Source organism: Plecotus auritus (assembly GCF_963455305.1).
Source record: "Plecotus auritus genome assembly, chromosome: 6".
Taxonomy (NCBI): domain Eukaryota; kingdom Metazoa; phylum Chordata; class Mammalia; order Chiroptera; family Vespertilionidae; genus Plecotus; species Plecotus auritus.
This window is the reverse complement of record NC_137773.1, coordinates 178,449,652-178,561,967: the sequence shown is the minus strand read 5'-3', so window position 1 is coordinate 178,561,967 and position 112,316 is coordinate 178,449,652. Positions and strand designations below refer to the sequence as shown.

The 112,316-nt window shown below is 52.7% G+C and overlaps 2 protein-coding genes across 2 annotated transcripts; both read right to left on the bottom strand.

Moving 5' to 3' along the window:
- Positions 1-5,054: 5,054 nt before the first annotated feature.
- CSPG5 (chondroitin sulfate proteoglycan 5) lies at positions 5,055-15,529 on the bottom strand. Its single transcript, XM_080672223.1, has 5 exons — positions 15,258-15,529; positions 13,266-14,379; positions 9,919-10,107; positions 7,764-7,839; positions 5,055-5,559 (listed from the first exon to the last, which is right to left on the bottom strand). Exons 1-5 carry the CDS (start codon positions 15,352-15,354, stop codon positions 5,395-5,397), a joined length of 1,641 nt encoding a protein of 546 aa, XP_080528349.1. The 5' UTR covers positions 15,355-15,529; the 3' UTR covers positions 5,055-5,394.
- Positions 15,530-21,012: 5,483 nt separating this feature from the next.
- SMARCC1 (SWI/SNF related BAF chromatin remodeling complex subunit C1) lies at positions 21,013-108,013 on the bottom strand (the record flags this gene model as incomplete). Its single annotated transcript, XM_080672709.1, has 28 exons — positions 21,013-23,032; positions 25,208-25,384; positions 29,610-29,868; positions 35,133-35,267; positions 42,717-42,871; positions 43,471-43,585; positions 45,207-45,262; positions 56,358-56,519; positions 57,186-57,444; positions 60,018-60,077; positions 63,513-63,626; positions 65,197-65,350; positions 65,955-66,068; positions 68,923-68,994; positions 70,090-70,211; positions 71,114-71,151; positions 72,027-72,086; positions 73,845-73,969; positions 75,932-76,053; positions 78,002-78,127; positions 81,309-81,384; positions 83,799-83,868; positions 87,921-87,990; positions 90,821-90,913; positions 92,473-92,554; positions 93,219-93,304; positions 101,063-101,182; positions 107,810-108,013. 28 exons carry the CDS (start codon positions 108,011-108,013, stop codon positions 22,950-22,952), a joined length of 3,309 nt encoding a protein of 1,102 aa, XP_080528835.1. The 3' UTR covers positions 21,013-22,949.
- Between the last annotated feature and the right edge of the window lie 4,303 nt (positions 108,014-112,316).

The window sequence follows — 112,316 nt, the reverse complement described above, 5'->3', positions numbered from 1 at the left end:
CTCGTCCACTCACCCACCCACCTGTCCACTCACCCACCCACCCGTCCATCCACCCACCCACCCACGCACCCACCCACCCATCCACCCATCCACCCACCCACCCATCCACTCACCCACCCACTCACCCATCCACCCATCCACCCAGCCACCCACCCATCCACTCACCCATCCACCCACCCATCCAGCCACCCATCCAGCCACCCATCCATCCACCCACCCACCCATCCATCCACCCACCCACCCACCCATCCACCCACCCATCCATCCACCCACCCATTCATCCACTCACCCACCCACCCACCCACCCACCCATCCATCCACTCACCCATCCACCCATCCACCCATCTACCCATCCATCCAACAAAGACTGCACCTACTGGCTGAGCCCGGGGCCACAATTATGAATATGAATCTGCTCTCAAAAAAACGATATTCTAGCCGAAACCGGTTTGGCTCAGTGGATAGAGCGTCGGCCTGCGGACTGAAGGGTCCCGGGTTCGATTCCGGTCAAGGGCATGTACCTGGGTTGCGGGCACATCCCCAGTGGGAGGTGTGCAGGAGGCAGCTGATCGATGTTTCTAGCTCTTTATCCCTCTCCCTTTCTCTCTGTAAAAAATCAATAAAATATATTTAAAAAAAAACACACACACAAAAAAAAACGATATTCTAAGGAGGTCAGACAGAACACAAGTGACTGAATGATGAAAAGTCCGAGCAGCAGCCGATGGTGTGAGTGCTGGATCCCCGCTCTGACCCCTGACCAGGCGGAGCCTGTGTAACCCGGTCCTCGGTCCCTTCTCTGGAGAGCGGGGATAATGGAAGTGTCTGTTGCAGACACAGACATTCCCATGTTCCCGGAGAAGAACTAAAGCAACGAAAATTACAGACCAACATCTCTTCGGAGCATAGAGGCAAAATCCTCAACAAAATATCAGCAAAGGCCCTTGCCGGCTTGGCTCAGTGGATAGAGCGTCGGCCTGTGGACTGAAGGGTCCCGGGTTCGATTCCAGTCAAGAGCACATGCCCGGGTTGGGGGCTCGATCCCCAGTGTGGGGCGTGCAGGAGGCAGCCGATCCATGATTCTCTCTCATCATGGATGTTTCTCTCTCCCTCTACCTTCCTCTCTGAAATCAATAAAAATGTATTTTTTAAAAACATAAAAAGAGCCGAAACCGGTTTGGCTCAGTGGATAGAGCGTCGGCCTGCGGACTGAAGGGTCCCGGGTTCGATTCCGGTCAAGGGCATGTACCTTGGTTGCGGGCACATCCCCAGTAGGAGGTGTGCAGGAGGCAGCTGATCGATGTTTCTCTCTCTCATCCATGTTTCTAGCTCTCTATCCCTCTCCCTTCCTCTGTAAAATATCAATAAAATATAAAAATAAAATAAAATAAAACAAAATAAAAAAGTGCTGCTATTCCCAATTAAAAAAAACATAAAAAGAAAATAAGAAAGAAGAATACACCTTATATACACAGACGGTTCAACAGTGCCCGGACCCTTCTCCTCAGTGAGAGGACCCATCAGACAATGGCTTTCCTTCCATGATGCCGAGGCCACACATCCTGTCCGTCTGTCCTTTCCTTAGAGACAGGACACAGGGAGGCTGTGCGGGGGTGGGAAAGGCAGAGAGAAGGGGTCCGGGACCATCATCCGAAGGCGCCTCGTACTGAAGGGGGGTGTCTCGGGCGCTAGGCGGCCGCTGGGGGCGGGGAGGGAGCTCACAGCTGGGCCCCCCGGCACAGCCTCAGGAAGCCCCGCTCTCCGGCAGGAGACAGGGTGGCACCGATAGACATGGACGTATCCTATTGCAGCACGTCAGCGCCTTCTCTGGGTCAGACCCCTGGCGACACGGCCGCCGTTCGTGAGCCCGGCACGTCCCGTCCGCTTCACAGGCGACCCTCTGGATGGGGTCCTGGGGGAAGGCCGGAGGGGCCTGTCGGTGAAAGCCGGTCTGTCCCCGATGCAGAGGGAACAGGACGTCCTGAGCAGAGCCCTGTCTCCCTCCCCACCGCCATCACGGACACAGCCATCACGCTACAGGCCGGACCCAACCCCGACACGCAGCCCTGGGTCCAGAGCAGAGAGCACACGGAGGCCTGTGTCCGCTGACGGGAGCCCAGGCGAATCGGGACCAGCCCTCCCGCCACCGACAACCCGAAGCTCACAGATGCCTGGAAGCACCAAAGAGCTAACAAGAGCCCTGGCTGGGTGGCTCGGTGGGTAGAGCGTCGGCCCGCAGACTGAAGGGTCCCGGGTTTGATTCCCGGTCAAGGACACAGGCCCGGGCTGTGGGCTCGATCCCCAGTGTGGGGCGTGCCGGAGGCAGCCGACCCATGATTCTCTCTCATCATGGATGTTTCTCTCTCTCTCTCTCCCCCTCCCCCTTCCTCTCGGAAATCAATCAATAAGTAAAAAGCCAATCAGACGCTGAGGAGACAGGACAGACAGGACAGGCACCCAGCGAGGTGAGCTGTTGGAGGCGTTCAGGCCACGTCCTCCCTGGGGGTGCTCGCCCACTTGGGGGAGGCGGCGCAAGGGCGACGTCGTGTGTATCTGAGAGTCTTGCAGGGCCGGGGCTGCAGAACGCACCATGGGGGGGGGGGACACTGAGGACCCACTGCCTGTGTGGGGCTTCGACCCGAGGGGATTGGGCCGTAGGGGTAAGGGTGAACCAGAAGCAAGCGGACACTACACAGTCCAATGGCCTGTGGCCCGGAAATCTCCGGCCTTGAACCTGGAATAACGTGAACCCAGAATTTTAGGGCTCCTGGGAGCTGGCAGCAGCAAACAAACCCCCAGGAATATCCTCAGCCTCAAAACCCTTCAGAAACCGGTGTGGCTCAGTGGATAGAGCGTCGGCCTGCAGACTGAAGGGTCCCAGGTTCGATTCCGGTCAAGGGCACGTACCTTGGTTGCGGGCACATCCCCAGTGTGGAGTGTGCAGGAGGCAGCTGATGGATGTTTCTCTCTCTCATCCATGTTTCTAGCTCTCTATCCCTCTCCCTTCCTCTCTGTAAAACATCAATAAAATATATTTTAAAAAAAAACAAAACAAAAAACCTTCAAAAACCATGTTTCGAAGACAATGTCCAGCACAAAATGTGACATCATCAGGCCCCGCGGAGACAAATCGGGCAGGACCCGCAGGATTTAACAACGGAAACAGGCCACCGGGATCCCAGCGGTGGGAATGACGGCAGGTTGAACACAGGCCAAGCCCAGCCCCCGAGGATCCGGGCTTGGCTGGTGGAACTCTTAATTCTCTCTCTAACCCATCCTCATCCTTCGCCTCCGTTGCTGCCATCCCCCTCTGCCTGCCTCACCAGCGCCCAGAGGCGTCTTCTGAGAAAACAAACCCGATGCTGCTCAGCCGTGTGTTCACAGCCTCCGAGGCCCTTCACACACCGTCCTAAAGGGCCCTGCCAGCCTGGGTCCCGGGGCCATCCCTCCCACAGCCCGACCGTCCCGTAGCGCACCTGTCCTAAGTCTTATTCAGCTGGAGGTCCTGGAGGTCCTGGCCCCAGCATGGCCCCCGGCTGAGTGCGCGCTGAATGAAAATCTAAGAAAGCAGGAAAGAGGAGTCCGCCTCCTCCTTCCTTCATTCTATTCTATTTTTAAAACATTTTTATTGATTTCAGAGAGGAAATGAGAGGGAGACGCAGAGACATCAATGATGAGAGAGAGTTGTTGATCGGCTGCCTCCTGGATCAAGCCAACGACCAGGGCATGTGTCCTGACCGGGAATCGAACCGTGACCTCCTGGTTCATAGGTCAACGTTCAACCACTGAGCCACACCAGTTGGGCTGCTTCCTTGATTTTAGAGAGAGAAGGAGAGGGCGGGGGAGAGAAACATCGATTTGCGGTTCTGCTTACGTGGCATTCGCTGGCTGACTCTTGCATGTGCCCTGGCTGGGGATCGAACCCGCAGGCCTGGTGTATAGGACGATGCGCTGACCAGGGCCAAGAGTGGGCTTGGTAGTCGGTGCTACAGACTCAGCTGGCTGTGTGCGTCCCCCCGGAGCCGTGTGCTGAAGCCCTAATCCCCAATGTGAGTGTGTGGGAGACCGGCCCCGAAAGGTTAAATGAGGTCATCAGGGTAGGAACTAACCCAATAGGACTGGTGTCCTTATCAGAAGAGAAATACAGACCTCTCTCTGTGTGTGTGTGTGTCTTTATGTCTCTCTCTCTGTGTCTTTTTTTTTTTTTTTAATATATTTTATTGATATTTTACAGAGAGGAAGGGGAGGGATAGAGAGTTAGAAACATCGATGAGAGAGAAACATCGATCAGCTGCCTCCTGCACACCTCCCACTGGGGATGTGCCCGCAACCAAGGTACATGCCCTTGACCGGAATCGAACCTGGGACCCTTCAGTCCGCAGGCCGACGCTCTATCCACTGAGCCAAACCGGTTTCGGCAGTGTGTGTCTTTTTTTTTTAAAATATATTTTATTGATTTTTTACAGAGAGGAAGGGAGAGAGATAGAGAGTTAGAAACATCAATGAGAGAGAAACATCGATCAGCTGCCTCCTGCACACCCCCCACTGGGGATGTGCCCGCAACCAAGGTACATGCCCTTGACTGGAATCGAACCCGGGACCCTTCAGTCCGCAGGCCGACGCTCTATCCACTGAGCCAAACTGGTCAGGGCTCTCTGTGTGTCTTTATGTGTCTCTCTCTCTCTCTCTCTCTCTCTCTCTCTCTCTCTCTCTCTCTCTCTCTCTCTCTCTCTCTCTCTCTCTCTGTCTCTCTCTCATGCACAGAGAAAATGCCACATGAGGACACAGAGAGAAGATGGCTATTTGCAAGCAGGAAAGAGAGGGCTGGCCAGAAAGCAGCTCTGCCGGCACCTGGACCTGGGACCTCCGGCCTCCAGAACCTAGAGGAACGTGTCCCTCCCATCGTCCCAGGCTCCGGGTCTGCGGTGCTGGTGAGGGAGCGCCAGCCGACGCCTCAGACCCCGGTTCTGGGATTTCGCGCGTCTGCGGACACACACCGTGGAAGATGGGAATCCAACTCAACGGACAAGACGGGGAGGGACGTTAGAAAGACGGCTTTTTAAAAAGTTTTATTTCAAGAACTTGTGTTGGTTTTACTGGTATTTCAAAAAAAGGTGGATCCAAGTACAAAAAGAAAAAGTCAGTTGAATGACAGCAGAGGCTTAGAAACCACAGCAGCAGAAGCGATGGACGGACAGACGCACAGACAACCACCTGCTGGGGCTCCCGGCTGGCTGTGTCTCCCTCCCGTACAACACACACGAAGCATGCCATGAGACAGAAAAGGAAAAGCTGGAGGAACAGCTACAAAGGAGCGACCGTGACCTCCTCCCCCGAGCGACCTTGACCTCCTCCCTCGCCCCGCCCCCTCTCCTCGCCCCTCGCTCCGCTCCCTCAGGTCAAGTTGTTCTGAAGACAGTTGGCCTCCAGCTCCGCCGGGTCGCCGCCTCGGCTGCCCTCGAGCTTTGGCGACAGGGAGTTCGGGACGATGAAGGGCTCCTCCTCTTTCAGGCAGGACTTGAGGACCTCCTGGATTTTGTGGGGGGCGCTGGGGTCATCCTGCAAGAGGGACAGCGGTGAGGGAGGGGCAGGACGGAGACAGAAGGCGGGAGAAGGGCTGAGTGACCGGCTTGAACGTGACGGGAGACTGGATCGCAAATACCTTTCTTCCTTCCTTTTTAAAAAGATATATTTAGCCGAAACCGGTGTGGCTCAGTGGATAGAGCGTCGGCCTGCGGACTGAGGGGTCCCAGGTTCGATTCCGGTCAAGGGCATGTACCTTGGTTGCGGGCACATCCCCAGTGGGAGGTGTGTAGGAGGCAGCTGATCGATGTTTCTCTCTCATAGATGTTTCTAACTCTCTTTCCCTCTCCCTTCCTCTCTGTAAAAAAAATCAATAAACTATTAAAAAAAAAAAGATATATTTGTATTGATTTCAGAGAGGAAGGGAGAGGGAGAGAGAGAGAAACATCAACGATGAGAGAGAATCATGGACCGGCTGCCTCCTGCAGGCCCCCCACGGGGGGCCCGGCGGGAAGGAATGCTGGGCCAGGACAGGGGCCGGGGGAGGTGGGGGTGGAGCCCACCAAGAGGAGTAGCCCCTTCTGCCCTCTGGGACCTGCCTCCTTGGGCTGGTCCATGTGGTCAGCGATCCCAGGACCGGCTGCCTCCTTGGTTCTGATGCCCTCCTTGAACTGGGGAGCCTCTGGGTGCAGACCCAGGCCTCGAGTCCCTGTTCTTCCTCCGCCCTGCAGAGCAAAGACTGCTCACTGTCACCCTTGGTTAACGCCTTTCCTTTCTTGTTTGAATGACCCCTGCGCTCCCCCCGCCCGCCCCCGCCCCAGCGCTTTCCTTTCTGGGTTGGTGGACAAGGACTCATTACTCATTCTCTCCCCACCTGGGCTACCCTCCCCCGTCAGATCAGTGCCCCACACGGGAGCGCGGCCCCATTCCGAGCGCCCCGCGGCCCGGGCGCCTGGAGGTGGCTGTGGTGGCCGGTGCAGCGATGGAAGCTCCGTGGACGTGGGCAGCTCTGGCCTCCACGGTGAGGCCCCCGTGAGCCCGGGGGCTCTGTGGTCCATTATTTCAAAGAACTTCCTCCGGTCTCCTCCGTGCGCACGGCTGCACGGGAAAGCTTGCGAGCTCCCTCTGTGCGCGCTGGGGCATTCTCCTGGCGGCACGGAGCTCGCGGCACGTGCAGAATTCTGGGATTGGGTGGCTTCCGTTTTACTTTTTTTCTTTTAATTTTTTAAAATATATTTTTTAAAATATATTTTATTGATTTTTTACAGAGAGGAAGGGAGAGGGATAGAGAGTTAGAAACATCGATGAGAGAGAAACATCGATCAGCTGCCTCCTGCACACTCCTTACTGGGGATGTGCCCGCGACCAAGGTACATGCCCTTGACCGGAATCGAACCCGGGACCCTTCAGTCCGCAGGCCGACGCTCTATCCACTGAGCTAAACAGGTCAGGGCTAAAATATGTTTTTAATGGCTTTCAGAGAGGAAGGGAAGAGGGAGAGAGAGAATCATGGATGGGCTGCCTCCTGCACACCCCCTACTGGGGATCGAGCCCACAACCCGGGCCTGTGCCCTTGACCGGAATCGAACCCGGGACCCTTCAGTCTGCAGGCCGACGCTCTGTCCCCTGAGCCGCACCGGCCAGGGCCTGCTTACTTGGGACCTGCCTCTGACGGGGCCTGCTATCTGCCTGGTGAGTCCGGCGAGCACAGGGTCTTCAGAAGAGTTGGCTGGGACGTGTGCTGGGTTTCAGCTGGTGTTCTGAGCCCACCCACCACCCAAGAACAGGACTTCCCGGACCCATGGGCCCACCCAGCCCTAACAATGGCCTCGAAGTCTGCAAGGATTTAGGGTCCCAACACATTGCCAAGACATTTGCCCAGCCCCCAAAAGCACAACCCCTCGGGCTTCAGTGACCCCCAGGCACCCCCCAGCAACGAAGGCCGAGCTTTCTCCTCGACAGAAAGAGCAGGAAGGCAAAGCGCCATCATCCCAGGAAAACCCCTCTGCACCCCCGCAGCCCCGCGCCTTCAAGCCCCCCTTCCCACGCCCACGGCCCCACCCCCCCGCCAGTCGCCCCCAGCGGACCCCAGGAGCTGAGTGGCGGCCTCCGCACCCCGAGACCCCCCCGCAGGCCCAGCAGGGCTGAGCACGCACGGGGAGGGGAGGCCTGAGCAAGGCGCCCCCCTGGCTGATAAGGTTACAGGGGAGCGGGGCGCGGGCGGGGCCCCGTTTCCTTACGTTTGGGTGCGAGCCCTCGGCAATGGTGGAAAGGGAGAAGTTGTCGTTGTGGAGTTCAGACGGGGTCCGGAATTTGCTGGGTGGGACAGAAGAGAGAAGGGCGCACGTGAGGGAAACGACCGACCGACCGTGGCAAACTCGGAGGACGCTCACGGGCCGGTGCTGCGTCTCAGCAACCGCCGTGGCCGGTAACAGGCGCCGAGGGGAACGCCCGCCATTACTAATCTTTATTTATTAAATATATTTCTACTGAAGTCAGAGAGGCAGGGAGAGGGAGGGAGAGGGAGAAACATCAACAATGAGGGAGAAGCATGGATCGGCTGCCTCCTGCACGCCCCCCACTGGGGACCGAGCCCTCAACCCGGGCCTGTGCCCTTGACTGGGAATCAACCCCGGGACCCTTCAGTCCACAGGCCGACGCTCTATCCACTGAGCGGCACAGGCCAGGGCTCCCTTCGGCCATTTAAACCGCAATCTAGCAACGGTTTTTTTTGTGGTTTTTTTTGTCTTAAATATATTTTATTGATTTTTTACAGAGAGGAAGGGAGAGGGATAGAGAGTTAGAAACATCGATGAGAGAGAAACATCCATCAGCTGCCTCCTGCACACCTCCTACTGGGGATGTGCCCGCAACCAAGGCACATGCCCTTGACCGGAATCGAACCCGGGACCCTTCAGTCCGCAGGCCGACGCTCTATCCACTGAGCCAAACCGGTTTCGGCTCCAGCAACGTTTTTATTGGCGACTCCACGAAGCTCATCGAGACGTCAGGTGAAGAACTGACGGGGGATGAGCAGCCATGGCCGCGCGCGTCTGCCCGGCGGTTACAACCACATCGTGCCGCCATCTCGCCCGCCAACGGTGATGGTGAGATGCCAGCGGTGGTGAGACACCAAAACCACCCCGTTCCCAGGATTAACGCGCCGCGCAGTCTCTGCAGGGCACGGGCACGGCAGCGGTCGGAGCGGGGCCAGGCGGGGGAGGCGGGGGGTGCGCAGAGGGAGACGGGGCGGGGACGGGGGGCCGCAGGCGAGCTGAGGGGGTGGCAGGAGCCACGCTCTGTGCAGAACACAGCCAGCTCCGGGGGAGCCTAGAGCACGGCTCTGCCTGGTCACAGGTCACAGCTCGGCTTCTCCACGCCCAGGGCAGCCAGCGGCTCCCCTCTCTCCCCATCCTCAGGGCGCTGGCTGTCCTGGCAGGGGGTCCCCCCTCCGCACCCCTTCGGGGGAGGCCTGAGGAGCCCAGGGCCTGGCTCGTGGTCGCAGGCGCAGACACCCCACCTCAGTGCACAGGCACACTCTCTGCCGGAGCCTCGGGCGGGGCAGGGTGGGGACGGAGGGGCAACAGGTGGCAAGGACAGTGGGCACAGCTCTGCGTGAATGGTCTATGGGCCCCAAGGGAGCTGAACTCCATCTCCTCCTCTTGTTTTGTTGTGGTGAATCCTCACCCGAGGATATATTTCCATTGATTTTAGGGAGCGTGGAAGGGAGAGGGAGAGACAGAGAGAAACACATCGATTGGCTGCCTCCTGTATGAGCTCCAACCAGGGCCCGGGCTGGGGAGGAGCCTGCAACCGAGGTACGTGCCCTTGACCAGAATTGAACCCGAGACCATTCGGTCCGCAGGCCGATGCTCTAACTGGCGAGGACTGGATGCCTTTTCTCGGATCAGCCTCTGGGGGCACGGGGGCGGGGGGGTGGGGGTGGGGAGGACAAATGGTGCTGGACAGCGGCAGTGCGCACCGGTGTAGCCTCTGGCCCGATTCCGGCACTTTCTGTGTAGGAATGGATATGCCCGGGAGGGTCTTTGGTATGAAAACACAACTGGGGCCCGGCCGGCGTGGCTCAGGGGGTGAGCGTCACCCTAGGACCCAGGAGGTCAGGGCTCGATTCCCGGTCAAGGGCACAGGCCTGGGTTGCGGGCTCATCCCCCGTGGGGGACGCGCAGGAGGCCGCCGATCCATGAGTCTCTCTCATCACGGATGCTTCTCTCTCTCTCTCCCTCCCTCTCCCTTCCTCTCTGAAATCAACAACAATACATTAAAAGCACACACACAACGGGGGGTGGAGAGCTGGGTCCCGAAGAACCAGGAGGACATCTGGGTCAGGAGGCGGGCGGGGCGGGGAGGGCGGGGCGGGCAGGCGGGCGGACTCACTGGGTCCTGCGCAGCTTGGTGTTCTCCGTGCGGAGCAGGTAGAGCTTCTTGGCGAAGAACACGGTCGTCATGAAGAGCAGGAGCAGCACCAGGGCGGCCGAGCCCACGGCCACGCACATCACCTGGAAGTCGGTGACGGTGGACTCACAGCGTGTCCCCTTGTGCCAGACGTAGTCCTGGGTGTTGCACCTGCAGCGGCCAACAGGGCGAGGCCTGGTCTCTGACCCGCACTTCCTCCCGGCCGGGTCCGAGGACCGCCCCGGGGGGGGGGGGGGGGGCGGGCTGCCCCGCTCTGGCCAGACCTCACAGCTGACATTCCAGCCCGCCCAGAACCACCCAGCAGCGGGTCAGGCCACTCTGGGGTCCGTGACATCGAGGTGACCAGGGCCCGAGAGACTGAAGGAACTGGCCATCCGCTGACCGTGAGGCGGCCAGGAGCGAAGGGAAGCCTGTTTCCCACCCGCAGGGTCCGCTCCGCAGCCCCGCCCCCAGCCCTGGGCTCCGGGTGAAGAAGAAGACGAAACAAGATGAATGGGATCTCGGGGCTACCAAGTAGTAGGACCCGCCCGACACAGGCACCTGCTCGTGGCTTTGCAGCCCCATCCGGTTCGTGTGGCGAACCAGACCCTGCCAGGCACGCAGACAAGGGCGTCTTTCTCCCATCTCTGCGCCCCCAACGCTCTGCCCCCCCAAAGCCGCCGGTCTGTCACCGTGAGAACCGCCCCTCGGGTGGGTTCGGTCCTTTGTTGAGTGACTTTCTCCTGCCCTTGGGGACATTCCCAGGCTCCAACTCTTCCAATGACATTGCTGTTTCCATGGGAACCAGGCTGCTTCAAAGAGGCAAGATGTGGAAGGGTACAGAGGCAGGCAAAGCAGGGAGGACAGGAACCTTAGGGTGAGCAGCCGACCACAGCAAGGAGGACCGGCTACGCCACACCCCGACGACAGGGCGGGGGGGGCTAACGGGATTCCTTCCCTCCCCGCCGACCCGGGGGGCCGAGGGAGGCCGATGGCGCTAGCCCGCTGCTCGGGAGAAGTTCTGCCCGGCCCCCGGCCCTCTGCAGCGGGTCGGGCGGCAGAGACAAAGGCGCGCAGTCTGCAGCTGCAGGCTCAGCAGCCTCCTGTGCGTGGAATGCAAAACCGTTCCCAAGCCTCAGCCAGCCCGGTGTGCGCAGCGGGGAGGGAGGCTGAGCAAGGGGACCTGGGTGGCCTTGACCCTTCTGAGGGAGGACCACCCCGGGGAGCCGTGGCCACACAGCCATGCAGCCCAGGGAAGGGACCAGGGAACCCCGAGAGCTCCAGGGGGGTGCCGGGGACTCTGCTAGCTCCCCAGGGGCAGCAAGGGCTCCCCATGGCACACTCTGGTGGGGAGCTGCCCGTGAAGGTGAAAACTCAGACCTCCACTCGGATGGGGCCATGATTTTGCACAGAGACCCCCCCCCCACCTCCCGGGCTCAATCCATCGCGATGGTCTCCCCAGTGACATCTGAGGAGCAAAATCCAAGGTGCTCCCATGTCCAGTGGCCCCTTAACCACCCACAGGGCCTTGTCACCATTATTTCTTCCCTTTTTCTGTTTGGTTTTAAATATATCTTTATTGATTTCAGAGAGAGGAAGGGAGAGGAAGACAGAGAGAGAAACATCCATGATGAGAGAGAATCATGGATCGGCTGCCTCCTGCACGGCCTGGGATCAAGCCTGCAACCCGGGTGTGTGGCCTGACGGGGAATCGAACCGTGACCCTCCTGGTTCCTAGGTCGACGCTCAACCCCTGAGCCACCTGACGGGGCCACCACTATTTCCTGATCACAGTTGCTCCTTTTGGCCACTCAGAACGGTGTGGACACACCCGTCCGCGCGTGACCCGAGTGTCGTGATCATTTGTAGGAAACAACTTCACAGGAAAGAACTGGAAGTCAAGCTTTAATGCCAAAGGCACAACATTCACGCTTTCTCCATGTTACTCTCCTGTCAGAACACCAAGACCCACAGGATGTGAATTCTTCACACACCTCCAAAAAGGACCAAGGAAAAGACACACTGGGAATGACCCTTCAAAAACACGTCCATGCCCTGGCCGGCGTGGCTCACTAGATAGAACCCTCGGCCTGCGGACTGAAGGGTCCTGGGTTCGAGTCCGGTCAGGGCACATGCCCCGGTTGCGAGCTCGATCCCTAGTGGTGGGGGGGGGAGGGCGTGTAGAAGGCAGCTTATCAATGATTCTCTCTCAACATTGATGTTTCTCTCTCTCTCCCTCTACCTTCTTCTCTGAGATCAATAAAACGTATTTTTTAAAAAGATACGCATGCGATAGCTATAGAAACGCTCCTCCCAGGACCATCAGAAACAAGTCCCCGCGGAGCCCGAGGCTCTGCTGCACGGGTGGGGCCTTGAGGACGAAGGCGGCTCACCAGCCACATCGGCCCGACTCCCGGATCGCCCAGGACAAGCCCGCGCTCCCTAGCAGGTTACCCACCTCCCGGTGAGGGTGGGACAGAGCAGTCACCGAGGAGGCCTGGGATGGTGCTTAAGAGACACGGGCCTCTCTGTGTCTCTTCTGGACGGGATGTTCCAAGGAGACAGAAACCAAGGTAGAAGGGGAAAAGCCACGACCCCAAACCCCACCACCTCTGCTTCCCTGGGGAGACTGACTGCCTCTCGGCTCGAGTGGCTGCTGTCTGGCTGGACTGGTCCCAGTGAGAAGGGCCTCCCTCTGACGTGACACCCCACCTCCGACTCGGCCCTGCAGGTGGCTCAGAGGGCGTGGAGAGGGCACACTCTTTGCTGGTGTAGACACAACTCCCCCCCAAAAACTCCAAGCCAGCAAAGGCCCTGTTCCGAAACCCTTCCCTTCTTTGCCTCTATTTAAAAAAAAAATATATATTTTTTATTGATTTCAGAGAGGAAGGAAGAGGGAGAGAAAGATAGAAACATCCATGATGGGAGAGAATCATTGATCAGCTGCCTCCTGCACGCCCCCTACTGGGGATCGAGCCCGAAACCCAAGCATGCGCCCTTGACCGGAATCGAACCCCCCGGGGACCCTTCGGTCCACAGGCCGCCGCTCTATCCACTGGGCAACACCGGCCAGGGCCTTTAGCCTTCGGAGTCAGTGGTGGGGTCAGGGACACAACCCTTAGAGGAAACACAAAACCTCATCCCCAGGACCCTCTCCCAGTGCCGGGGTCGCGGGCAGCGCGTTCAGGCAGGCCTTCCGTTAAGGGGCCCGTGAGCACAGACGCCCTTGGAAGCTGGGCCTGTGCATCCCCCTGGGCTGCGTGGGCCTCTCACACACTCGGCAGGTGCCGGCTCGCCAGCTCCCGGGCACCTGCAGGCCGCCCCCTTACCTGCAGAAGGCCCCGATGTTCTCCACCAGGTAGCACTGGCCGCCGTTGTGGCAGTAGCTGGGGAAGAGGTCGCACACCGACCGGCAGGAGCTGTTGTGCCGCACGAAGCCGCTGCGGCACGCGGTGCCGTTCTCGCCGGGGGCCAGGTCCCTGGCTGGCTCTCCCGGGCGCGGCCTGAGCGCGATGCTGCCGCCGGGGGCCGTGCCCAGGGTGTGCTGTGGGGGAACGGCGTGCCACCAGCTGGTGGGCTGGCCCGGGCCTGGCTTCTTGCTGGGCACCAGGTCGTTCTCGTCGTCCGGGTCTCCACCGCCCGCTGCATCCTTGCCACCCTCCACCTCCTCTTCCTCCTCCTCCTCCTCCTCCTCCTCCAAGTCGTCGTAGAAGGACGTGGTGGGGTAGAAGTCAGACTCGTCAAAGGGGGTGAAGTCATCGTACAGGTCCAGCAGGCTCCAGGAGGGCGTCTCGCCCCCGTCGTCGTCCGGGTGGCGCTCCGAGGGCCCTGGCGTCTCCGGGAAACTCCCCAGGTCTGCGCCGCGGCCTTCGCCATCCAGTCCTTGGAAGTAGTCGATGTCAATGACATCGGAGCCCGGGTGGCGCTCCGGTGCGCCCTGGAGGGGGTCCGCGGGCTCTGGCCCCTGAGGCTCAGGTGTGCTGCCTCCCAGGTTCAGCCAGACCTCCACGGGGCTCTCCTTGGGGCCTTCGGGGCCTGGGCTCAGCCGGTGGCCAGGGGTGGGGGAGGGCCGGCCACCGGCCTCTGTGGCTTCGGGAAGGGCGGGGGGCACGGGTGACTGCCCAGGGGCCTCGCCCGGAGCCGAGGGCGTGGCGGGCAGAGCCTGAGTGTCCCCGCTGCCGGCCTCCGCGGTCACCGCGCCCAGGCCCGGGCTGTCGGCCTCCAGCCAGGCTGTGCCCGTCACGGCTGCCGATGCCTCCAGCGCGTCCTCCGGCCCCACCCCAGGGCCCCCCGTGGCCCGCTCGCCTTCGGGCGCCGTCCAGGTCTCCTGCGCCCCAGCTCCTGGCAGGCCCGCCTTCTCCCGCGTGTCGTTGGCACGCGGCTCCCACGCAGTGGTGGTCTGGGCGGGCTCGTCCACCTCCATGGCGCTGCCCGCCTCGCGCGCTGCGGGGCAGAGGGGCAGGGCGTCAGGGCCCCCCGCCTTTATGGCCACGCCCTGGCCCCGCCCCGCCCCGCCCCGCGCCACCCCTGCTGTTCTCGTGGACCCCCCAACCCCACACCGCAAGGCCACGCCTACCTGTGAGCTCCGCCCCATCCGCCCCCTAAGCCGCGGTACACATCCCGCCAGGTTTCCCGACCAGGCCCCGCCCCTCAAGAGTGAGGCCCCGCCCCTCAAGAGTGAGGCCCCGCCCCCACATGACACGCAGTCTAATCAGGCCCCCCCCACAACGTCACCCAGGAATATATCTTGCCCCGAACTCGCACCCCAGGCCCCGCCCCGAACTCGCACCCCAGGTCCCGCCCCGAACTCGCACCCCAGGTCCCGCCTCGAACTCGCACCCCAGGCCCCGCCTCGAACTCGCACCCAGGCCCCGCCCACCTCAGGCCCCGCCCCGAGCGCACACCCTCAGGGCCCCGCCCACCTCAGACCCCACCCCAAGTGCACACCCTCAGGCCCCGCCCACCTCAGGCCCCGCCCCCGAACTCACACCCTCAGGGTCACACCCCACCCCAGGCCCCGCCCTGAACTCGCACCCTCCTGCACCCCCTTCACCTCTAAGTCGGGCGCTCAAGTCTCACCCTCAGGGCCGCCCACCCCGACCCCTCCGCAGCCGGCACCTAGGCCAGCACACCCAGGTAGGGGCCGCCCCCCATCCTTCGGCCTCCCCGGGACCCCCACCTCTCCGCGCACCCCTTCCCCCGCACGGGCTGCAGGCCAGGCGCTGCCCCGCCCCCTGGCCTCCTGCTCGGGGACCCTGCTGCACCCGAGGCCGAGGGTCCTTGGCTCCGGGGGAGGGCGAGCCCGCTGGGTCGGTACCTACCCGGCGCGGCCCCGGCGACCAGCACCAGTGTGGCCGCCAGGAGCAGCAGCAGCGGCGGCGGCCCCCGGCCCGGGCCCCCGCCCCTAGCTCGGCCCATGGCGCGGCCCCCGAGCGCTGTCCACGGTCTGTCCCGCTCACTGCGCCTCCGCTCGCGGCCGCCGCGCTTCCCGCCCGGACTGCGGCGTCTCAGCCCGCGATGGGCAGCGCGAGGAGCCGCATGCCGCCGCCGTCCTCGGTGCCCGCCGTCCCCGCTGTCCCCGCCGCGCCTCCCCGCCTCCCGCGCCACCGCTCCGCGCTCGGCGCCGCCCCCACCCCGCCCGCCGCTCCCGCCCCGCGCACGTCGCTCTGACGCCGGCCGCTCAGGCCGCCGGCGGGAGGGACAGACAGACCCCCGCTCAGCGCTGAGACACACGGATGCGGAGTGGCGAGGCAGCCAGGCGCACAGCGCCGCGCGTGGCGGTGGCCCACAGGTGCGCGGGCGGGAGGCCTGCGGGCGGGGTCGCGGCCCCGCCTCTCTGTGGAGCGCTGGCGCGGGACCCCACCCGCGAGGAGCCCACCCGCCACGCGGCGAGCTCGGAGGCGGGGGCCGGGCACCCGCAGACTCGGGGCGGGGCTCCGAGGGGCCGCAGGGGCGGGAGCCCGAACCGCGGTGGCCACGAGCCGAACCCGGGGTGCAGGGCGCCTCTCGATGTGTGCGCCAACCGCGTGCTCGGGGCGGGAAGGGTCTCGGGGGTCTCCGGGTCCCCACGAGGGCCGGGCGGGCGCTGGCAGCGCCGGGCAAGGGGCGCAGCGGCGGCCCGGCTCTAATCGGATCAGCCCTAATCCGTCGCAGCCCCAGCCGAAGCCGAGACTCGCCCAGCCAGGCCCGTGGGAGTGCGACCCGGGGGCAGGGGGAGGCCTTCCTCGTGCCCTGGCTGCCTCGCCTCCCCTGGCAACCTGGGGAGGGCCTTCCGTCCTGTCTGTTCCTCCCTCCCGGGATGCATCGCCCCACGGGCCCGGGTCACGGAAGCTCAGGTTCCTGGGTGGACCCAGGGCCTAGACCGCAGCCGGGGGACGCGGGGACGCCAGGCCAGGCACCAGTCTGCCCGGACCGCTCACCCCGGAGCCCTGCTGGGCGGGGCAGGCGCGACCGGGCCATAGTTTATCCACCAAATCCAACGTCAACCTCCTCATGTGTTACTGACCCACGTGATACCTGGGGTCACAGCCGGGAAGTGGCAACTGTTAGTGAGACACTCGGCGTCCGTCCCCAGGGAACCGCATGGGTGACTAAGAGGAGATTCACGCCTGGGATGGGGTTACCTCGGCTCAAACCTGTCTCTCTCACGGGGAGACCTGCTGCAGTGCTTCCTCGCCAGCTCTGCCTGCAAACCCCTCACCCGGGAGCTCAGCTCCCAGCTCCCTCCCGTGAAGCCTCCACAGCCCGCCCAGCAGACACCATGCCCTCATCCCAGCGAGCAGTGCCAGGCGGAGGGAGGGCTCCAGGGCTGGGAGGAGGCACAGGTGGGTGAACGGCAGCATCTACTCTCAGGCCAGAACCATGGTCTGGAGCTTCCTGCAAAGGCACTTTCTGTGCTTATTTTTTTTTTTTCATTTGACTTTTTATTGAATGTATTGGGGTGAAGCTGGTTAATAAAATTACATAGGTTTCAGGTATACAATTCTATGTCATCTGTATATTGTGTGTTCACTACCCAAAGTCACGTCTCCTTCCGGCACCTTCCCCCTTTCCTCTCCCCGCCCCCCACCCCCCTTTCCCACTGGTAATCACAATCCTGTTCCTCTGCGGCTTTTCCCTTAATCCCTTCACCTTCTTCAGCCAGGCCCTCAACACCCTCCTGACAGCTGTCTGTCCTTCTCTGCATCCGAGTCTATTTTGGTTTATTGTTTAGATCCCACATAGAAGTGAAATCATATGGTATTTTTTCTTTGACTTCGTACTGCCTCTGGGGGCTGCACATACGGGACAGAAAGACGACCTTCTCTGAGCAGAGGCCGGGGAGGGCTTCGCACTCCAACCCCGCTCTGCGGCTTATCTGTCTCCTTGACTCGGGTGGCGGTCGAGGGGAGGTGGTGAACATGCCCGCCTGCCTCGTGGATGGGCTTGGCCGTCTGGGGCATGACCACCACTCCCAAACGTCTGGATGGGGTCCCTACTCCCACACCTTCCTTAAAACTCCTACCTACTCCCCTTTCTCATTTTACTGATTTTGTTAAGATAAGCAAGCGCCCGGTATAAGCTAGGGCGCGTCTCCTTCCTGAGCAGCCCGCCAGCCCCTTCCCTTCCTCGGGGACAGGTTCTGCTAGGACTTCCATTTTGGGATTTTAAACCAACTGTTGCCATTCAGTTCCACTCTGAGCCTCCCTGGCAGGTGCCAGCAGCAGCTTCAGAACGGAGGGCAGCACCCCGGCTGGGCGAATGGGAAGAGCAGCTTCAGCCTCGGATGTGCGAGACTGTAGGAGAGCCAGTGACCGGGTCTCGTGTGGAAGGGGTGACATACTGCATCAAACGTGTGAAACGTTTTCTCTGGGCACAGGCCGGGGTAGCCTGGAGAAGGGGAGATAAGACACAGGAACTGGACTGTGAAAGAAAAGGAAATTGTCTCCAAGACCTACCACGTCCCCACGTTCAAGTCCCGGCACTTGGGCACCAGGGATGCTTTGCGAGGCAATGCTTCTGCGCGCCTGAGGCTCTTACTGGGTTTGGCCACCTGCCCCAGCACCACGACCCATTGCCATGGCTACGGCCAGCTTCCCTGTGCACAGACGCCCCTGGCTTCACCCGGGGCTGCTGTCCGGGCAGGAGTGGCTCCAGCTGCCAAGGCTGGGACGTACTTCAGGCTGCACAGGAAGAGACGTGGTTCCTGCGTGAAGCCTCAGTAGCGACCACGAACACCTTTTGAGTGCTCTCCTGCGGGCCTATCTTGCCTCATTCATAACCGCGTACGGACGTCTTAGATGGACACACACCCTGCCTGTGGGAAGGCGTGGACCAGGCGTCCTCAAACTAAGGCCCGCGGGCCACATGCGGCCCGCCGAGGACATTGATCCGGCCCGCCGGGTGCCGCTGCCTGTCCTGCTTAGCAGCTGACGCATCTCGGGCCCGCAGTGTGCATAGGAATTTGTTCATAGTTTTTTTTTAAAACTATAGTCTGGCCCTCCAACGGTCTGAAGGACAGTGAACTGGTCCCGTTTAAAAAGTTTGGGGACCCCTGGCCCTGGACTAAGCTTTCGACTTCACACCTTTTCGTTCTTGTGTCTTAATTTCAGAAGAGGCTTCAGCTGCAGAGGTCGGGCCTCACTCAGAAGAATGGGGGTCCTGCCCCTCTTCCCACAGCACCCCTCCACCGGGGCACGTAAGAGTTAATGCTGTGACCTCTTAAGTCCCGACAACGTCCCAGGTCAACCAGGAAGGGTCTCTAGAACGGCCTCTCCGGGCAGCGTGCTGGGTGGAAGCCTGGCCTGGCCTGCAGGGCAGGGGGCTGTGACCACGTGGTGCTGGGCACAAGGTTCGTGAACCACTTGCAGAACAAAGGAGGAGCCAGGGGTCAGGGTCCCGGGTTCAAGGCTGACCCCCCCCCGCCCTGCTGCAGGCACTCTGGATGCTCAGCTGCTCTCGTTCTAGGAAAGGACACCCGCCCCCCCCCCCGGAGACGGCCATCCTGTCCCCGGCAGACTTCGACACGGTGGCAAACCCCTGGTTCCCACGGCCCCAGTCAGCTCCAGCTGGGAGGAAGCCACAGTGCGCGCCAGCAGAGCTCCGGTGAGGAGCGGCCTTTCTAAGCATTTCTCCAGAGCCTGGAGCTGCTGCAGACAAGAGACGAGGAATGGCCTGGTCCATTTGGAGGGCCTGGGGGAATCCATCCGTGTCGGGGCCACACCAGCCACAGAAATCAGGAGCCCTGTGCAAAGGGGCCATAACCGCTCAGGAGCCCTCCGCTCCCTAACCCTCCCGGACTGGCAGCGAGGGCACGGCAGAGGGTGGAACCGAGGAACCAGAGGGGGAGGCCTTGTGTCTCGGGTGTCCTAAGGGGTCACTGTGCCCCAGTTGTGCCAGGCGGGCAGGAGCAGCAAGGCAAGGCTCTGCCGCTGGCACAGGGCTGGGTGGTCCCGGAGGGCCAGCTGACTGGTACTGGAGGATCCTGGGCTTGAACAGCAGCACCTCAAGGACGTAGCTGGCCATCCCATTCTGAGACGACGTCCTTAAATGGAGCAACCCGCGGGGGCGAGGTGCTCTCCCCTTGTTCCCAGGAAGAAGTCCTGCTTCAGCAGGAGCAGCTGGACAAAGCCAGCTCCTGGGACTGCAGGAAGCAGGGCTCTATAAGGTCACTGGCCGTTCGCGGAAAGAACGCTTCTCAGGGGCTGGCACTGCGCATCCAGACGAATGGGTGCTGGAACGCAGGTCAACCCTCAAGGTGATCACAGCCAGCAGGACAGAAATCGTGGAAGAACACCCGATGCAGAGTGTAGACATCACCCCCCGGACACTCTTGACTAGTTTTTCTTCATGAGCACTTGGGATCGAACCCAATGGTGGCTGTTCCCTAGCTATGAGACAGTCTGGTGCCCGCGCCTACAGGAATTACGTGGCCTGGCCAACCTTACTCAAGTTATGCCTTCATTGCATGCAAGTCCCATGCCCGGAACACAGTAGGCCACACGTTTACTGGACTCGTGGGCTCATGCAGTGAACTGTCAGGAATTGGGACAAACCTGCTCTACACCGGGCCTTCTTCTGGCCCCGACGGCGGCTCCAGAACCCTGGGAGGAGCCTGTTAGCCATGCTGGATTCCAGAACTCCCCCGACCTACCGAGCCAGGCCTGAGGGCAGGCCCAGCAGCCCGTGCGGATCCTGCAGGGGACCCGGATCTGCGTGCAGAGCTGGAGACCCGCTGTTCCTAATCGCACCTGGTGGAGTACTCCACAGCGGAGACTGACTGCGGCACACGCCCGGCTCCGCGCTGGACAGCTCACACCGAGAGCTAGAAGCCAGTCTTGAGTGCAGTTCACCTCCCCGGGGACCCGCAGGGCAGCAGGCACCCCCGTCCCACGGCTCGAGCCCTCTTCAGCACAGGCAGAGCGGGTGGCGTCAGGAAGCGAAGCAACCAGCCCGGCGCTTCCCCCAGGGCCGGGCGCACACCGCCGGCAGACAGAGTCCGCTCATTGGCTTCCCGGGTCCATGGCCTCTTGAAGTCCATGGCTGTTTCCCGAACAGGGCTTCTCAAAGGCTGTCCTTAGGAGCAAGTACAGCAAGGTTCGAGGATTCATCGGCCCGCGAGGCCTGTCTCCACCTTGGGGCCGCGTCGATGCTGTGCCCTGATGAACATCCTCTAGCTTAGCGGTCGCCAACCGGTGGTCCGCGAGGTCCGAAAGGTGGGCGACCGCCGCTCTAGCTCACGAGCAGAACTAGGCTCCCCTGCGGGGTCGGGGGCCAGCCACCCTCCTGGGGGAACTCCCGCTTGTTTCACCTTAACCGGGAAACGAACAGTGGACGAGCCCGTTTAACTGGGTGCTGCTTAAGGGTGAGGAAGGTGGCTGGTCTGCCGACCAGGACCCGCGGGGGCTGCATGTGCAGGCTCCTCACAGAACCAACGAAGGAACGGGTGCAGAAATGCAGAGAACGGACTAGAACCTACAAGTGAGGCTTCATTTATTCACCGAGAAGGAGGGCAGTTAGGCCTTCTCGACCCATTTCCTCCAACCTCCCCAAACTCCCTCTTCATTTCCCCAAAATAACCGCACACTGAGAGACATGTTTGTACAAAAACCACATATTATTCCCCCACAAAATCGAGTGGCTGTATTACAGGAACGAAACCAGATCAGAGACATGAAAAGAAAAAGCCACTACTTAACTGGAACACAACAGTCTGAGTTCGGGTTCTGTGCAGAATTGTCACCAGCGCAGTAAAAACAGCCCCACCCGGATCTTTTAAACTTGGAAGTGATCACATTAAAAACCTGAGGTTACAAGGGACCACAGTATGAACCAGAATTTCATTTTCCTTCTAAGACCCCAGTGGAAAAGTAAGTATTTGGAATGAGTTTCCTTCGGGAAAACCTGGCCACTGTCAGAAGGCACTGGGGCTGTCCTGGAGGCAAACGTGGGGATGGAACGCCAGCAGCAGCAAGCTCAGACCCCCGCCAAGCCCCGAGGAGCAAGGTCCTGGCTCCAGTGCCGACAGGACCAGGGCCCGGTCAGAGGCCACACTGAAGGCTTGAAAGGCAAATCCTAACTGTGGTTTCTCTCGTGTTACTTGCTTTCTGATGTGAAGGGGAAGTTCTGAGGTGCTTTACAAACACCCACCTACACCTCTCATATGTAAAGCCTTATAAACTGTGTAGAAAGATCCCCCAAAGATGGACCACTTGGCATTCTGGCTGACACTGCCATTCGAGGCTGTGACGGGAGGAGGCAGGGGCTCTGGGCATTGGATGGGGAACACGTTCCCACACGCACACAGGACGGGGGGCAGGGAGGGCCAGTGGAGAAACCAACAGTCTCAGGTCATCTAGAGCACTGCTCAGCGGGGGCAGGAACGGGCTCAGGTGAAGGCAGCTCCGTGGCTCTTCCTCTGGAACGGCATCCCTCTCCCGGCCGAGCACCTGACCCTCCAGCACGACGCTCTGTGGCCACGTGAGCTCCGTGACCCCGCGTCTCCTCGCCAGAATGTGAGATCTCAGAGAGGGAGGGGAAGGTATGAGGTCGCTGACCCGGCTCCGGCTCCCCGCTGGGCCCCACCCCAACCCGGAAGTACTGCTCCACTAAGTCCACTCACCCTGGTGCTGCAAGAGGTCGTGTGGGGCCTCTCCCCGGCAGCCTAGCCATGAGCTAAATGTCAGCACTATCTACTTCCTTTTTAAAAAGTTTTCTTCTTTTTAAAGAAAAAGCATGCACACAAGCAGTGAACAAGTGGGCTAGGTTCATAGGGTGGCCGTGGCCCTCGGCCCAGAACCGTCCTGGCCAGTCCCAGGGACGAAGGGATGCCTCCCCCAGGCCAGCCCAAAGCTCACGCGGCCTCAGAACACAGACACACCCACTGCAGCCCAGCAAGCCACCGCCAGGACAGGGAGGCCGGCCCTGTGGGCCGGAGGAGAGGGCACGGCCCGAGTCCTCACTAGAGGGAAAGCCCCGTGGGGTCCCTTCCCCGTCCTTTGATTCGGGCGCATCTATGGGTGGCCAAAGCCTCAGAGACGTCACCATCAGCACCGTTCTTAGCTCAGATAAGCAGGAATAAGGTCACTTGTAATGCCTTAGGGTTGTCCCTGCTGGCTATCCCTCTGCCCATCACCAGTTTTTGGTTTCTATTAACTTTGAATGCTCTCCCTTAAAGCAACGAAGGAAGTAAAGAAAAATGATTATAGAACATTATCCACAGAGGCGTAAGACAAAGCAAGACCGCAGGACAACAGAAATGAGAGCCTGGAATACCCACACCAGGACAGAAACAACCAGAATGCCAGGGCATGCTGTCACCAGGGCCCCGGATGTGGGCCGAGGACCTAACACCAGGGGTGCCAGGGCTGGAGAGGGGAGGCACGAGGAATGGGGGAGAGGGGATACAGGACGCGTGCTTGGGCTGTGAGAAGAAAAATCCTGAAAGAAACCCAGGAAGCTGAGGAATGTGTCTCGTCAGTCATCCCCGGCGGCTGGCGGTGGTGCGGGGTCGTGTGCTCCCAGCAGCCCCCGGGCTAGGGCGCGGCCGGGGCGGGTGGGCCTGGAGCAGGAGGCGGAGGGACTCCATCTGCAGGAGGCGGCTGCGGCGGCGGGGGATCTGCAAACACATCCAAGAGTCACTGGTCACTGAGGAAGCACGGGGGCTTGGGAGCAGTGACGAGGAGGGCATGTTCTCCAGGCCGGCGGCGAGGCTGCAGGGAGGCGTCCGGCTAGCGCCTGGCCTCTGAGGGTCACAGCCTCAGGCCTCCGGGCCCCTGCTCCCACCCCAGGCTGCAGGGAGGCGCCTGAATCTGCCCCACCGCGGTCAGGCCCAGCTCTCCCAGGAACCCCAGACCTGAGAGGAGGTTAATCACGTTTGGTTTGATTGTGTCTTAACGGTTCTGACGTTTCTTCTTTAGTTGGAGAGCCACTCCCTGGGCAAGTTCTCCTTCTCCTCCCCAGTGCTCGCCTAGCTGGGCGCATCGCAAGGCTGTCCTGCCCCCTAGGGCCAGAGCGCCCCTCAGCGCCGACAGCTGGACGGTTCTGCAGGCCCCACCGCGTGGACTGCAGTCCCTGGACTTGGGGCCCCGCCTCGATGGGGCCTGCGGGACTGAGTGCGTGTCTGGGCTCCTGCCCATGTCAGCTGCAGCTGCCTGCTCGCACACAGGAACCCACACACCACTAAACCAGGGGCTTTAAACGTCTAGATTTCGCCAGAAATGGAAACTGAGACAAATAATTAAAGCGCAGTCTTGCTCGCTAGTCAGTTCACCACCCTCCCCAGGAGGCTGCACCACCCGCCAGGGCCGTCAAAGCATGAAGCCCACAGATCCGGTCCCTTCCCATCTTCAGGGGAAAGGACGGCCAAAGAGGGGTGCGCATGCCTGCTGCCGAGGCCTGCCCGGGACCCCGAAACACTCATTTGTGGAACGTTCTCCAGTGGCTCCACCACGGGCCCTTCAGATCACATCGTGAGGCCGAGCACACGGCAGCGGTAAAGACCAACGGTGCCACCTCGGCAGCACGGACGGCAAACTGGTGGTCTCTCGGCCGCACATTTGAAGGCTGCCTGCCAGCGCAAGGCAAGCGTTTTCCTCCCAGGAGACAGAACCTGCTCTGCACCCTCCAGCCACGCCCCCAAGGGCTCTTCTGCGTCAGGGTGCGTCCGCACCGCACACCCAGCTAGCTGCTCCTGCTGCTGCGCACCTGCTCTGTCCCAGCTGCGGGGTCGAGAGGAGGCGTGCCTTCATCCACGCTGCGCCCGGGGAGTGGCCCAAGCAACGTCACTCAGGCTCTTCAGAATCGCGTGGAACGTGGGAAACCCTGTACTACCAACCAACCCACGGCTCATTCCCACGAGGCTCCGCAGGCCAGGACCCCTGCCCAGCCCTGCTCTCCACTGTGAACAGGAGCCAACTGCCTGGCATGTGTGCGAGCTTCTGAATGACCCGGGGCAGGTGTGGCGGGGCACCTGGCCACGAGAGGCTGCCTTTTGGGGTTGTCTCACTGGTCAGGTCTACAGGGAGAAAGGGCAGGCCAGAGCCTCAGCAGCGACCTCTGGAGGCCAAGGTGACGGGGCCCCCCACACCCTCAGACAGACCGGCCGGCCAGCACCAAGCCTCTCCTCTGAGCCTGCTGGGGCCTCACTGCTCCTGAACCAGGCTACGCAGCCACTGCCAGCGGTCAGAGCGGCTCTGAGGAACTGCCTGTCACTCCTGCCCTAGACTGGTTCTGTCCTTTTCTTTATACCCACTTCTTTAAAATATACATGTTTGCTGACGTCAGAGGGGAAGGGAGAGGAGGGACACAGAAACACCAATGATGAGAGAGCATCATGGACCGGCTGCCTCCTGCACGCCCCACACTGGGGATGGAGCCTGCGACCCGGGCACGTGCCCTGACCGGGAACAAACCATGACCTCCTGGTTCATAGGTCGACGCTCACCACTGAGCCACACAGGTTGGGCTCCACCCCTGCTTCTGAACTGGTACTGATCTGAGGGCCCTGCAGGGAAAGAACCACCGGCCGCACTGTATGTGTACGAGGCGCACCCTGGACGGGCTCAGCGAACAGGTGTAGGAGGGGAGCGCCTTCCCGGCCGCCTCAGACCTCGGGTCACGGGGGTATGCCAGGACGGCTGTGCACCTGCCCCGAAACGGACATTCTGACCGCACTGTCCCAGGTCGCACTGTCCTTCCAGGGACCTGCCAATCACAGAGAACACGCCCTCCCCCCCTTGTCCGAGTCCTCCCAGAGACCCCGGGGAGCGCACCCCCAAAGCGTGCTACTTACACATGCCGTTGGGGGCCGTGAGGGTGACCCGGGGTCCTAGGATGCTTCCTGGCATTGGCGGCATCCCAGCAGGGGCGGGGCCACTCCCGGGGGGGTGGATGCTAGCTGCGACGGCGGGAATCATGCGGCCTGGCAGGGGCGGCCCCGGCATCATGGGCCCCGGGCCTGGCATCTGACCTGTGGGGGAGGTGAGAGGTCAAGTCCTGAGGTAAGTGCACGGGAAGGAAGGAAGGGATCAACTCCTACCCAAGACTGAACACACACACCCAACTCCCCAGAGGACGTGAAATCCCCACGGAGCAATGTCTGCAATCATCTCTTACGTTTTTATTTTTCGGGGGCAGAGGGAATAATGAGCGGGTCTGTGGGGTGAATGGCCACCCGACACCCGGGACAGGCAGGTGGCCACAAGAATCAATTCCCAAAAGCACCCAGAGCAAGCACTCAGCCCGGCGAGTCGGGTGAACAGTGACTCGTCGAGGACCGCCCTGGGACAGACACAGGTGCCCCGCGGAGGTCGGGGGCGGAGAGGAGGGTGTCAGCAGCGAGCCGGTGCGCAGCCCAAGGCCCGCAGCTCAGCCAGGACCGAGCTTCCCGCACGGGCTTCGTGGGAAGGTGTGCCCGGGGGGGGGGGGGGGTTGGTCACTACTGTGAAGTCACATTAAAAAGGGGTTGGGTTGGAATCCCCGGGTCCTGTCACACACCATCTCCCTCTGTCCCCACCAGGAAGAACCCTGCGCCCTGGAGCACCAGGGAGGGGGGCAGTGGGGACAGACAGACAGACCACTCCGCCACCTCCCTGGTGCTGGGAGCAGCGACAGGAGCTGCTGGCCCGAGGACAGGACTCCTCCTGTGTCCAGCTGCACAGGAGCCCTTGGGGCTGCAGCCGACTTTCCGGGAAGAGCCAGACAGCGAATACGTGGGCCTTGCAGGCCACAGGGTCACGGCTACGACTCAACGTTGCCATGGCAGCGTGAAGGCAGGCAGAGGATGTGTGACAGCAGGTAAGCTGTGTCCCCATACACCTTTATTTACGGACGCTCAAATGGGAACTCCAGTAATTTTCATGGGACACCACGTTCTTCCTCTTCTGAGAGCTCCTCCCGTTTAAACTGTTAACCACTCCTAGCGTGTGGCCACCCGAAGCAGGGGCGGCCAGGGGCCTAAGGCCGGAGCTCGCCATCGGCTCTAGAACGACGGGGATTCGCTCCTGAACTCAGCGTTGGCTGCGGGGCTTGGGTGTGAAGAGCCACAAAGGGAAGGGGTGTAACAGGTGCACCCCAAGGCTGCCGCCCTTCCATGTAAGGGCACGTTTTACTCTACAGCAAGCGTGTACATGGAACTTGAAGTCCGAGACAGCTGGGGATCGGAATGCTTGCGGTCCGATCTGGGAAAAACGCGGTGCCGGAGACTGGACCTCTGGCCCCTGGAACTGCAAGTGAACGTTCGTTACTTGGTCACCAGGTGTGAAGGGAGACACCGCGACGGAGGAACCCACCGTCACCAGGTGTGAGAAGGGGGCCCTGTGGATGGAGGTGAGCAGGGCCCTCCCTCCCGGCAGCCTGTGGGACTCAACCCTGCGGCCAGGAAGCGAGTGGGCAGGTCCTCAGCCCACAGCCAGCGCAGGGCGGACCGTCCCCAGACCAGCAGCTGGGGGGTGGGGGGGGAGGAGCGCGTCCAACAGAGCAAGCGCCTGGCAGAGGAGCGCTGCGGCGATAGACACAGCCGGGAGGTGGCGGCCACATGCCCGCACCGCCCAGGGTGGCCTGCGGCTTCTGCTCCAGGCCCCAGTGCAGTTCCCTGCGGCCTCAGCGCCGTGGCCACTTCCCTCCTTCCCTGCACCCAGAGGCGACAGGACAGCTTCATGACTCCTAAGGCTGCCAGCCCAACAGCTGACAGAAACCTCTCCTTCCTCGCTGTGAATTCCAGAGCCTCTGGACAAGGAAGACCTCTCCTCCCGTCACCTACATGCAGCACCTCCCGGGGATGTGGGTGCTCAGAGTCCCTGGAAAGGCGGCAGCAAGTGGAGGGGAGCCCGGTCGGGGACCTTGCCCAGTACTTCTCGGGAAGGCGAGGCGCCGGCAGGAAGGGGAGCTGTCCCTGCTACTGGCCTCGGTGCTGGTGAGCCGCGGGCAGCGGTGCAGAGAGCAGATGAGGGGGAGGGACAGGAACCTCTGCCTCAGGCTGTGCCTTGCCAAGCGGTGACAGCGGCTCCCTGCACCCTCCAGTCTGTCAGGAAGACTGCCTGACGGGAAGGAGTGGCGTCAAGGCACGGGAACCGCGTGTCAGGGGGCTATGTCACTTGGCCCGAAGTCACAAGGAACCAGACCGAGCTGAGGTTCACGCCAGGCCTGCCTGACCCGGAGGCGCACGCCCTTCCCCGTCGCACCACCTGCCTTAAAGGAGCGTCTCTCCTGGGAAAAGCTGATCTCGAGGGTCAGATTTGAGGTGGGGCAGAAGTTAAGAGGATTGGGGAGCTACAGATCCATTTCATGTAAAGCAAGCCCTATCCTTCTGAAGTCTAAACATCCTGTGGTTTCTCTGGAGTCTGACATTGATCGCGCCACTTCTAAATGGATGGCAATGTCTGTGGGCATTTCCATTCATCCTGCTAACCGTGAAGCGGCCTGGCCCGCCTAGACCGAATGCCCAGGAGCAGCCGTAACCAAGCAAAATGAAAGTGTCCACGTGTGGCCTGGCGGTGTGGCTCCGTGGCTGCGCGTCAACCAAGGAACCAGGAGGTCACAGTTTGATTCCAGGTCAGGGCACATGCCCGGGTTGCGGGCTTGATCTCCAGTAGGGGGCGTGCAGGAGGCAGCTGAATGATCAATGCATCTCATCACTGATGTTTCTATCTCTCTCCCTCCCTTCCTCTCTGAAATCAATAAAAACATGTTTTAAAAAAGTGTTCGTGTATATATTTTCCATTAAAAAAACCATTCCGGTATTTCCTTCCCCAGTAGAGAGGGAGGTGAGAGAGCAAGCTGTGGCTTCAAAACAGCCGTGTCCCCGCCCAGCTGGCGGGAGGCTGACCTACATACAGGATTTTTTTTTTTTTTTTTTGAACAGCAGGCATCTGAAGCCTAGAGAATGGAAACGTTTGCTAAAATTAGGTGTAGCTAGTGGAAAACCCCCTCACTCTCTCGGGTTTATTAGCTCTTTTACTAAAGCGTTACGCCCATCAAGCCTAATGGAACGCTATGGAAGGATAGGGTCTTTGTTCTTCAGGAGGGGAGAGCCGGTGGAAAGGAGTGTGAGGGGGGAGGAGGGAAGGAAGCTGATTCCCAACCTCCCACGGCACATCCCTGGCCGAGTGCCTGGAGAACAGATACAACAGGATCACAGCCAGGTGAGGGGAGCCCCCGCCCCCGAGACGGCTTCCGGGGCGCCGGGCCTCACTGCACTCTGAGGGAACCTGCTCCCCGGAAGGCGGCCGGCAGCCCTGCGGTCACACGGTCCTTCCCGGCTCAGTGTGGGGCCGAGGCCTCGGGGGCGGGCGGCGATGGTGGCGGTTACCCGCCCTGCAGTCAGTCCTTCCCGCGGCGGCCTGGTGTAAGCGGCCCACCTCGGGGCTTAACGGCCGAGCGCCAACGCCTTGGTTAGATTTCCCCGAACCACCAACGTTCACCCCGTGATGCAGACTGCCCTGGTTCCACCACTACACACCTTCCATACCACTTCTGTGTTCCCATCAGATCTGCCCGCTCTGACTTTTAAGGCACTTCTAAACCCTTACACACGTGCAGCAAGGAAGCCCTCCGGCTCCCCAAGCCACTGTCCTTCCCTCCACTTTCCCACGAGGCCCTGACAGCTCACAGGATCGGGGTCCCCACCCGAATGCCCCCGGGCTCGGCTCCACTGCACCCCACACTTCCCTTTGCCCCACCCACCGACAGTTCCTCTTCCTTTAAACAGGTGTCACGGCCACTGGAGGACTGACCGCCTTGCCTTAAAGGAGACGCCTGGCAGTCAGGGCACCTCTTGTTCGAGAGGCAGCCAAATCAAGGGCACCCAGGAAGCAGCAGCCGCTACCAAGCCACCCGCGACTTGGAGCCCAGGTGCTGAACGGCCCCGGCCTGGGTGAGGGCAGGGATGCTGGGCATGTGGCTCCAGGACCATGCCCTCCTGCCTACTCACCCGTGCCACCCGGAGCTGGGTCACAGAGTTCATTGCACCATTCTTTGTGTGTTTGTCTCGTTTTGAAAACGTCTTTAAGTTTTAAAAAAAGTGCAGACAACCCAAGGACGGTGTAAGGCACTGGGATTCACTGGCCGCGCAGGGCCTTCTACCTGAAGAAAGGCATCATGCCAGAGGCTCCGGGGAACACGGCAGCCTGATGTGCCCATGGCTACAACGCCCGTCTCCTGGGCGACAACTTTCTACGGGCAGAGCCTCCTCTCACCTGGCTGGGGCGGGTGGGGCGGCGGCATCTGGTGCTGCATCAGAGGGTAGGGTGGGGGCTGCTGGTGAGGCAGCATGCCGGGGTGCCCTGCTGCTCCCAGCGGCGCCAGGCCCGGCCCCCCCGTGTGCTGGTGGCCCTGGGCAGGGTTCTGCCCGTGCTGCTGCTCCATTTGCTGGCGGGCTCGCAATTCCGCGTATTTCAGCTGCTCCATGTGGAAGTTCTGGCGTTCAGTGAGCAGCTGCTGCCTCTGCTGTTCTAACTGTAACGAAAGGGAAGGGAAACGACATCAGAAGAGGGTCTCGGGAATGGTGACACAGGGCAGGTCCCCCCAACATGCCGAGAGGAAGAGCAGGGCTTCTCAAGGAGCATGTCCCCATGCGGACACCTGTCCCGGGTCCCAGGCCTTCTCTGAGCTAGGTGCAGGCCTGCCTCTCCTCAGGCCTTTGCCAGTGGGGCTACTGTTCTCTGGGCCCAATCAGGACACACGTCACCTGCCTGACAGGCCTCTGGTGTAAAGGCCCCACACCCGCCTCAATCTCCCCTCCTGCCTCCCCGTGGTCCCCGATGGAAGGTGCAGGAGAATCAGCCCACGAATCTGGTCTTTGGCAGAGAAGTGCCTGTGACCCCAAGTGAGGAGCGTTGCGGGTCATCAGGAGTGGCGGCCAGGGAAGGTGCGTGGATGGGTGCGGGCGGGAAGACAGGCCGTGGGCAGCGTTCGGTCGCACAGCCAGGTGATGAGAAGAGGTGGAGGAGAGACGGTTCGGCTTCTGTCCTGGGTGCTGGCTAACTGGCTTTCAGGGAGTGGGAAGAGCTTCTGAAACACACGATTTCTTGAGTTTGAGGTTCCCAGGAGGGAGGAGGAAGGGTGCGAATGGTCCTAACAGGCCGGGCGGACTCGCCTTTTCTAGGGAGGGTGACCCCAGGAGGAGAGCCTGGCCCCACACCTGCCCCCGTTTGCAGGATGAGGAGGGAGTGGCAAGCTGCAAACAGCTGAGAATCCTGTGGAGGCCCAGTCTCGCAGGAAGACTAATGGGTAAGAGGCAGACGGATAAAGACTGGATTTACAGATTCGCCCCGCAGGCCTGGGCTCTGCTGTCTTCTAACCGTTCTTTCTAGGAAGCACAGCGCTTTGCTGAGGCTGCCAGGAAGGCCCTCCCACCTGGGCTCCTGCTGAGCCCCTCCTGTCTGCACAGCTGGGCTCCGGCTGGCCCTGTGTTAGGTTAAGAGCTGGAACTCAGGGCGAGACCAGCGGGATGAAGATGCTGCAGGCAGGTGTCTCGGAAGGGGATTTTAGCCTCTGCATTACCTACCTTAGCGGTCTGTCTTTTTAAAATTTGTTTTTAACTGAACCAGCCTTTCTTTGGGAGCTGACCTTCATATCAAGGTATTCACCCGGGGGAAATACTGCCCCCATTCCTTGCCACAAAGGAACTAACAGTAATTATACTCTTTTTTCATGAGTTTCTTTTGTCACTTCAGAACAGAGAAGGTAACTAAGAGAAAGTAATTAGAATTAAACAGGATGAGTGATTAACCACCCCCCCCCCCCCCCCCCCGGGAAGAGAACCCAGTCTAAGCTCCACTGTGGGACCAACGGGTCCCGGAAGCGGAGAGCAGCCCCCAGGGGCACAGCTCTGCCTGGGGCTCCCCGGCCATGACCGGCTCCTGCAGCAGACACCTCCCGGTGTGGACACCTTGGCGCTGCTGAGTCCAGCTGAAGACCGCGCTCGCGTCTGTGGTAATCAGAGCAGGTGAACAGGGATCTTTTAGGAGTTCCTGTACTGAGCAGGTTTTAGTTAGTTATTTTTATTTTTTAAAAATAGATTTCACTGATTCTTTACAGAGAGGAAGGGAGAGGGATAGAGTTAGAAACATCGATGAGAGAGACATCGATCAGCTGCCTCCTGCACACCTCCCACTGGGGATGTGCCCGCAACCGAGGAACATACCCTTGACCGGAATCGAACCCGGGACCCTTCAGTCCGCAGGCCGACGCTCTATCCACTGAGCCAAACCGGTTAGGGCAGGTTTTATTTTTAAATATCTTTTTATTGCTTTCAGAGAGGAAGGGAGAGGGAGAGAGAGGGAGAAACATCAATGGTGAGAGAATCACTGATTGGCGGCCTTCTGCACGCCCCCTTCTGGGGATCAAGCCCACAACCCAGTTGTGCCCTTGACCAGAAGGGAACCCGGACCATTCAGTCCGCAGGCCAACGCTGAGCACGTTTTAAATTCGCTTAACCAATGACCTAGTGATTCCACATCTGAAATCTGTCCTAGAAAAAATGTGTGCACAGGTCGGTCATTAAAGTGTTGTTTTTGATGGACAGCTATTTCTAAAACACACGAAAACAAAACTAAAAATCAAGTTGCAACAACCTTTGTAACACAATCCCAGTTCACTGAGGAACAGCAGCGTGTGTCCAGGTACGCTCCTGCTCCAGACACGCGGGACGCGCCCGGGGACACCGTCAGGACTATCCCCAGGGATGGAGCGAGGGCCGGAGACCGCGGCTCAGCCATTTCTCTCCTATTTGGAAGATGCTCCACACGCACACTCTTTGGGTAACCAGAAAACAGAAGGCCACAAGCTGCCAAGGTGTATGCCACAGACATCCCGTCTCCTCTCCCTTCTCCACTTCCTAGGGTGGAGGCTTGAGTCTCAGTAGCTGAACTGACAGTGCAAACTGCTCCCCCAAACCGGCTGAGAAGGGGTTTGCCCGCCCTCTTCATGGCTACACTCTGGCTCTCGGGCCGGCTGCACAGAGCTGCCCGTGCTGGCTCCAAGGCACATCCGCCAATGCACCCCCACCCCCCGCACGGGGTCCACGCCGAGCCCAGCACGAGCGCCTCTCTGCACCAGCACCAAACCACGCGCCGCTGCCGCTCACAGAGCCTCTCCCAACCTCGTCTGCATAGGGGCGGCGAGGAGTGAGAGAAGGCACGTGGGGGCGCCCACAAACCCACCCACTCTGCCAAGAACCGCAGTATCACCGAGACGTGAAGCCCCACGACGCGGCTCAGGACTGAAGCAAACAGTCACCCCGGAGCGGAAAGGTTGGGGACCAGTGAGCAGACCTCCACTGAAGAGTGGCCAAGTCCAGACAGACACGCGTTCCTCCTTCCGCCCGAGGGGACGGCACAGCCTGCCTGCGCGCCACGGGGCTCCGGGCTGCGCCGGTCCCTGTCCCTGGCCGTGCGCTGCCCCTGAAGCCGGGAGCGTCTTCATTCCGAACTAAACCTGCTGCCCGTCACTCCTCAGCCTCAAACGAACCCCGTAGCGTGACAGGGCGTGTCCAACAGACTCATTCCACGGCAGGCAGCACAGGGATGAGCTGCTGCAAACAGCAGGAAACAAAGCTGAGCTCGAGCCTCCTGCGGCGTACGGCGCTCCTTTGCGGACTTGTTCCTCCTCCTTGAATCTGCCATAAAGTGCAGCCAACGTTCCGAGCCCGACACCCTGCAGGTGTGGCACTACCTACCAGCAATCCTTCCCAGCAATCCTTCCCACGCTGTCCCGAGCTCGACCGTCTCTTGGGCCGCCGTCCTGCACAGCCACCACACGTGGGCCGCCTTAGCCTCCTCCCGTCGCTAACCGTGTCTACGGCACAGCAGGTGGCGCATCCCTGCTACCCAGCGAGGAGATGGCGCCGGTCCTGGGCACGAGTCCATTTCTCCTGGCTGTGCGGACCGGTCCTGCCATCCTTCCGCTTTGGAGTCAGAGGAGATGGAAAGGCCACAGCAGCTCTGGCAGGCTGGCTCTCACCCCGCAGCAGCCACGCCATTCCCGCCACGGTTCGGGACTGGGGCCTTCTTACCGCGCGGCTCAGCCCCCCTCCACAGGAAGCCTTCCCGACCGTCACACCACACGGCCTCCTCCCGATCCACAGCCTGCTTCCGCAGAGCACGTGGCCTGTGTGTCCGCGTCGCCCCCTCAAAGACAGGTCGGGGTGCCCCAGCTGTGTCCTCGATGGCTGGTGTTGAAGGTGTGCAATTTCCACACAGCCAACAGCCTTCAGAGGCCCAGAGGGCAGGAGTCCCCGGCGACTCCTAGACCAGCTCGCAGACCCTCTCATTGGCCTCAGAACGGTTGGCAGGGCCCAGCCCCTCCACGGCTCTCAGGCAGGCCAGACCCCAACACAGCCCCCTCAGCCCGGGCGCCTCCGCTGCCTCGCCCGTCCCTGGCGGTCCTTCCGTCCCCGGGAGCTGAGCTCACTGTGCTTGTGTCCTTAACCGTTTCAGCAACTAAAGAGGCCCCACAGCCTTTCCCAGGGTCCCAGCTCGCCTCCGCCTGGGAGGCCGGCCTCCCTTCATTCAGGACAGTCACACAGGGGCCTGTGATGGGCCAGCTAACAGAGACCCTTGGTGGATTCTGCCCCAAAGTGTCCCCTGGGTATGGGAGGTGGGCACATGATTAGCAAGTACCATACAATGAGTGCTGTTAGGTTGCCATGGCAGCAAGTGGGGAGGGCTGTTATTCAAGGTGCAGGGCCGAGGGAGCCTGCACTGAGGGGGTGTGGTGGGGGCGCAGAGGGGTGGGGGTCAGACGGGGTGGCCAGCAGCCTCGGGAGGAGGGCCAGCAATGCAGGGGACGCTTCCAAGGCCAGGGAGCTGGGGTGGGGGGGATGCAGGGTGTGGGCAGAGCTGTGGTGGGACAGAAGCAGCGATGAGCTACTCTGGCCATCAGGGGCGAGGCGTCATGAAGAATGTGCCAGCACTAAGGGGCAGCTTGACAAACATAAGCAGATCCTTAACACGAACACTCTTCTCATCTTAAGGTTCTACCATTCAGAGACACCAATGTCGCGTATACAGATAAAAGTCAAAATAACAAAAGAGAAATCATCCTAGCTGATCCTCACATTGAGCGCATTGCTTAGAGTCACCAATTCCTTCTCCAGGCAAATTAAAGAATTTCCCCAACGATCTTAACCCGTTTTTCCAAAACTTCCCCCCATAGCACATGTTCCCTGCCCGTTCCCATCATGTCCACGCTTCCGGCCCCATCCTCAGCCCCTTTCATCCTCCTCTTGGTCCTGTTTGGGCCACGTCCGAATAGGAGAAGTGTCAGGTCAGAGCATCTCCGTAGGGTCAGCATGGACAACTGCACCCACCCTCCTCCCCTCCCCCAGAGGAGGGAGGAGACTGAGCCGGGTCAGGTCTGAGGAGGGTTTGGTAAAAGGGTCGGAAGCGAAGCTCCTCACACAGGTGAGAGAAGCGCCTCGCCTACTTTCTGACGTTTAGGTGGAAGGGGACAGGGACTCGAAACAAGCCTTGAACCAGACAGCAAGCAGGCAAGTCAGTCTGGGGCCGCAGCCCCCCGGGCCTGGCGAGCTGGGGGCTGAGCAGCAGGGCTTTAGAAAGCAGTTCAGGATGTGGGAGCTCTCCCCCCACCCCCGCTGCCGAGACCGCCCTGAGAGGGCAGAGCAAGCTCCAGGCCCGAAGCCGGGCCGAGGGGCAGGCCGCCTGTCTGTGGTCCTGCACCGAGCTCAGTGGCCCCGAAGCCCCTGCAAGCGCACTCACAGCCTCTTTCTCTCGGTCCATGATCGTCTCCAGCTCCTCGAAATGCCGGAGCTTGATCTCCAGTTTCTTCATCTGCGTCTCCACCAGGAGCGCTACCAGGGACTTGATCTTCCTCTCCTCCACGGCGGCCAGGTGCTAAGCACAGAAGAGCATCACATGGTTAAACATCTGCTTACAAAGAGAAACTCAACGCCGAAGCAGCTATTCCTGCAACGTGGGATGGTGTCATTCAAAATGGTGCCCTACATGCCCTTTGCATGTCTCTATGGAACAGTTATTTCAACTTACATACCAACTGTCCACGTTTCTGGTCCTTATAGGTACAAACCAGCCCTCACACAGATGAAGGAAACCCGTGCTGCGGCCAGCTCCTCCCTTCAGAGCCCATCAAGGAGCAGAGGCTGAACCAGGGCCCTGATGGGCAAAGAGGAGGACGCAGGTGGCCTGGGCAGCACGTCCATCATCACCCGTATCTGCCACCCTCACCCTGTGGCCTGGCCTCCCTCCCCATGAACTGCACGGGCAGGAAAGCACCGCTCGCATGCCCTTGTATCGAATCTGCTGAACATCCGGCTCCTCTTGCTTCTACACGAGGTTTGGGAAGTGATGGAGGGTGGTCTACCGATCTCTGTGTTTCCTGCAGAATCTAGACGGAGCTACAGGCAGGAGGGCTAAATGCAGGCTTTGGGGAGCAAAAGTGATAGACAATATTTAAACAAGAGCCGTGTCTCCCTTTCACTGCCGAGAAAGGGAGGTCTTAGGAACTCTCTACGGCTATTACGGTCTGCCTCCTCAATGCCCACAGTCCAAGGGAAGACGACGAGTCGGAGCCTGCCGCCAGGGGAGCGCATGCCGTGTGTGCTCCTGAAGGAGAAATGCACGCACAGGACGTGACAAGGGAAGCTCACAAGATGCCCAATAGCGGAGTCGCCCTCTCCCCTGCGCTGTCTCCTTCGGAGGAGACCAATGCTATCCGTTTCTGGATGTTTCCATGAGCCTGGGGCTCCTAGACTTCTGCTGGCTTTGGCAGGAAACGTTCTATTTTCTTGAGAATTATGCAGGAATGTGGGGACATCCCCAACTAGCAGGAAATAAAGATCACGAAATATCAAAACAGAAAGGACCATCAAGTAACAGGAAACGTTAAAAAAGACCACAGCTCGAACCATGGGGGACCACCATGTAAAGCACATGACTGTAACCACTACGCTGTGCACCTGAAGTGCAAACCAAATCATATCGAATGTCAACTGTAACTGAAAAATAAAAATTAAAATCATAAAAATAAAAGACCCACAGCAAGGGACAACTTTGGAAATGTGAGACCATGAGACAACGTGAGAATCCTAAACGAGTTCAAGATCATTATGTTTAAGAAAATGTAGACAATATGGGTAAAACAGAATTTCAACAGATGTAGTGTGTATATATATATATCTGTATGAATAATTGGCTAGAAAATACACTAAATGGAAAGATAACTCAATGATTAAGTTTAAAAGCAGAAGACTTGACTAGTGAAGTGAAAGATAGGCCAACAAAAATATTAAAGCTGCAGCAGAGTGAAAAGAATAAAAAGGAAACCAGAACCAAAGATGAGAGATGTGGGACACCCGGCAAAAGGCGTAATGTTTATGTAAATGGAATCACAAGGACGGATAGCCCTGGCCGGTGTGGCTCAGTGGATAGAGCGTCGGCCTGCAGACTTGGGGGTCCTGGGTTCGATTCCGGTCAAGGGCATGTACCTTGGTTGTGGGCACATCCCCAGTAGGAGGTGTGCAGGAGGTGGCTGATCGATGTTTCTCGCTCATCGGATGTTTCTAACACTCTCTCCCTCTCCCTCTCCCTTTCTCTCTGTAAAAAATCAATAAAATATATTTTTTTTAAAAAAGGATAGAAAATGAGAGAGAAACAATAAAGAGATAATAGGAACCTACATAATTTTAACTGTCACCCCAATAAATTAAAAAAAAAAGAGAGATAATGGGTGAGAATTTCCCACAATAGATGAAACAAATCAACTGAGATATTCGAGAAGCTTAACAATTCCCAAGGAGAGAAAATACAACAATAAAAATCGTATTAAGGTACAACCCAGCCAGAGAAATAAAAACAAAAAAGAATCTTAAAAGTATCGACTGGAAAGAGCACACGGGCCTTGATTAGCTCAGAGTCACAGCACTAAGGCTTACGGTCGGCTTAGGAGCGGCTGCAGTAGGAAGAGGCACAGCATTTGTTTAAAAGCTGGGGAAGTAACGGCCATCCTTGCCCTCTCTCCCCACTGAATAGACACGTCAAAAACGAAGGTGAAGTCAAGTCCTTTGAAGAGAAACAAAAGTCACTGCTAGCAAGGCTGCACAGCAAAAAGTTCTAAAGGAGTTCCTTAATCAGGAGGGAAACCAGTCCATCAAAGAAAGCGTTGAAATGGAGAAAGGAACTGAGAAGCAGCCAACAGAATTATGTTCTACCATTAAAGTAGCAAAGGAATTTAGATTAAATTGCAAAATTCAAGAATGCCATCATGCAATCATTAGAAAAACACTAAAAGAATAACCAAAGTATATGTAATTACCAAGATCACAAAAGAGAAAAAAGAATTAAAATATTGGATTAATTAAAAACAAAATTTTACACTGGAGCAAACTGGTAAGTAGTACACAGAAGGACTCTGTAATAATATTTTTGCAATGTCTCTGAATCTAGTTATTTTTAAAAAGGTGGGGGGGAGGGAAAAGCCTGCCAAGACTACACAATGTCATGCGGCAGGAAGGGGCTGAAGCCTGTCGGAGGCTCCACAGGGGACCTGAAAGTGTGTGGGGAGAAGAGACACTAAACCAGTGGCCGTCTAGGCAAATGCTATTCGACTGGCACATGCACCAAGGGCGGCGAGAATTTAAGCGAGTCCTTAATGAGATGTTTAAAATGCTCTTTGAGTTCTGTATGTGCTCCCTTGTCTCCTACACGGAGTTCTCTGACACAGACACCCTGTGAGCACGTCTGTCCTGCAGGCTGCACGGCAGGTTAGTAGGAAGGGTGGAGGGGAAGCCGGCCGCTTACCGCCGGTATGACCGCCCTCGCGACGCCCTGCCTCTCTGACTTCCACCTGCGTCCTGGAAACAACGGCAGCTACAGGATGGATGTGAGGACGGAGTGCTTAGCACAGGCCGGACACAGTGGTGCACACCCTGAGCTGTGACCCCCCCGGCCCCCCATGGCCACATCAGCACATCTCCAGGTCCAGCTGTCACCGGTGTGGTTAATAACATCTGGGTCTCGAGTGGAAACAGGAGGAAGAACTCATGTTGCACATTAAATGTGGCTTCTTCCTATTTCAGTTCCAGAAGATTCTGACTTCCTTTGCACACGTTCAAAACCAACGCCGGCTCCGCTCACCCAGGAGCGGCCAGGTCCTTGTGCTATGTCCTCTGGAACTTGCTGCCACGAGTTTGGGACAAGCCAGTCTTGTCCCCGTGCTTCTGCAGCTGGAGGAAGAGCCTCCTTTTGCTCACGTGACTTCCTGACTCTGCATCGTTTTGCCGGGAAGATTCTCATCCAGAAGAAGGCAGCACAGTGCTCTCTCCTGAGCAGCGTACTTCCTGCGACCAAGGCGAAGACAGTTTGCTAACTTACGGACTTGGTGACATCCATGTACCACGTCCATCGGCAGAAACCAGAGGCCTAGAAGCCGATCCTGAAGGGAATCCCACCCCCTCACGGGGCCTCCAGCGACTGCATGGCACCGAGCACTGGGGCAAAGTCGTTAACGTCTCCGAACACCACTCACGGCTGCTTAGGGGAAACCTTAGAGGGCGGCAAGACTGAGACTCACTGTGGGCACACATCAGGGCACCAGAGGGAGCCACGAGGTCATCAAGCACGTGTTTCTCTCCCGACGCCATGGTGCTGTCACCTGGCATTTCCCTGCTCCTTCTACTGGTAACTGCCAAGAAACCCACCGCCTCCCTCTTGTGTAGTGTCAAGTGAAGCTGAGAGCCAATGCCTCGCCTAGGTGGCATTTCTGAGGAAGAGGGGGCAGTGAGAAGGTGGCACACAGAGACAGGACTAGTCAGCGGTGTTTATGAAACAGTCGGGTGTAACTGCTTCCTTCTTATTCCTGTTATTTTTTTGTTCTTAAAAATTAAAAACTTAAACCACAATTGGTATACCAGAGGTGCTTAGAAAAAAGGCAGATACTTCTGAGTAGGCTGCTGGGTTTGACGAAGACGCTGGGAGTGTTTTCAGAGCAGGAGAACTTTCCAGAAGGTGGCCCTGGGCGGGCTGGAATCACCAGGCCCTGGCCAGGAGGTTGACACACAAAGAGCTTCCCCGGGCCTGGACTGGCTGCGCTGAGACCTGACCACGGCCTGAGCCTCCCACTGTAGACAGGGGGATGCTGCCTTTGCAAGGGCGATGGCTGACTGTGACCAGAGGCAGACCGTGGTGGTGAGGTGACGCCCTCCGTCTAGGGTGGCCTTTGCTGTCCTCGTCTTGAACTTGAACAGAGCCTTTGACCAGTCGGGTGGGGAAGCATTATGCAGCGCCAGGGAGGGGTCCAAGCCACAGGACACCGGCACTTCTCCTTCCTGTCGCCGGGGCCACTTGCTCTTAGTTATAAGCTGCCACGTAAGAAGTCCGACCATCTGCTACCCCGGACACGAAGCAGCCAGGGAACGGCTGAGCTGGTCTGTGTGGACAGCGGTGCAGCCAGCCCAGGGGGCCTCGGCTCCGGGCACACGAGTGGAGTCACCAGGCCCTTCACAGTACCCCGCCAGGAGGGCAATACTCAGCGAACCAGCCAGGGCCCCACGGAGCAGGATCTTCCCAGCAGAGCCTGTCCGAGTCTCACTTGTGAAACCGAGAGGCAGAATACAGTGAGGATGGCTTAACCACCAGGTTTTGGGGCAGCCACACAGCCACGGGTGAGCAGCAGGGACAGGGCTGTGCTCGGGCTGTGGATTCTGGGGGTCTGGCAGCAGTGGCAAGCAGAGCCCCCCTCACAGATGGGCTTCATGGAACCTAGGAGGAGTGGTGAGGTCTCAGAGTGGGCCACGGATGTATGGAATGTAGGAGAGTCAACCTAAAAATAATCAACGATAAGGAAAGAGCGGAAGTTCCGGTCCAGATGGCAGCACAGGAAGAAAGAAAGAAAAGTACCTTGGTGGGAATAGTTCAGGTATAACGGGGGGGGGGGGGGACGACGACGACTTCTATTAGTCACAGAACATGAAAGCCAGCAGGGCTACCTGCAGGCGAACTGATGACAGTTTCTCCTTCTGTCTTCCCATGTCATCAAGGAAGAGGAGGCATCAATGACAAATGCATGTCGTGTAAGTCCACTGCGACCAGTGCTCACCTGGCAAAGCCGTGTGGCTAAAACGTACAGCAAGCATGTGGCCAGCAGGCCGTGGGTTTGACATGCTTGATGTACAGGGAAGGCCCGCCCACCTCAAGAACGAACTTGGGGCACCAGGGAGTGAGCACAGGGTGCTTCTGAGGAGCGGGACGCGTCCTGTTGTCCCAGAGCGAACCCCCAGCTGCCGTGGAGACAAGCCTACGTGGTCGTGTCCGGCACGGGGCAGTCTGAAGGAAATGCCTGTGTCTCTGCTCTCTTGGGAGAGCTGAATCCTGCAGCTGCTGGACAATGACAGCACGTTCTGGTTCCTGGGGGGTCCAGTTTAACTCAGTAAAACCCGGCAATAGTTCTGACCCCTTCCTTCCAGGCAAACCTAAATGCCCAGATGGGAGGGACTAGAACACCAGCCTGGGGTCCTTCTTGCAGTGCCACCTGCGTGTGTGTGTGTGTGTGTGTGTGTGTGTGTGTGTCTGTGTGTGTGTGTGTGTGTGTGTCTGTGCGCACGCGCGCAGGGGGGTCAGCTCCCAGACTGTCAGCAGGCGATGTGCGACCTGAGTCTCTCACTGGCCAGCAGGAAGTGGGCCCCCCCCGGGTGTTCTGGGGCTCGATCCAGAGCCTCTAATGACCACTCCAAGCCAGAGAGTGACAATTAAAATCTGTCAAAGAAAACCCTCAACAACAAAGCTGTTTATAGACACAGGAGGAAGCAACATAACAGCGCGTGTGGCGAGAGGACCACTGGTTGCAGCGATCCGAGCGCGTCCTTACCCTTTAATTACCCTGGTGCCCAATAAGGCTGCTCGAGGCGAGCTGTCAGGCCCGCAGCATCCGAGCCTCATCGCTTTCCCAGGTCAGGGGAGCAGGTGCTTGGAGAATAGTCCCCAAGTCCCAGCTACTGGAAGCAAGCGGGGTGACGGGGAAGAAGAGGCTCTGGGGATGCCCCCCGCCTGGGCCGGACGCTCCCTGAGAGCAGCTGCTCTGCGAGGAAGGAGTCGTGGCTGTGGAAGGAGGTCGGTCGTGCACAGAACACACCGCTCCCTGCCCAGAGCCGCACACAGTCAGAGCTACGAGGTCATCACGTTTTCATCAGCCATAAACCACCACGAAGTGTCCTTACAGGTTTTACCACTGCAGCTCCTTCCCCGGCACCCGCAGCGAAGCGTGCACAGAGAGCAGAGGAAGGGAAAGGAGAGAGAGCCACCTCCGTGAGGGGAGGTGTCCAGGGAGCCCAGCTGGAGGCTGGAGGCGGGATGGGTCTGTCTGGAACTGCAAGGAACCTGTCAGGACGACAGGCGAGAAATGACGCTTGAGAACTGGGAAGGGTCCCGAACATGAAAACTCAACTGCAGGCAAAGAGCTTGAAATTCTGGCCTGAGAGACAGGGAGGTGGTTCACTATCTGTGTCCCAGGCTCTTCTCATCCTGCCTGAGTCCCTCTAGAGGAGGAGCTAAGGCCCGGCGTGGAGAGAGGAGGACGCATCAGCTGGAGGCAAGCGGGGAAGGGGTGTGGCGGCTGGTGGCCTGGGGACTGCAGGCCGTGGACCTCGGCCAGGGAGGAAGGGCTCAGGACAGCCCGACCTGCCATCTGCCAGGACCGCTCTCCACGTGCTCACCTGCAACGGACGGAGACTCCCCGAGGGCAAACTGGAGAAGGGGAAGGTGTTTAAAACGACATATTCGTGCCTGGAATGTCTTAAAATGCTAAATTAACACCAAGTGAGGGGAATAACATTCTCCTTTCTTCTTAAAGATGCTGTGAAGCCAATACTGTGTTATAAATAGAGAAAACCACCCCCAGAAAAGCTGGCAAATTCAAGGAGAAAAAGAGCTATTTTAGGTCCCCCCGCTCTCCTTCCAGTCTGTAAGAGCAGGATGAAGTCTTTATACAAGGAAACAGATTTTGTCTTAAAAATCACAAATATTTCAATCTGGTGGAAATTGGAAGCACAGTCTAGTCAAGCTCTGCAGGCAAATTAGAGGGACTGCAAACCCCACCTTCGACCTGCAGCCTGGAGGGCCGCCTGAAGACACGGCGGCCGCGGGGAAGGCGGTCGGTCCCCGCAGGGCCAGCCCGACTCGCACGCCGCCTGCACAGCTCCTCACCAGAACACCGTTCACGCCAACAGTGCCCTGCTCCCGGGAGCGGGGCTCCTTACACTAGACGTTCCCAACCAACGGGAACAACACGGCCATTCAGGCCGAGCGCGCGAGCGGGAAGGGCGGTCGGCAAACCTTGGCTTTGGTTGCAGCGGAGGCGAGAGCAGCTGCTGCGGCCGTGGCCACGTTTCCCTCGGAAATCTCGTGTTCTACTTTCTTCTTCCCGAGCTCGCCTTCTCTTTCTTTACAAGGATCAGTGAGTTCCTTGTTCTCTTCAGACTCCTTGTCCTCTGAAAGAAACCAGAGCTTCCTCAGCAGTGTGGCCTCTCAATGGCCATCTCACGGCTCACCGCCGCCACGGGACACCCGGCCGGACGCCACAAAGGGACCTCAGTGCCTTTCCCCGCCTGTGAGGATGTCTGCTGGACCGCTCCAAGCGTATCAGGGCGCCTCTCTGAGGTGGGTTTCTAAATGGTGCCCTCTGTCCTCCCTCCTTTTCTCTCAGCTCTGTGTAGCTCCCTTGGATAGAAAGGGAAGTTCAGGGAGGGAAGCCCAAGGCAAACATGTCTGTTCATTGGTCAGTGAGGCGCTCGCGGAAGGAAATCAGGACCAAGGACAGCGCTTCCGCAACTGCTGGCCCCGAATGGAGGGAGGTCTGTGTGGGGCCTCAGGGACCCCCATCGACTTGTCTGTGTACACGACTGCGAACACGGCAGCCACCGGCATCAGCACAGGTGCCGGCCGCAAAGCGACATGCACACTGCACACTGATGGCCACATCAAGAAACCAACTCAAAATGGGACATGGATGCGACACGATTAAATGGCCCCCGTTTCTCCCCCGGGTTTCAGCGTTACCTAATGAAGTCTAAAGATTTCCTCAAATTACCTGTCTTGATATCCTCACCAACTTCACTATCCTGTTCCTTCTCGCTGGCTTTTTCGTTGTCTCCATCCTGGGCTTTGTCACCTTCATCCGTTTCGTTTTCCCCTTTGTTTTCTGCCTGAATAGGGTACACAGAAGAGAAGGAGAGTGAGGGGAGAAGGCCAATTTCAGTGATATTATCATGGAATAGCTAAAGGTTCTGCTATTTCTGACAGCAGACTAGGCTCACAAGGGAAAAACTGGAAACCAAATTAATAACTCCACAGAAATACGTTTCACTGCCTCAACACCTGTGTGATCACAGGACAATGCCCCCCCCCACCCCACCCCCGGGACACGGTCCCGGTCGCGTCTGCTGTGAGGCCACGGCCACAGGCCCTAAGGAACGCCGGGAATTCATTTATGTGACTTAATGGCTGAATAGAGAAATATTTATTAAATAATCAAACTGTTGTCCAAAAGGACCAAGAACACTGAAAATGCACATTATCGCTCTGACCCGTTTGGCTCAGTGGATAGAGCGTCGGCCTGCGGACTGAAGGGTCCCGGGTTCGATTCTGGTCGAGGGCATGTGCCTTGGTTGCAGGCAGAGCCCTAAGTAAGGAGGCAGCTGATCAATGTTTCTCTCTCATCGATGTTTCTAACTCTCTCCCTCTCCCTTCCTATCTGTAAAAATCAATAAACTATATTAAAAAAGAAAAAAAGAAAGAAAATGCACATTATTAGCCAAGAAGCAGGATGAAACGCTGCTGAAATGAACAGCTGATGAAGCCTTTCCACGGCCATTTGCTCATGGTCTGTGGGAAGAGCCACAGCAGACAGCAGCGAGCACGCTCTGGGACGGCATCTGTATCGCCTGCTGATTCTGAAATCCGTGACCGTGGACAAACGTGTAACACTGTCTATAACACGACTTGATGAGGCTGTTTTAGGAATTCGGTGAATTCATAAATGTAAAGTACAAAGGTCAACACTGTTAGAGCTGGAACTAATTTTACTAGCACCCTCTCCTTATCCACAAGCAATTTAAAACAGCGCTTGTCATTAAAGCCCTAAGCCCCTCCTGTATCTGTTCTTCCAACAGTGACTGCCAACTCACCAGGAGCCCTGGCCTTGAAGAAGCTGTCGAGTCTGGTTCGCCCCGCCCACCCCGCACCCAGGATCTCTGATCCGAGACGGGCATCGGGTCACCAACACCCTAGGCCCTTTGAAGCCCTCGGAACACTGGCTTGAGCGTCTCCCCGGCCCTCCCAGGTGGAAACTTCGACTCCCTAGCCTCCATTCCATTCTTTCTAGCTCTACCTGCTCTTTAAAATCTACCTCAAATGTCAGCTTCTCACCAAGTCTTTTCTAAATATTTTCTTCTGGCAGTTCACTCTTAGAAAATCCCAGCTATTATATAATTCTCTTCTGGCACAAGGACAGGACTTAAACCCCATAATTCAATATTCTTAAGAATGACAACGCGTATATTCACAGTCCCAGCTGTGCCTGAAGGGGCTGGCACAAAAGAAGAGCTTGGGCGTGGATAAATCTTTGCACGAATAAATGAGAAATGTCCTGCATTATGCTTTGTGAGCACCATACCTTAAACCAGCAAAGTCCCAATGGCGGACAGAAGGAGAGTTACTTATAGTCCCCTGAGAGGGACTAAGAGGTCAGAATAAACCCAAACCATGACGCTCTGAAAGGCATCCTCTGTGGCTTGTCTGTTGTGGGAGAACTCAAACAGAATTCACCTTTTCAGGCTGCTGACCATCAGCATCTGTCTCCATCTTTTCCTCTTCAGCTCCTTCTACAAACAAAAGAGTGAGAACAAGTGATACAACACAGGACAAAGCAAAGGCCATCACGGAGCTGTGAGTGTCGGAGACCCCACTACGCACAGCACCGTGGGTGAACCTGACAGCCACAGGGCTGGCACCAAAACCCTGACATAAAGCAAGACATACTTTATGACCTTGTTAACTGAAAGGTCAAAAACAGGTGTTAGAAATCAGAGCAGAGCCGAAACCGGTTTGGCTCAGTGGATAGAGCGTCGGCCTGCGGACTGAAGGGTCCCAGGTTCGATTCCGGTCAAGGGCATGTACCTTGGTTGCGGACACATCCCCAGTAGGAGGTGTGCAGGAGGCAGCTGATAGATGTTTCTCTCTCATCGATGTTTCTAGCTCTCTATCCCTCTCCCTTCCTCTCTGTAAAATATCAATAAAATATATATTTAAAAAAAAAGAGAGAAAGAACTTATTAAAAAAAAAAGAAAGAAATCAGAGCAGAACCAAGATGGCGGCCTAAGTAAACGCCTGAAATTGCTGCCTCGCACAACCTCTTCAAAACGACAAGTGAAGAACAGAACGGGCCTCATCCAGAACCAAGCAATGAGCTCACAGAGAGCCCACACCAAGGAAGAAACCCACCAACCCCGACACACTGACCAACAGACTCGGAATCCAAGGCGCGCCAACGGGAGGCGCGTCCGCTCCTGCCTCTCCGGCCGCCACGGGTGCAATACGAAAATAAATAAAACGGAGAATCACAAAGATCTCTAATCAACCAGAGAATGTAAGAGGTAATCAAAGACTTAAAAAATAATCAAAAGATCAAAGCAGTGTAAACAAGGAGAATTACAAAACTGTAAAGCATACCTAAAGGAACGACTCATACACAGGACAAGACGGAAAACACAGCAGGAAAATGAATCCAAGGAATGGGTGCCTTCCCATGGTATTGGCCAATGCAAGGTAAGAACAGAGCATTATTAAGCCTGGCTGTGTGGCTCAGTGGTTGAGTCTTGACTTATGAACCAGGAGGTTACAGCTTAATTCCCGGTCAGGGCACATGCCCAGGTTGCAGGCTCGATCCCCAGTGGGGGGCGTGTGTAGGAGGCAGCGGATCCATGACTCTCTCTCATCATTGACGTTTCTATCTCACATGTTCCCTACCTCGGGGGTGGGGGACGGGAGGGGGAGGGAGAATAGAGCATTATTAGAAATAAGGGTAACAACATAATGAAGAAAAGGTTTAGTTCACTAGAAAATTATTAATTTTTTAGACTTTTAAGAATATACATCACAGCGGGGGGGGGGGGGGGGTGTGAAGATGCTTCTCTCAATTACGAGATACGGGCATGTGAACACAGCACGACGGTGCGAATGCAGGTGTGCGGAATCCCACACCCGCCAATTAGAGAAGGCACGTGTACACATCGCTTTCAGCTCACGGGAAGTGCTCAATAAACACTGATCACAAATCAGGTCGTAAGACCAGTCCCGTCTTCTCAGGGAAGGAGGGAACGAGGCCGTGCTGAGAGCTCCCTCAGCACCTGTCAGGCCACTCCCTGCACCAAAGGCCTAGCACCCCACAAAGCCGCCCTCTGCATCCACCCAGGCCCCCGAGCCGGCCAACACCGTATCCGGCGCCACCCTACCTGTGCAGGCTGCTCTTCCCTCGCCCTATTTGCACTTCCTGTCGCGGGCAGCCTGGCTTACTTCCCTCCCGCTACAACCTCCCATTCCGACCCGGCGCCTTTGTGCTCTGCTCTACAGAACTGAATAGTCTCCGATCTGGCTCAGTGACATCCCAAACCTCTTTTTCAACATTCAGCCCAAATCCTCCTTCCTTTGCAGCCTTCCTCAGTCTAAAGTTACACGTCCCCTTGTGTTAATTCTTAAAGCACTTCCTGTGTACAGTCCTCCTGGGACAATTAACACCACGCTTCTTCATTATACCCCAACCCTCAAGTACTGAATTATTTCTCCATGTACGTATAACTCATCACAGAAACAGCCCCAATTTTTACTTGTGTTTTGTATAATTGCGGAACAGCACAAGATCTATATAAAGGAACCAAAATGTCTGATTTGATCAAATAGTCCCCAGAAGGCAGGAAATTGTATATTATGGAAGCCAATATGCTTCCTAAAAATACACATCCTACAATCTAATAAAGAGAGTCCTCAGGCAAGTCACTGAAATCCTACCCAGCACCAGCGAGTCTTTAGAGGTTAATGTCCATTCTGAGCTGCTCAGAAGTTTGACTCTGTGTTTTTCTGCCTCTTGAAACAGATGTGACAGAACCCTTCGGAGGTGACGTGACAAGAGCAGCCCAATCCACAGGATGTAAGTCTGATGCATGAACACTGCCCCACTGTTTGCTTAGGTTCACAGCCTAGTGTGTCGCCACACGTGGGGTTTCAGAAGCGCCTTATTTACGGAATGTTATGGAAATCCTCCTGGTGAGAAGAATGAGGCCATTTATATGCTACGAACAGCATCTGAGGAAAGAATTACAAGAGTCTCTGTTGGGCTTCAAGTTCCTAGAAAATGACCTTTTCAACACTGTGATGGTCAGCATGCTCTTCATCTCCTGAAGGACCAGAGACGAGTTCTTCACCTCCTTGAACCCCAGAACCAATTAGTGGCGTTCCTCTAGGGCAGTGGTTGGCAAACTGTGGCTCGCGAGCCACATGCGGCTTGGGAGCCGCGGTTTGCCGCTCTGTTGACTAATGAGTTTGCCAACCACTGCTCTAGGGCAAGCATGTCAGACTCACAGGCTACCACAGGCCAAATAATCAAGGTTTAAGCTTATGTGGGCCACACTCAAAAAAGCTTCCATTTTCATAGAAACATGTTTATTTCTATAGAGACATGCTGAATACAAAGGGCTGAGATAAATGAGTGATGGTTAACATAAAATAATAGAACATTCTAATAAAAATGAGTATTTTATCCTGAACATTAACTACCAGACACGGAATAACTGCACAAATTAACAAACGTAACGCAAATAAACCTATTTTTCTTTTCTCCGAAAGCGAGGTACTTCCTGTTGCGCACACCAAGCAAGTCAGTCCAAGACTGACGACGTGGCCGTCGGCTGCTAAAATGTTCGCTGCTGGTATTAGTGGGGGGAAGTGGTGGGTCTGTGTGTAAGGCACGTAAGGGACACGCGTGCAACACGATGATAGTCATCAGTCATTAGCGAACATTGTAGTTTGTTAATAATTATGTATAACAGGATATTGTAAACGTTAGGTTACAAAACTTTTATTGAGACGTTTCTTACATACCGTTATATTGGCTGGGCCGGAGTGTGACCTGCTTGCTCTATGGAGAGCTGTGGCAAACGGCACAAGATGCATTCCCTGGAGCTCGGTGGACAATCCACTCATTGGTACAAAAGCATCGATTAACTTAATCTCTCCAATTCTCTAAACCAGAATGAAGACAGGCAGTGTATCTATTTCATACCGAAAACGTAAAAATAAAACCAATACCTGAGGCCAGAAAACATAAATGGGGGTTTTAATAATAAGTCTTCCCAGACTTCTGACAGGCCCTTGAGATCAAGCACATTCCACCTGGGGGTGGGGGGACCCACAAAGGAGCCAAGATTGCTCGTGTTATGATAGTTATGTAGGAAAATGCCCTTATTCCTAGGAGATGGAAGTGGAATTATTTTGGGTGCAAAGAATCATGATGTCGGGAGAAACCAAGATGGCGGCACAGGTAAACACCTAAACTGCTGCCTCGCACAACAATATCAAAACTACAACTAAAAGACAAAACGGACACCATCCAGAACCACAGGAAAGGTGGCTGAGTGGAAATTCTACAACTAGAAGAAAAGAGGAAAGCACACTGAGACCCAGAGGAGCTGCAAAAGGCTGAGGTACGGAGACTCGCACGCAGAGAGGACGGGTGGCTGTGTGCACGGGCGGCTGAGTGCGCTGCTGGGTTTCTAAAGAGGGAGGGAGAAGTAAGCTCCCAACTGCACTGAACTGCAGTCCCGGGCGAGACGTTGGGAAACCAGACTCATTCGGGGGGAATCTGGACGGTCAGGAAAAGAGAAAGCACACTGAGACTCGGGAGCTGCGGAAGGCAGAGGTCCGGAGGCACGCGCGCACAGAGGGGACTGACTGCTGAATGCACGGGAGGCTGAGTGCGCGGCTGGCTTTCTAAAGCGGGAAGGAGACAGAAACTCCCGACTGTGATGAACTCCAGTTCTGGGAAAGTTTCTGGGAACCCCGACTCATTTGGGGAGAAACTGGACAGTCTGGCAGCAGGCGAAACTCGAGGGCGGCTTTCTCTCAGAGGTGTTTGCAGCGATTACCGAGGGACACTGAGACCCAGGGGCCTCACAGGGCAGGGCTGACGGGAAACCAAGGCTGTCTGCTCCGCCCTGAAACTCCACCCCATCCAAGCTGAGCACAGAGGCTTTTGCAATTTTGCAAGTCTTGTCTCATAAGACTGTCTCCAGCACAGAAGTTCTCCAGCGTAGACACAGCTGATCCTCACAGCCAATTGGCCTGGAGGTCAATTCCCCCCAGTGATACCATCAACAATCAAGATTTAACTAGAACAAGGCTGAGCACACAGTCCACAAAGGGGTAAACCAAGAGTGTCCACCTCAGGTAACTGGGGAGGCTGAGCCACTGTGCCCTAGAGGACACCTAGCACACAAAGCTACTCTACCAACTCAGGGAAGCAACAAAAATGCAGAGACAAAGAAACAGATCACAAATGAAAGAAATGGAGGAAAACAAACGACTGGATATAGAGTTCAAAACCACGGTTATAAGGTGTTTCAAGAATTTCCTAGAAAAGGCTGATAAATTTAACAAGACCCTCGAGGATATGAAAAAGGACCAACTAGAAATTAAACATACACTGACTGAAATAAAAAATATTATACAGAGACCTAACAGCAGACTAGAGGACTGCAAGAATCAAGTCAAAGAGTTGAAATACAAAGAAGCAAAAAACTCTCAGCCAGAAAAGCAAAAAGAATCCAAAAATTTGAAGATAGTGTAAGGAGCCTCTGGGACAACCTCAAGCATACCAACATCCGAATTATGGGGGTGCCAGAAGAAGAGAGAGAGCAAGATACTGAAAACCTATTTGAAGAAATAATGACCGAAAACTTCCCCCACCTGGTGAAAGAAATAGACTTACAAGTCCAGGAAGCGCACAGAACCCCAAACAAAAGGAATCCAAAGAGGACCACACCAAGACACATCATAATTAAAATGCCAAGAGCAGAAGACAAAGAGAGAATCTTAAAAGCAGCAAGAGAAAAAGTTAATTACCTACAAGGGAGCACCCATACGATTGTCAGCTGATTTCTCAACAGAAACTATGCAGGCCAGACGGGAGTGGCAAGAAATATTCAAAGTGATGAATAGCAAGAACCTACAACCAAGATTACTCTACCCGGCAAAGCTATCTTTCAGAATTGAAGGGCAGATAAAGAGCTTCACAGACAAGAAAAAGCTAAAGGAGTTCATCACCACCAAACCAGTATTATATGAAATGCTGAAAGGTACTCTTTAAGAAGAGGAAGAAGAAGAAAAAGGTAAAGATAAAAATTATTAACAACAAATACATGTCTATCAACAAGTGAATCTAAAAATCAGTGAATAAAAATCTGATGAACAGAATAAACTGGTGAATAGAATAGAATCAGGGGCATAGAAAGGGAGTGGACTGACAATTCTCGGGGGGAAAGGGATGTGGGAGGTGCGGGAAGAGACTGGACAAAAATCGTACACCTATGGATGAGGGGGGGGGGGGAGGCGGGTAAGGGCAGAGGGTGGGGTGGGAACCGGGTGGAGGGGAGCTATGGAGGAAAAAGGAAGAACAACTGTAATAATCTGAACAATAAAGATTTATTTATTTAAAAAAAAAAGAATCATGATGTCTCCAGCTTACTTTGAAATAATTCATGAAAAATTAAAAACTAAGTCATTACTTTAGATTGCGTAGATGGAGTACATGGCGAAGCTGGGCCTTGCCGGCAGGCATAGGCCCCCCTGTGCTTACCCCATCAACATGGCAGATGTTTGGCCACAAGCAAGCAGGTTATCAGAAAGGCCGTTTTGTACTGAATGTAAACTGTAATTGAGAAAACAAGTAAGGCTGTTTGACTCCAGGTCAAGTAAAGAAAAATTTAGTAAAGCTCTTTAATAAAAGCCTTAGTGGCAGAGTAAAAACATTATCTTTGATATTTAAATATGTGACGTTAACTTATTTAGAAGTAGACATCAATTTAACAACTCCGAGATGGGGCCTATCCTCACCCTGATGGAATGAAGCTTGCACCACCTAGGTGAGCCCTGACACTCGTGGCTCAGACCCCTCCACTGGCCCCCTCACCTCGAGTGAACACCCCAGCTTGACCACAGCCCACAGGCCCATCATCTCCCATGACCGCCTCTACCACAGTCCAGCTCCTTGTCCTCGATCCCCTTGCTGGCCCTCAGCTGTGCCAGGCAGCTCCTGGCCAGGCCCGCGCACCCCAATGCCTGGACACTGACCTCCCAGGACGACATGGCCCCGCCCTCGCCTCATTTACATCTTTGCTCAAACGTCACTTTTTGGTTAACATTCTCTGACCATTTAAAAGTGCGCTTGTATGTCCCCAACCCTTAGTTTATTTTTCAAAACACCACTCATCAACCAACATACTCTTTCCACATATTTGAAGTTAATTAATACATCCTACAAGTTGTACACATCGGGTTCCCACACATCGCTGCCTCTCAGTTACAGTCTAGGACAGGCACTTGGATGTTCTTGCTCACCAGCCCCTGGCACCATCAGGAAAACCAGGGTAACTCGGCACCTTACCGCCTTTTATCCCTGGGAATTTCCTGGGAAAGGAAGGCCATCTCAGTCTGCCCTCCTGTGTGCCGTAGGCTCGTGCACTGAATCAGACTCAGCTCTGCCGTGGGCGTCTCAGCACTGGATCTCCTATAAATGAGCCCCCGCTGCTCTCCTGCAGAGCTCGCTTCGGGGCCGCGTCTTCTTCTCCTGTATCCCCACAGCATGGACGGCAGCCCAGGACGACGGAGCCGTCTCACAGGACTCTGTCATCCTTGCTCAATGAGTGGGAAACACACAGACATGCCTACACTGTTACTTCCGGGGCGTGCTACAGTGAAAAGAGGTCGAGCTCTGGGGTCTTAGTGATTTAGTGCACGAGGTAGCCCTGATTTTCACCAGCCTGTGTAACCTGCCAACACCTTAGCCGCCTTGCTTTTACAACACAGACAATGCCAGTCTTCCAAATGGTTCTCCCGAAAAGAAATTCCAATTACCAACCAGAAAGCCCTGTGTGTGATGACAGATGTGAACGCTCAGAAAGGAACCCTGGTGCCCGCGACTTCTGAGGAACACTTCACGTTCTCTTCCCATCTTTTCTCTTACCCCTCCCACCGCCCCCTAGGACCAAGGGCACACAGCACCCAGCAATATTCCCAGTTAACTGCAAAGGGCCTCAAACAGCAATGTCACCTTTTCTGTCCACAGAGTGGTCTCTGGCCAAAGCAAGCACTGTACAAGTTTAGAGAAATCAGCAGATATTGGTGAATGATTAAAGTTAGGTCGACTGGAGAAGCCCCTTCCGTTAAGCCAGTGGTAGGCAAACTGCGGCTCGCGAGCCGCCATTTGCTGCTCTGCTGACTAATGAGTTTGCCGACCACTGTGTTAAGCTAATGCTCATTTCCTAAATAATTCCCACATAAAGTCCCTTAATAAAGTCAACAAAGTGTTTCAAGCCTGGTGCTTACATATCTTTACCTTTATGTCACCAAATACTCCCTCCAACCCAAATCCACAATGACAAGTTGAGATAGGCTAATGAGAGAAATCCAAAAAAAGTCTTGTATTTCATGAGGACACTTTAATTTTTTGCCTATATTATTATTTGATCTTTATAAGAAGTTAACAGGTGTAACATCGTAAATTAAGCATCGCGATAAAAAGTATCCTCTGCCGTTTGCCATATTCAAGTATAATCTTCTCTTGATAAGGAAGATTCTACATCATTCTATTTCACATCAGTGTGCTATCATGGAAGGCGCTATTGTAAGTTGACGAGTAAATGTAGTACTTCCTGGCTTTGAACTCCCCACGAGTGTGCTTCTGAGAAAGAGGGGCTGACTGCCCCTACACCCTGAGCCTGTCACAGGGAGTCCGTGGGCTGCTTCCTGTCGATTCTCGTAGTCACACCCCACGGAGTCACGGTAAGGACCACAGGCCAGCATGAGCGCCAGGATCTGCTTACAGCTCATCCAGCAACGTTCATGTCCTGCTCTTTTCCTCTGCCCTTCCTACTGCAACACCTGCTGAGCGCACTGTCTCCGGGGCTCCGACGGGCCCTGTGCCCTGCAGGTGACCCGCCCTGCACACTGCAGAAACCAACCTTCCCCTCAACGGGGACCCAGCCCCAAGGGACTAGGGCGGCTACATTTTTTCCCTCGTAAAACATTTTTTCTTTGTTTTAAACCCCACTAAACCAGAAATGGCTCGATTTACAACCTGTTTCTTAACCACTAATGGTCCTGGCATCATCTACCAAAACTGTGCAGCAGATTCACACAGAAAAACACTCCCTGATTCTGCAGAGCACAGACGCTTCTTTGAAATAAAGAAGCAGCTCTGCCAATCTTGCCAATCCCATGCCCACAGGGAACCCAAAGGCCCTGCAGCAAAGGAGCCAAAACACACACAAACGTCTGGGAGGGAAGGCAGGCTTTTCCCAGGCGCTCAATAGCCCCGGCTCCCGCCTCCACGGCCGCCTCGTGGTGCAGAATCAACAAGCAGCCGAGAGTGGCCGGGCGTGCTAATGGCAGTCTCCACCTCGGAGAGGAAAACCAGTGAGTTTTCAAACTAAGGAATACGGTGAAAACGCTAAGTTGATTTTTAATTGAAAGGGCCGGTACTGGGATTAGTAACTAAGGCTGAAAACACTTAGGCCAGTAATTGGTTCCGAGGATCAAGTGAGCTGTTCCTGTCTCCACAGCGAGGCTGCTGGACAGACACGTCTCAGAGGGAACCCCAGGGAGGCCCCATGCAAACTCCTGGGAACCCCGAGGCTTCGGGCTTGAAGAGCCCTCACAGGTATCGGCTCACACTGCCTAGCGCAGGGCACCAGGAGCTCAGGCTGTGCCATGTGTCGAGGGCTGGCCAGCCATTTTATTTTCATCTCATGTTATCTTTATTTTAAAGAACGAAGAAGGAAGTATTGCAGCTGAAGCACACAACTGAGACAAAGATGGAGCTAATCAGGCAAAATGCCAGCACCTCTTTAGCTTGAGTTACTTATCAGAATCGTTTCCTGAGGAACGGAAAGAAAACCACAGACAACGTAAGGCACCCTGGGAATGCACTGCTGCTGACCCACCTAACCCAGAGCTAACGGCACGTGGTCATCGGGCCCTCGCGCTGGGGGCCGGGGCAGGGGGGCTGGGGGCCGGCCGGGTCTGGGTCTCGCGTGATTTTGAGGTGTGGGCGAGTGGGCGGGGACTTGACGCTGTGTCCCGCGGCGTGGCGTGCCCCAGACTCTGGCAGGAGGGAGATTTTCATATACATCTTACTAATTTTCTTTCATCTCTGACGCTTCTATTATAGCAATATTATAATATTTCCTCTAATTAATTCCTTTTTAATGTGTGCAAATTTTGTGCACCGGGCCACTAGTTGTATATAAAATAATATTTTTAGCCCTGGATTGTCTGGCTCAGTGGATAGAGCATCAGCCTGCAGACTGAAGAGTCCTGGGTTTGATTCCGGTCAAGGGCACACTGATTCCGGGTTGTGGGCTCAGTCCCCAGTAGGGGGTGTGAGGAGGGAGCTGATCAAAGAGTCTCTCATCATTGATGTTTCTATCTCTCCCTCCCTCTCCCTTCCTCTCTGAAATCAATAAAAATATGTATGTGTACAAAAAATAATATTGTTGCCTGGTTTGTAAATAGCCTCTTAAATAGGAGCACTTCCCGTTTGAAAAGCCAGGTATTGCTTATGAAGCTACTGAATTACAAAGTCCTTGTGTAAAGAAACTGAGACGACCTACATGGTGGGAAGACAGCCTACGTTCACGGACTAAAAGAGTATCGTTGAGATGGCAATACTTCCCAAACGGAATGCAAATGAAGGTCACCATGAGATGCCACCTCACCCCCGAAGCTGTTGTTACAAAGAAGGGGAGGGGAACGGTGCTGGCGAGGGTGTGGGGAAATCAGAACCTTTCTGAACTGCTGGTGGGAGCACAGCGTGACAGCCGCGATGGAGAACTGAGTAGTTCTTCCACAAGTCACACCGATGACCCAGCAGCTCCCGTCCGAGGTCCCGAGGAGGGAGAAGCCGATGCGCACAGATGACACGCACACAAACGATCGTGGCAGCGTCGTTCACCACGAGGGGTGAGACGTGGCGCATGCACTAAGGAACAGTGCTCAGCCTGAAGAGACGCAGTGCTGATTTGCCAGCAGGAACGCCCTCTGAAAACATCACGCTAAGCGAAGGAGTCGGATGCCAAGGCCACGCGTGGTGGGACCTCACCTAGAGGAAATGTCCAGGGAGGCAAGTCCGAGACGGAAAGCAGGCTCGTGGTCACCAGGCTGACAGGGGAGGCAGGGGAGGGGCTGCTCATCTTAACGTGGGACTTTATTTTGGGATGACGAGAAGGTTCTGAAACTCGGGATGGCGGCTGGCAATATGGTGAATATGCTAGAAGCCACGGGATCATATATACCTTTAAGTGGTTAACATAGAGGATTTTAAGTTGTACGATTTTGCCTCAATTTAAAACAAAACAACAATGAACTTAAACCTACACAGCAACATGTGAATTCAAATAATGACTTCAGTCCTTTCAGCATTCTCGTGTCTATATTCTTAAAATCTACATCTAGAAACCGAAAACCAGAGTTTGCAACTGTGACGTTATTACGAGCTATGAGAGCACACTTCAGTCCCATCCACCACAAAAGGAAGCCAGTAAGAGAGAAAAAGCTCACACTCATCTTCAGAGACAGACTGTACTGACCGCAGCACTCTGACCAAGCAAGCCCCGACTCCAGCGAGCTCTCCGGACGCACGCAGCGACTCACCCAGCTTCTCCGGCTCCTCGGGGCCCGTGCCTGCGATACAGCTGCTCTCCAGGCCGTAGGTGGGATCCACTTTCCCAGAGGCTCGAGCTGCTTCTTGTACTTTCTTGACGTGAGCTTCAACCAGTTCCAGGGGCACCTCCTCCCGGACCCGAGAAAACTCCTCTGTTCAAGACAAATGGGACGGTGACCTGGTTTTACACGAGGATCTGCTTCCCGTAAATCACCAGGACACCCAACACATACTAGTGTCTTGTGTGCAGTGACCTTTCTGGGGACTCGGTCCCACCTTCCCAGGACAACAGGGAAATGAAAAATCGCACAGTAACGAAAACCTAGGTGCGTGTCCTCGTATCTCGCTATATAGTAAGGCAGATCTTTGAATCTATATCATCAACAATCAAAACTGCTGTCCACATTTATCCAACTGCTCGGCCAGATCGGTAATGAAGAAACAGCAAGCACAGACACCACAGAGCCAGGGAAGAGTTCTGTGATGTCAGGTCTCATTCTGATTCGTAATGCAATCCCAGGATGTCCCACGACTCCTTTTGCCAAATTTCAAGTGAGTCACCACATATACGGTAAAAAATATTCTGACCCCCCCAATTCTCAATGCTTTTAATTTTAAAACTATTACATTTTAAGTGCTTTAAATTGTTATCCCTTTAAATATAACAGTACCGCATGGGGCAATGCCTGGCTTTTGTTATGTAAGCAACTGAGTGAATGTGGCGCAGGAGGACAGGTGAATGGGGCAACACTGGTGTGACGGGAAGGCGGAGGCCGCTATCTGGACGTGTCTGCGGTGAGATAGCTCACAGTCCCTACCCAAAGCCGCTTTAGCTGCAGCAGATGCCACTCGAGGGTCCACCACCGAGGCCAGGAAGGCTACTGTGCTCATGACGGGGTTTCCTGACTGGCTGAAGGGGACCGGCTGGTAGGCCAGGGGCCCCAGGGAGGCGTCCGAGTTCTCCAGGTACGGGTCCTCGATGGGCAGCCGCAGGAAGTGGAGGATGCACTCGTCCTGAGTCCGACTGCCCACGTGCTCGGACACTTTGTTCCAATCGTCCTTGTACATCTCCAGGGCCTGAAAGGACAAGCAGCTTTCGGATCGGATAACAAGGAAGTGCTCGGCGGCGACACCACAAGCCTGTGATGTTTCTCAGACAGTTTATAAAACAACACGGAAACGGTCATCCTCTGCGTTAAAAGGTGTGCACGTCATGAAGGAAGAACCCTGTCTTTTACTAACACACACCACTGTTTGTACAGAAAACCCTAAGGGATCTATAAAAAGGGTACCAAAGCTGGAAAGTATTGCAGTCACAGGATAAGAGGAAATAGGAAAGCTTAATTGTGTTTCTGTATACACCAGCAATAAAAAAAAGTTTAAGTTGGGGGAAATTAAAGTATTTAAAATAGCACAAAAACAAAATACTAAGGAGTAAATATATGAAATATGTCAAGTCCACAAATTGAGAAAGTAAAACTTTCTGAGAGAAATGGAAGACCTAAATAAAGAGATACTGTGCTCACTGCTAAGAAGTCTCAGTACTGTTAGGATGTCAATTCTCCCCAAACTGAACTAGAGCCAGTGCAATCCCATCAAGCTCCAAGCTTTTTTGTTAGAAATTCAGAAGCAGTACTACCATGTATGAAGTACACAAATCTCTAGTTTTAAAATTTGTAATTTTTCATAGAAAATGCTAAAAAACTTCAATTGAACAACAACAAAAATAGTAAAAGCCATCTCCACCAAGAGGGAAGGGGATAGAGCGGATAAAAACCAGAAATACGTGTGAAGCTGAGAGTCCGGGAATCGCTTGGGTAAAAAGAACCTACTCATCAGTAGCTTCCCAACGGTCTCTCTAGAGCCGTGATTCCAGGGGCTCTCGGCGAAGTCTGGAGACATTTTGGCTGACAAACTGGGGAGTTCTACTGGCATCTAGTGGGAAGAGGCCATGGGCTGTTCAACGCACGAGAGCGCCCGTGGCAAAAACACCACCGGCCCAAGTGCCAACAGCGCTGACTGGAACCCTGCTCCAGAGCCGTGGAACAGTCACCGGCCTCCATGTGCCTTCTAAGCTGTTAATCACTGACAAACACCCCACAGACCGAGGGTGCTGGTGGTAAACAAAGCTGCTGGAAGCCTTTTCTCTCTCTGTGTGTAAGCCGGACACCACCTGCGGATTCAATTGCATGTTTAAAAGAAAAGCCAACCACAGCGGGGCTCCACCCGCAGGAGAGGAAAGCCCTGTGTGTAAAGCTGCGTGGCGTTCTTGCCGGGTCAGGGTCAGGGTCAGGGTCATCGGGGGCCCGGCCTCGGACTCCCTTCGTGTTTACACCCGCCAGTCTTCCGCGGAGAGGAGCAGATGGGAGAGAAGGAGACGTTTTGGTATCCATGTGCAGAGGGAGAATTGATGTGAGACTAAGTTTCTCTGCAGAACCCAGATTCTGAAACAGCAACACAACACTGAACTACATCCCCCCAAGTCCTGAGCCCTTTTAGATTACCCTCCGTGGCAGATAGGACGAGACCGAACAGTCTTGAAATTTAAGAAGTGGCTCAGAAAGGAAGCTCTCTGTGTATCACTGGTACTGAATGGGCAGGTGAGCATAAATTACAATAGCAGTAAGACTCAAAAAGAAGAAATCTTTTTGGATTTTGATCCAGAGAGCAAGCAGTGGAAGGAATCTTGGAACTGCCCATCTGAAGAAATCTAGTTGACCAACCACCACCAGCGTCCTTGCACTTGAACCTGCGGCAGCCGCTGTCCCGGTCCGTGCAGGCAGAAGCACTGCTAGCACGTCGGGCGATAAACGCCCTCAGGGGTCCTGCGTCAGCTCCCACAGGCCCATCTACACCAACACTGAGCCGTGTCACAGTCCTCAGCTCACCTGGCGACCGTTGTTCTGTGGCTCAGGACAAGCGGTCCCTCTTCAGAAATGGCCGCTAAACACCAAACCAACCGTCTCAATGTCCTGCCCGTCCGAGCAGACATGGTTGCCAAGACCTACTTGTGCGGCACTGTGAGAGCCTCCGAAGTCAGAAGAAACCCAAACGAGGATTCAGTAAAACGGACTAGCAGGAGGCCGGTTAAAGTCACTGTTTGCCAGTCTGCTGCTTTCAGAAACAAACAGTGTTGTCCATCAAGGGCTGGCATCTTCAGCTGCTTCTTTCTCGGAGTCCTTCTGGGAAGGAGGCGGCCATACACCCAAATGCATAAAGCACTAGGACTCCTCTATGTGACTCAGGGGGCTGAGCTCAGGAAAACTGGATCTAAACAAAGGCTGAGCCTCAGAGGCACATCTGCTGCCCCAGGCCGATTACTGCTCCGTGAAAACAAGGTCCCAGGAAGGCCAGGCCTTCCGATTTAGGAGGAAAAGTTAGAAAACTTGAGCAAAGCTCCAATACTTATTTAATGTTGGCAACAGATTTTAAACAAAAGAAACTCAACCTGGGCCAAAATAACACATATCCATGCTTGATCTCCTACCGAGGGCCAGTGTGTAACCTCCAGGTTCGGTACTTACATAATAAAGACCCACTAACGCTCATTACACGGACATAAACACTTCACAGGAGTTCCAAGGTCGATGCCCGTGCCAGTCCTGGAACAGTGCCGCCCCCCCCGCGGCAGCCAGGCTCCGTGTGCTCACCTCCAGCAGCAGCAGGGTCTCCTGCTCCGTCCACTCCCTTCCAGCGCTGGCACCTTTACTCTAAAAACAAACCAGAGTTACTTCCTCGCCCTGCGCCGGGCCCGGAGCGCAGGCTCCCAGCCACCAGGGCAGCGGGGAGAGAGCAGGTGAGGAGCCTGAACTTCTCGCAGGGAGATCTCCTTCTTGCCGGCCGAACGTCGATGAGTCAGACATGTTATTTCTACTATTTTGATATTTGAAAATACCTCTTGAAGCTACAAAGGCACAGTGTTTTGATGTTTATCACAAGTCAGCTACACTATTATAACCACAGCAGATACTGGGTGTAACCTGAAGGCAGGACTTTAATCTCCTGATGAAAACCATCTCCAAACAAGCACCTTTTTCGTGAGAATCGCTCATACCTTCCAGTCCATGTGCGCACTGAGGTGTAAGAAAACCAACTCTGTGTCCCCTAAGAATTAACGTTTACCTATTGATTCCTTTTAAAAAATACTTTTACTGATTTCAGAGAGGAAGGGAGAGGGAGACAGAAATATCAATGATGAGAGAGAATCATGGATCGGCTGCCTCCTGCACATCTCACACCAGGGATCGAGCCCACAACCCGGGCATGTGCTCTGAGTGGGAATAGAACCATGACCTCCTGGTTCATAGGTCGACACTCAACCACTGAGCCACTCCAGCTGGGCCGATTCCTGTTTTTTATTTGCTTCATTCATATTTGTAGGGCTGAATATGTGTAATAACTGACTTTTTTTTTTTTGGCTTAATACTTATTCAAGTGACTAAAAACATTGAAATGCTACTTTGACGAGTTTCAGTTTCCTGAACACTGTAAGCCTTGTTGAAACAAGGCCACCAAAAATCTTTATTGCCTCCCAAAAGAGTTGGGCGAGAGATGTTAGTAATTCAAAGTAGACACCCTAACATTCTCTCTCTCTGAAAACTCTGTTTTGGAGATTGCAATTTGACAAATGAAAAGTATTTGGATTGGACAGTCCGTGATGTCCTTGTTGTTGTCTCTGAAGTTTCTTTATCTATTTCACTCAGCTGTAAACACTCTCCATGGCATTCAGTACACACCGCTCTGAAACATTTGCAAAAACCGTACTGAAAGTACCAGCCCTGTGACTAGGGAATAAAGAGGACGCTAGGCCCTGCAGAAACCAAGTCCTTCAAGTGCCGCTTGAGCGAGAGGACGCATGGAGCCGTGACTCACACGCATCGTTCAGACGCCTGGAGGGCCCCTTTCTGATCACCAAAGGTTCACCTTGGACTCACCAGCATTAGAAGTGCCATGGGTCAGCTCTGAGTCCCCAGAGGAACAGAACTCATCAACGTTCCATCTCAATTCTGAGGAACCAAACTCAATGCAGGCCAGAGCTGTGCCACCCCCGCACGGACGGCATTCACCCAACGGTCCTCCGCTCCGCCTCCCCACTTCTCAGCCGACGGCACAGGAAGGGTTTTCTACGTTCCCTCGGCCCGTCAGCGTTTCTCCTCTTGTGGAAACTGGCTCAGTCTGCTGGTTTGGCTCCACGGTTAGAGCGTCAGCCCACAGACTGAAGGGTCCTGGGTTCGATTCCGGTCAGGGGCGTGGACCTTGGGTGCAGGTTCGATGCCTAGCGCCGGTCCGGGTTTGGGCAGGAGGCAAGCCATCAGTGTCTCTCTCACTGATGTTTCTGTCTCTGCCCTCCCTCCCTCCCATCTCTCTAAAAGCTGCACCAACCAAACTGGCCACAGGAAAGCACAGAGCCCCATCAGGCCGAGAGGTGGGGCTGGGCTTTTGCACACTTCAGAACATTGCCTCTTGTACTTAAGGAGTTAAGGTCTGCACAACAGAATACACGAATCCGAGGTGCAGAATCTGATGCAATTTTACGTACACGTCCATGTAACCACCACTGAAATCATCACCCATTCTTTTACTTTCAGAACTGAAGTGTCTTCATATTTAAAGTGAGTTTCTTATAAACAGCATATGCTTGTACTTGATTTTTTATCCAATTTGAAAATCTATGCTGCTGAACTGGAGCATTAAAACCATTTACAATGTTATTTCTACCTCTGTGGTCAGATGTACATCTACATTTTGTTGTTTCTACACTTCCTGTGTGTTCCTTCTGTTCTCATTTCCTGCCCCTTGTGAAGTAGCTTTGTTGTGGAGTATTATTCTCTTTTTATCTGCATGACTGGCTTAGTCGTTATACATCTTTAAGTAGTTGCTCTGCCCGGCTGGTGTTGCTCAGTGGTGAGCGTTGACCTATAACCAGGAGGTCGCAGTTCAATTCATGGTCAGGGCACATGCCCGGGTTGTGGGCTTGCAGGAGGCAGCGGATCCATGATTCTCTCATTGATATTTCTATCCTTCCCTCTCCTTCTCCATTCCTCTGAGGTAAACAAATATATATATATATATTTTTTAAATAAGTGCTCTAAGATGTATAGTAGTCACTTCTAATTTGTCACAATGTACCTTCAAATAATATTTATGCCTCACATATAAGAATTTCGCCCCGACCGGTTTGGCTCAGTGGATAGAGCGTCGGCCTGCGGACTGAAGGGTCCCGGGTTCGATTCCGGTCAAGGGCACGTACCTTGGTTGCGGGCACATCCCCAGTAAGGGGTGTTGCAGGAGGCAGCTGATTGATGTTTCTCTCTCATCAATGTTTCTAACTCTCTATCGCTCTCCCTTCCTCTCTGTAAAAAATCAATAAAATATATTAAAAAAAAAAAAAGAATTGCAATACAATATACTTCCATTTCCCCCTCCCATCCTATGTGTGGTCCCTAATGTACACATGCTGTAAACCTAATGATGTATTGTTATCATCTTGGGTATAAAGAGCCTATTATCACCTTTAAAAACTAAAAACAAGGGGAAAACGCCTTTCACGCTGGCCCACATGTGACCTCCTGGCACTCTGTATTCTTCCAGTGACCCAGTCCCCTCCCAAAATGCCTTGTCAAATCACCAGGTCACCCCGAACCAGCGTTTTTATCTCGAGTAATAAATGCGTTCTTTTCACTGTATCTCACGTGCCTCCTGTTCTCTGCTGTCTCTGTCCCGTCGCATCCAATTTCTTCTTCTCCTGGTCCATCTAACCTGCCTGAGTTCACTGGCCCTGCTTTTTGCTCTGTTCAGCCTATTGAGCTCCTGAGTTAATGTCAGGTATATTTTTATATTATACAATATTCATTTGATTCCTTTTATATATTCCAATTCTCAGTTGAAATTCTCCATTTTGTCCTCTACTTTATTTAACACATCAATCATAGTTATTTTTAAATACTTATCTTCTAACCATGTAGAAAAATGGTAAAAGTGACTGTTCTTTTACAAAATGCCATCAGATTAGTAGAGAGCTCACCTCCTTACGCTTTACACAGTAAATTAAGTGTCTTTCGGGGAAATGACATTTCACAGAAGGAAGGAGGACGAAGAGGACATGCTGGATTGTAGTGAGTGTCTGTCTAGGAAAAAATCCTTACCTTTGCCAAGGTTTTTTTGGAGTAAATGTCAGTTCGGAGACCAAAGTTCTGCAAATCAATTGGTTTTTCCTTGTTCTTCTCAGGAAAATTTAACATCTGCTGAGCAGCAGGGACCTGTGAGTCACATAAAGGAAAGAGCTGCATTAACCTCTGAAGTCCAGGCCGTCGGGGAAAGAGGCCCTCTGCAGCGCCAGGGACTGGCTCAGCCCAGGAGACCCGCTGCCCTCTGAGGCCCAGCCCGGGACCCTCCTCACACAGCTCCAGGCCAGTCTGCCCTCCCTGTGCTGGAGCCCAAGAGAGAGTGGAAGGGAGCGGGAAGGCAGAGAGAGAGAAACATCAATGTGAGGGACACAGCAACGGGCTGCCTCATGCCGCGACCCACCAGCGGAGACCACACCGAGAGGACACACCTGGGGAGCTGCTGCACATCCTACTGGGGTCTCCCCCTGCGAGCTCCCCACAAACTCTGACCTAAAAGCCCTTAGGGTGGGGGAGGGGAGAGCAGCCAGGGAGAGTTCAGTGGGGAAAAGGAGACATATGTCATGCTTTCAACAATAAAGAATTTAAATTAAAAAACAACCACCACCCTTAGATGGAGGACCGAGTTGCTCTCCCTCCAGGGAGCATGCCCTCGCCTCCTCCCCTCCCCCCGCCCCCACCCCCACCCCGGGCACATTACCAAGAGCTTCTTCCTCCCGAGCCCACGGGCCCTTCCTTTGCCTCTTGACCTTGTCTGCTAAGCCCACTGCTTCTAGGAACTACATTTTCTACCTCTGTAATCTACCCAATAAATGTCCTCTTACAAAAAAAAAATAATAAGTTAAGGGGATAGAAGTTTTTAAAGAATGGTTTAGCCGTAGCCCATTTGGCTCAGTGGATAGAGCGTCAGCCTGTGGACTGAAGGGTCCCAGGTTCAATTCTGGTCAAGGGCACATGCCCGGGTTGCAGGCTCGATCCCCAGTAGGGGGTATGCAGGAAGCAGCCAATCAATGATTCTCATCATTGATGTTTCTCTCTCTCTCTCCCTCTCCCTGTCTCTCTGAAATCAATAAAAAAGTTTTGTTTTGATTTGTTTTTTAAAAGGAATGGTTTAATAGAACCTAATAAAACACTCACTCCTGGTAGAGACTCTACAAAAAAAATAATACTAACACTTCCACACCACCCTTCTAGCAACATTTTAACATATAACGTTTTCCTGTCTCTATTGAGTCACAGAAAAAACAGACAACACATTTTCCTAAACACGATCTCCCGCTTCCCAATGCAGGGCAATGTAAAACTCAGCTTCACGCTCTTCAAATGAACACTGTCCATAAGCTGACAGTATTTTCAAGAACACGTGTGTGAACGTCCTCTTCCCAAATGTTACAAAGGGGAAGGAGTTTAAACACCGTTAACAGCTTAGACAACCGTTCGTCTCATTCGCGCCTTCGATGCCAGGAGGGTAAGGGGGTTAGGAGTCGGAGAGAACCTGTACCGCGGGGCAGCAGGGGCAGAGCCTAGGGGTTGATGGGAGCATTACCTCTAACACCGAACAGACACACGGGCTCCAACGTTCACAACAGACCAAAGCAAACAAAACCTGCCAGCTAAAAGGACGCTACCCACGATGAGGACGCTAATGCCTGGACAGGAAGCTCGAGGGGGAGTGTTCCCGGAAGAGCGGGCAGAACTCACGTACCTGAGGTGATCGAAGGTGCAGAGGCACAAGCCCAGAGGGGGTGTCAGCCAGCACGTTGAAGTGAGGAGTAGGGGGGGGCCCCATCGCCATGGGCCGGCTTTCCGGGTCCACCTGGTAATTAACAAGGCCCCACTGCTCTAGGAAGGCGTGAACCCTGAGGAAGCAAGCTCTGCGTTAGAGCTGGAGAACACGCCTTTTCATTTAAAAAACAAGTAAGGGGGGGGGGGTGTCAATTGGGGAAAAGCAGACATATGCAAAACTTTAGACAAAAAAACAAGTAACAAAAACAAGCAGACATCTTCTCTCCAGGCGATGAGCCATGAGGAAGTAATGGACAATTCTGGTTGTGGAAGGAGGGATGACTTCTACAGGTGCCTCAGGCCTGGCAGAAAGCCTAATCTTCCATCAGCAAGGAGGGGGAGCGCTCAGCTAGACCCGGGAGGACTCTCACACACCAGTGGGGCCACCTCCCGCCCTCCCTCAGGCAGATCTAGGGCACAGAGCTTATCGACGCCCCTCCCAGCCCACTCTCCACCTCGGGGCATTTTACAATTTGACTCCAAAATTAAATATTATAAAATGTTAAAAGAGGAAAAATTCCAAAGCATCACCTATATTCAACCCGAGTGACAGACAGGAGACTGGGTTGATTTATCGAGCAAGGAAGCATCCGGCCAGTCGACCGGCCAGTCACCGGCCCTCAGGCATGAAGTGCAGTCAGTGCCGCCCGCAGGGAAGTCAGGGCAGCAGGCGCTTACCTCATCACAGCGCACACGTCTCCCGTCAAGTTCCTCCGACAAGCGGTGCTGGTCAGATATTCTTGGGGGTTCAGGCGGTATGTGTCAATCATAAAATTGCGATACGCCAAGTATCTAAAAAGCAACGGCCAAATTCTTAGGGTGGACACACATCCTTTCAGAAACAGTCACTCGGAGCGAACAAGCTGCACACTGCTCACAACTACCTACAGAAAGCCCAAGGACGTTCCAACCCTCAGGGACATGCGTGAGCCTTCCGTCAGGCGGCGTCACCGTCACCGGGGAGGCCCTCTAGCATGCACAACAACTCCGCACGAACGAACGTGTGCACGAAGGAAGCTGGCGAAGGTAACGTGAAGCCACATGGAGACGAGCTGGGGAACGGAGCTGCCTGCAGCACCCCGACCCAGATCCCCTCCCTAGCGCTCAGCCCTGTGCCCAGATTCCCAACCGAAGGTGGAAGACTGTTTCCGAGTCCCAGTTTTGGCTGACTCTACGGAGATGAAGCTCTCCGACACAGGCTGACGGCACAGGGTCCAGCACTGTCCATGGCTGCGCATCCGCGGGAGCCTTGGGGCCACTGCGCTGAGTCTCTAGCGCGGACTGCGTGCGCCAGGCCTGGCGCCGAGCACTCCCCCTGCACGCTCACGTAGCCCCCCATGCACGGCTGTCATCGCCCATTTTCAGAAGCGGAGACTGAAGCACCAGGCGGTAAGGTCTGCCTGGACCTCAGACCGGGAGGGAGAGGAGACAGACGTGGGAGGCTCTTGGCCGTGCGGCGTCTCGTCTCTACACTCTCCCAGCGCCACGCACAGCTTCCGCTCTGACCTGGCTGCTACGCCCTGCCTGGCAGCTTTCCAGGCAGCAAGCAAGAGACCTGAGGCCAAACTCAGAGGCCACACACAACGGTTCTTTAGAGAGAAAAACAGATGGGGTCAGAGGAGATTCCCCCACAGTGTGCCCGAGCATTTTAGAGTAAGAGTGCTAAGGAGCTAGAGACCTAGCAACAGTTCTTGCCACAAATGTCAGACAAAAGCCGGGCAGCCGAGTCGAAGGGGCACATTCTCTAGAAGGGCCTGTAAAGGCACAGGTGGGCCGACGCAGGCTAAAAGGTGAATCCAAGTTCACTGGACTCAAGTGCTAACGGTGCTTTTAAGCGGAAGACTCCCAAGGACCGTAAGAACTTACAAATGCTGGCAATTAGCAAATTAGGTGGCAGCATAGACCATGACTGCGCAGATGAAGAAATTATCAGGGAAACACAGCGTTTCTCATGGGAAATCTTCGACTCTGGTTCCAAGTGACTCCTGACAGCGTTGTTCCAGCTTAAAGCCTGCGTTTCTCTCTGACATCTAAGCTCAGAACCTCAAACTGCCTTGTACAGGCTGCCCCCAGCATATCCGCACGATCCCATCATCCTTCCCTAACAGCCCCCAGCATATCCCCATGATCCCATCATCCTTCCCTAACAGCCCCCAGCATATCCCCATGATCCCATCATCCTTCCCTAACAGCCCCCAGCATATCCCCACGATCGCATCATCCTTCCCTAACAGCCCCCAGCATATCCCCATGATCCCATCATCCTTCCCTAACAGCCCCCAGCATATATATCCCCACGATCCCATCATCCTTCCCTAACAGCCCCCAGCATATCCCCATGATCCCATCATCCTTCCCTAACAGCCCCCAGCATATATATCCCCACAATCCCATCATCCCTTCCCTAACAGCCCCCAGCATATCCACATGATCCCTTCCCTAACAGCCCCTAGCATATCCGCACGATCCCATCATCCTTCCCTAACAGCCCCCAGCATATACATCCCCACGATCCCATCATCCTTCCCTAGCAACCCCCAGCATATCCGCATGATCCCATCATCCTTCCCTAGCAACCCCCAGCATATATGCATTATCTCATTATCCTTCCCTAACAATTTAAACAAGAGACATCTATTGTGCAGCCACAAGTATCTAACAGACAACGGATTAACACTATGAAGATAATAAATGGAAAGATATGACAGTATGATAGGTGCGGGTTTACTTAGGGTGAGGGTTTCTAGAAGTGGGTATTTAACCGTCACCAGGCAAAGGCAAAACATACGTCCTCACAAACGTCTTCCTCCCAGCAAGTTTACTACTTCCAAGGCAGAAGCACACAACACGTCACGCAGCGAGGAGCGACGCCTGTGCAGCTGCATCACCCTCTCTGGCCTCCTTTTAAGGACTAGTCACTCATCAGAAAAACAAGATGAAAGTTCCATTTTGTCCTCAATTATTACATACTAGTGGCCCGGTGCACAAAATTCATGCACTGGGGGGCGGGGGGTGTCTCTCAGCCCGGCCTACATCCCTCTCGCAATCTGGGACCGCTGGCTTTTAACTGCTCACCTGCCTGATCACACCTAACCAATCTGCCTGCCGGCCTGCTTGCCTCCAACTGCCCCCCCCCCCCCCCCCGGCGGCCTGCTCGCCCCCAACTGCACACACCCCCACCGGCCTGATCACCCCCAATTGCCCTCCCCTCCTGGCCTGATCGCCCCTAACCACCTCTGCCCTTGGCCCCGCCACCATGGCTTTGTCCAGAAGAACGCCCAGAAGGTCTCACGGTCTAATTAGCATATTACCCTTGTATTAGTATAAATAAGTATCTATAGCTCATATCACATATGTACACACAAGGTGGGTGGGAACTGTTAGAAAGTAACCTGAACAATTTCAGTGAAAAGCCATTACTGAACTCAAACTTTAGCTGCAAGAGCTGCCATGTATGTAGTTCCAAGTTGAGAAAGAAAGAAGTCTGAAGCCATTTCCTTTGAGGTAAGGAATTCTGTGCAGCAGAGATAAGAACATTAACTCAGAAGGAAGCGTTAGGAAGCCCGCCAAACACACCATTTCTCTGAAGACCCAGCCCCACTAAGTATGTGGCGGTATCAGCATCCCATTAGCACATGTCACTCACATCTCTGGAGTCTTGGATTTGTTTTTTCCATTGAAAAACTCAGGAAGAGCACGCCGTTCAATCACGTGAATACTGAGCAGAAAAAGAAAAAAGACTGGGAGTAAGTACTCTGAAAAATAAAAATCTCAGAATGTGAGCTAAGCTTAATTTTCAAAGCAAAACGGACAAATCTAAAACGTGAGCACCACTCCCAAAAGCGAACTGGCTGCGCACAGCCCCTGTGCGTTAACAGTGTGTCCGAGGGTTAAGGAAAGCGCTCCCTTCCTCATCCAGGCCTTTCTGCGGTTTTTCCGTTCCTAGAACCAAACTCAAAAAAATGCTACCAACACAGCGACAGGCACAGACTTTACTGAGCCGTGTCACACACAGAACGGCTGAAGGGGCTACACGACAGAAAGGGTTCTGTGGAAATGGGGTGACGAAAATCACAGCAGTTGGCATGGCAACAAACTGGTAAAATGAATGACGGGCCAGAAGACAATGGACTTCACACTAATCAGGTTTCAGGCTCTTCACCCCCCTGCACCATCCTGTCCAGTCCTCAGAAACTTTGTGTAAATTGAATTTAGAAATTATTTAAGAGTTTACTGCTTTTAGAAAGATCACAGAATCTTATATTTTTTATTGACTTATTTTAGTGCTCTATTGGGCTGACATTGGTTAACAAGATTACAGGTTTCAGGGGTACAATTCTCTATCTATATAGTGTAATGCGTGTTCACCCCAAGTCAAGTCTCTTTTCATCACCACTACAGCCTCCTAACCGTCTCCTATCTCCTCCCACCACCCTCTGGAAGTCACCCTATTGTTGTCATCTATGAGGCGGTTCCGTTTTTTTTCTTAATCCCTGCACCTTTTCCACCCAGCCCCCCACACCCTCCTCTCTGACAGCTGGCAGTCTGTTCTCTGTATCTGTGAGTCTGTTTCTACCTGTTCACCGATTCCACATGTGAGTGAAATCCTGTGGTACTCGTCTTTCTCTGACTGGCATATTTCACTTAGCATGATGCTCTCCAGGCCCACACACACTATCACCAAAGGTATTCCATCGTGTAAAGGGACCACAGCCTTTTTGTTGGTTCATTCTCACAGAGGATATTTCCCCATGGATTCCAGGAACGTTTCCCCACTCCTAAGTACCCTGTCCACAGAGGGAGGGCTACTCACCAGTTATAATCAAACCAGGATGCGTAGCTGGGAATGATGATGTGATTGGTCTGCTCTGTCACGTTATCTTCACCAGGGTCAACAGACCGACCCTGATCACCTTTGCTGGGGTCGTCATCTTCCTACAGAAAAGAAGCCAAAGTGAAGAGAAAGAGAACTAGAGACACAGAACAGCTTTCACCCCGCTCATATCACGTCCCAGAAAATGAAGCTATTTGTTCCCATTTCAAGGACCAGGAAAATAAATTCCAAGTGAGGACGGGCTTTCGCAATCTCTAAGGCACTTCACAAGCTGCCCGGTGACAGCGCGGATTACTCCTGCCTCTCACACGAGGGATCAGCACATACAAGGGAGGGAGTGCCTCGCAGCAAGGCCAACCCCCAAGCTGATTACAGAAAGGCTGTTCCTATAGGGAGGAACGCAGCTGCCTGCCCACACGTCTCTCAACAGCGCGTTCCCTACTTGCCCAGGGGCACGCTCTGCCTGGATCGGATGGGTCCCAAGCCTCAGTTATTAGCTCCCCAGTTATGGTAAGGAGCAGACTCCAGGACACGGGTAAGGCATAGTGACTAGGCTTCCCATCCCCAAGACGGAGCCCGAGTACCTGCTACCAGCTCTCTGTGCACCTCTCACCGCCTCCCGACAGGGACAGCAGGTGCTACTTCATCACCTGCTTTGTGCTGAGACAACATGCAGAGCCAATAAACTGGAATCAAGGTGTAACTACAGGGCCCAGGTAGAGGGCCTGCACTCTCAGGCACTCCCACTAAAAACTCCCTGATTTATATCGGAAATAAATTATGGAGGCTCTGCAAGTGATTCCACCTAAACACCTGGTTTTTCTAACAGTAATTTCAAAATCATTGCTTCCCCAGGGACACCGCTGAGAAGATGGAAATTTCCTTTTGATAAAACGCTGGGGGTCAAGAAGCACTAATTATTTGGGGGGATACGTTAAAGAAGATACTTAAAATCATAAGGGCCTCAAAACAGAGTATCTCTAAGGACCTACGCGAACGTTACCTTTCCTCCCGTTGTGACTGCTTCTTCATCCTGCTCGTCTGAAAAACAAGACACACCCTTATTTAAAGAGCAGGTGAAGCTGCTTGCCCTTCCTGCAAAGTGAAGGTTCCAGTAACTGGCACTGGACGAAGAAGAGAGAATGGAGAGCTAGAGCAAGCCCACCTCAAACCATTCAGTAGGTGAGAACTGCACACAGAAGCACAGAGGTGAGAAGAAATTCAAGGCATAAACCATTAAAAATTCCCAACACGAGGGCATTCATAATTAATTACTGCCCTGGTCACGATCTTTCCTAACAGGACAGGGGCTTGCCTAGGCTCTTTCCTCCTGAGGCTGTGAAGTGAGGAACAGCGTTCCGGATCCGGGAGGAGGTGTGTAAGGGATGAGGAGTGAAGAACGCGGTTACGCTCACTCCGCACAGACCAAGTCCCTAGGGGGTCGGTACCTTCTGAGGAGGGGATGCAGGCCCGCAGTATGGCTTCCCAGAAGGACAGGAGCAAACCCACGCGCAATTCCACCGGGGACAGAAGTGCCAGTGCGATAAAGGGGAGAGGTTCTGGCACAAACGTTACATTAAGTTTCGGTAGCATTTTGTTTTATTTTTAATTACTATCATCATTAGCAGTGACTAAGGCATTGCGAGTAATTTAACTACCAACAATTTCTTTAAAACTCAGAAATTCTGATTTATTTATAATATCAGGATTAAAGACTGTAAAGAATGGATCCCAGAAAATCAACATTCCTAGTACGGTAGCAAACCAAACCACGATGCTGCTCAAGGGAACTGCAATCAATATCTGTTGGAAAGTATAGCAACTGAAAGCAACATCTCTCAATAAAGACAAACATCCGAGGAGCTGATATTAAGACAGAAAACACCACAGATATGGGTAGGTTTTTTTGTTTTTACCTAGATCAGCTACAGTTCCTCCTTTAACAGGTGTATTCTCGCTATCTTTCTTTGGATTTACTAGAAGAAAAAAAAAAAAGCGTTGTTTTAGGGAGAAAGTTCTACTTGTTTTTAAGAGAAAAACAGAATAGATTTAAATACACGCGAATCTCCCTGCAACTACCCCATCACTCAGTCCTCACCATCAAACCACAACCCGAGAAGCAGCCCACGTGATGACACTACATTTGTAATTAATTACAAAGCACCAAAATGTTTTCATCATAAAAGTAAACAAATAGAACAAAACAGAAAAGGCTTTTAATCCCTTTCCTAAAAGAAGCCATGTTATTAGTTTCTGTGTCTTTGTTGATTCAGTTTTGTGCCCTTCGTTTAGATACCTGAGGGAGAAATGGTGCCTTTTACACACCTAGGTGACTTGGAGACATGTTCTGAGGAGGTAAAAACCTTCTATGAACATCATTCGGACTGCCCTTGGCTCTCTACCCTTCTCCTGGGGCTGTGTGCCTGTGCGACACTTCCACGTAAGAATTCCTAGTTACATCACATCCCGCTCACTCTCAATCGAGCCGGTGTGTCCATGTGCAGAGGACAAAGTAACGAGCCCTGCACTGACTGAACCTGATCTTGAGTTTTCCACTATTCCGTAATCGACATTCCTTTCTCCGTGCTGTCATGCATGTTAATGCGTGCATATACATGGGCCTACATTTGAGCTGGCCATTCTATTCCACTGATGCATCCAGCCATTCCTGTGTCCAACCACACTATATGGATCATTATAGCTTTACCAGAGGCTCGAGGCACAGAATTCGTGCAGGGGCTCGGCCCTCACAGCCCCAGCTTTGTCCGAAAGGACATCGGGAAGGTCGTTCGGCTGTCCGGTCTAATTAGCATATTACGCTTTTATTATTATAAAAGGCAGTTTAGGGATCTGTAAGGACTACCAGCACCTTCCCAGCACTTTCATCTCAAATGAATCCGATGGCTTTTATAAACATGATCTCCCACGTGACCTGCAGACACCGGTGTGGTTTGCAGTGCCCCATTATACAACGCGATGATTTTAGAAATGCGTGTAACGTATTACAGGTGACTGCGTTTTCCGTTACCAAAGACATGAAAGGGCATAAGTTACATTAGGGTAAATTTCACACGTTCTTCTCCACTAGACAATAGTGATTCTAAATATAGTTGATAAATTAAGGATACATTTAATACCTACAACAAACGACAAAAAACTTAGATAAAAAGCAAATAGAGAATAGAAAATCTGGAGACAAAGAACAGCAGTGGTTGCAGGGGTGGGAGAGGGGTGATTTGGACCCCAATAGGTACTGGGGTTCTTTTCAGGGGGATGTACAGGTGCTGGAATGAAGAGTCCAGCCATCGGGAGGACAGGATAATCCTAGCCGTATATGCCCTAATAGCAGAGCTTCAAAGCACACGGAGAACAAGTGGGCAGGAGGGCAGGGACAATCTCCAGATCCCAGGCACAGTTAGAAGGCATGCCACACCCTCTGCCCAGGAACTGGCACGTGGAAAAGCACTCCCCTTTTCCTCACCCATACTGATTCTGTTGGGGTTTTTAAACCACAGTTTTAAAATATTACTAAATTTAGACATTTTGGTCACAGTGTATATATTCTCACTAAACAAAAAGTACCAAAAGATGGGGAAAGAGGAACATTAAAAGGGGGAATCTAGTCGTACTTGAAAGCTGAGAAGTGGGGCACAGAGCAGAAGTCAGCCCCCATGGCACTGCTGAGATGCCTCGGGCGTGCCCAACACCCTCAGGCCCGGCAGCAGAGCACACACCGTTTTTGGGGAGCACCACTTCCTCGACATTGGGCACCGGCGTGGGGTCCTCCATGTCCTTGGTGAGGTCTTCTTGTTCCTCTTCCTCTTTCTGACTCCTGCGCTTCCCGTAGAGACTAGCTTGGCTGAAACAGACAAGAGCATGTGAAAAATGAACAAGGCATTACAGCTATTTACAGCAAGCAATTTCAAAGGCTTCACCTTCACTGTAATTAGAATCTATGCCCAGAATCACCTTAAAAGACAAGTGAAATCAAATTAGATACATCCCCCAAAGAACAGCCAAAAGGAAAATACAGTTACTAGGCATAAAAACAGACACAAAATCCTACTATACAAATTGCAGACCACACCCTGAAAGAGGCTTCAGCTGGTGTAAGAAAGAACATCTGCGATGGAAATGTGACAACACGTATTAGCTCAGGTAATAAACCATCACTAAGATGTTGGTCAGAGATATAAAACCCTGTATTTTCTCGCTGTTTATATCACTCAAATACCAGGAGGTACAAAGCAGAACCACTTAGGATGGTACTAACCTGGTAGTAATGCTTTTTGTAAAAACTGTCATTGCGCTTTCACCAATTCAATCAAACCAGTGTTTACTGTTAAAACGGATACATGCCAGAATGCAGGCTGAAGTTCAAACAAGAATGGAAAGATTCCTCACCGTGAGGAATGGAAGGGGATGCAGAACAGAAACCATACCGGATGCACAAACGTGACGCATGCCACACAGAGAAAGGAATAAAGGCACCAAGAAATGCAGCTCCGAGAAACAGTCCAGATCGCAGGCAACAGCTCAGCTGAACCTCGGGAACAGTGACAATTCACTAAGAAGCAGGCCACGTTTCAGGATGATGAGTAAAGGCATGAAGATGGAAGAAGAAAATAACTTGTACAGAGGGACTGGGCCGTGGGGATGGAGACACAGGAGGACCAGCCTGAGGCCTCCGCTCCAAGAACGCTCGCCCTTCCCTTCTAAGAGGGGCAGCAGGTCGGGATCAGTGAGACCAGCGGTTGCCAGCCGTCGGACCTCACCGACGACCAGTGATCCGCGGGCCACCGGCTGGTGACCACTGGGTTAGACTGAGGGATACAGGTTAAAATTTTCAAAGAAAAATCACATGACAATTTTTAAAAGGCCTATGAACCTAAAGGTGGTGGGGAGGTAAAATATGTAAAAAGGGAAGAAAAGATGCAGGGAAGATGAATAAAACGAACATTCAGAAAACAGATTTTGGTTAAATACGGGATCCTAAGGGGAAACTTAAGTGAGCAAAGGCCCGTTCATTAGAAGACAGATATAGTAACTGAAGGACACACAGCATTCTTTTTCGGAAACGCAATTCGGCAGGTTTTACACTCAAAGGAGAGGCCAAATGCCACCACTGTGAGCCCTAGGAGGTGCTTTTCGGTTCAGTGACCACGAGCGTCCTGGACCCCCCGCTTAGCCCCCAACTGGAAGAGGAACACACTGACTTCAAGCTTTCTTCGCAGGATCTCAGGTGGGTCCGAAGTATCTGAACATCGCGATTCAGATCTGATATTTAAGAAGTAAGGTTACCCTCAATCGTACCTGGAGAAAAATCTACTTTCATGGTATTAACTTGGGTCTATATTGGGTCTTCCAGGTCCTTGATAAGGTCTTCACAATATATACATACATGCAGCTTGAGAAAACAGTAAAATCATTTTTATGACTGTAGCTGGTTCATGAGTGTTATTTATAAATGTTATCAATGTATTTTGAGCTAACTATTGAAATTACTAAGCCTTCTCTACCATTTATTAAGTATTGACTTCAGGCCACGCACTATACAAGGACTTGAGTCACAGGTTCGTGTCCTGTATGAGTCATTTTGACCACAAGTGGGACGGGTGACAAAATCAGAGACACCGACATGAACGACGATGAATATAATGTCCCGAAGGCTTCAGCAGCCACCTCCACGTGCTGAGATGCGGAAGAGAGACTGTGCTCGGGACGAGCTCTCCCAGCCCGGCTGTGAGCACAGCGTGCGCGGTGCAGGGCGCCCGGAGAGCCCGGGAGTCTGCGGGTGCGCGGTCCAGGCTGTGGCGCTTACCCCTTCTTCCCGCTCTTCTTCCGTGACTCTGCGGGCGTGGGGGGCGGCGGGGAAGGTGAGTGCTTTCTCTTCCGAGCACTGGCCGATGCCTTCCTGTCTCTTCTCTCGGGACTCCGGACCGGCTAGGAGAGGCAAATGGAAATGCGATCAGCCAGCCTGGCTCACTCCTCCGGTTCCACAAGCCCTTGCCCAAAAGTGCCCTTTCACAAAGACAGTGACCAACACACGCGCTCAGAGCCAAGGCAGGCCACACCACCAGCCTCCTGGCCACAGCGGTCAAGAGACTTCCCTGCGCCGGGTGCCGCGTCACCCAGGAAACGCCAGCACTAGCCCCAGGACTCCACCACGCTACAGGCCAGAGCGGCCCAAGCCCGCGGAGAAAGTACCCCTGCTCACAGCCGGGGCGTCCAGGTGGGAAAAACATGTCCAATAATCAGTAGAAAAATATAAAACATGTTATTAAATTAATAAAATACAAAGACAGGCTGAATAAGCTTGGGAAAATGTGCCAGAAACTACTCCTAATTCATCAGAAAATAAAAATAAAATATAACTTTGATACAAAAGATGCGAAATAAGATTGCGAAGTCAACCTAGAGAACTATCCCAACTTGCAGATGGCATTAAACCTCAGGAATCCACAGAACAACTCCCCAGCGAACAAGTGAGGTCATCAGAGCGCAGGGTACAGATCAACATACAGAAGCTGACCTACAGACGCTCACTGCCAATCTAACGAGACAGACCGTAATAAAGAAAACCCCGAAAGGATCCAAAGAACGGGACCTGAGGTGTGCCCTCGCTCCCAAACAGCAGAGTAAAATATCCATTAAACTTCCATCTTCTCGGCCCCGCACACCCCTTGCAGCTGGGTTTCCTTTCAGCGGCTCCACAACCTCAGGTGGGACCTGAGCACCGTCAGAGCCCACAGAGGAGTCTGGAAGAAAACCTAAACTACACACGCCTTTGATCAGTATGCAAATCTGACGTTACATTTTTTAAAGGCATATTAGATCAATTTCATATAATCCCCCTAAAGGTAAGTGAATAAGTAAACCGCCCATCTAAATCTATACAGGGGTGGACAGGAACAGGCCAGGTCAATAATGTGATATGGAAATTAGTATATTCCTGATGACACCAAGATTCGGTTTGAAATGCATTAAGGGAAAACAAGTATGTAAACATATTAGAGAAGGAAGCCAAAATAAAAAAATTTAAAGTGATATTCCAAAGCAAACAGAAACAAACTAAAAACGAAACAATATGAAAAAGACCTAGTTTTAAAATATTCTTAAAAATAAGTAACACACCATGTGACAGAGAAGAAAAACACAGGCTGAAAACAGTATGAAAGACCTGTACTTTCTAAGTGAATGGTTAAAGGTGTATTTGTCTCAAAGATTTAAAAAAACTAAAATAAAAAGCAAAACCCTCAAATTTCACTGTCCCCCTGAAAAGGACTCTGGAATCGCAGGTCTCGGCCTAAGGCTGCCACAAACCCACCCTAACACATGGCTGCTGCCTTCTCAGCTCGGGGCTTTCCAGGACCCCCGCCCCCCACAGCGGGCCTGGGAGGAACCACGGGAATGTATTTGAGGGGTGGGCTTCTTAAAGGGCTAGAGCGGTAAGTGGCAAGTCTTCCCACCTCAAAAAAGGACTCAACTGTCACGGAGACCTTGAAGGCCGGTGCTTTGTACTACCCCCTGCACGTGAGTAAAGCCATTCAAAACATTACAACTAAATGAGCCTTCCCCTGGGGAACCAACAGCGCAGGTAAATGGCCCGTGATGTATTCGGTACATCAAAATGAAAACTCAGCTCTAGAGAACATCATCAGCTGGACCGCTGTCCTACCGCACGGCCACTTCTCATCTTAGTGACCCCGAGATTTGCACGGCCCCTCCTTGGAGTTGCCAGCTCCTGAGACGGTAGTCACTTTCATATGATATGTACTCGATGGCTGATGCACCTGGGTTTTATGGGACAGTTTATCAATGAATATTTGAGAACATTCAGGCCAAGAAAGAAGAAACACCCAGTGGAGTAAAATGGGGCCGAACCAAATACCTCTTCATTCTTTGTGGAAATTCGCTGTCGAAAACTCACGGGCTTCCTGTTCTCATCCACCTCATAGTCCTCCTCATTCATCCATTCATTGAACACATCAGTGTCCAAAATCCATTTTGCATGAACCTAAAACCACATTAAAGCAGGAATACCTACATAAATAATAAAATCACTCGAATCTAAAAGTATTAAAAAGGAAAGAGGCTTTAAAAGTACTTAACAGAAAAGAAGATGATTTATTATTCCCAAATCCTCAACTGCATATTACAAACTTAAAACGTAAGACAATGACAGCCTGGCCAGTGTGGCTCCGTGGTTGAACATGGATCTATGAACCAGGAGGTGACTGTTTGATTCCTGGTCAGGGTACATGCCCGGGTTGCAGGCTCAATCCCCAGTCAGGGGCGTGTAGGAAGCAGCCAATCAATGATTCTCTTCATATCTCTCCCTCCCTCTCTGAAATCAATAAAAATATTTTTTTATAAAAGATGAACAGTGACATGTGAATGGCCACTTTACCATTTTATTCCATGTCTTTTCCCAAATAAACAAGAGTAAGAAAGCACCACTGGCTTTGTGTACACTGAGGTTTTGACAACTAAGAGCTAATCATGTCATCTTTTTAAAAAATACAGCGAGGGAAAGGAAGGACGCCGAAAGCCTGCTGGCAAGTGTAGAGGGAGGGCGGCGTGGAACATCACTGCCGTGCAGTCACCAAGGAGATGGGTCAGCACGAGTTGTGAGTGGATGCCAACTGGGCGGCAGAGGGATTTTTGTGAGAAGCAGGATGTCTGCCTGGTCTAAGAACCCTCACAGCCTGCCTCCAGGCTGCACGCGGGGGAAGCAGCCGACAGCGGGAGGCGTCGGAGAATGCCACGACCTCAGCCCGCAGTTCGGTCTGGGGCATAAGGTGAATTAACCAGGAGAAAAGAGCAGAGATTCCAAACGGGAATACTCTTATAAATGAGAACACATCCCAAGAGGCTGTCTGTGGTGCTGTTAGACGTTCAAGGGCATCAGGCCCAGGCCCCGTCAGGAAGGCGCTGGTGTTGCAGGGAAGCACTGCCATGCGTCCGGCACTGACAGCCTCAGGTGGCCTTCTGGCCCCGGTCTGAGGCTTCGCTTGTGGAGCCATCACTGTGTCCGGGGGCTGGCAGCGACCTAGCAGCTGGGTGTGGCTGACCCACCACGAAGGCACGTGCAGATTTCTAGAGAAGTTATAATTCCATGAAGGACGCTGCAGGGATGAGGAAGGCTGGGGTCTCAGAGTGCAAAGGGATCGTGGAATGCAAACCATTTCTTTGGGCTGAATTCCACGGAAGTTTGTCACTGACCCGAGTTCCTGAACTATGAAACATGACTATTTGGGCTAAGGAATAGTTTCCCTTGATAAATAAACAATTAAGAAATACTGTGAACAGTAATAAAAAGAAGTTATAGGAAATTAAAGACACAGCATGGGAATCCAGTACCTGATATTAGACAGGTTCTGTGCTAAAGAGAAAAAATCGCTATAAAAACATCGAATCAAATGGCAAAACTGGAATGCAGATAGTAGCTTAAAGCATGTGTTCATGTTAAATTTAATAAAGTTAAATGTACTAAAAACCTGTACTATACTTCTGTATAAGAATTCCTTATCTTAGGAAACACACACTTGTATTTTGGAGTAAAAGCCTATGATGTATGCATTTTTATCTTAAACAGGTCAAGGAAAAAAATATACACACACAGATTATACATGAAAATTCAAAACAGGAATAAAATATTAACTTTAGGGAAATCTGGATAAAGGTATGCCATGTACTATTCTTATTCTTGCAACTTTTCTGTGTGACTCTATTCCAAACAAACACTTTAAAAAATGGACTAATTTTTGTTATTCCCATTTCCTCATATGAAATCTGAGGCTCAAAGGCTATGTCTTTCTGAAGATCCACCATTAAAGTTGGTTAAACCAGACCTAGTATCTACTATTTTGATTCACTTTAGGTGCTCATCGTCTATAATAATAAGCGTAATATGCAAATCGACCGAACCGCTGAACAGCGGAACGACAGTCCGGACGAAGCCGGGCTGCGAGGGCCGAGCCCCTTGCACGAATTTTGTACCTCGGGCCTCTAGTGCTGTATAAAAGGGTCAATAAAAATCATGGCGCCGAAACTGGTTTGGCTCAGTGGATAGAGCGTCGGCCTGTGGACTGAAAGGTCCCGGGTTCGATTCCAGTCAAGGGCATGTACCTTGGTTGCGGGCACATCCCCAGTAGGGCGTGAGCAGGAGGCAGCTGGTCGATGTTTCTCTCTCATCGATGTTTCTAACTCTCTATCCCTCTCCCTTCCTCTCTGTAAAAAATCAATAAAATATATTAAAAAAAAAATCATGGCTCACTGCCACTGCTCCTGGGAGGGGCCCGAGCTCTCTGCTGAAATGCTGGCTCCAGGGCTGGGACACAAAAGTGACCAAGCGCGTGGGGAGCATCTTTCTGCCCAGGAGGTAGGGAGGATGCAAGCAGGCATCAAATCATGCCCAAAGGTCACACGAGGCAACCTACACGTGCCCATCGGCCAAGTTTCAGAAAATTCATCGAGTGAAGCAGGGCAGGCCCGCCACGGCTCCCAAGTGCCTAGGGACCCTATGAACACACGTGGGAGGCAGAGGGATGCCAACTCCACGCGCGGAACGGACAGCAGGAGAGGCACCAGTCAGAACTGGCTGAGTCAGGCAGGGATTGCTAATGCGCCGGGAAAACTCAGTACGAAACTTACTATGTCACTGGGACAACTGGAGGGAATGGAATACGGGCCCTGTGTAAGGTAATCATGGTTTTAAGAATTAATTTCCTGAAATGATTAACAACAGGGAACTCTGGAAGAAAACCATCAAGTAATACCTTTTTATTTCTCTTACAACTTTCCGAATCATTTCCACGTTGAAAACTGGGAAATACACGAGTTGACGTATACTCTCACCATCGGAACAGAAACGAGCAGTGACAAAGGTCGACTGTAAGAAGGCTATGTGGGCACTGCTGCTAGCCTTCCTAAGTGACCCCTGCAATGATGCCCAGCGCCCCGCCTCACTCCTCTCGTGGCTGTCTCAGACCCTGGGCCTGGGGTCTCCTCACACATCACTGCGGACACTGCACCTGAGACCTGGAGAGTAAGGCCGTCATGCCACGGACAGCTCTTGAAGAATGATAAGGAAGGAAGATCACCATTCCACGTCTCCTTAAGAACCTTGGGGAGAACAGCTGGAAAGGGCTATGAAGTCACATTAGGAATAAATTTTTTTAAAAAGAAGCTTTCACCTTCCACGGCTTTTCTGGAATTGGTGGATCTTCGATTTCAGCATCAACATCATTGCTGTGGACCCAAGTATCATAGCTATAAAGGAAATGAGAAAAGGAAAAATCAATTAGATCCCAAATTCATTCACTGAAAAGACTTCGATCAAAATGTAAAAATATATTTTAGAGAGACTATTAGGATCTAGTATCAGAAATTTATCACACACTTTAAAAAAAAGTATCTATTTTTATTATTGATTTCAGAGAAGAAGGGAAAGGGAGAGAGAGAAACATCAATGATGAGACATGGATTGGCTGCCTCCTGCATGCCCCCCGCTGGGGATCGAGCCCACAACCCAGGCATGGGCCCTTGGCCAGAATCGAACAGTAACCTCCTGGTTCACAGGCTGACGCTCAACCACTGAGCTACACCGTCTGGGCTATCATACACTTTTGTCTCCACCACTCTGACAGGAAAACTCCTCTGTAGGGTCTACAGTAATCTTCACATTGCTCAACCTCAAGTTCAAGCCTCGTCCACAGAATTTCAACATGTTGATCACTCTCTCCTCAAAGCGTTTCCCTCATTTGGCCTCCACGACAGTGCTACCGACTGACAGTGCTACCGACTGACAGTGCTACCGACCGGCATTCCTCCGGCACGCACCAGCCTCTCCTCAGTCTCTACGGCGTTTCTCCTCTTCTCCCAAACCGTATCCATACTGGAAGCCCCACCCCGATGTAGTTTTCGAACAACCATCTTCTTATCTCTCCTTCCCTTGGTGTTCTCCTGCAGCCCATGGCTTCAAATACACACTGACCCCTTAAAACCTTTCATCCGCCTCTTCTCTGAGTTCTGGACTCAAGAATCCCCCTGTCCACTCACATGTCCTCCTACAGGCCTCACAAGGCTTTCAAACCTCACACACGCAAACTCGATGTAACGCCTCCTGACCCCAACCCTGTGCTCCGGCCGATGCTGGCGGACATCCTGTCCTCACTCACCTGTCCCAGAAGCAAGCCACCAGAAACGCCTGCCAGCTCAGCTTCAAAAAACGTCCAGAGCCCACCGATTCTCACCCGTCCTGCTGCCCAAAGCCCCAGAGTCCATTTCTCACACGGCAAACAGTGGTTCTTCTGAAAACTACGTTGGTCCACTGCTCAAAACGTAACTCAGAATGGAAGTCAAAACCCTCGCGAGGCTAGTGCTCTCGTCTCCCAGCGCTCTCCGCTCGCTCCATCTATCCGAGCCGCTTCCTGGGGCTCTGGGCCACTCTTGACACATGCCAGGCAGCGCCCACTTCATGCCCTCCCGCAGGCTCCTCACCACCGTTTATGCATCGAGCACTTCCCTATCTTCTCACCGCTTAGCTCAAAGCCTCACCAGCGAGGTCCGATTCACGGATATGAGCCATGCATTCCCCCGGGCCTCCACCACTTGGAAATAAGCAAAAAAGAACCTTCCAGATTAAAGCGCTGTCAGTGCTACCACCCTGGCCAACAGGATACTAGAGGGAACCCAAGTATGGTGACAAGCACTGGCTTCCTGTAGCCGCTGCTCCCAAGGCAGCCCCAAAGCATCCGGGACGAGCAAGCGCTCCACACTGTCCACAGCACTGCCGAGCGTCCAGGACACGGACACACGGGCGAGGGAAACCGCCCCAGCTACCGGCGGCCACGGCGAGGAAGTACCGGTGACCGCGATCCTCTAGAAGTCCTGGGCAGGAAACGCTGCACAGGCAGGAGCGAGGGCACAAACCCTAGCCTGTAAGTGAGCTAACAGGCCCCGGAAAAGACAGGACTCGAGCAGCCAGCACAGCTTGTCTGATACGTAGAAAATGCCCGCGAAGAGGTGACCTGTCGTCCATGATGTTTGAAAACGTGTTTCAGCCCTGTACTTCCAATGCCTGTCACACACCTGAGTTTCCACCTAAGTGTTTTACAGGACAGGTGGATTTCCTGTAATAGTTCCTGTAATACTGAAAGGCTTTCATAGTGCCAAGGACTACTCGAGGCCTCGAGACTATAAATGTATAGAAAGCATTATTTTTAAAAAGCCTGTTCATTTAAAGTAGTCAATTGTGGTTCGAAAGAGGCTGATTATAGCAAGCTTCCTGGATTTGGTTCTGATGAACTCAAACATACAAAGACTGCACATACTGTTAACATTTTGACACAACTGAAGGTATATTTTCTTCTTGAAGAAATGTATCTGCACATAGAAGAAAGTTACTCAAGCAGGTCACCCTAAAGCAGTTACAAACGCCAGGAAGGCATTCATTTCTTGGAGGAAACACATCTAGACCGGCCTCTCGCAGACGGGGAGCTCCCCGGCACCCGCAGCGCACAGTCAGTGTGTTCGGGAAAGGAAAGCCTTGTGGCCCCCGCGCTCGACTCTGCAGTGAGGACACAGCCAGGAAGACTGAGAGTGCGATCAGTGACCGAGACTCCGCAACCCAGGCGCCGCTGTCACAGAGGGACACCGCGCGTGGCCGCGGCCTCCGGCATTACCTGTCTGGGTACGACCCCCAGTGCACCAGCACCTGCTTGTCCTTCCTCATCACGGGCCTCAGCCACTCCTCTGGAAGGGACAGAGAACACACTTCAGTCAAGTGACCAAGGAAATGAACAGACTGCTGTTTAGACTTCATTTCACTCCAAGTTCTGGGTTTACTGAGAAGCCCCCCGCAAACGTCTTCTCCTGGTTGAATGCTGTCCACCATCACCTTTAAGGGGTAGTTTTTCAGCCGTGCACTCACACTTCCTAGATTCCGGGCCCAATTATCCCTCCCTCTTGACAGAACCAACTGTCCGTCACAGAGTCCTCCCGCCCACCCACCTGCCGGCTCCGCTGCCACCGCATCGGGACCTCCCCTCCCTTCAGGGAGGCTGTAAACCGCTCCTTGCACACGTCTCTCAAGTGCAAGCCCGGCGTCAACGCCTGATGGAAGGATCACCAGCACCTTCTTCCTCAGGTTCCCTTTCTCTGGCGTCCGACGGCGCTTTATGGCGCTACTTCCGAGCGTTCACCCACGCAGTGTTTTGTTCTTTGTTAACGGCTCCTGGGAGCTCAGCCCTCCCAGGGAGACTGCCAGCAAGTGACCACGTCAGACGGCTCTTTATTTCGAGTGCCCTCACCAGAGAAGAAGGCGGGCACCCGTCCATGCCATCCGATGGCTCCTGGGACGCCAACCACAGTTCCATGCCGTCTACCTCCCAGCGCCTGTCCCGACGTGCGCCCGGTAGCCCGAACTCAGCTTAGAACACGCACTCTAACACTCGTTCCTAACGAAGCCTCTCGAAACCCAAGAAAAAGCAAAACTTAAGTGAAACCAGCTACATAAAGTGGACGGTCCACGCCAGCCCACATTACAAGCCCCGCACGGACGCCAGCCCTGCAGCCCGCATGCCCATGGCGGCCTCACTGCACCAAAGGAGAAGGAAGAAACCAGGCCGTCCCTTAACCTGACCCCCAAAATGCCACCAACACAGCTCAGAGGAGGAGCCCGGTGGGCCTTCCACACGCAATCCGTTTCCACAAACTACGCTGAGCGTCTAACCAGTCCGAGCGGCCCTCCCAGGTGCTGACACGCCTCAGCTGCACACTTCTCTTCCCCAAAATGCTCAGCACTGTCCACCCTCTCCACCTCACCCCCCTACCAGCACCCTCTCCACCTCACCCCCCTACCCAGCACCCTCTCCACCTCACCCCCCCACCCAGCACCCTCTCCACCTCACCCCCCCACCCAGCACCCTCTCCACCTCACCCCCCTACCCAGCACCCTCTCCACCTCACCCCCCTACCCAGCACCCTCTCCACCTCACCCCCCTACCCAGCACCCTCTCCACCTCACAGCCCTACCCAGCACCCTCTCCACCTCACACCCCCTTCCCAGCACCCTCTCCACCTCACCCCCCTACCCAGCACCCTCTCCACCTCACACCCCTACCCAGCACCCTCTCCACCTCACCCCCCTACCCAGCACCCTCTCCACCTCTCACACCCCCTACCCAGCACCCTCTCCACCTCACACACCCTGACCAGCACCCTCTCCACCTCACACACCCCCTACCCAGCACCCTCTCCACCTCACACCCCTACCTAGCACCCTCTCCACCTCACACACCTACCCAGCACCCTCTCCACCTCACACCCCTACCCAGCACCCTCTCCACCTCACACACCCCCTACCCAGCACCCTCTCCACCTCACCCCCCTACCCAGCACCCTCTCCACCTCACACCCCTACCCAGCACCCTCTCCACCTCACACACCCCTACCCAGCACCCTCTCCACCTCACACACCCCCTACCCAGCACCCTCTCCACCTCACCCCCCTACCCAGCATCCTCTCCACCTCACCCCCCTACCCAGCACCCTCTCCACCTCACACACCCTGCCCAGCACCCTCTCCTTCACCCACCAAATAAAACAAAGCTCTTCCACCCAGACTCACATCTCCCCGCCTCCCCACCCTCACCTCCTACTATCCTAAGACGTGAAGCCCAGCTTTGCCATTTGCTCTTCCTCAGACTCCATACTGTATTACCTCTGCTTTTTCCTATTCTGTACCCCTTCCAGCATCTCATACTCAAATTCTTACTAATATCTTGAGACCCCTCAAGTGTCAGCACCTTCTCTTTCAAACGTTCACGAATCCTCCTAAAAGGCACGCTGCGTCCGACACGGTTCCCACGTGCTGTGGCTGCGGTGTGACCACCTGCTGCGTCCGACCCGGTTCCCACGTGCTGTGGCTGCGGTGTGACCACCTGCACGCTCACCCGACAGGCACAGGCCAGGAGCCCAGCCCCACGAGGGCTTTGCTCAGCCAGCGCTTACTGACAGCCACGGGTTCTAAGCAAAGTCCACCACGTGCAGAACCATGCTTCATGTTTTAAAAGTAACCTTCAATATGTTACAAATTAAATTTAAATGCTATCTTCTAAGGATTACTCCAACTCCTAATGGCAACACCTAGCAAACATCAGTAAAGTAGTTTGTATTAAAGAAAGAAACCCTCACATGAATAAGAAATTACTAAACAGCTAAGATGTAACAACTGCAGTTCAAACCTCTTGTAAAAGGCACTGGTTTCAGTACGCTCACAACCTCAGCAGCGACCAACCTTATAGAGAACCCTCACTGGAGGCAGCCAGCCACAGAACCAGCACTCACACACACAGCCACCCAGCGCCTCCACCGCCGAGGACAAAAGCTGAGCAGAGCCACACCGAAGGCAGGGTGAGGTTTCTCCGCGTACGAAAGCACAGCAATCGCAGAGCTGAAACTGCCTGCTACAAGCGAAATCGAACTCTCAGCTATGAAAGCTAATGCTGACAGGGCCACAGGGAACGGCTGCAACGATGAAACTCTTCAGAACCACAGTAGGCGTGAACGTCATTCCTCTGCAAGGCAACACACACAGGCAGCCGACCCACCCAGCCCACCCACCCGTCACCGCTTTCAGCGTCTGTGCAGCTTAGAAAGGCCGCCATCCTCTCCTGGCACGGTCCTCCTTCACGTCGCTCAGACACAGCACCACGGCTTAGTCCCACAGAAGTCTTTTCTAAGAACCATTTGACACTGCTGAGCACCTTGCTATTATATAGACTGCATTCATCAACTGTCCTCTTACTTATTTCCTTTATTCTCTAGCTTTAGTTTGATGTTATTTTTCTAATTTCTTGAGAAAGATGTGTGGACCACTGACTTTTCAGTCCTTCTTCTTCCCCGATACACGCATTTAAAGATCTAAATTTCCCTCTCGATAAAGCATCAGCTGCATCCTGAAACGTTAATTTTCTTACACTTCCTTAATTTCGTAATTATTCAGATCCAAAGACTTCCCATTCCCATTGCAATTTCTTCTTTCATCCATGGATTACATGGCAAGATATTTCTGAATTTTCAAGCATGTGAAAGCTGTCTGTAGTCTTGTTATTGACTTACAGCATCTCCACACTGGTAAGAACAGTGCAGGTAATCAGCGCCTCCAGTCTCATAGAATTTGGCTCATGTAGATATTCTATGGGGATGTGTTATGCTTAAGAATAGATCTCCACATAGGAGAACTATTTCTCAATCTAAATTACCAGTAATTAACTTGGTTAATTAATAATTTATATTTTGATTCCCAACTTTCCAACCTTTGAAAGAATGGTTAAGAGAAATCAGTTGCCATAGCTCTGATGAACTCTGGCTACTGACCAAATCCACTTTCAGAACAGCAGGGCGGAAAGCCAGAGTCGAACCCATTATACAATCCCAGACTGATATTTCTGAGGGGCCGTTTATCGGAGACGTTCTATCTCGCAATGTCTCTTAAATTTCAGAACACCAGGGACACAGGAAACATTAACGAAGTTAATACACAGGCACGCCTAGACCTAACACCCAGTTAATAATTACCAACAAATAAACAAAAGCCTAATGATTAGAAAGTTGGACATTACAGAATTAGTTTATTTTTCCCAATTCAAAATAAGTAAAAAATTATAAATTTAAATCATCTGTGGAATTTAGTGCTTGTGACTCTTTCTAAAATAGGTGGATGTACTATTTAACCCTCTGCTGATATAACTTATAATCCAGTGGCTCTGAGCTCATCAGATCACAACCAAAAGCTAACTCACCGTCCTCCTGTGAGGAAGGGTGTGGGTAAACATGGTGGGAAGCTTTCGACTTCTCGTCAGTGAACGTGCCCTGAAGAGACAAAGAACAAATAACGTAAATAAAGCACGTGGCCAGCCAGCAATGAGATGCCAGACACAGAGAGCCTAAGAGTTGTCAAGGCATAATTTTATTTATGTATATTTATTTTTTAAATATATATTTTATTGATTTTTTACAGAGAGGAAGGGAGAGGGATAGAGAGTTAGAAACATTGATGAGAGAGAAACACCTATCAGCTGCCTCCTGCACACCCCCCACTGGGGATGTGCCCGCAATTAAGGTACATGCCCCCGACCAGAATCGAACCTGGGACCCTTGAGTCCGCAGGCCGACGCTCTATCCACTGAGCCAAACCGGTCAGGGCTTATTTATGTTTTAAAAGTATTATTTTAAGACTACAATATTTTTATTATTTGTAGTCAAGGTAAGAGATAGGAATTAACAAGGACAGAAATTATCAACCATTTACATTGTTCTCTAAAAAAATAACACAAGTATCCTTAGCTAATTCTCTATGTGTGTCTCTCAGGGTAACCTTATTCTCAGGAATACTAGAGGCCCGATGCATGAAATTTGTGTGTGTGTGTGTGTGGGGGGGGGGGGGGTTTGTCCCAGCCTGGCCTGCACCCTCTTGCTCTTTAGCGCTTGGCTCCCTGCTCCTTAGCGCTGCTGCAGAGGCGGGAGGCTCTGTGAGCCCAGCTTCTGGCTGAGCTGCGCCCTCTGGAACGCACTGATCACCCCAGGGCGGCTCCTGCACTGAGTGTCTGCCCCTGGTGGTCAGTGTGCGTCATAGCGACTGGTCGTTCTGCTGCAATAGTCGCTTAGGCTTTTATTATATAGACGACAGGCCCAATGCACGAAATCTGTGCAAGGACAGGCCTTCGCGGCCACAGCCCCGCCCCCTGCCCGCCTTTGCCTTGCACTGCCGCTACACACCCCTGGTTCCCCAAAGCCCCCAGATCGTTCCCCCCACAGAATGTGGCCTGGGCCTCCTTCTGCGGGGCAATGGTGGGCGATGGCGGGCCTCCTGACCAATCACATCACACCCGCCTTGGCTGGCCTAGCGCCAGTGCATGTCACAGCGTGGTCGTCCAGAAGGTTGCCTGGACGGTCGTTCTGCTGTTCGGTCGTTCTGCTGTTCCGTCAATTTGCATATTACACTTTTATTATCATAGATGAGTACCCCTAATTCTTTTTTTTAATGCTCACACAAAGACATATTTTTATTAATTTTATTTTTTAAATATAGATTTTTATTGATTTCAGAGAAGGGAGAGGGAGAGAGAGATAGAAGCATCAATGATGAGAATCATGGATCAGCTGCTTCCTGCACATCCCACAATGAGGATTGAGCCCGCAACCTGAGCATGTGCCCTGAATGGGAACTGAACCGCGACCTTCTGGTTCACAGGTTGATGCTCAACCACTGAGCTACGCTGGCTGAGCTATTTTTATTAATTTTAGAGAGGGGGAAGGGAAGGGGGAAGGAGAGGGAGACCCATCAGTTGCTTCCCGAATGTGTTCTACCAAGGATCAAACCTGCAACCTGCGTATGTGTCTTAACTGGGAATCAAACCTGCAACCTTTCAGTATGTGGGACACAATTAACAGATGCAATAAGCTAAGAATGGTGACAGATACACTGTGACCAATCAATGGAGTTGCTAATGCACTTTAAATGCTTGAGCAAAGGTTTGATCAAGAGTATTCAGCTCTGGCCCTGACCGGTTTGGCTCAGTGGATAGAGCGTCGGCCTACGGACTCAAGGGTCCCAGGTTCGATTCCAGTCAAGGGCATGTACCTTGGTTGCGGGCACATCCCCAGTGGGGGGTATGCAGGAGGCAGCTGATCGGTTTCTCTCCCATCGATGTTTCTGGCTCTCTCTTTCCCTTCCTCTCTGTAACAAATCAATAAGATATATTAAAAAAATAAAAAGAGTATTCAGCACCAGCCGGTTTGGCTCAGTGGACAGAGCGTCAGTCTGCGGACTGAAGGGTCTCAGGTTCCGAATGGGCACACGCCCGGGCTGTGGGCTTGATCCCCAGTGGGGAGCGTCCAGGAGGCAGCCGATCAATGATTCTCTCTCATTACTGACATTTCTCTCTCTCCCCCTCTCTTCTCTGAAATCAATAAAAATACATTTTACAAAAGGGTTTTTAATAATGGTGCTAGTATTAGCTTTTAAGGTCTCCTCTCTAGGAGTCTATGAAACCAGAAGATCTGTTCCATCCCTCTGGAGGTCGTCCCTAAAACAATCACTAAAGTCAGATTTCTTAAGAACTGGGGCAACTAAGTGTTCAGTATAAACTGTAGGCAAGCCCTAACCAGTCTGGCTCAATGGATAGAGCATCGGCCTGTGCACTGAAGGGTCCCGGGTTCGATTCCAGTCAAGGGCATATGCCAGGATTGTGGGCTCGATCCCCACTAGGGGGTGTGTAGGAGGCAGCCAATCAATGATTCTCACAAATGATGTTTCTTCTCTCTCTCTTCCTCTCTAAAATCAATAAACATATATTTAACAAAAATAAATAAACTGTAGGCAAATAAATAAACTTTTCCCAGGATGCTTTGGTAGCAATTAAATGCTACTCTGGGACATATACATGTACTAAATCATCCCATGATACACCTTAACTTACACAACATTACATGTCAGTGACATCCCAACGATGCTAGGAGGAAATGCTAGGCTCAGCTAAGAACCGGAGGTGAGTGAAGAGGAAGGAAACTTGGTACTGTAAGAACCCGGAGAGAGGAAAGCTTCCATTTAACGCAGATAGAAACACATCAGCAGACACTAAGGCGGGACTTACAAGACCTTTACTGCTGCCCAGTGCTTCTGAGGGGTCGTCTCTATTACCTGATGTCGTTTGATAATATCTTTCAACTTGTTAGCCAACTTCAGGTCAATGTCTGGAATGAGGTAGATGTTGGGTCTGGTCAGGCAATTGCTCTGAGAAAGAAAGAACAGATTTTTAAATTCTCTTCGTTTTAAAATAATGTCGTATTATTTATGCATCATCCGAACGGCAAAAGTTGGCCCTCAGAGCCAGGCTGCTTGAAGTGGGAGACGTGCTCCGTACGGAAAGAAAGCTTCATGTCCACGGAACACCTAGGTGTTCAGCAGCCTCCCTAAGGACATCGCAGGGCCCTCCTCTGCAGTCAGGTACACCTGGACAAAGAGATGCTGAGAATTATGACCTAAAGAAATTCATGTCCTTGCTGGTTTGGCTCAGTGGATAGAGCGTCGGTCTGCGGACTGAAGGGTCCCAGGTTCGATTCCGGTCAAGGGCATGTACCTTGGTTGTGGGCACATCCCCAGTAGGAGGTGTGCAGGAGGCAGTTGATCGATGTTTCTCTCTCATCGATGTTTCTAACTCTCTCTCCCTCTCCCTCCCTCTCTGTAAAAAAATCAATAAAATATATTAAAAAAAAAAAAAAGAAATTCATCATCTTTTTCATTAAGGTACCAAAGTGACATATCAATCTCCTAGCCAATTTCACCTGAACACACCTTGACAGTCTAATGTACTGTTTTCACCTACATCTCCTGTTGGCCAGGGGAGGTGTGTATTCATTTTGGCACATCATGTAAATTACTTAAAATTATTCAAGACTGTGGATTATAGCCCCCATTTCTAATCTTACATACACAAGTGATTAAAATATTCCTATTAACTCCTCAAACCATCACCAAAAAAACAAAAAACCCTTAGTTATTCTTCTAGCTAATGACAGTGGTCGGCAATCTGCAGCTCGCGAGCCACATGAGGCTCGCAAGCCACGGTTTGTCACTCTGTTGACTAATGCGTTTGCCGACCACTGGGGTAGGGGCTTAATCACAAGGAACAACAACAGCCTGTAATTATTGGAATCGAGAGTTTAGGTCAGTGGTCGACAAACTCATTAGTCAACAGCGCGGCAAACCGCGGCTCGTGAGCCGCAGTTTGCCGACCCCTGGTCTATGAGACAACTTCCGGCATTAAGCCACTGATAAGACCCAGCTACATTTCTGCCACAGCCCCCCTCCCCCCCTCCCCCGGAAGGTTAATTCAATGGCCATCACAAATTACCACTCAACAAAATACTAGAAAAGAAAAGAAGAAAATTAAGTGTTCTCTCCAGGTTATAATCGAGTAGGGGAAACAAAACCTATATTCATGGCACAACCATGAAACAAATCCAAAGAAAATCACTGGATAAACAAATGACTAGTAGAATGAGAGAGTATTTATATGAAATGTGAAAGAGATTCAAATAATGGGTTTGGTAAAATCATTAAAGAAAAATATCATAGATAATTTCACCACAAGTTTAAGGTCAATATTCTATAAATGACAGGTTTTAGTCATATTTTGTATCTCTAATCCCCCTAAATCCAAAAGAATAACAGAACAATAGATTTCAGAACATTTTTCCTCCTTTGATTTTTTGGCAACCTAATGAAGATAATCTTAGAACTGAAAGTATATCCCAGGGAAGAAATTGTAATAATTTAACTTTCCCAGTTACCTGTACCAACGTTTTTTCAATATTCATAAACATCTCAACATTACGATCCATTCGGGATGGATTCTGTAGATCAAACCTCCGCCTAAAAAACAAGATAACAGTTAGTTAGCTAGCTTGTCTCCCGTCTTAAACAAAAGTAAAAACTTGGCTGCAACATTCAATGCAAATGAGTGGATAGATTTGGAAATTATGACAGAACCCCACAGAATGTACAGGGTTTCTCTCAGTCATATACAGGAGCATGTGAACACCTAAAAGATCAAATTTTAAGACATTAAGATCCACTCCAGCAAAAGGAAGTATCGTTCCACGAAGTATCCTGTTTCCCTTAAATCTAAGATATTTTACATCAGACAGAAAGCAGTCCCCAGAGCCAGTGGCAGTAATCTTAAAAGTATTTGTTCACATTCAACAATGTCTGTTCTCTTTGAGGTTACTGTTGTCCTAAATGTGGTAAAATTCATCTTTTTATCTTTACTTTAAATCTTTCGCCAATATGTCTTCATACCGTATGTAAGCACCCAACCTAACATTTTGGTGCTGTCTTCACTGATTCGTAGTCATTTTCATATGGTTAAATCGTTACAGGTTTGAATGCTTTCCCCATATTTTCCTTCAGCAATTACTTCGCTTCTGTCCCATTTTAATCCCAGGGAGGGGGATAGCCCTCTGACTGAGAGTGGGGGCTGTGGAGCCGAACATCTATGTCCATCAAAACACGCGAATAAACTCAAAGACTGACTTACCAGCCCTGGTCATTCTTATACTTGTAAGCAGCCCCAAGAATGTGACACAAGGCACCTCCAGCTTTGAAATCCATGAAACATTTAGCCTAAAATGATACAAATTATACATGAAAAAATGGAAGTTCTGAAAAAATTACTTATGTCTGAATTCTATAAGTAAACACAAAGATAGAAACAACTTCTTAAATACTTTCTGGGGCCCTAACTGGTTTGGCTCAGTGGCTAGAGTGTCGGCCTGTGGACTGAGGGTCCTGGGTTCGATTCCAGTCAAGGGCATGTACCTTGGTTGCGGGCACATCCCCAGTGGGGGGTGTGCAGAAGGCAGCTGATCGATGTCTCTCTCTCATCGATGTTTCTAACTCTCTATCCCTCTCCCTTCCTCTCTGTGAAAAATTAATAAAATATATTAAAAAAAATACTTTCTGGGGAAAATTGCAATATAAAGAAAAATTTCCAAAACTGCCTAAAAACATTTCTTTTCAAATTCAATTAACGTACTACCCATAAGTAAACTCTGTAAAATACAAGATTTACAAAAAACACACCCAGTCCAGCCAGTGTGGGTCAGTGGCTGAGCACTGACCTATGAACCAGGAGGTCCTGGTGGTTTGATTCCTCTCTTCGGGGGGAGGGGGAGGCAGAGGGGAGGGGGGTGGTGTGGTGTGTGGGGGGTGGGGGGCGGAGATGGCTGATCGGTGATTCTCTCATCACTGGTATTTCCATCTCTCTCCCTTCCTCTCTAAAATCAATAAATATATATATATATATATATTTTAAAAAGATCCTAAAGATGTAGCAGAATAAGAACAAGAAGGGACACTCATCATACCTTGAGGATTCTTACAGCCGGCATAAAAATGGACTTGAGGTTCTGACCCTCGGTATCAGAATCACCCACATAAAAAATTAACAGGCCAGAGTCAGGGGACAAAGAGCGGGAGGCAGACAGGAGACTTCTCGGGGACACCCACTGGGCCCCACTTACTTCCCAGTTTAACCCCCTCCCCCCACGCCCACCCTGAAGACGCCTCGCTCTAAGTGACACCAGAGTGCTTGAAGGACAAAAGCTCATGTTCTTAAAACATTCTCTGAGGCAGAAGCACTGGTTGTTACGGGCAAATTCCTCGGTTAGTATTTACAAAATTAAAGAACAAAAGGACACCAGCGGTCCCAGCTGGTGTGGCTCAGTGGATAGAGCGCCGGCCTGCAGACGGAAGGGTCCCGGGTTTGATTCCGGTCAAGGGCACCAGCTCGGGTTGCTAGACCCTCAGCAGGGGGAATGCAGGAGGCAGCCTATCAATGGGTCTCTCTCATCATTGAAATCAATAAAATATTTGGGGAAAAGAAAAGACAACAAGGTACCAAAACCTGAGCTTCCTGAGCGGGGAGACCCTGCCTCACGTGAGGCCTCAGCAGCTGCACACCTCGAGGCGCCGGGCCAGGGCAGCTCGACCAGCGGCTGCGCTTCCCTGCCGCGGGACCACACTGCTTCTGATGCGCGGGTCCACCTGGGCAGCTCAGCTGGAATTCAACCTCACCTCGTTCTGGACGGACAGAAGTGGTGCCATCCTATTTACAGCCTGCCTATAATTCTGCTGAGCAGAACGAAACCTAGAAAAGCAAAGTCTAACTGCAATACCTACAAGTGCTTTAAATTTGTGCCAGTGTCACTATTTCTTTGACTTATGAACTAACGACTCGGCAGCGCTGACAAGTGGTAAAAAGGAGGGGATGCCCTGTCCCGATAGCTCAGTTGGTTAGAGCACTGCCCCGATTCGCTAAGGTTGTGGGTTCGATGCCCAGTCAGGGCACATACAAGAATCAACCAATGAGTGCATAAATAAGTGGAACAACAAATCAGTTTCTCTCTCCCTTTCTCCCTCTCAAATCAATTTTAAAAAAATATTTTTTATTGATGTCAGAGAGGAAGGAAGAGGGAGAGATAGAAACAGCAATGATGAGAATCATTGATCAGCTGCCTCCTGCACGGCCCACATTGGGGATCCAGCCCACAACCCGAGCATGTGCCCTGATCAGGAATCGAACCGTGGCCTCCTAGTTCATAAGTCAACACACAACCACTGAACCTCGCCAGCTCAATTTTTAAAAATTAAAAAGAGTGGCCGAAGCCGGTTTGGCTCAGTGGATAGAGCGTCGGCCTGCGGACAGAAGGGTCCCGGGTTCGATTCCGGTCAAGGGCATGTACCTTGGTTGCGGGCACATCCCCAGTGGGGGGTGTGCAGGAGGCAGCTGATCGATGTTTCTCTCTCATCAATGTTTCTAGCTCTCTATCCCTCTCCCTTCCTCTCTGTGAAATATCAATAAAATATATTTAAAAAAAAATTAAAAAGAGCGGGGGGAGGGTAGATAATCTGTTTGTAATGTGTGTGTGGGGCTGAGCACATGCATTAATAATGCCACTTTTGGGCCTGTTCACCAAGAAACGACTAGGTCAGAGAGTGAACGGGAGAAGTGAACCAAGGAGCAGGAATGAGTATGTTCAACAAATCAAGAAACTTCGAGGGAATTCCGGCATCTTCACACCCTGAAAACAATTCTGGGGGGAAAACACATCACTTCGGCTCCATAATCTTTTTACCTCACAAATATGACAACAACCAAATAATTCATTAAGTTTCTTTGTGTATTTTAACTGCTTTCAAGTTTAAAATAGTGCTTTCTAGAAATAGTCCCCAATTTTATTAGTAAGAGAAATTTAATAGTTGATCCTTGAACGTGAGGGTTAGGAGCACTGACCCCTACCCCACCCCCCATTGAAAATCTGCATATAATTTTAGACTCCCCCCAAACTTTTTTTTTTTTAAATATATTTTATTGATATTTCACAGAGAGAAAGGGAGAGGGATAGAGAGCTAGAAACATCGGTGAGAGAGAAACATCGATCAGCTGCCTCCTGCACACCTTCCACTGAGGATGTGCCCACAACCAAGGTACATGCCCTTGACCGGAATCGAACCCGGGACCTTTCAGTTCACAGGCCGACGCTCTATCCACTGAGCCAAACCGGTTTCGGCTCCCCCCAAACTTAATAGCCTACTGTTGACCAGAAGCCTTACCAACAACATAAACAGTCCATTAGTACATATTTTGTATGTCATATGTATTATATACTGTATTCTTACAATAAAGTAAGCTAGAGGAAAGACCATGTTATTAAGAAAATCGTAAAAAAGAGGAAATCCATTTAGGTTTTTAAAAAATGTTTATTGATTTTAGAGAGAAAGGGAGGAGTGATAGAACCATCGATGATGAGAATTGATCGGCTGCCTCCTGCACACCCCCCACCGGGGATTGAGACCGCAATCCTGGCACATGCCCTTGACCGAAATCGAACCCGGGACCTCTCAGTCCGCAGGCCAATACTCTATCCGCTGAGCCACACCGGTTAGGGCCACTCACAGTGTTTATTGTAAACTAGGGGCCCCGTGCACAAATCCGTGCACCTTGAAAGGAACTGTGGGCCACGAGGCTACAGTGGGCACAGGTCTTGGCCCCTCCCGCCGTGGCCCCCAGTCCCGTCTGTGGGCAGCCCCGCTCCGCTGCCGCCGCAGCGCTGACAGTGCAAAGCGACTGGGGCCATCGCTGGCAGCGGGTGCGAGAGGCAGCTGCTGCCCCAATCGCCCCTCAGGAGCAGGGGGAGGTAGAGAAGCCCTGAGGGGTGATCGGGGCTGGCAGCCGCCACTTGCACCCGCTGACAGCGCCGAGCGATAGGGGCTGGCTCTGGGCGCTGGCAATGGGTGCAAGTGGGGCTGCAACCGGCAGCAGGTGCGAGCACCAGGCGGGACTGCGGTGTGCGGGAGCAAAGAATTTTCAGTAACCACCAGAGGCTCGCCCGGATGACAGCGACCAGCGCCCCGCTCACCTGCTCCACCATCCCACCGCTCCCGATGCTCGCCATGTTCCACGCGTGCCCCCTGGTGGCCAGTGCACGTCACAGTGACCGGTTGTTTGGGTCTATTTGTATATTAGCCTAGATCAGTGGTCGGCAAACTGTGGCTCATGAGCCACATGCGGCTCGCGAGCCGCGGTTTGTCACTCTGTTGACTAATGAGTTTGCCGACCACTGGGATAGGGGCTTAATCACAAGGAACAACAACAGCCTGTAATTATTGGAATCCAGAGTCTAGGTCAGTGGTAGGCAAACTCATTAGTCAACAGAGCGGCAAACCGTGAGGCAACCCAGCGATCAGGGGAAAGCGATGCCCCCATCACACCTCTGCTACTGCCACTGCCAGCAGCGCAAGCCCCGGCCGGCCCTGGTTACCTGAGCCTCGGGCGGCCCTGGTTACCTGAGCCTCGGGCGGCCCTGGGCAGCTGGGGGGCTGAAGGGACTGGGGGACTCCGGACGCAGGTGCCCCAGCGGGGCTGAGGGGACTGGGCATCGCCATCTTGTGGCTGTGGGCGCCGCCACCTTTGTGAGGGTGTGATGGCCAATGAGCATCTCCCTCTTTACTGGCTGTGGGCGCCGCCATCTTTGTGAGGGTGTGATGGCCAATGAGCATCTCCCTCTTTACTGGCTGTGGGCGCCGCCATCTTTGTGAGGGTGTGATGGCCAATGAGCATCTCCCTCTTTACTGGCTGTGGGCGCCGCCACCTCTGAGGGTGTGATGGCCAATGAGCACCTCCCTCTTTACTGGCTGTGGGCGCCGCCATCTTTGTGAGGGTGTGATGGCCAATGAGCATATTCCCTCTTTACTGGCTGTGGGCGCCGCCACCTTTGAGGGTGTGATGGCCAATGAGCACCTCCCTCTTTCTTAGACAGGGTAAGCAGATCCATGCAGTTCAAACCCAGGCTGCTGCAGGGTCAGCTGGAGCCTCTGAGGAGCACCTGTAACCACAGGTCACTGCGCTGCAGGTTCTCTGTCTCGGGGGCACCCTCCCTGCTGCCAATTCCTGAGGCGTCACCACGAGGCGCTTTATACACGTGGCCGCCTTTACTCCTCAGGCACCCTATGCACTTGGTGCTTTCCAGCCCATTTTACAGATGAAACAGTGTTGCTGGCTCCAGCCATAAGGTGGGCTCAACAGCCAGAAAACCCTCCCCCTACAGACACATGCTGGATAAAACGGATGTTAAATGTGTGGCTGTTTCCAGAAAGGCCCATCCCCGGGTGTGAAAATCAAAGAAGAAGAAAAGTCAAAAGTTTGCCTGTCAAGGCCGACAGGACCGCCACTGCATGTCCTCTTTATCCCAGCCCACGGCAATCAGAGCTGGGATCACCTCGCAGGCAAGCTGTCTGACTGGACCTTTCAGTGGTGTTCCGGTTCTCAGAGCTTTGTCTTTAAACAAGATGCTGTGATCTTTTTAAAAAGGCAGAAGGCAAAATGGACGCTTTTCCAACGTGACGACTGTCTGTGCTGGGCCTGCAAAGGTCGTGAGCCTGGAGGAGTATGGGAACGGGTTTTACCATCCACGCTCACGTCTGCCTGTGTGATGTATTTCGAGCCTTACGCAATACGCTTTCCTCAGTCTGTGTAACTCCTCTGACAGCATTAGACAACACACACCTATGCTGGGCCATCTGTTTAATGCCCGGCGTGATTAGGAAGTTATCCAGCTCCACTTGAACTCTTACTCCAGTACTGCTGATTCACGAGAAGAAAAACCTTAAGGTAAACAGTTTACACGTCTCACTCAAACCTTCCTCGCTTTGCTGTCTCACAGCCGCTTTCTCACACCACCACACACAATCCTTCCGTGTGGGAAAAGGCTACGCTGCCTCGGGAGAAGAGGAGGACACCCGGCCCCCTGGCGCTGAGCCATGAATTATTTTTAAACAGGGTTCCTGCCTAAAAATATTCCTCGCTGGTCTGGGCAGTGTGGACAGCTGGCTGCACCGACTGCCTTCCTCAGGCACCTCGTCCCCTGGCTCTCCCCTCCGTGCCAAGGTCGAAGGAGCGGCAGCCACCCATGTCAACTCGTTCCTCAACGTCTCCCATTCCTCCCTGTCCTCTAGGGTCCCCCCGCCCCCCGTGGCTGTGTCCAGCTCGCTGGCATTGGTTCAGCAGCCTCTCGGTGGAAAACCACTGGCGGTCAAAGCCTCCGGTCTCAGCAGCTCCAGCCAGCCTGTGGGAGACCCTCACACCCAAAGCTGACGAAGCCACCTTCTACTCTCCGCCTGGTCACTCCCCGTGACTTGCAGGTGAAAGCCACCTCTGGCGCAGCACTAGCAAACTTGGCCTCTGTGCCTGGTTTCAGGCCCTCTCTCTGCCCGCTGTCCTCAGCTCTAACCTTGGGGTGCTACCTGCAACTACCTGAGGGCACCAGCGTTCTCAGGCCCCGACGCTTCCCATGCTGACATCACCCCTGAGGATCCCGTCCTCGGCGTTCCCGAGGAACTCACCCTCAACTTCCCGGACTCGGTTCAAGGCCCTTTCCCGGGAAAGCCTTTCCCGAGATGGGAAAGTCAAAGGCTCTGTGTGCACAGCTCACCGAGGGTGAGCCCCTGCGGACAAACAATACCCTGTATTATTCTTTGAATTCTCACAACTTGGGACATAATCAAATGCTTAGTATTTACTGAGCTCAAATCAGTGACGAAAGCAGCATTTTTTAATAAGTGTTGCTGACATAACCAGATAATCACATGGAAAAAGATAAACTAGCCCTGACCGGTGTGGCTCAGTGGACAGAGCATCGGCCTGCGGACTGAGAGGTCCCGGGTTCGATTCCGGTCAAGGGCATGTACCTTGGTTGCGGGCACATCCCCCCAGTGGGGGGTGTGCAGGAGGCAGCTGATCGATGTTTCTCTCTCATCGATGTTTCTGGCTCTCTGTCCCTCTCCCTTCCTCTCTGTAAAAAATCAATAAAATATATTAAAAAAAAAAAAAAGAGTCCAAAAATACAAACAAAGGCACACAGGGTAGCAGAGGAGACTGAAGACTGGATGGTCCCTGAGCTGAAGAAACACAAGTGAGTCTCCAGACCACGACTTATCACAACTAGACATATTTCTACATTTCAAAGAGAAAAAGAAGTTTCAAAGATCAGCATAGCCGAAACCGGTTTGGCTCAGTGGATGGAGCGTCGGCCTGGGGACTGAAGGGTCCCGGGTTCGATTCCGGTCAGGGGCATGTACCTTGGTTGCGGGCACATCCCCAGTGGGGGGTGTGCAGGAGGCAGCTGATCGATGTTTCTGGCTCTCTGTCCCTCTCCCTTCCTCTCTGTAAAAAATCAATAAAATATATTTAAAAAAAAAAAAAAAAGGGGGAGCCCTAGCTGGTTTGGCTCAGTGGAAGGAACGTCAGCCTGCAGACTGAGGGTCCCGGGTTCAATTCCAGTGAAGGGCACGTGCCTGGGTTGCAGGCTTAGTCCCCAGTAGGCGACGTGCAGGAGGCAGCCAATCAATGGTTCTCTCTCATCATTGATGTTTCTCTCTCTCTCCCTCTCCCTTCTCTAAAGTTAAAAAAAAGTATATTAAAAAAGGGGGGAGGCGCTAAATCAACAGATTTTTTTTTCTACAAAATGTTGGGAATAAAACCTACAGATTTCAAATGAAAATAAAATTTCCAGTATTTCTATATCAAGCCAAATTATCAGTCAAAATACCAATTGCAAGAGCAGAATTATATTCTCACACAAGTGCAGGAGAATTCCACCTACAAAATATAAAAGCTCCACTAAACAGTGTTCTAGCCCAAGAACTGAATCGGAAGGAATGAAGACCCAGCACAGCAGAAACTACAGGGAAAGGACAACACAGCAAAACGTCAACAGCCAGTCTCCATGGTAACCGCGGTGATGTCTCACCAACAGTAACTGGCCCGGAGGAGCCGCGCCCCCGGTTCAGCAGTCAGTTCCCCAGCTGAGGGCGGGTACTCACAGGGAGCTTGGTGAAGGCCGGGTTGGCGACGTGCTTCCCGAAGGCATCTTCCTGGAACTGCAGCAGCTGCACCACGAGTCCAGCCAGTGTCTTATTGGTGGGCGCATCCGCGTGGACGTACTGCAAGGCAGAGACAGGGGCTCAACACCCGGACCGACGCGCACAGAGGTCAGCTTACTTCCCATCCCCCGAGCAGGGCGTGGGGCAGTTATCCCCGTCCCACAAGCTCTCGCTGCAAAGGAGCTTACAAGACCAAAGGGATACCCTGGCCGGCGTAGCTCAGTGGTTATGGTGTCGGCCCATGCACCGAAGGGTCATGGGTTTAATTTCCAGTCGAGGGCACATACCTGGATTTCAGGTTCACTCCTCGCCTGGGTCAGGGCGCATGCGGAAGGCAACCCAGTCAATGAGTCTCTCTCACACGATGCTCTCCCCCCTCCTCCCCTCCCTCCCACAGTCTTCAGGGACACTCGCCCTGAACGACGAGGATGCGTCCAATCGCCCGACAGCACCACACCTCGGAGCCCAGGAGACTGAGAGCACAGCCCCAGACTCCGAGAGATGGTTCCAGACGACTCTGCCCAGTCACCCCACCATGCAGGCCCCAGCGGAGGCCCGGCATCACTGAGCAGACACCACTGTCCCAGGACGTCCTTCCAATTCCTGACCACAGAACTCTAAGCACAACAACACAGTTGTCTTTTTTAAAAAAATATGTTTTATGGATTTTTTACAGAGAGGAAGGGAGAGGGATAGAGAGTTAGAAACATCGATGAGAGAGAAACATCGATCAGCTGCCTCCTGCACACTCCCTACTGGGGATGTGCCCGCAACCAAGGTACATGCCCTTGACCGGAATCGAACCTGGGACCCTTCAGTCCGCAGGCCGACGCTCTATCCACTGAGCCAAACTGGTTAGGGCCAACACAGTTGTCTTATGCCAGTAAGTGAGCATAATAAAATGGTGGTTTTCATGCATCAAAAATACATGTGCATTTAAAATTATGGGTTTTGCCACAATTAAAATATTGTTTTAAACAAGTTTACGTGAGAAGTTATACATGCTGAGGTGAGTAATGTCAAAAGGCCAAACCAGTCTTGACCGGTGTGGCTCAATGGATAGAGCGTCGGCCTGTGGACTGAAGGGTCCCAGGTTCGATTCCCGTCAAGGGCATGTACCTTGGTTTCGGGCACATCCCCAGTGGGGGGGGGGGGTGCAGGAGGCAGCTGATCGATGTTTCTAACTATCCCTCTCCCTTCCTCTCCGTAGAAAAATCAATAAAAAAATATATTTTTAAAAAAGGCCAAACCAGCGGTAGACAGCAAGCTGCTTCACAGCAAAGAAAGACAATGGGTAACATGACAGTGAACGCATAGATTAGTGAGCGAAATTAAGTGTAAAAGTTTAATTTGGTATTAAATGTTCAGGATCACTTTCAGAAACCAATATTCAATAATTTTTTTTTTAAATCTCCAATTTTGTACAGAAAAAATATCTATACTTTCTTCAGTTTCACAAAAGACAAAAAAAAAAAACCCTAAATTTTTCTTCCTGGAGCAAACCTCTTTCCCAGTATCATCCAACATTTCAAGATGAATGAAGTGTCTATTACAATAAATAACATCTAAGTCATTTCTATATGGCAAAAGATTAGCGGCACAGTCTACCACTACTATACATTACGCTGAGTGGCTCTCAATTCAATTTGTGCCAATGCCAGTCAAAAAGCATCGCAGAGCCCTAACCGGTTTGGCTCAGTGGATAGAGCGTCGGCCTGCGGACTCAAGGGTCCCGGGTTTGATTCCGGTCAAGGGCATGTACCTTGGTTGCGGGCACATACCCAGTAGGGAGTGTGCAGGAGGCAGCTGATTGATGTTTCTCTCTCATCAATGTTTCTGGCTCTATCTCCCTCTCCCTTCCTCTCTGTAAAAAAAAAAAAATCAATAAAAATATATTTAAAAAAAAAAAAGCATAGCAGACAGGGCAATTCTTAAAGTTCAGCCTCCTCTCAAATGTTTATTTGTTCAACAGATGCATTAGCTTTCCACTCTGAAACAGCCAGTGTGCAGTTAACTTTGCTGAAGGCTAGTTTTTTTGTTGATATGTTTTATGTGAAACCTTCATAAATGAGATTTGACACTAACGCATTACTGTAAACTATATCTTGCACCCACTCAAAAGGCAGCCAATGTCTGACTTTCCAATGATTTTTAAGTCAACCTTTAAAAATGTAAACATTACAACATCCTATTTAACCAAGAATGAAACAGGCTGACCATGGGGTATATGGCGTAAGTATCACACCCACCTCCAATTTCTGTAACCCAGCTTTAAGGACTATCTCATTTCCTCGAACAACAGTCCTATGGAGCTGCAGTCTTACTAAAACATCGAAATAAAACAATCGGTTCAAGGACACCACCAATTAGCAGCCAAGAGTACTGAACTCACATCTTCCAACCAAATGCAATACCCATTCCACGATTCCACACTGATATAACTGAGTTCCTTTCAACTGCTTCTAAAGCTCTATCTATATATAAAAAAGGCTAATTAATATGCAGTGTCCCCCCAGGAGATCCACCAGTTCGATCGCTCGCTATGATGTCCGCTGACCACCAGGGGGCGGCACAGAATGAAGGAAGGCCCTGATCGGCCCTGATCACCCGCCAGGCCCAGGGACCCTACCTGTGCACAAATTTCGTGCACCAGGCCTCTAGGATAATATAAAAAGTTCTTAACAGCTTTCAAAATAGTAACTCCTGAGTATGAAAAAAAAAAGTAATGATATAGACCAGTGGTTGGCAAACTCATTAGTCAATAGAGCCAAATATCAACAGTACAATTGAAATTTCTTTGGAGAGCCAAATTTTTTAAACTTAAACTTCTTCTAACGCCACTTCTTCAAAATAGACTCGCCCAGGCTGTGGTGTTTTGTGGAAGAGCCACACTCAAGGGGCCAAAGAGCCGCATGTGGCTCGCGAGCCACGGTTTGCCGACCACTGATATAGACTATTTCAGTCAAGAATTTTATCCTTTGATAAAAAAAAATTTCAACACCACCTTTTACTTAAGACAACAATGTTTTAGTCTCAAAGTATTTTGGTTAAGAACATTAGGAAGATGTGTTTAGAAAGCTTTACCAATAAACCTTTTTTTCTTTTTGGGGGTCTTTTTAATAAACCTTCTTTATATTACCTATGGCATTAATAGAATATAAAGTTTAACTTGTCCCTAAACAATCCTATTGCAGCAACTATCCCATAAAAAGAAATAACTGTCTTTAACTGTTAATGATTTATGTAAAGGGCATTTAAATAACTTCCTTAAGCAACCTACTCTTAGTTCAGTGCTCATCCTTAAATCTGAAATCTTATTTCAGGAATTAGCCAAACTTTGGGAAAACTTACCAGGAAACCTAATGGCTTACAGATGTACTTCACCTCCAACGTATCGGAGTTGAATCCATGTGAGACCAGGAAACTGTTATAATCTGAAAACCACCCAGAGACTATGGACAGACAGACACACAGCTCTCATCTTCACCGAGTTAGGATGAAAGGCGTGTCAGCAACACCAAGGCGCAACTCAGGGAGCCGAGCAAGCTTCCCACCGCGCCTCGGCCTGCCATGGCTTCCTCTGCCAGAAAGCGGCCACCTCCGCGGACTCCTCGGCCAGCTGAAGCTCGTTCCAGGTTAGAAAGGATTCACTCTCGTCTGCAACTGGAGACCGAATTCGAAACCCAGGCACCTGACCTGATCGGGACTTGAATGGAACCTTGCAGTGCACGGGACGACACCCAACCACGGAACCACACCAGCCAGGACTGCAAAACCCCCACGACCCTCGTCAGCACTCACTGGCCAGCCACTCCAACCAGCCTTGCTGTTGTTGCTGCGCAGTAATGGCTGCCACTACTTGAAAAGTTTTTAAAATGGTCTGAAGTCTACACAAAGAGCCCTTGCAAAATGTAATTAAAGCACCTGTTATACCTTTAAAAACAAGGGCGGGACTCACTCTTGTGTTGCTAAGCCAAATTTATCTGCAAAGCCTGAGTGAATAGGTTGCTATACTAATCTGCTCCCTCACTGAACAAATAGTTACTGAACACCTCCTAAGGGCATTTAGAAAAGGAAAACCATGCGAAGAAGTTCTCTCTTCACTTGCCATCACCGGGGTTTTACAGGCAGGTGTCTATGCCTATCGTTTCCACAAATTGTGATTTCCTTAGAAAGAGGGATGTGTAGCCAAAAAAAAAAAAAAAAAAAAAAAAAAGGACTAGAAAATAAGAGGGCGGGACTCACTGAATCCCAAATCTGCCACTCCTAACTGTAATCTTAGAGAAATTACTTAGATCTGGAGCTTTGGGCTCCTCTCCCTGTAAAACAAAGTAAGTAATGTCGATCCTTCAGGACGGCTGTGAGGACCTAGGTGAGTTGTTTTGAGTGCCTGGATACGGTAGGTGCTCAGCTGTTCACTGGCTGCATGGAAAGACCCATCAATAAAAGGGGGACTACCAATGGGGGGATAAGGACACATATGGAATACCTAATCAATCAATCAATCAATGGGGACTACCAAGGTCATGCTTATTCTACACAGGTGCTGAGATGTAGCAGCCTGAAAATGCAGTATCAAATGCAATAGGAAGTCTGTTAACCCACCCATGTGTCCAAGTGAAGACACAGTGAGCACAAACAGGCGAAGAACCTCCTGGTCCACGCTTCCACCACTCCAACACCCTCTCAGAAACCGACGGGACTTTGGCTGTCAGATTCAGCTGTGAACCTGAGGAGGCCCAAGAAATATGCTCTGGCTTTAAGAAACCCCGAGAAATCAAACCTAATTTTGACTGTGTCTTTAAGACCGCAGGGAAACTGAGCCAGCTTTAACCTATTGGCCTCAACACTCTGGTACAAACCCTTCGGTCAGCCTCACCCAAACAAATCCCTGAAGGATCGTTCAAACCTAAGCTACTCTCTTAAAATTGGAATCAAACAGACGCAGAGTTTGAGGAGGTAGAGATTATTACTTGTTATTTCCCTTTCTTTTCACTTTCCCTGATATTTTATTTGAACAATCCTATGGGAATCACAAAGAAATAACCTAAAGAAATATTACTCAAGTCTTTTTATTTGTTAAAGCAGGGCACATGATAAAAAAAATTATATTTTAATAATATATATTCAATTCCCTTAGCCACTTCCAGAAACTCTAGTATCACCACAAAAACAGTGGCCAATTTATCATTATACAAGGGAGAGCAATATTCTTGTCTACTTACATGTAGATTTAAAAAAAAAATCTACAATCCCGAATGTGACCCCAAAATTCCAGGAAAGAAAAAAAAAATGAAGCATCTAAAAATACCCTGTAAGTAATAATATATATATAGTCTGTCTCCTCCTAAAACTTCACCTAAGAGGCTGTCATTTCTGGAAGCACCACAGTGTAATTGCCAAAACACACCCAGGGTCCCTGCCCATGCCTAACAACTTCAAACACTGACAAGCTTCGGTACGCTGTGCACCCCAAATAAACACAGGGTGTCCCCCCAAAATGCATACACACACTATGAATGTGTATAAGGTGGGTGTTTATTAACTACACACGTTGAATGACTATAAAGTCAGTGTTGATGACCATACAGTTCATTTCCAAAATTCAGTGAGTTATCAGCTGTGAAAGTGTGCATACATTTTATGGGGGGGACACCCTATCGATTCCTAGACTGCTTTATCTTTTCATTCATTCAGCAACTATTTACTAAATAACCACTAAGGGAGAGGCAATCGTGCCGACCCGGTCAAGGACACTCCGCACTGATCAGGCCGGAGGGGATCCTGCCCCAACTGCTTTGGTCTCCGGGGCGGGGGAAGCGCAGAACTGAGAAAGGGGCTCCGGAAATCTGGGGGCAGAGGGAGTGTTTTTGGCTGTCTGCTTCCTTCCTTACACCTTCTAAGGGCGGCATTCCTAAGCACTTCCATAAAGGAGAAGTTGAACGTCGGTTATAATCAAGCCACTACTTTCACCGCCGCTGACTCACATCCCAAAGGTAAGAGCAGGCGATAAACGAAAAAAGCAATTTCAAAAACTGGTGCGAAGAACATCAAGATAGGAAGTGGGGTGACCTAACAGCAGCGGGGTTCCCGGGAAGGCCTCGCTGACAAACAGCAGGTTGCAGGTGCACGTCGAGTCCGGCGCTCTGCAGACCCCAAGGTCCCTCCGCTGCGATCACCGCCCCGTTCCCAAGGCTCATCCACGCCCTCCTTCAGGCCGTTCCCCAGCCCGCGGTCACCGCCGGCCGAGCGCCACGGAGGTTCGTGCTCCGGCCAGGCAACAGGTAGGAGGGCCGTGGTTCCCTCCTCCCCGCCTTGGACGGCTCGGCTCGAAACAAAAAGCAGCCGCTTTCCCCAGCGGCCCAGAGTTTTCCGTCACGTTCGTTCCCGCCTCACGCAGCCCCCCCCCCACCCCCCGAGCCCGACCCACAGCCGCGGGACGGCTGCGCCCCCCGTCCCTGCGCAGGGAGCGAGCAGGGCTGCGTGGGCCCGGGAGCCCCGGAGCCCTGGGGAGCCCCGGACGCGCGGGCTCGGAGGCCCGACCGCGGGGGCGTGGCGAGCCCGGCTGCTGCCTTTGTTGTCCCTCGTGGCGCGCGGGGGGAGGGGCGGCCCGGGGCCCGCGAGGCCAGCAGCCGCCCCGGACCCCCGTCGCGCGGCCCCCCGGCCCCCGCGGGCGCGCGAACCCACCTTCTTGTAGTGCTTGCCCAGCCACACGCGCACCGAGTCCAGCTGGGACACCGTCTCCGGGCTCTCCCAGAACTTGCCGGCCGGGCCCCCGTCCTTCCGCCGGTACGCGGCCAGGCCCGCGGCCACCGCCGCGCCGCCCGACCCCGCGCCGCCCGCCGCCGTCCCCCCCGGCCCGCCGCCGCCGCCGCCAGCTGCCGCGGCCATCGTCGCCGTCCGCCGTCCCCACCGCCCGGCCCGCCCCGGCCCGCGCGGCGTTCCCCGTCCGCACTCGCGCGCGCGCGCAGCCACCGCCACCGCCTCCGGCCCCGCCCAGCCAACCCCCTTCCGGCGCGGACTTCGGCCCCGCCCCTTCCCCGACCAGCGCCCTAACCGCCGGGGGCGCGCGCACGCGCAAACGCAGCCCTCGCGCCCGAGGAGGGGCGGGGCCTCGGGGAGGGGCGGGGCCTCTGAGGAGGGGCGGGGCCTCGGAGCAGCCGGGTTTCCGGCGGCTTCCGGCGCCTTCCGGTCGTAGGTCGTGGCTGCGTTCTGCTCCGCCGCCCGCCCCGGCCTCGGCGGGACCGGCTCCTTCCGGTTCCTGTGTCGGGTCCTTATGTCCACGGCTGCATGGAGGTCTCCCGTCGTCGCTGGCCACCGCCAGAAAGAAAAGGGCTGGGGAAGAAGCTCCGAGGGGAAAGCCCGGTTAGGGAGTCGGGTGCTGGTCGGGGAACCCCCTGGAGGGTGGGGATCTTCGCCCGCCCCACTCGCCCTGGACCCTCTGCTCCAGGTGGCCTGTGGGCCTCCGTACGCAGCCATCTGGGGCGACCCGGCTTCGCGCCTTCCTCTCCTCGCGGCTGCAGCCACACCAGCTGATTTACTGGTGCCTCAGGGCCTTTGCACCGGCTGTTCCAGATCTGCCGCTTTCCCTCTCATGCTGTCAAACGCATAGCTCAGAGGAACTTCAGAAAAGTGATCCCTGCCCTACAATCTTTTTATTTTTATTTTTTAAGAGAAAGTGTATTTAGCCCTAAGCGGTGTGGCTCAGTGGATAGAGCGTCAGCCTGCGGACTGAAGGGTCCCAGGTTCAATTCCGGTCAAGGGCATGTACCTGGGTTGCGGGCACATCCCCAGTAGGGGGTGTGCAAGAGGCAGCTGATCGATGTTTCTCTCTCATCGATGTTTCTAACTCTCTATCCCTCTCCTTTCCTCTCTGTAAAAAATCAATAAAATATATTTTTTTAAAAAGAGAGAAAGTGTATTTAGAAAGTTACAGGTCAGCTGTCGTGTGGCTCAGTGGTTGAGCATTGATCTAGGAACCAGGAGGCCACGCTTCGATTCTGGTCCAGAGCACGTGCCCGGGTTGCAGGTTCGATCCCCAGTATGGGGCATGCAGGAGGCAGCCGATGGATGATGACTCTCATCATTGATGTTTCTCTCCCTTCCTCTCCGAAATAAATTAAAAGATGTTTTTGAAAAAGTTACAGAGGTAGTAGGAGTGAGCCAGCCCTAGGCTCAGGAAACAAGTCACAGAAGCAACAGAAGGGTGCTTGGGGCCTAGGAGAGGGAAAGGCAAGGGTAATAAGTGTCGCCTGGGGGGACCCTGAGGGCAGGGGAAGGCCAGGCCCTGCTCCCAGAGGGGGAGGCGGACCACACACCTGGAACAGCTGAACACACAGCACTTTCTCTGCGGAGCACCCGCCACATTCTGGTCTTTGTCTTCTTATCTTCCACTTCGATTACATGAGAACCCAGTCTTGACTTGTTCACAGGTGTGCCCTCGTGAAGGCGAAAATGGCAAAATGGGACCAAGGCTCAGAGCGGACGGGTGCTCCCCTTTAGGAATCGTTGCTTTCTCCGCTTCTCCGAGCAGGGGTTAAGACCAAGTCCAATGAGCGCTGGGAAAGATAAAAAGGCGGGGGTCCCAGAAAGAACCCTATCGGGTAGCACAGCTCCAAGATTGTGAACAAGCGTATGGTTTCCAAGGTTAACTGTTGTCAGAAAGATGCACAGCAGTCTCTCAACAGCAGGAAGACATTAGCTGTCTACGTTATACAGGTGTCCCACGAAGGCTCTCTAACTTCTATTTCTCTTACGTATATATTTCTATTGATTTCAGAGAGGAAGGGAGAGGAAGAGAGAGAGAAACATCACAGATTGGCTGTCTCCTGCACACCCCCTACTGGGGACTAAGCCCACAACCCTAGCATGTGCCCTTGATGGGAATCAAACCTGGGACCCTTCAGTCTGCAGGCTGATGCTCTACCCACCGACCCACACCGGCCAGGGCTCTCTCTGACTTCTGCTGTCCAGCAGCCATGTTCATGGATCAGCGAACCAATTCCCATCAGTGAAGTGTAACCCATAAAAAATCCTAGCCTCGCCAAAACCGGTTTGGCTCAGTGGATAGAGCATCGGCCTGCGGACTGAAGGGTCCCGGGTTCGATTCTGGTCAAGGGCATGTACATTGGTTGTGGGCACATCCCCAGTAGGGGGTGTGCAGGAGGCAGCTGATCGATGTTTCTCTCTCATCGATGTTTCCAACTCTCTATCCCTCCCCCTTCCTCTCTGTAAAAAGTCAATAAAATATATTTTAATAAAAAAAAATCCTAGCCTCCAAGTCCCCTTGCTAGGCTACTAGGCAGTTATATACAGTACATCCTTGGCAACTGTCTCAAGTAGCTGAAATTCTAAGTGCCATGAAATTGTGTGTGTGTTTTTTTAATTGGGAACATCCAGTATTTCTTTTAATTATTATTTCTAGAAAGAATCGGTATCTCCTGGTGAGTCGTCGGAAAACTGTACTAAGCTGTGACATTAATATGCAGCAGGGTTCATATCTGAAGTCTCAGACGACTGTACCTTTGTAATAAAGGGTGAAATAAAGTTTGTCAGAGTGAGACCAAGATTACTATATCCAGCAAGGTTATCATTCAAAACAGACGGTCAAATAAAGAGCTTCCCAGACAATAAAAGGCTAAAGGAGTTCATCACCACCAAGCCAGCATTACAAGAAATACTAAAGGGATTGCTGTAAGGGATTGCTGGGAAGAAGAAACAGAGAGAGAAACCTAGCCATACAGAATTAAAATGGCTATAAAGAAGTACCTCTCGATAATAACCCTAAATGTAAACGGATTAAGTGCTCCAATCAAAAGGTGTAGGGTAGCTGAAGGGATACAAAAAAACGTGACCCAACTCTCTGCTGTCTACAGGGACCCACCTCAGAACGAAAGACGCACACAGGATGAGAGGGAAGGGATGGAAAAAATTTCGCATGCAAATGGGAAAGAAAAAAAGCTGGAGCAGCAATACTCACATCCCACAAAATAGACTTTAAAAGCGTCATGCCAAGCGAAATAAGCCAGACAGAGAAAGATAAATATCGTATGACCTCACTCATTTGTGGAATATAATGAACAACATAAGCTGATGAACAAAAATAGAGCCGGGGGAGGGAATATTATGTAACAGAAGCAATCCTGTTATTTGCAGATTTTTAATATTTCCTTCAACTTTTGTGATATCATACTATGTTAGTGCAGTTTTGGTAGTATTGTTATACTTAAAATCCTTTTACTCTTTTTTTTTTTAAGGTTTTTTTTTTGTTGTTTTTTTTAAAAATATATTTTTATTGATATTTTACAGAGAGGAAGGGAGAGGGATAGAGAGCTAGAAACATCGGTGAGAGAGAAACATCGATCAGCTGCCTCCTGCACACCTCCCACTGGAGATGTGCCCGCAACCAAGGTACATGCCCTTGACCGGAATCGAACCCGGGACCCTTCAGTCCGCAGGCCGATGCTCTTTCCACTGAGCCAAACCGGTTTCGGCAAAATCCTTTTACTCTTGAAATGTTTATTGCACGTAATATTATATGTAAGATCATCTTTCTTAAATAATTGGTGTTTATTGCATGTAACATCATAGTTAAAATCATTTTTCTTGAAGTAAAAAACACTGAAAAAAAAGTTTGTCAGAGTAAGAGTTGTATTGTGAATTGTGATACCACGAGGGTTTTATGTGTTTTCATTGAGTGGAGGTCTTTGCAGTTTTAATTTTTAAATGGGGGTTGGGATCCTTGGGAATGTTTAAATAAAATTATTAATAAAAATTGGGAATGAGCCTTAGATGAAATATCCACATGTGAGCTCTAAAAAAAAAAAAAAACCAACACATTCCTGATTGGTCAGAATCTACTGAGGTACAAAATATCACAGGGATCCTTGGCTGGTTTGGCTCAGTGGAGAGCGTCGGCCTGCGGACTGAAGGGTCCCGGGTTCGGTTCCGGCCAAGGGCATGTACCTTGGTTGCGGGCACATCCCCAGTGGGGAGTGTGCAGGAGGCAGCTGATCGATGTTTCTCTCTCATCGATGTTTCTAACTCTCTATCCCTCTCCCTTCCTCTCTGTAAAAAAAATCAATAAAATATATTTAAAAAAAAACCCACATAGCCGAAACCGGTTTGGCTCAGTGGATAGAGCGTAGGCCTGCAGACTGAAGGGTCCTGGGTTCGATTCCGGTCAAGGGCATGT

Bases quoted from the DNA above. Each gene is read 5' to 3' on its own strand.
- CSPG5 (XM_080672223.1), bottom strand. From the start codon at position 15,354: ATGGGCCGAGCTAGGGGCGGGGGCCCGGGCCGGGGGCCGCCGCCGCTG. The intron at 7,840-9,918 runs GTGAGTCCGCCC...TGTCCCACCCAG, and splicing joins ACCAAGCTGCGCAGGACCCA to CAAATTCCGGACCCCGTCTG. The intron at 5,560-7,763 runs GTAAGGAAACGG...TCCCTCTTGCAG, and splicing joins CCGAGGGCTCGCACCCAAAC to GATGACCCCAGCGCCCCCCA.